The following is a 130,048-nucleotide window of genomic DNA, read 5'->3' on the forward strand; positions in this document are numbered from 1 at the left end:
ACTCCTTAAGATCCTTGAAGATGAGATGATAATAAATCAACAAGTAGAACGTAACGAAATTTGGAAAGAAACTCGTCACCAAATCGAAAAAGCTCAAGAGATCTACAAGAAGAACTTTGACAAGAAGAGAAAAGGACATCATGGTTATCAGTTGGGTGATCTGGTTGCCATCAAGGTGACGCAGTTTATAACCGGCAAAAAGTTAGCCAACAAATACGTGGGGCCATATGAAGTCATACAGGTTAAACGCAACGGCAGGTATGATGTAAAGAAAGCAGCCGATTTTGAGGGTCCACTACAGACGTCTACTAGCGCTGACTTCATGAAGCTGTGGCGCTATGCTAGCAACGAGGACGAAGATGAAAACCTTTCAACTGAAGAGGACGAGGCATCTGGGACAGATGTTTTGCAGGATGGCCGAATGTGAGCTGGTAGATTGGACATAGGTTGGCAGTCCTTATCACGCTGCGTTCTAAAATGATATTCGATAGTCCATCACCATCAGCCGAATCAAGAGACAGAGAAGTTGTGAAACAAAATCGTTTGTCAAAAAGTAGTAATTTCAGTCGCAAAATCAGTTGAAAAGTCGCGTTAATCAATATCAAAACTTATGTAACTCTTATATGTACAAACTATTACATTCCTAAACTTTATTAATAAACTACAGATAATATCCAATTATCTTACATATATCCTTTAAAGGGTCGTAAGCGCTCCCTTCTACCTCTTGCATACTTTCCGACAAATCTAGTATACCCTTTTACTTTAGGAGTAACGGGTATAAAGACGAGTTTTTACTTTAAAACAGTGGTGCCCACTGGCTTTAATCGCGAATCCTGGAATCCTCTGTCGGCGCTTTGCCACAACACCGACATATAAACGGTCATGTGGCTTCGGCAGGCGTCTTACACTTACGCAAACAAAATACCCTGCAGTTCCACAATTACTCAATTGCGCGCTTAATCATCACGAAGTCGACTGCGACGTCGGCAGAGCAGCCAGCGACGCCGGCAGAGCTGTGCGCAACGGCGGCAAGGAGACGCGCTCTCAGTCGGGGTCCGCAAAGAGAACGCACAAAAAGTACTTTTAGGCTCTGCCTGTCTCGCCATGTCTCTGCTGGAAAAATGCGGATGAAGGCAAGGAGGCCCAGCCATTAAAATATCTCGACTTTTGTGCACCCTTGGCTTTTAAACAATGCGACATTCTTTCGTAAATGTAAATACAACTTGTATTACATACTTGAATTTCTATAAAAAAAGGTATATGTTTGTTTATATTATTTATTAATAATTGAAGTTTTCAAAATACATTTTTTATAACGAATTGCATAGTCGGATATGTCTATTAATACCTTGCTTTTATGTGCAATGGAAGGTGCATAGACCAAACGGGACACGCCAAAAAACAGAACAACAACGTATTAGCGGAACCGTTGTTGTTGTTGCTTGTTGTTTTTCTGGAAGCACTCACATTTTTTCGTCTTTTTTTACCCTTGCTTGATTTCAGTCAGAAGTTTGCAACGCAGTGAAAGAGACGTTTCCGACCCCATAAAGTATATATATTCTTGATCAGCATGACTAGACGAGTCGATCTAGCCATGTCCGTCTGTCCGTCCGTTTCTACGCAAACTAGTCTCTCAGTTTTAAAGCTATCGGGCTGAAACTTTCCCAAAAGTCTTATGTCTTTTGCAGGTAGTATATACATAAGTCGGAACCAGCCGTATCGGACAACTATATCTTACAGCTCCCATAGGAATAATCGGAAAAAAACATTTTTAAAAATTATATCTTTGGTGTTTTTTAACATATAACCTCCTAAGCTTGGAAATAACATTTTTTAATTCGTTTTGAATTAAATGTTATCAAAAATCGGACGACTATATCATATAGCTGCCATAGGAACGATCGGAAAATTGGTGGAAAATAATATGAAACAAATTATATCTTTGGTGTTTTTTAACATATAACCTCATATGCTTGGAAATAACATTTTTTAATTAGTTTTAAATTTCGAATTCAATTTTATCAAAATCGGACGACTTTATCATATGCTGCCATAGGAAAGATCGGAAAATTGGTGGGAAAATAATATGAAACAAATTATAGCTTCGGTGTTTTTGACATGTTATCTTATACTATTGGGAATATCATTTTTTGTATTTTTAAATTTAATAATTATAACTGCATGGGTATACAAACTTCGGCTTGCCGAAGTTAACTTCCTTTCTTGTTTTCACTTGCTTATGTACGAGGGTGGCCCGATAAGTACTTAGCCTCCAAAAGAAAAACGAAAATTTTGGAAAAGTGGCGATTTATTTCTTAACATAATCTCCTTTTAGCTCGATACACTTGACCCAGCGATGCTCCAACTTCTTTAACCCGTCTGAAAAGTACGTTTTCTCGAGGTCTGCAAAATAGACCTCTGTGGCGGCGACGACCTCCCCATTCGACGCAAATTTATGTCCAGCGAGTGACTTTTTCAACTTTGGAAACAAAAAGAAGTCACACGGGGCCAAATCTAGAGAATATTGTGGATGGGGTAGCAGTTCGTAGCCTAATTCGACCAATTTGGCCTTGGCGAGGACGGAAGTGTGAGCCGGTGCGTTGTCATGATGGAAGAGCACTTTTTTTTGCTGCAATTCGGCGGCGAATCGGCACAATAATTCGGCATAGTACAGCCCTGTGACCGTTTTGCCCTTCTCCAGGTAGTCGATGTAGATCACACCTTGTGAATCCCAAAAAACGGTGGCCATCACCTTTCCGACCGATGGAACAGTCTTCGCCTTCTTCGGAGCAGGTTCGCCGGGTGAAGTCCACTGTTTCGACTGTTCCTTGGTCTCTGGTGTGTACCAGTGGATCCATGTTTCGTCGACGGTCACGAAACGACGCAGAAACTCCTTCGGATTGCGCCTAAACAGCGTCAAACACTGATCTGAAGTGGTCTCAATTAACGTCGTTAAATTAAATACTCCAGTGCTTTAAAAGTGATACCTATACGATCCGCAGGTAAGTCTGTCGCAGACCAATATTTATTTAAACAGTGAGAGTAAAAACAAGTTAATGTATATTAAAAAAAGAAAATACAAGATTCCCAAAAAAAACACGTGGCGGAAAATAAATAGCTGTGCAAAATATTATTAATTAAAATAAAAATTATCAAACAAAAACACCTCTTAACGAGGTAAAAAGTAGTGGCGAACGCGCCTTTAACAAAAATTTCTGATATCAACAATTGTGACGAAAAATGATTTATGATTTTGGCCCGCAACAGTAAATATTTATTTACCTACACCTAAATTTTCTGTTGTAGCGTGCCGAATACATAAATTTAATAAAGTTTTTTTATTTTATCGAATGTAATATCATTTTTCGTCACAATTGTTGATATCAGAAATTTTTGTTAAAGGCGCGTTTGCCACTACTTTTTACCTCGTTAAGAGGTGTTTTTGTTTGATATCAGAAGTTTTTTTTTGCACAAGAGTTTAAGTACCCCAATACCATGACTAGGAGTCGTCCCCATGAATATTAAACTTTTTAATAACAAGTTTTATCGCTTCAATTACCTATTTTAATAGCACAAGTTTGGAATCTCAGTGACTGTATAGTTTCAGATTCCAAGAGAAACCTGTCGTTTCTTATATTTCCCGCCGAACTAGCGGGTTTTCCAAAGTGGTAGAACAAATGGATCAAGTTTCATATTTCGATTAGCTTCATGAAAGTAAAGGACCCTAACACCATAACAACTTTTCCGTTTGAAAAAATCTAATAAGAATATTTTTCATCAAATTGGTTTTTTCCTTGTTTATTCCAATAAGTATGAAATATTTCGTATTCGGAGCTGAAACGAGTTGCACTTTTTATCGCTTAATATCTTCCAAAAGGTAATTTTAAGGGCAAAAAGTGTCATAGATCAAAAGTTGAGGAATCTCAATTTTGAGAAAATAGTCATAGGTTTTAAAAAATAACTTTTTGTCATAACTCGAAATCTATTATATTCAGACAACTTTATTATATGAAGGGTATAAAGCAATTTAAATTATCTTTTCAGAGATATATATCACGTTTCTGTAGCATTAGTTGTTTAAATACTATAAGCATTTTAAACCTGCCATTTTTTTAGATTTTCCGCTAAACTAGCGGGTTTTTCCAAAAGTCGTAGAACAAACGTTTTCTAATTCAAACAACTTTATACACCCATAGGGTTTCCAAAACCCTAAAACTAAGATGGGATGCATACAAACCCACAAACAAAGGACAAACATTTTCATTTTGGGAAGAAGAAAATCTTGTTTTTTGAATTACTTTTGAACGGGACATCGGATTTCAACAAATGAGGTGTCATTCGACGCGTATTCTCAGTAAGAATAAAACTAGATAAACAGGCTTTTATCCCCACCGTATCCAGCAGCTCCAATTTTCTAAATCTTTAATTTTACACTTTCACCGCTTTTTCTCTTTAACAAATCTATATTTCGAAAGTCTTGGTATGCAATCTTCTTAGTTAGTACGATACCTTTCGATTGGTGTATCACTCGTCGGACCATAATGACAGATTTTCAATTCTGCGGCTATATATAGTAGTTGTCTTCGCAAGCTCTCTCGCGCGCTTCGTCACTACGTGGACTGCCGTCCACAGTGATAACACCCGAGAACATCATACAGTTAAAGAAAAAAAGGCGTTGCTTAAAAAAAAACTGAATCAAGCAAAACGCAGCTAATTGCAAAAGTTTAATGCAGAAGTCAACCTCACTTCAATCCCTCAAAACTCTGGGCAAATATCAACACATTCAAGAAATCAGAAATGATACACACTGCAAATCATCTTCCACAACCCCAACCACAAACAGTATAAATTTAGAATCAATAGCCGAAGTCCTCGTCACTCACTGGTCAGAATCGTCTTCGGACTCGAACTTTATCATCCCAAAACAATAAAAACACAATATGTTCATTCAATTTAACCCACAACCCATCACCCGAAGCATTGTTTATAGAAACTAAAATATAGCCATCTCCTCCATGGTCGACAGCTCGGTTTTCGAAAGGGTATATCTAAATGCCTAACCCTGTTAGACCAGACTACCGCAGCCCTAATAAGCCACCTCTATTAACAATAGACGAGCTGCAGTGATGCAGAGTAGGACCAAAACTTCTGAATTTCGTTAAAAATGTCCTAACTAATCCCAAGATCGAAGTCAATGTCGGTAACACTTCTTCAAAAAAAAAACACCACTGTACAATGGGAAACAATAAAACCGCTTTCTGTTATTCTCATCCTAATTTTATATAACAAACTATGCCGTACCATTAAAGTCCATAGAGGCTCCAAATTCTTTTCGTATGCAGACTACTTTACTATACTGAAGAAATGCAATAATAATGTCAACACAATGTCTACAAACAGTCTATTCAAAGACATGTTAAGCTGGTGCGACTACTCCTAAGCGAGAATCTCCAAGCAAAAATGCAAACACCTGCATATTTTCACCTGCATATTTCAAGGTACAACTGCTATACCAGATCTTTAATAAATATAATAAATGCCCTTATAATGTCCAAGATTGATTACTCTCTCCAATTTTATGGGAATTGCCCATCTAAGAAAACAAAAAACTATTTACCATGCAGCCTTAAGATATGCTTTTGGAGCACACTCCTTTAACGGCATTTCAAACAAAATTCCTCTCCCTCAAAAACAAATTCTTATACACAGAAGGATTCAATTCCGGCACGCAGTATCTTGTAATATCAATACTAACACACGTAAAATAAAAAACAGCACTCTTGCCAGCACATAGCTCTATATTCGCGAATACGCTGTATTACAAAAGAAGAGATTCGAAATTTGTTTCGGACTGTGGCTAGCGCCACCTAGCGTTGCCTAGCCTATGAATCCACAAGCCCATAGCGTCTTGGTGGTGTATCACTGTGGATGGCAGTTCACGTAGTACCGAAGCGCACCAGGAAGGTGTGCGAAGGCGACTACTATATATACACGAAGAAATGAAAATCTACTGCAATCGTCCGATGGTTTTGAGTGATACATCAATCGAAAGGCATTGCAAAAACTAAAAGGATTGCATACCAGGACTTTAAAAAATAAATTGGTTTGTGAGAAAGAGCGGTGAAAGTGTAAAAGTGAAAATTTGATTTGATTTGATCTGTTGGAGCCGATGAGAAAAAATGCCCCCTGCTATTAGCCTACTTCAAATACGCGTCAAATGACACCTTAACTGTCAAAATCGGATGCTCCGTTGAAAAGTAGTACGCAAAACAAGATTTTGGTGGACTTCCCAAAATGAAAATTTTATTTGGTTTTTCAGTTTGTCCCAAAACGTTATTTTAGTCCTGAAAGTTCTAGACGATGTTAAACAGATTAATATTAGAAACACTAGATCTACCACTTTTGGAAAAACTAGCTAGTTTGGCAAGAAAACATCTATGAATAGCTAAATTCTGTACATTTTTTTACATTCAACACGCTGCTATTTAATATGCTTGGGTTTAGCTGTGCAATTTTGATAACGCGTGCCGAATGTAAAAAAAAAATTAAGAAATTATATTTATTTAGTAGATCGTATAATACATTTTCGTTACAAAAGTTGATATCAGAACTTTTGTTTGCTGAAGGTACGATCGTCACTAGATTTTTACCACGTTAAGAAATGTGTTTTGGCTTGATTAGTAAAAACAGCTCATTTGCTGCATGTGGTGTGCAATCTCGATTGAATTGCAAAATATTGATTATTGTTTGGTTATAATTTGTTAATGACTGGTCCCGATTTCAATAATTTTTTCTGGCATGTAACCAACACATTCCCAAACATTCTCCAAAGAAAATAAATCATATACTGTTTCTTTTCCGTGTATTTGTTGTAAATGCTTTAATTAAAAAAACTAAGTGGGATAATAAGTGGGTCTGTACAGCGGACCTTAATTTGACTTAGCAAAACGCTTGAGCTGCCGCAGTCGATAAATATCGTGGGTGGGCGGCACGGCGGTCTGAAGTTCGTCGTCACTGTCATCGCCACCAGGCAACAGACGTCGCCGGCGCGGTGGTATGGCCGTTACACTATGCTGAACACCCGTATACGTACTTGTGTCCACGATCCAGTGCACTGACTTAGCCAAATCAAAGATCTTTGGCGACAGTTCATTGTCTCCATTCGGTTGCGGTGCAGCTTAAGTGACAGAACATAATAATAAATATAAATAAAGTCAATACAAAATCAAGAACACTCACAGTCGGGCAGATTGAGTCGCATAAATATGTCGAAGAGCAACTCCACGCTGACAAAGGGTCCGCGAAAGGAATTTGGTGGAGGCAGGGTGGCACACAAAGCGGCCAGAGCTGGCGGTTGCGGAAATACACCACCGGCAAGTGGATGGGCACCAGGATGAGCGCATGGTCGCGGCTTGAACGGAATCATCTGAGAAAAATCCGGACGTGGTAGCGGGGGAGCAGCCTCGCTATCTGCCTCGACATCTCCGGTGTTTTGTGTTTGAACTCCCCCGCCTACCTTGTTTAGGATAATGCCCACATTCTGCGAAAACAGAAGTTATTAAATGAAAGGAAAGAGACATGTATTTACGCATGGACATTTTCATGGTCCGACTATAATACGCCTATACGGTGCGCATTGAGGAATTTAAGGTATACCAATCGATTTTTTTTTAAAACCGGTTTTAGGGTCTGCGAATTGGTTCAAAAGGCATATAACGCATACGCACTGTATGCTCAAATATATTATATTCATAAAGGTGGTCCGACTTGGTTTTATTTCCTAAATATGTTTGTTACCTACTTTAATTTTCCAAACAAAAGCATTTCATTATTTTCGTCCAATTTTTGATTAATTTTAACGTTATTTAAATAAAGCAACGAGTATACAGTCATATAGAGGGAGCGTATAGGTCGCTGACATCTATTGTATGCTTGATGGCGAGGGGAAAGAGCGAAATAGTTGTGTTTTTAACATTCATTCATTGCGTACATGCGTACACAACCAATTGTTTTAAGCTGGGTGTGTGTGTGTGTAGGAATTTGAGTTAAAAAACATTAAAACGTCAAAACGATAAAAAAAAAAAAATGTTTGAACTCATTTGGAAAATAATTGCAAAAAGCCAAAAAAATCTCAATTTATAGGAATGACATTTTTTTAAAGAAAATAAATTCACTCTTCAGAAAACATATGGCGCATTGTAATCGGCCAGAAATTAATGTAGATATACCTGCTGAAAATTTTTAATTTTTCTTAATTAAAAAAAATTAACTATGCCGCACAATTTCCAATCGGATTATTTCACGGCATTGCTCGGCTCATTCATTGGAGCGATTTTTTCTCAGACTATACGATTTTACGTATGTGAGTGCCAGCATGACATCCATGTGCAAAAATTGACAAAACCGATAGGCACTTCTAGTATTCTGCCTGGTATTCAACAATCCCTGGAAAATGTAATACTTTGACCTACAAGTCAATGGACAAAATTGTGTTTAAAAAGTACAATTTTTCTTATTCATTAGAGCTCCACTAAAAAATAGATCGAGAATAAAAACGAATTTAATGTTTTTTGCTTGATTTTTTCAGCTTGCGGTCAATTTAGTCCTGTAAAGAAATAAAAACAACAGAAGTAATATTTTAGCGCCTTAATTAGTCCTTTGCGACCAAAAAATAATGCTGCTATTTATAAATAAAGACACAACTATTCAAATAGTTATATTATATATAAATAAAAGTCAAAGACTTTTTGAAGAAATTTCTGCCGGAGATGATCAAGCTTTGTTCATTATTAAATATTTTGAAGTCGTATTAAAAGTATCTTACTTTAAGGCAGAGCACACTATTAATAGTAGACAACTTTGTACCTATTTAAAATTTATTTGTAAGCCTCTTATGAATTCTCTAATGAATGCTCCATGCGCCGTGGAATAACCGCATACGGAATTTTAGTGGTTTTTTCAAGGATGCGTGGGGACTATTTGCAGCACGTTGTTTACTTTTTTCCACGACGAGACCCGAACAATTTTCGAAGCAGAGCGGAAGAGCAGAGAAGAAAAGAGATGCGTCGTTGAGTGTTTGTATGTTTATACTTGATACTTTATGTGATTGTAAGCGAGATATAGATGTGTATGACGAATATTTTTATACGAAAACTAATTTTTGGGTACAGCTACAAAGCGTGTCCACCAGAGTTCGCTTATCAAACTAATCCGGACTGAAAAAGTAATTAATTCTTATTAAAATAGCTTTAGTTAAAAATGACACTTTTCTCAAGTTGTGCAGATATTTAGTTTTTAAATAATAACCTCAACTTTAGAAAGGGCCCCTTTGCTTACACTGTGGGCTAAAAATATAAAGTAAGCCTTAATTTAAAATTCTTATTTGTGCAAGCTGAAAACACCTAACGTAGAACTTTAGAGACTATAAAGGGAAAACATCTATTTATTTATTTCGCCAACCGATTTCGAATCCTTAACTGGCTACTTAAATAGGCCTTATTTAATTACTAAAACTAGAGAAAAACATGAACAAGGCCTCTTTATTACTATCCATAGACGAACTTGGTACCAAACGCATGCTATGTGGCAAACTGTTAGATAAATGCAAGGCCCTGCAAATGGGTTCAATTAGAGCGTTATTCGTTCTGTGCATTGGTATAAAAAAAGATTAAATAGTTCTTAGAGTCCTAATAGGTACGGGCAGATTAATACTAATTGGCAAGACAGGGCAATTAATTTTTGCCACTTAGTAAATCAGGAGCAGCGCAATTACATTTCTTCGATCTTGAAGTGAGACAGATGCACAAGGCAACAACTAGCGGTATAGGAAGGGGCAGGATCGGTAAAATGGAGACTTTAAAGGGCAAAACGCAAGAAAACCTTTCGCACACGCTTAACGCGACGGATATGAATGACTTCAGTCGGGTTCCAAACAAATGCCGCGTATTCTAATTTGGTACGAACAAAAGAAGAGACTAGGCTATGCTTAGTATATGAGTGTGAGGTCAATGTGTTGCATTGCGCTTAATGAATCCATACATTACATATGCTTAAGAAATAATGTAGTTGATTGGTTCAATAAACAGAAATTTAGAAACGAAAACAATTCCTAAATCCAGGCACTCGTTTTTGGTGGCAAGGAGCTTAGTATTAAAAGAATTCGAACAGATATCATTATTTATTGGTTTGCTGTATCTAACTAAAAAGCATTTTGAGAAATTCAATGGAAGCACATTCCGGAAGCACCAATTGCCTAACTAATTTCAGTCATTTTGAAGGAGTGCACAATCCCCAAGTTGAATTGCCGGACTCGAATAATTTGAGGTCATCTGCAAATAACAAAAAGCTCAGAGTCGTATATGACCTTGCTTATAAATAAAACATTTATAAACAAAACACAAAGTAATATAAATGTAAATAAAATTTGTACCGTTTATGTATCTATTAAAACTATAAAATATAAAAAAGCTGCTTTCAATGCTCTTTGCATTTATCATTAAAACTATCAAAGTGGATCGGGTTATTGCTATGGCAGCTATATGATATTGTTGTCTGATCTATTGGATTTTTATTTAGAAGTAACAGGTTAGCCCGCATCTTCGCTTGCGTTGCATTTTCAAGCCATCGACAAGATAGAGATAAAAATGAAAGCAAGAGATGCTTATTTACTTAAGTGTTACGCGAAAGAGACACGAATATTTACAAAGGAATGACAGGATTGGATATATTTCCCTACCCCATCCCCAGCACCATGACTGATCGGCTATGTATTTTCTGAGGAGATTGGGGTAAACATTTTATTAAAAAAAAAAAGAAAATCGACGCGATCATATCTTTTCAACAATTTACTTAAATGACTTGAAATGTTTGCGAGTTCGCTCTGACGAAAAAAGCGTATCGATTGGTCAAACGGTTTACAGTCCACAACTGTTAAAACAAATTCGAAGTCATTTCCAGATGGAAGGGAGTGGGGAGAACTGGGGAGTTCCAATAAATCTTATCGAATAATTTTAGAGTTAGAAAAATCGAATAGTGTCAATAAGTGGTTTCGTCGATTCCCAGTTCTCAGATGTTAGCTGTATATAAGACAAGAAGAATATATGAGATAGGATAACAAACAATGATTGGTAGTTTTACTTTTGAATATTTTAAAGTGAGCGAGTTATTAATTTTGAACATTATTAACATACAAACATACAACTGAAAACAATAAATAATAGGGTTATAATCCGCGTTTGTCTATAAAACTATGTAGCATTATTAATGCCACAAACTAATTTATGAACATTTTTGTATCCCCTCACACTTGCAGTTCTGCTCTGTAGCGTGCTCTTTCTTTTTGACGTGAAAGCGAGGGAGAAACAATATCAATGTCATTCGTTCAAAATAATATAACAGATGTGCTCCGATTATCACAGTAGTTTTACGTTTTTAGAAAAACTTTTCGATTTTGTTTTTGCGTACTCCCGATTTTTCACAGCTATCGTTTCGTCATCGGAATGTTTCATTTTGTTACCGTTTCTTTCTCTTTATGTACATAGATGTTTTTGTATGTCACGATGCATTTATTGCTCTTTGAGAAAACGAATGTTGTTGATGCTTGGAAAAATATTTGTATGTAAAGTTTGAAATGGAGTCAAAAAATATTGAATTATAAATTAAATGTCATTAATTGCTCTGGTAATGTTGTAACTTAAAATTACTAAACGAATGAATGAGTAAACTATATTTTATCTTTGTCAATAAGAACGATTGTAGTTATACAAATTTTTCTCATTTCTAGACCAATGAAAAATTTGTCGTTCTTAAAACGAAATCAAATTGTGTTTCGCGTAAAAAAAAGTACATTTTTTTGCAAAGTAAAACGTAAAACAAACAAACTGGAGCACGCATACTATTTAAAAAAAACATGTTTGCTGCAGTATAACGAAAATAATGATTTGTACATTGAACACTACTGATGTCCACTATTTTCTAACCTCCTTAAGAGGTTTTTTCGTTAAATGAAACAAAAACATGAGGGCTACGCACCTCGGCATATCCTATGGACTTCAGCTCGGTGCTGGTGCAGGGGTACAGGTCCAGGAACTTATAGCGGTCGACCAATTGGGCGGTCTCCTTGCCCTCGTACTCTTTAAGCTTTAATAAAATATGAGAACACAAGAATTTAAGTGTTTAATTAAGATAAATAAGTTAAAGAACTCACGTTCTCGAAGACGGCACTGCGGCGACGTTCGACCTTAACGATGCTGGACAGATCTCCAATGTTGGACTCAAATTCAAGGAAGCGATTCCAAACCTCAACACTCTTATGTGGCGACAAACCTCCGGAGCTAAGTACGCGTTCGAATAAGACCCGCGTGTTGTTGTCCTCGTTCAGATGGGACAGGTAGTCAATGTAGCACATCACGTACTCTGGACTACCTCCAAATCGCTTTAGTCCCAATTCGAAGATTCGAAAGGCGATTTCCTTGTCCTTGGAACAATAGTACTCCATCAAAGCGGCGGCCACAAAGATGTGATAGCGCGACCGAACGTCCTCGCGTGCCTTCTTAAAGATGCCACGCGCCGACTTTATGCCCTCAGCACGACGGGCAAACTTCATGTACTGCACATAGACCTGGAGTATTTGACATTAAGCTTAAAGAATTCTGCTCAAAGTGGTTATCTCGGCAACCTCCCATTGAGCGAGCATTGGCAATAGATTTGCTTGATCTCTGCCGCAACAGGTACAGTGAATAGCAGCGGTCGGCACACACACATCGAGGAACTGTAAATCATGCATTGCAAATTAAACACCCAAATTAAAACAAACAATTGCATTGTACTGTGTGCCAACCGCTGGTTTATATCTATGTTCCTACCAGTGTGGGATCAATGTCTGGCAATTGTAATAGCTTGTTGTACATGGAGTGCACCTTCTCGTACTTCAACCTTCCCTCCTCAAAGTCCGCATAAGCGAAATAGAGCAACGCATTCCGGTTCAGTACACCGTTAATAGAGCGCTCCAAAATATTGGCGCACTCGTCCGCAAATATCTTTGCCGCCTGGACGTCCTGAAATGTAGTCAAATGTAATTAGCAAAGAAATTTTCGAAACTTGGACTTAGTTCAAGTAAAACGCGTGCGGCCTGACCAAGGGCAAAGGGGCAAGCGGCGGACCACAGGATTCTTTCCTTCACCGCGTGCTTCTTTACTCGAGGGGCGACACTTCTCAGCGAACAAGAGACTATGTTTCATTTCGTTTTTGATTTTGACCCGCCACCGAGCAAAGGCCAAAATCCACTCTATTTGCTTGACTACAGGAATGCAGAGAACGGAGGAGAACACTAGTACGCACGCCTTTCTCGGTGAGCACCCGAGCACTGGTGTCCAAGAATTGGGAAGCCTGGTGCCATACGGCCGGATGATGGGTTAGCACGAGCAAGCACTGTTCCGTAGCGAACATAACGCGACGGGTTACTAGGGCCGTGTCTTCAGTGCGCAACGGATTGGACTTCTCGTACGTGATAAAACGCTTCCACAGCTCCACTTGTTTCACCTCCTCCTTGGTGAGAGTGGGCGGAACGGCGGGCAAGTTGCGATTAAGGCCTTTAGTGTGGTATTCCAGTTCCTTGGCCACACGGCGAGCGTTCATGTAGTCCCTGGTTAAAAATAGAACTTTAGACAGAAGTTTTATCGAAAGCTCCGTATAAAACAAACTTGGATCGTTCCAGACTCATCTTCTCCGATATAATTGGATTGATGTTTTGCTCGAAAGCGATGTAATCCTTCCATAGCTGCTCAATACCAACAATGGGTGTGACTACCGCTTTTTGATAGACACGGCGTACTGCTGTGATCTTCTGGTTCTCCGCATAATTACCAACGGCTTCAACGCCACGTAAAAAGTAAATGTAATCCTGCCAGATGCTGAACGAGTGCAAATCCATTCCGATCTTCTCTAGGGCAAAATCATATGCCTGAGCCATTTTTTCTCTGGAAAATGTTAAATAGAATAAGATATTTTCCGAATATGTACAAAACAAATCTTATAATGATCCTTACTTTATTTACCGACTATTCTGAGAAGGAAATTTTGGGACTGACAAGAAAGCGTTTTTTACTTAAAAAAACATATTCAAAAATGTATACCATCGGTTGAATTTTCGGGTTCAATTTAATTATTTGAGTTTTCCTCTTACATCCTGCATTTATAAAATAAATTTTGATTTTTGTTTCTTAATAAAAAAAAAAACAAGAATTAAATCAAGAAAGCGCATTCTACTTTAAAAAATCTTTAAAAAATTTATACGTTCGGTTAAACTTTCTGGTTCAACTTAATTTTGTTGGTTTTTCTCGTTTTACGTGTTGCGTTTCTAAAATAAAATTGTCATTGTTAATTTCTTATACAAATTATAGAATTTATGAAATTAACGCAACAAGCCCGCTGTTTTTTTTCAGTAAATTAATTTCAGCATATTAATGCATACCTAGTTAGAGTTAGGGAGATGTATTATTTACCTACATATATTTCAAATGAGAGTGAGCGAAATGCACGTGCTGCCGTAACCTGCATTTAATGAAGAATCAGAAGGCTTGCTGCGGTAAATTCGATATCTATTAATCTAAAATATTGATAAAATCTAAAAAAATAGCACTAACACTTACACCTCACTTTTGTGTTAAGCTCGCATTAAAAAAAATTTTTTTAAGGTATTTATTTAAAAATTTTGGATATAAAACGGAAAAAATTTAGTTGCTCTACAGTCAAAAATATTAATTTTAATGTTTTTTTTAAAGTGAAAACTGCTTTCTTGACTTGGTTCTTAATACATAACTCTTACAAGTATGTCCGTCCAAAAATTTGCTTCACAGCGTAATTAGTAAGTAAGTAAGGATGTTTTTGAAAAAAAATCAAAGGGGGATACTTTGTTAAAAAAAAACATTTTTTTTAGTTTTTCTCAATTAAATATGAATCTTTTAAAAGAGTGGACAATGTTTTTTATTTTAACGATAAAAAGAATTATTTAAAAATATTTCTTTTTAAAACTTTTTTTGGATTTTAAAAAACAAAAAAGGTTTTTTTAGCAGAGATCGCTTTTTGTACTCCGGGCTTTGCCGTGACCAGCGGAATTTAATTAGCTTTCAAGCGTAATATCCTTTTTTTAACCTTGCAGAGGGTATAATGATTTCAGTTAGAAGTTTGTAAAGCAGTTAAGGCGACGAGTTTGACCCCATAAAGTATATAGGTTCTTGGTCATGTTCGTTTCTACGCAACATAATCTCTCAGGTTTGAAGTTATCGGGATTAACCATCAGTCTTTCAATATTCCAGAATTTCACATAAAATTTCAATTAAATCGAACGATCGGGTAATTAATGTCAAAATATACAAAGACTGTTATATTAAAACATTAGTTTCATATTCCTGTAATGAGTGTTATGTTTTCCTAAAATCGGAAAGCTCTGTACATACAATGCTCCCACGGTTACGACCTGCAGGGGTATAAAAACTTCGGCATGCAAAAGCTAGCTTGTTTCTTGTTTTTTTTTTAAATTTTAAGAATTCGAAAACTATTATTTAAAGAAATCTGACTACTGTATCATAAAGCTTCCATAAAAACGAGCGGACAATTAATGAAAAAATATTTATAGTTTCGTTATTTTTAAGCATATTTTCATTTAGTCCAGTATATAGAATTTTCTTATTATTTAAGAGTTACGAATTAAGTTTAATCAAAATCTGACTACTATATCATATGGCATTGAAAGGATCATAAAAATAATGTCAAAATAATAAAAAAAAATCTATTTTTCGATTTCGGAAAAACATATATACAGTTGCGGCAACAAAAATAGCACCAAAGTGTGGGCAATTTTTCTTTCTGCTACAAAATGGTCATTTTTTGCAATATTTTTATTCTGTGTGTAAGGGTAAGTATCCTTTAACTAAAATAAAAGTGGTTGTGGGCGTAATGCGGATGGTTTTCAAAACTTCGATACATTTATGAAGAAAGTAGCATAATTATGCGGCAACAAAAATAGCACTATTAACGGTTTTTGGGTATAAAACTTCATTTGCTCAGATTTGTTGGCTGTTTTTCGTTTTGTTGTATTAAGAATAAGTACTACTAAGAGAATTGGTAAAATAATGAATAAAATAGTGTTCCCAATGGGTCATTTAGCGCGCTGTAATGATACAGATAGAAGGACATTTAAAAAGCTAATTTATAAAGGCAATGCAAAAGATAAGTTAAGTTGAACGGTAGAATTCCTTAAAATAATGATTAGTAGTTACCTAAAACAAGAACACAAAAGAATAGCACGCAGTACGAAAGCCGCAATGACCCCATAACTGTTAAGAAGTCATGTGCATGAATGCAAGTAGGTCCCGTTTTAGGCGCCTATCAAGTCGCTCTTTTTTTTTTAATATTTGTAAGTACATAAAAAGTTGGATATAATGTACATAAACAAAAATTATGCGCTTGACGTCCAAAAAAAAAATCTCCCTAGACTGCAGAGCATGGGTGAATTTGAAGGACCACAATAAAAGAAAAAGACTTTAAATTCACATCAGATAACCTACATATACAAACATTTGCAAAGAATAATAATGGTGAAGCAAGTATCATGGTATGGGCATATTCTCGTACTATAATGTTGGTACCATATCATAATGTAAACCCATACAGGATCAACATGTTCACCTTGATAGCTCAGAAATTGTGATGCAATTTTATTCGTAATACAAAACTAATTTATTTTAAAGGTTTTCCACGGTTATAAGCCAAAAAAAAACAGATAGAAAGACGTCCAAAGTTTCAAAACCCTTAGGCTAAATGGTATAATGGGGACCTTACAAGCCCCAGAACTAAAACACATCGAAAATCTTTGCAGAAATGTTAAAAAATTATGTTTTTAATGCAAAACCAAAGAAAAAACAAGGAAGAACGCTATAGTCGAGTACCTCGACTATCAGATACCCGTTACTCAGCTAAATGGAGATATGCAAGCAGCAAAGCGAGATTAAAATGCGCCACCTACCGGCGGTATACAGATTTAAGCGTTATGGGCGTTAGAGTGGGTGTGGCAAATTTTTTTTTGGATCAATCGATAGGTATTGACGAGACCAATACATTTCAGTTAAAATTTTTTATCTAGCATGAAAATTGTGGGCGTCACAGGTTTTCGCGGTTTGTGGGCGTAAAAGTGGGCGGGGCAAACTTTTTTTTGGGTCAATCGATATGTATTGATAAGAACAATACATTTCAGTTAAAATTTTTACTCTAGCACTAAAACTGTAGGAGCCACAGTTTTGGGCGGTTTGTGGGCGTTAGAGTGGGCGTGGCACTGTACTGAAACAAACTTGCGCTGCGTAAGAAGCTCAGGAATCTGCTCGCCAAATCTCAATAGCCTAGCTCTCATAGTTCCGAGATCTCAGCGTTCATCCGGACAGACAGACGGACAGACGGACATGGCTAGATCGACTCGGCTAGTGCTCCTGATCAAGAATATATATACTTTGTGGGGTCGGAAACGCTTCCTTCTGCCTGTTACATACTTTCCGACGAATCTAGTATACCCTTTTACTCTACGAGTAACGGGTATAAAAATGCCCGTGAGCTATTTTGAAAGAGCCAGACAACAATTTGGCCAAGGGAAAATTCTGGTGTCTAGTGACTTCAAGGTCGGTCGTTGTTGTTGCAGCCCAAGCTTTAGAACAATATTTTTTTACCTTAAGATGTATGAAATCATACATTTCAATCAAAAAGAATTATCAAATCGCGTTATTTTTAAGTTTTTTAAGCCTTTTCTTTAAGTGGTGCTATTTTTGTTGCCGCATAACTTTGCTACTTTTTTGAGAAATGTATTAAAATTTTAAAAGCCATCCGCATTGTGGGCGTAACCACTTTTATTTTAGTTAATAGATATGTAACCCTACTTACCCTTACAAACAGAATAAAAATATTGCAAAAAATGACCATTTTGTAGCACAAAGAAGAATTGCCTACACACTGGTGCTATTTTTGTTGCCGCAGCTGTATATGTATATGTACATAAATATGCTAGTAAATTGAAATGAACCATTATTTGAATATTTCAGTGATTTTCCAAAAATCGAAAAGCTCTCCGTATACATTGCTCCCATAGGAACAACTAGCAAGAGCATATTATAGTTCCGATAGTTTCTCAGCTTACATACGGACAGACTGACCTGTTACATACTTTCCGATGAATAAACCTTACTTATACTCTATGAGTTATCAGTATTAAAGTACAGCGGATAAACTTCAACTGATGCAGATTGCTTTACCAACATGACATATTATAGTTTTGATTGGAAGGTTGATTTACTTTAGCTCAGTGGTGCCCATTGGCCTGGTTCGCGAGTCTGCGAGTCCTCTGCTGGCGCTCTGTCACTACACTGTAAACGGTCGTGTGGCTTTGACAGGCGTCTTAAATTTAGGCACACAAATGCAAGTCTTACATTTCATTGTATGTGTGTGGGCACCACTGCTTTAGCTCATAATTCAAACATGTCAAACAGCTTATCCATAGAAGTTTGGAGCTCAGCTTTTGGAGTCCACAATTGATAGCTGATTTACACGAGGCGTTTTGCTGAAAGGGGAGGTAGTAGGCTTTTTAAATACACTCATGGAGGGCTGATTTACAACATCTGGTAATTCGGCGTATATACTCTTTGAAAGTTAAAGTGTTTTTAAACGCTGCAGCAGCTTACATATCAACTCTATGAACTAATAATTGTAATGGCCGAGTGGACACTACTCACTTGTGCGTGCTTAGCCCTGACTTGGTTTCCTTCACGTATGTCAGGTAGAGCTTCCAGAGGTCAATGTTCAGGATCTTCACTAGACAGCGTTGAAAGAGTTTCTCCACGCGTTCGTAGTACCGGCTGCGCATCTCCATCTCGATGTAGAGCTTCCAGTAGCGAGCGGTAGTGGGAAACACATTAACCAGCGATTCGTAGAGGCTGCGCACCTCGTGTATAGGTCGTGTTTGCGCCTCGCGGATCATAACGCTCCAGGACTCGATGTCATAAGGACGAAGTTCCACCACTTGTTGGGCCCGCACTAGGCGCTCCATACCCCATTCCTGGAGGTCATTGGGTAAACATACGTTTTAATTGCTTAGTTCAAACGTACTGTGCACTTACTATATCGATTTTGATAAGGTCCCTGGCAGAAGACATTGCGTTGTTTCTTGCCTACACCGCTTGTTGTTTTGACGCGTCGATTAGCCGGCGTTTTTCGCCTCTGTCGATGTTGTCCTGCTCGTTCTACTTTCAGTATAGCTCCTTCCTTGTCGGCGAACTTCTTGCGGTCTCGCTAAGGGATCACCTGGGGAGACAAGTTTAAAAACCACTTAACTATTAAAATTATCTTTCGGATTTTGCAATGCGGCTTCGATACGGACAACGATTTTTCGGCTGGGCTGAATATGGCTATAACAAAAATGCAATATTAAACTATACCAAAAATACTAAATTCTAGAAAATGAACATGTAAGCACAGTGTGCATCGATTATACCCTCTGCACACTAGAGGTGCTTATGTTCGGAGACGTCGATGTTTTCAAAAAAAAAAGCATCAATAAGACATCAATGGGAAGACTTTTTTTTGCTTTTAGGTAAATGAATACACACAGCCGGTTAAAATTACAACAGGAATTCTTTTTCACATATTCTGAAGCGAACAACTGATCGGCATAAGCAAATAGTATCTGAAGGGAGGACGTCCAATTTCAATTGCTCTGAAGAAATGCAAAGCAATGCTAGCATGTGGAATGTTTTCAGCGCCAAATGATTATTTTATTGTTATTAGCAAATTGATCAAATGAGATTTCCATTCAGGCAAGCGTAGTAAAAAGTGAATAGGGACTATTGTGGGCCACAGTGACGCCATGACAATTTTCACGAGTTAAGCCTATTACTAGATCGGCTAAGAGTTTCACTAGTCGAAAAATCTTATTCTTTGTAGTGTGACCTAAGTTTTCAAAGTTCACTTGCAGTGCATGTAGCATGGTTTTACTGGCAAGCTGGGTTTGTTTTGTTGACGATTTTAAAAGACGAATCTGCTGGTGCACGAAGAAATACAAACAATTGGAATGTTCCAAGTATGATTTTATGTATGTTAATAAGTAGTTTAAGGTTAAGCTACGCGAACAATTGAAATTCTGAATAATTCAAATGAGTTTTCACTAATGAATTCACTTGCAAGTGTCACGTCCCAAGTGAAATCACTTGTGAAATTCAGAATATTTCCCACGAGTTTTCACTTATGAAAATATAGAATTTAAAATACATACATTCTTAATTACATATAAATTCATTTTAATTAGATCGTATTATTCAGATTTTCAATTAAGGGACAATTATTGTAAGTATTTCTGATTTTTTGTCTTGTTAGTTTGTTTTTCACGTTCATCATCGCCTTTCTCAAACATGTGTCCGGGTCCTCGGAGTCCTTGGCCAACGCTCGTGAAAAATATACGGCATATGATTTAAAAATGGGTTTTACGTGTTTATTTGTATTTTTACCTATTAGAGCTGCGCATAAACCCTTTGCGGGATTTTTTTTGGCACAAAACATTTCATCATCCACTTTCGGCTAACAGAACCACTAAGCTAACTAACCACTAAGATCAATGCACAACATCTTAAACATAATGTAGTACTTACCTGACTTTATTATATTAACTTAAAGAAACGATTAAAATACCTCTGCTGCGCACAATTAAAACATATGCTTTCCTTACTTGATTTATTTTATTTTCTCTTCGCTGTTGGCGCGTGCCACTGCACCTATACCCTTTCTACAGCGACAAATATCCGACAATATAATTTTTACTTCTTGAGTAAGAAATACAATATGGACTTCTTAAAAATGGTAATACTAAAATGTTTTAAATATTGAAATCAATTTTAACGGACTAAATTTCTATAACTAAACTAAAAAATTATATTGTAGTAAAAATGTATAATAAGTAAACATAACATTATAAGTAAATTCAATTTACTTAATTTTACTATAATCAAATAATTTACTTTTATAAAACAATATTAGTTGTTTTTTTTCGATATACAGAAATGCTCCTAAAATATTAGGGCATTCACATGTCGCTGCTCCACGAAAATTCCGCCGAAATGTTAGTCGCTAGCCGAAAACAACAGAGAGACCCAAAAGAAATAACGGATCGGCCGAAATTTGTCTCTGAGAGCGCCGAGTGTAGGCAGATTATAAGGCAAAGAAAGAGAGGGAGATCTCCCTCTCGTTATTGCACGACCGTTTTCGTCGGGAGCCTTCTACGCTGCGTCGACTTCTCTGCTGACGTCAACAGCGTTTTAGGCACACAAAAAAAAACAAAAAAGCTTTTTGCCTTGAGCCATGTCACCGCGTCCCTACTGCAGAACTGAAGGGTTTTGGTGCCATACATGTATTATTCAACAAAAACATAGGTGAACAGTGTTCACTGAACAACCTAAACTCAGTGGATTCCCTTTTTTGGAGTATTCGGATTACTGGCTCACTCGATAGGTAACCCGACGTAGTGTAACGCGGCTTTTACCATCTCAAGATACCTATCGATAAGTCCCAAAATACCGAATAGTGGTACTTATTGGTTATATCAAGTTTCATCATACGGTCACACTAGCCGTGAGTCGTAAAAGAATTTTAAAACAAACCAAACGTTTAAAAATAAGCGTGGCAATCAAACCAAACGAAACGCATTTAGTAGCCGAAAGATAGTTTCAGGAAAATAAAATACAGAATAAGTCCAGTGCAAGTGTTTAATCAACAATTGAAAAAATTGCCAAAAATAAGTTGAGCGAGAAAGAGGTGCAACACTGAGTTGCTTACTTACGAACACTCGTAAGCGCGTCCCAGGACAGCGACACAAAAACAGGCGGAGCTGTGACAACCAGCTGTTGTTGGATGGAATAGCGGTACATAGGGTAAGCCATCGCAATATGAATCAATAGTCTTTTTAGTTTGTCTCTGGCTTGCCTTTCTGTCAAATTAATTATTTATTGGCAAAAGGTTCAGGTCCTGTTTCCTGTTTTCGCTTGACATTCTGCTTATTCGTGCTGACGTTGACGGTTTAATGACCGACAAGTCAAGCGTCTCTCTCCTTATTGGCTTTTTTCCTACGTGTGTGTATTTGTGTGTGTGATAAGGCGCAATAAGTGTGTCAGAGGCGCTTTTGTTTTTTAAAGAGAAGCAGCCTAGTCGGAAGTTGAAGCATTCCAGAACACGTTCTCTTACCATGAACGTCTTCCGCTTCGATAAACTTTCAAATTCCATTTATACGGGAGTAGGACAAAATTTCCATTTAATGAAAGAAAATGCATTCTAGAATGAACCTGTAAGTTTTAGCCATGGGTAAAAAAAATGAGTAGCAAAAAAAGTGTATACCCGTTCCTCGCAGAGTAAAAGGATATGTTATATTCTTGGAAAAGTATGTAACAGGTAGGTGGAAGCGATTCCGACCCCATAAAGTATATGTACACACCTGATCATATTTATAGGTACACACATCAACTCTGACTTAAAGGTAACAAAATAAAGATTTATTCATTGTTTCAAACTTAATTTTTGTTCTCATTGGTTCTTAAACTATTTGTTTTTAATAAAATAAACTTAACTGTAACATAGGATAATAATATAACATAAAAGAGATCATTTTGTGTTTCAGATACGTTTTCAGAGTGATCATAATAATAGGTACACTTCATGTGTTGGTAAGAAAAAAAATTTTAATTTCCATTTTGTATTATTTTTTTTTGTAAATTAGTATTTCCTTACTTAGTATCCAGTGTAACCACCTCTGTTTTTGGCCACTACTGCTATTCTTTTTGGCATACTTTTAATAAGATCCTGCCAGGTCTCTACTAGTGTCTCATACCACAGTTTTTGGACACCTTCCCATAATTTTTTTTTATTTGAAAATGAATGCTTCGTCAATTTATTTTTAAAGTCTCCCCACAAGTTTTTAATGGGTTTAAGGTCGGGGGATTGGCTTGGCCACTTCAGAACGTCAACTTTTTGGTCCTCGAAAAATTTAGATAACAGCCTTGATGTGTGTTTTGGATCATTATCTTGCTGAAATACCCAACGTAATGGCATATTTTCCTCAGCATACGGTACCATAACTGTTTCCAATATGGATTTGTACCCTTCAGCATTCATTTTGTTCGTAGTCTGATAAATTGGACCTACGCCGTACCAGGAGAAGCAACCCCATACCATTATATTACCACCTCCATGTTTGACTGTTTTTTTTTTAAACCGTGGATGGAATTCCTTTCCGTTAGGGCGTCGAACATTCCTTTCACAGTCATTTCCAAACAAATTAATCTTGGTTTCATCGCTCCATAATATGTGTCTCCATTTTTTCTCCCCGGTGCATCCTACCCAGTCTTTGTGGTCCCTTGCAAAAGTTTGCCTCATGGTGATATTTTTTTTGCGCATAAGTGGGACTTTTCTGGCAATTCTTCCTGGTAGGTTGGCATCTTGTAGTCGTCTTCGGATAGTTGGAGCACTAACTGAATTCCCAATGACTTAAATGGGTGCTTTTTGCTCAAAGTTACTATGTAGTGGTCAAGGGTTTTTGTTGTTTTTAGTCGCCTTCCATGGGTTTCCTGTCTTGGTTTTCTTTCTAATGCATTTTTAACAAAATTATGAGACCTGTTCATTAATTTGGCGATGGCTCGTAAAGATTTGCCTTCTTTTTTCAGACTAAGAACCAATCGAGCTTCTTCTTCAGTACACTGAGAATTTCGACCCACTTTTTCTAAAAAAAAATAATTATTTAATTCTCGGTATTGACAGGAGCTATACTTAATTTACCTTTAGTAACAAAAAGGTCACTGATTACAAAATAATTCACTCGATATTTGTAAGAAACGGAGACTGTACCTATTATTATGATCAGGCAAAATGTGTGGTGGACTCGCAATTAACAGAAAAGCTTTGATATACGGGGCACCCCTCTTTCAACTCTTTGTCACAGTGTGGGCAGACATTGACAACAAAAACCCAAAAATTAAAAAGTTGTCAACACTAAAAGTACAAAAAAACCATTTATAATTAAAAAATTCCGGTGTGTACCTATTAATATGATCAGGTGTGTATATATTATCGATCAGGATCACTAGCCGAGTCGATGTAACCATGTTCGTCTGACCGGCTGTCCATGTAAATGCTGTCGGAAACTATGGGAGTTACATAGATAGTTAAGATTTCAGGTTTAGACTCTTAGCTTCGTATGCAGCCCAACTTTGTTACGCGAATATGCCACGCCCACAAACCGCCCAAAACTGTGGCTTCTATAGTTTTAAGGATAGAATATTTTAAGTGAAATGTATTGTGCTCGTCAATACCTATCGACTTACCTAAAAAATCGTTCATAACTTATATTTGGGAGACTATCAAAGCTGGAAAGTTGGGATTTCAGATTTAGATTTCCAAACTTCGTACGCGGCGAAAGTTTGTTACGCTAGTGCGCCACGCCCAATCTAATGTACATAAGCCCAACACTGTGGCGCCCACAGCTTTTATGGTAGAATACATATTTTAAATAAAATGTATTGGTCTCGTCCATACCTATGGAATGACCTACATAAAAGGTTTGTCACGCCCACTTTAAGACCCGCAAACGCCCACATTACCATATATTAAAGTCGCGTGTAGGTGGCGCTTTGCAAACTCGCTTTTCTTCTTGTATATCTCCATCTCCCTTTTGCTCCCTTTAGCTGAGTAACGGGTATCTGATAGACGAGGCACTCGACTATAGCGTTCTTCCTTGTTTTTAACATTTTATCTTCTACACATTATAATAACATTTTTTATACCCGTTACTCGTAGAGTAATAGGGTATACTAGATTCGTCGAAGAGTATGTAACAGGCAGAAGGAAGCGTTTCCGACACCATAAAGTATATATATTCTTGAACAGGATCACTAGCCGAGTCGATCTAGCCATGTCCGTCTGTCTGTCCGGATGAACGCTGAGATCTCGGAAACTATGAGCTAGGCTATTGAGATTTGGCGTGCACATTCCTGAGCTTCTTACGCCCACAAACCGCCCAAAACTGTGGCTCCTACAGCTTTCATGCTAGAATACAATTTTTAACTGAAATGTATTGTTCTCATCAATACCTGTCGATTGACCCAAAAAGTTTGCCACGCCCACTTTAACGCCCACAAACCGCCCAAACCTGTGACGCCCACAATTTTCATGCTAGATAAAAAATTTCAACTGAAATGTATTGGTCTCGTCAATACCTATCGATTGATCCAAAAAAAAATTTACCACGCCCACTCTAACGCCCGCAAACCGACCAAAACTGTAGGAGCCACAGTTTTGGGCGGTTTGGGGGCTTTTCACTTACGCTGCGCAGGAATATCTAGAATCTACATTTTAAATCCCAACATTGCAGCTTTTATAGTAACTATGGCGTAAGCATGATGAACAGCTGTTTTGACGCTTTGTTTGAGTTTTTTTAGTAAGCATTGCCCACACAACGATTTTATTTTGCCACTTCATGAATAATTAATGAAGCAACACAAGGATTTTTTTTTGGAAAGCCGCATGTGTACAGAATTTTTTAACTTTAATTTTAAATTTGAAAATATTAAAAAATATTTTTTTTTTTAAGAATTACATTTTTTGAAAGTTTCATCCTAACTACTCAATCTTTTCTCCAGTTATCTAATTTTTCATTAAGAAGTGCTTAAATATTTACACCAAATTAAAAATAAATTCTAAAAGATACAAAAAATAGGGTACTCGGGTTATTACATTTCGATCCTCTATGAGGAGTGCGATGGTGATTGAGATATGCAAGCAGTAAAGCGCTGTTCCCAAGATTGCACACCCCGAAACAGCACCACCCAGCTGAAAATTTTTCTGAAGTTCCCTCTCTTTTCTTGTCTTATAATTTTGCGTCTCTCCGATATGTTCGGCTAGAAAGAGAGAGAAATCTCAAAATATCTGCCTTTCTTTTTTGCACAACCGCTTTTGTCGGTAGTCTCCTACGCTACTACGCTTTGCCGTTTGACATGTCACTCCGAGCCTACTGCAGCACTGAAGGGTTGTTATACAAATTATGACAATAGAAAATCATGTCGTAAAATGTTAGGAAGTTTAAAGCAAGAGTCATTTGTTTTCAAAAAGTATAGCTGGTTCTCTAATCCGGCTGAAGGCGAGCGATTAATACTTTCGGCCTCGAATGTTAATTTATGGGCGTATTGGCACAGGACGGGAACCCGGATAGTTCCGGAGAAATTGTAGTACATATGGGTCATCTTGTAGGAGAGCATCTGCATATTGTCAGCGCTCAGTCCCATGTTGTCGGATATGTCGTTGTAGCTGGTGTCGCCCCCGTTCCTTGACACACTTCCTGAGAAAGAAGTAATAACGCTCTGGTAAGGTTATAACATCATCGCCACTGCGCCCGGAAGTGAATTACGCTTTTTCACGAAGTCGGTCGAGTTGACACGATGGTAAATGCCATGCAATTACTTTCCTCCTTATCTGCGCACTTGTAAATTTCGTCCAACCTAGCCTTCAGCAATTTTGATGCAGCTACACTTCTCTTCATTAGGAGCCTTTATCACAACTAACACTATCTGTGGGTCCTTGGCCACGGCGTTATCGATCGATTGAGAGTACATGCCATTACGGTCGTCGTTGATTTCATCGTAGCGAGGCTCAGAGATATGCATATTCATACGGTTGGCTGCGCGGATGCACATCTTCACAAACTCCTGGGTCTCACGCAAATTTCGACCCGGAGTGATCGCATACCACCTCTCGCCCACAAACTTCAGGAAATCGTAAATATGACAGCGGATATGTCGGAAACTATCAAAGAGAATTGGGATTTCAGATTTAGATGCGTTGCCTTGTGAGCAGCGCAAGTTTGTTACGCGCATATGTCACGCCCACTCTAACGTCCACAAACCGACCAAACCTGTGACGCCCACAATTTTCATGCTAGCAAAAAAATTATAACTGAAATGTATTAGTCTCGCCAACACCTATCGATTGACCCAAAAAAAAGTTTGCCACGCCCACTCTTACCTCCCATAACGCTTAAATCTGTATGCCGCCCCAATAACTATATATTGAGATCGCGGGTAGGTGGCGCATTACAATCTCGCTTTGCTGCTTGTATATCTCCATCTCCCTTTGGTCCCTCAGCTGAGTAACGGGTATCTGATAGTCGAGGTGCTCGACTATAGGGTTCTTCCTTGTTTTTTATTTTTTTGAATAGAGAGCAAAACTGAGTACAAGGAAGTTGACTTTGTTTTTTTTCTTTATGAAAAGAAAAAGATTACTTTGTTATGTTCTTATAATTTGTTAATAAATATTGAAGAAGCCTCACTCATCATTTGCAAACATGTAATCCCTTTTGCTTCCGACAGTACGTATAAATAGTAACAAATAATAATACAATTCTGGTTAATTATTATTTTTTCGTTAAATTAGTTTTTTCCTTGCTGAGAATTTTGTTGACAAGCATATGTGTGTACATTGGGGCGGTCCAAAAAATTAAATCTTGTTCTTCACCCCTTTACTTGGTTGACTAAAGTGTGCAAAAAGTGTATTAAATTTTTATTTGATCAACCTCAACAGCGCGTATGAGTTATAAACTTTTTAACCGCGTTTTTTTTTCAATAAATTTTGTTTGGTGCACCTTAAATTCTTCAATGCGCCCCTTTAGGCATATGAGAGTAAGACCTTAAAAATGTCCATACTTACATATGTGCAAGGATGCATTTTGTGTGTATGTCAGCATGTATTAGGTCAATGGTGGCCAATTGTGCATTAACTAATTGGTCATTTTTATACCCGTTACTCGTAGAGTAAAAGGGTATACTAGATTCGTCGGAAAGTATGTAACAGGCAGAAGGAAGCGTTTCCGACACCATAAAGTATATATATTCTTGATCAGGATCACTAGCCGAGTCGATCTAGCCATGTCCGTCTGTCCGTATGAACGCTGAGATCTCGGAAACTATAAGAGCTACAATACTGGGATTAGGCATGTAGATTCCTGAGATTCCTGCGCAGTGCAAGTTTGTTTCAGAAATGTGCCACGCCCACAACGTGTATCTGATAGTCGAGGTACTCGACTATAGCGTTCTTCCTTGTTCTTTATTATAGACATGGGAAACATATTGAGATATTAGAAAATATATTGAGAGATCAGAAGAGTCTAAGCAAAGATTTCCAGACATAGGTTGAATCATCCACTCGCTTTCGCAAAGGATTCCATCAGTTGGATAAATCTAGGACAAAAGAGGCATTCAGCTTGAACACCCTAAAAAATATTCAAGATAAAAATGTACCTAAAGGTAGTTATCAAAATGTATAATTTTATATTTATTTAAACGTTTCCCTTGTATAGAGAAACTTTGTGTATTGGAATCTTATTCATTAAGCATTTTGTCCTAGTGCCAACCGCTCATCGAGTCGAAATTAGCCGAATAACAAACAAATTATAAATCCAACATAATTCATAATATTTTAAGATATGATAAATATAAAACGTATACAAATAAAGCACAACCATATGCATTATGTGCTCGTTGTAAATAGATGAATAATGCAAGGGATTTCCTAAATTTTAGACCACTTTCAAAAAAAATCTGCCCAACAATGAGTCGAAATTATTAAAATTTACTACCGATATGTGGAGTCAATGGCCTCAACTTTAGTCTTTCACATGCCATTCTCAGGCGTTGGGCATCTCTGTGACATCGTTGTGGCGAATTTGCGAAAAGATCTTAACCTAAGTCCTTACAAGAACAAATTGACGCAAGAGCAGAAGCTGCGATGGTTGATGAACTTCGTACGAGTATCGAACGTAAAATTGCAGCAATATCAAACAATTTATGCTTGAAACCCGTGAAAAGTGGGTTCAGCCTGTGGACTTTTGCTAGCGTGCCCGTGGTGGCCATTAAAAAGAAATTGAGTTTCATACATAATGGCATCGAATGTACATGCACAGAAATAAAAAATTTCATAAACATCCCGTTTACGTTTTATTTAAAAAAAAAACTTTTGTGAGGCGTGAGATAATCTTTAAGATGGTGTCAACGACTTGTGCCGAGACTCTAGGTTGTAGGCCCTACATTGTACATATACCCTCAAAACCTATTCCACAGTTTTTCTAATGTTCTTTAATATTGTTTTCCCTATGTCGTTATTGTTATTTCTCGTGAGTCGAAATATGCAAACTGTACCGATTTGTACCAGGTCAAGGGGTAGGCACAAGAAATGTTCCAGTTACAATATTTAACGACGTGAATGCTACTAATTTTGTTATTGAGAGAGGACCACCCTAGCTCACTTAGCTTAAGCGGCTTTGGTTGTATGGGTGAGGCAGCAGGAAAACAGATGTGCAAATTTCAATATACCCTGTGGTTCTCAATAAATTCATCGAACTCTGATACTTATTAAATTTATTATACCCTGATAAACCCTGATACCTATTAAATTTATATTTTATTATTTAACTATTGGTTAAATAAGTGGCTATAAATATTGCAATATTTATAAATAATGCAATTGTATATCTTTAAAAATTTTAAAGGATATTCTGAGTTTCGGTTCACCAATCCAACAGCCCAACCATTCTTTAATGTCCCTGTTCCTCAGCGATGTCGAACAAACGACAACAAATCGCGACCTGACGTGATAACAAATAACCACAAACTGTTGTTGCCAACAGAATTTGTATTGTTCGGTTGTTCAATAAACGTACATACATAATTTGAAGCACCCATCGGCGGGCAACTTAGATGCGCCATACTCCCCTTCCTTGCTCATCATATTCCAATAACAACAATGGGCGATTGGGCGGAGCCATCAATGTCAATCCGTGTAGTTCGCTTAGTGGCTTCCGTTGAGCAAGTTGGAATAAAGCGGCCCATTGTCCCATTGTCTCCGACGGTCGTCTGTCTGCTGACCAATTCCCCGGATCCTTAAAGCATGTGCTCCTCTGTCGGACTGGTCGTTGAAGGCATTCCGCTGGGCAGTGGTCGCCAATTTTCTCCACGGTTGACCATGAAAAGGGAATACAATACAAAGTGCTTTCGAGCGGAGCGCTATTGTCACGAGGTGGCCAATCACTATAGGGATTACAAGCTGCAGCAGAATCACCACCAGCAGCAGCTTGAATCTGGCTATGGATCCGGATCGTTGGGCCATCGGCGACGCAGGAGGAGACGCATGGTGGAAACATCTCAAGTGTCCGCCTCATTAACGTCAGGATATGCGCAGTTCCGCGATGTGTGGCCAACCCATGTGTACTACTTTCCCAGGTTTGGTGGTGGTGGTTTTGGGTGGCCTTGCCCACCGGCAATTTACCCTTATATATAGACTTTGAGGGTGGGACTCGACGGTGTTTGCCATAAATGTAGGTTGGGTACTAGCAAAACCGATTCTTGTCGAGGAGTTTACGACGCATCTCCGCAGCTTGGATAAAATATGTTGTAGTTGTCTAAGATAATAATATCTTTACAATGTTGTAGTTCAAAAATGTAAACTGACAAATCTAAATAAAAGCTAGATTGCTGGGAATAAGTATACAGATTGTAGGGTTCTTAAGAAGCGCAAGGTTATTTCAGCGGAGTGCCACGGCCAGTCTAACGTCTGGTGCCCACATTTTTAATGATTTTGTTTCAGTGCAAAATGAATTTTTTTTTTTTATCAAATGCTGAGAATCGCTCCAATTGCATTATTATTTAAAATTTATGACTAACGAAGTTAAACAGGCTTTGGCAAGGTCAGTGGTACCACTACGAACGATCGGAAAATTGGTGGGGAAGTTATATGAAACAAATTATAGCTTCGGTGTTTTTTGACATTTTATCTTATACTATTGGGAATATCATGTTTTGTATTTTTAAATTTAATAATTATAACTGCAAGGGTATAAAAACTTCGACCTACCGAAGTTAACTTCCTTTCTTGTTTTAAATTTTTTCCCGATTATTCCTATGGGAGCTATAAGATATAGTTGTCCGATCCGGCTGGTTCCTGCAAAAGATATAAGACTTTTGGGAAAGTTTCAGCCCGATAGCTTTAAAACTGAGAGACTAGTTTGCGTAGAAACGGACAGACGGAAATGGGTAGATCGACTCGTCTAGTGATGCTGATCAAGAATATATATACTTTATGGTGTCGGAAACGCTTCCTTCTGCCTGTTACATACTTTCCGACGAATCTAGTATACCCTTTTACTCTACGAGTAACGGTTATAATAATATCAACTTTTTAATTGCATACATTTATTTTATTATTTATGTTGCGGTATTTCATTTTGTTGTTTTTCTTAAATCTTTTTTTTTGAATGAATTTAGTCGCCTTTCCAAAACATTTGTCAGGGTCGTTCGGGCTGTCGATTAATAATACTGAAAATAGATACTAGTTTTAATTATATTTAAGTTAAATTTAACGTTTGTTTCATAGTAAAAAAATTTCAGCGCTGTGGTAAAGGCAAAATAATAAAAACTGCAAATAAAAACAAGGAAGAACGCTATAGTCGAGTACCTCGACTATCAGATACCCGTTACTCAGCTAAATGGAGATATGCAAGTAGCAAAGCGAGATTAAAATGCGCCACCTACCGGCGGTATACAGTTTTTTTTTGGATCAATCGATAGGTATTGACGAGACCAATACATTTCAGTTAAAATTTTTTATCTAGCATGAAAATTGTGGGCGCCACAGTTTTGGGCGGTTTGTGGGCGTTAGAGTGGGCGTGGCACTCTACTGAAACAAACTTGCGCTGCGCAGGAATCTCAGGAATCTGCGTGCCTAATCCCAGTATTGTAACTCTTATAGTTTCCGAGATCTCAGCGTTCATACGGACAGACGGACATGGCTAGATCGACTCGGCTAGTGAACCTGATCAAGAATATATATACTTTATGGGGGCGGAAACGCTTCCTTCTGCCTGTTAAATACTTTCCGACGAATCTAGTATACCCTTTTACTCTACGAGTAACGGGTATAATAAACAATAAAGATAAAAAAAAGGAAGCAAGTTTACGTTTTGGTAACATTTCTAGTACATAACTCTGTTAAACAAAGTTCTCTTATAAAAGGTCATATATACTCGAAAATACTGGGGTTTCCTTATTAATACAGTAAGACAAAATAATTACAAATGGCAACAGGAAAGTTCAGTAAGCATTCATCAAACCAAATTTTGCTTGAGATAGCGGGCTTGGGCTAGACAAATTAATCTGCTAAATTTTTGTGTACCTAAAAAATTAAAGCACTTTCTGGATACCAAAACAAACAGCCAGAAAACAAGTAACTGCCAGTTTTCCCTTAAGGAGCGGTGGTTGTTTTTTTTAATTATGTTACCCCAGTGCAGGCGGAGATCCGACACCAGGTACCGGGTTATGTACTACGGGTGAGGGCTGAAGTTCGCTTGTTTGTCGTACGTGTTTACATTTGCCATTGTAATTAATGTTTTGTTCCATTCTATTTTCTGTCCATGATGTTTGTACCCCTCGACTAATTGGTGCTTCCACTAATTACAGATCCGACGATAATACGTATGCCTCGCGAGGCCGACGGACAGTGTGCTCCGGTGAGCCGCCCGACGACACCTACAACGTGTCAGTGCGACGCATAAAAACTGCCCACAGCTGCGAGCAGCTGCGTTACCTGGTCCACCGAATTCAATGGAGGAACAATTGCAGAAGCAGTTATGAGGCGCAGGTGGCCCCCGCGCCCAGAAGCCAAACCAGCGAAAGCGGCCGTCTCATCAATAAGCTAAATATTAATAAGTGCCTCGTGGAAAGCCCACAACAGCAACTGCCATTAGACATTTACGGCTATTTGCAACTGGCCAACAGCTATTACGAACGGGGGTTGCAGGCCAACATCAAGTACCTTCAATCGATTGGCCAGCGGGAGCGTAATGCAATAAGGCCGTCGTCGGGCTTATTCTTTGATGCAAGGCAGCGCAGCGAGATCCCAGTTCAAAAGTTGAGCGGTCGACTGCTTACGCTGCTCAAGAGTTTGCGAGGCAAGGCGGCCAATGAGCAGGTAGGTTACCCGGGTATTTGGGTAACCATAAGGTCGGTCAAGCGAGACGAGCAAACAAAGAAGAAGCAGGAGCTAGAGGAGGAGGACTTTGACTCAGAGGAGCAGGAAGGGGGGCCGTCAGAGCATCTGGATAGCATGTGTGATTATTATGATCTAGGCTGTACAACTACAGAATCAGGTGGACTCACAGAAACGTCAGCCGGAGGCGTCGCACTCTCTGCATCCAGAGCTACACCAGCCACTTCAACGAGCGAAGCTGCTATATTTCAAGCTACATTCACATCTCCTGATCAACGACGTATTTTTGAGATCATCGACAATCTGAGCCACCTCAGCATTGGCGATCCCAGTAGACGCAGGCAACAACTAACACTGACCCTTCCCCAAATTACACTTACCGATTGCACCGCTCACCAGGTGGCGCTCCATAGTGCCAGTTTCGACATTTCTACGCTGCAGATACCCAACGAAGCCAGACCACCGAATCTCAAAGTGAAAGCCACGTAGAATCAATATAAAGAGGAACAATCGGCAATTGAATCGAATAGAATCGCATTAAATCGGATCGAGCAAACTGAAGCGATAGCGTAACCTACAACAGAACGGAACCGATCCCAAAGGCGTGTGCACGTCAGCGGAAATCGTTTATATGCTAAGTAGTAAAAAAACAAATAGCGAAGCTTGAGCTCTCGAACAATGGTTGTTGTGGTTGCCGCTGCCGACGTCGTTGAAAACAGCAGCAACAGCGGGAGCGACGCCAGCAGTGGTATCGTAAGCGGTACCGCTGAATCTCAACCATTTGTCGGCTGTACACAAGCAACAGCGGTCAATAACAATCATACTGATAAGAACAACACTACAAAAACGGATGCAATAGAAGCGCAGCAGGTAGCGGAGAATTGGCATCAAGCAAAGGATATTCAGAAGAATTATCTTCGGCAGGAAAATAAGGACAACAATTGTGGCAACGATATCAGCAACATCACTAACAATAATATGACGGATACGGCCAAAGGAACTGCAGCGACCAACACAAGCACGACTGGGTCGGAGGCGGTTATGTCCACTAAGAGCGCAGTCAGCCAACGAAACGTAGATATCAAGATAGAGAAGACCAGCAACATGGAAGCAGCCACACAGCAGCTCACCAAGAAGGTCCTCAAACTGGATCTTGCTGGCAAGAACCTCGACGAATACTCACTTAAGTCGCCTAAGTCACCTATAGCTGGTTAGTATACCCAATCAGAGTAGTACATCACAACGAATAAAATCATTTTTTATATTTGATGTCCCTTATCTAAATCATTTTGTAATCTGTAATATTTAAAATTACATTGCCCGGCAGAATTTCCTTGCTTTGGTTGTCCAGACCTAACGGCATTTTAGTTCGAAAAATTTGGATTTTTTTAAGTTGCCACTACACCAGTGTGATTACTTAGGAAAACCAAAATTTGTATACATGTTACCTGTAGAGTAAAAGGATATATTGTATACGTCGGAAAGTATACGACAATGGAAGGGAGTTTTCATGATCCTATAAACTATCCTATTCTTAAACAGGATTACTAGCCAAGTTGAATTATCCATGTCCGTCTGTCCGTATGAACGCTAAGATCTCGGAAACTATAAAAGCTATGTTGTTGGGATTCAGAAAGTAGTTTCTAGATATTCCTGCGCAGCGCAAGTTTGATTCAGCAAAGTGCTACGCCCACTCTAACGCTACGCCCAAAATTTGTATTTTAAAGTTTAGGCGGTGCGCAAGGGCCTCAACCAAAAAAAAAAAACTTCCAACAGAAAAAAATGTTATTTTCTTCCTTAATATGTCAACTTTTTTCTGATCGAGTAAGAGCAATAAAGAGTAGCTTATTTCATGAATTAAATCAGTTCGATGTAGCCTAGTCCGTAGAGCTTCTGACCCTGAACCCAAACGGACCGTGTTTGGTCCCTGGACAATCACTTTATTTTGGTCTACCTTTTTAATATGAGGTGTACTGGAGACTTTCATATATTTTGAGGTACTCACAATGTATTTTAAAATTTTGAAGATCAAGGTCTACATAAGTATAACACAATTCGCCAGTAAAAGATTTGGTCTATTAAATAATGGTTTAAAAAACAACTCTACGGCATCTAGACGAATATAAAATATTCCTAAACTTACTTTTTTCCCAGTTAAAAGTAATTCGGCAAAATTCCAGTTTAAATCATTTTAGATAAGTTTCAGTTTAGTGAGTTGTACTGACTTACATGTTTACATTACATTATTTATTGGCTTTTTTAGTGTTCTTAATAAATGTACTTTAAAATTGAAAAATATTTGCAAAATAATGCTAGGCAATACAGTTTTTATTATTATTAAAGTAATTTTTAAAACAAAATATAAAATTAAAAATATTAAATAAAATAATTAATATTGATTAAAAACATTTTGGAAAAGTTAACATTTAACAGAGTTGATCTGCTAACTTGATATCAACTTAGCAGAACAACTTCGTTTTTTAAAACTAAAACATTTAAACTGGATCGACAGAATTTTTTTTTCACAAATAATTTTCGGATAAATAAGGGCAAAGTCCCATGTAAAAAATGTTAGAAAAGTTCAAGTTTTGTGAGTTGTACTGCTAACTTAATATCAACTTAGCACAGCAAGTAAGATTTTATTAATAATAAATGTTAAAAACAGCGGCAAAATTCTTTCTTATGCGAATCACTTACATATAAATAACGGCAGAATCCCAACAAAAACATTTTGAAGAAAACTAAATTAATGAGTTTATTGATAACTTGATATTAAATTAGCAAAACATCTATTAAATTAAAAAACAAGGAAGAACGCTATAGTCGAGTACCTCGACTATCAGATACCCGTTACTCAGCTAAATGGAGATATGCAAGCAGCAAAGCGAGATTAAAATGCGCCACCTACCGGCGGTATACAGATTTAAGCGTTATGGGCGTTAGAGTGGGCGTGGCCAATTTTTTTTTGGATCAATCGATAGGTATCGACGAGACCAATACATTTCAGTTACAATTTTTTATCTAGCATGAAAATTGTGGGCGTCACAGGTTTTTGCGGTTTGTGGGCGTTAAAGTGGGCGTGGCAAACTTTTTTTGAGTCAATCGATAGGTAATGACGAGACGAATACATTTCAGTTAAAATTTTTTATCTAGCATAAAAATTGTGGGCGTCACAGGTTTTCGCGGTTTGTGGGCGTTAAAGTGGGCGTGGCAAACTTTTTTTTAGGTCAATCGACAGGTATTGATGAGAACATTACATTTCAGTTAAAATTTTTATTCTAGCATCAAAACTGTAGGAGCCACAGTTTTGGGCGGTTTGTGGGCGTTAGAGTGGGCGTGGCAGTCTACTGAAACAAACTTGCGCTGCGTAAGAAGCTCAGGAATCTGCACGCCAAATCTCAATAGCCTAGCTCTCATAGTTTCCGAGATCTCAGCGTTCATCCGGACAGACAGACGGACAGACGGACAGACGGACAGACGGACAGACGGACATGGCTAGATCGACTCGGCTAGTGATCCTGATCAAGAATATATATACTTTATGGGGTCGGAAACGCTTCCTTCTGCCTGTTACATACTTTCCGACGAATCTAGTATACCCTTTTACTCTACGAGTAACGGGTATAAAAAGCGGCAACATTTTTCCGATCTCGAATAATTTACGCATAAATAACGACAGGTTGTCAATAAGAAATAATTTTAAATATCAAAAGTTGTACAGCTAACTTGAGGCACATGATAAAAGCCCTTTAAAGAGGCTTAAAGCAGTTTTGCGAAAGTTAAACGTATGCGTTGAAAATCGAATTAAAGTTTGTTTAACCAGTCTTGAGGATATAAGCAAACCAACGATCGCAAGGAGCGCCTGGCCACCGGAGTCTATCAGCGACTCTCGCTCTCGTTTAAATTGCAACGAAATATCGGATATTTTGTTTTCCAGACCTACCTGCCCAGCACTCTGATAGTAATGCTGTCGTGGGTATCGTTTTGGATTAACCACGAGGCGACGAGCGCCCGGGTTGCTTTGGGGATCACCACGGTCCTCACCATGACCACAATTAGCAAGGGTGTTCGCAGCTCACTGCCTCGTATATCGTATGTAAAGTTTGTTTAACCAGTCTTGAGGATATAAGCAAATAGGCGAATAAAAATTGGGATTTTCTTAAATTAATCGTACCACAAATACCAGAGCTTATGGCAATTTGTACTTAGAAAAGCCTAATTTATTGATATAAAATGCTGGACAATAAATTCAACAGTTCAAAGTCCTACGTGTATATCACGAATAAGTTTTGTTAAATTTGATAATTTCATCTGCGTCCTATTTTTCGAAATTTTTTTTTCAAGACTTCAAGACCAACAAAAAAGTTGTACTATTTTTCAGGTAACGCATGACCTGAAAACTTTAAATAAACTAAACGGAAATTTAAAAATTTTCGTCGTGCTGGTAGGTATTCCCAAGTGGAACAAAATACAATTTATTTTAAACTGCAATCTTTAAAAATGTGTGCGACACAGTTTTAGACGATTTGTGCGCAAGGCGCACTGCACTTACGATGCGAAAGAATCTCCAAAATCTACATGCTCAATCCGAACTTTCTAGATTTCATAGTTTTCGAGATATCAGCGCCCATACAGACGGACAAACAGAAGGACGGACGCACATGGCTAGATCGACTTGAGATAAGATATCCGTAATTCAGCATACCAATTAAACATATAAGCTAATGGTTTACTTTAAAACATTTTTGTCACGCCACAACTTAAGTTAATTAAAAATAACACATACAAACATTTTTATTTTTCTTGTGATTTGTGGAAATCAGAGAGGGAGTGGCATTCGGCTAAAGGATTCTTTGGTTTTATATGCTATAGTAATAGTAAATATGTTAACGCAACCTACCAGCGAAAACTTTAATTTCTCAGAATTTTTTAATGAATGGTCAGATTTTTTGATGGGTAGATGGGCGTAATAAACGAAAGAAAACATTTTCACTTTTACAATATCTTTAAAAATGTGGGCGCCAGATTTTAGATTTTAGCGGTAATTTAAGACCGTTAAAATAAATACATTTCAGTTAAAATTGCATTCTAGCGTCAAAAATGTGGGCGCCACAGTTTTATGCAGTCTATGTGGGCGCCAGATTTTAGATTTTAGCGGTAATTTAAGACCGTTAAAATAAATACATTTCAGTTAAAATTGCATTCTAGCGTCAAAAATGTGGGCGCCACAGTTTTATGCAGTCTATTAGCTTTAGATCCCAGCCGAAACCAAAGAAAAATGTAATTTTTTGCACGCTTAAATGTGAAAATGTTGCTATAAATTGGCTGTAAGTCGATATAGTTTTTGTTGAAACAGGGCTAAAACTTTATTTACCAGGGTCCGTAACGGTTATAACTTTAATTAATATTCATCGCCTTTTATTTTATTCCAACTTTTATATAAAAGTCTTTTTTTGATAGGTTGATTGGGGAAAGTTACGTGAAACTCAATTTAAGTTCACTCTTAGTAAATTTTACAAGTAGTATAATAGAAAAAAGGCCCATTACAAAAATTGGGGAGTGTGGCAAACAATGCGTCTGAGTCTAAAACTAGTCTACCACTTGCGGGCCGTCCAAGTATCCAATTGTCTGATGGGTGGAATCTTTTTAGTCTTCTTCTGTTCATAGGTCTGGGAAGTGAGAGAGCAAGTCTGTTTGTGTTAGAGTCTTGATCTGTAGCGAGTGGTAGTCTTAGTGATAGATGTACAAACACGTTTAATTTTGAGGTCTTGAAAAATTGTAGTCTTGTATTCTGCATTTATCATATGTCTTAAAATTTTGGCTTGGCAGGTTTCAATACTTTTTACAGACGTGTTACAGACAGAGCCCCATAAGTGTATACCCCAATAAGGATTAGGCATTAAAATAGCTTTGAAGAGCCGAGATTTCGCCGTGATCGACAGTCCACTGCCCGGAAAAAGGAGCCATCTCATTTTCCTGACCTTTTGTGTTGTGGAAGGGCAGGTAGCCATAATGTACTGATTCCAAATAGGCCGCCTGTCCAAAATAAGCCAGGGGTTTTTAACCGTGTCGGAGTGCTTTATTGGAGTCCCGTCCCAGGTTCAGCCCGTTAAACGAAATTGTGGTACTGAGTACTGAGACTTTGTAGAATTAACAGCGATATTCAACCTCGACGCCCAGGCATCAAAATCATTTAACATGTCTTGCACCAAAGCTGTCGCCTCTCTTCGCAGTGCACTTGTCGCCAGAAACGCAGTTACATCTACATAAGTAGGTGTTGGTAGTTCCTGCTACTGGGTATAAAAGACAGCTCCCAGGACACTTCCTTGAGGGACTCCAGTAAGTATTGGCATTGAAGTAAACTTAGATCCTGGAACATCTACCTGGAAGGTTCTGTTAATAAGAAATGAGCGGAGGAGAAGAAGAATGGGTTTAAGCTTAAAAAGTAATACGCAGATGCTTGACATCTAAAAATACTCCACAAAAATACTTCTTCGTCTCAAAGGCTTAATGCATATGGTTGACCACCAGATTCATTTGCTCAGCAGCGTTATGCAGGCTTCTGAAACCAAACTGATGTTTCGGAATTGCGTCCTGAAATAGATGAACACAAAATTATTTTTAATACGATTTGCTCAAAAATCTTGGAGAAGGTTGGCAATAGGCCTTTGTAATATAACTAGGAATTTTAAGTGTGCATGAAAAGAAAGAGAGAACGCTTCAGTCGATGCCATCGACAATCAGATACCCGTTACTCAACTAAGGGGCTTGCAAGGGGGATAGAGATATACAAGTAGAAATTCGTCTGTTTCCAAGATTGCACACTTTATTTGCTTATAACCTTTTAATGAATGGTTCGAATCGAACAATTTAGGGCATGCAGATGTGCTTTAATAATCAAAACAAAATCCAATTTAAATTAAAAAAAAAAAGTTCTAGTTAAAGCGTTATGGGCGTTTGAGGACGTTTCATGCCAAGTCCCAACATTCTAGCTATTATAGTTTCAGAAATCTCAACGTTCATACGGACAGCCGGACATGGCTAGATCGATTCGGCTAGTGATCCTGATCAGGAATGTACTTTATGGGGTCGCAAACGCTTCCTTCTACCTGTTACATACTTTTCGACGAATCTAGTATACTGTTTTATTATATGAGTAACGGGTATAAAGATAATAACTGAACTAAAGAATTTGATTATAAATATCCATTTACACACTAAAATTGTTCAAATCCGACCATCCGTTTAAAAGTTATAATCAAATAAAGTGATCGACGCTAAGTGGCGTAGTGGCGTGGTGTGCGATCTTGGGAACAGTCGCTTTGCTGGTTGCATGTATATAGCTTTGTCTCTGTTTTTTTTTTAAATATTTCGAGTGATATTTTAGGCTTATTGTCATCCCTTTCTATCAAGTACTTTAACATAAGAGATCGAATGTATGTATACGCAGCTCGCTCACTCAAATGAACGAGCATAAGAGGGAGTGAGAAATGTGGCAGCAGTCACTGTTACACGTTCAAAGCAAGCGGTTGCCAAATAAAAACTAAAGTATAAACTATAACCATTACCGGAATAATTTTGACCTACTTCCGGGAACCAAAAATAACCGTTATTTTGTCTGACTATTATATACAAAATTATAACGGACTAAAAAATAAAAGTCTAGAAACTTGTTATTCGAAGACTTTTACTTTATATTATCAATTCTGCGCCTATATATAGTAGTTGTCTTCGCACGCTCTCTTGCGCGCTCACCACTACGTGTACTGCCGTCCACAGTGATATAGATATATTTGTATATTAAATTTTTGATCATTAAATAACAATTATTAATTGACATTTTGCCAACGGGAATGACATAGAGTTAGAATTGGTTCCTCTTGTTCTAAAGAATTCGCGTATTAATATTTTTAGGAATTCTTGGATGGGTTAAAATAACCAGCACTAACAAATTGGTAACAATGGTCAATAGAGGTTCCTTTTGTTCTAAAGAATCCGCGGATTCATATCTTATGGAATTCATGGATGGCTTTAAATGGCCAGCACTAACAAATTATTTACCATGTTCAAAAGTGGTTTCTATTGTTCTGAAGAATTCGCAGTTTTATATGTTAGGACATTCATGGATGGTTTGAAATGACCAGTACTAACAAATTTGTTACCGTGGTCAATAGTGGTTTCTCTTGCTCTGAAGAATTCGCGGTCTCATTTTGTCGAAGAATTCATGTTTATAAGTACAAAATTCAATCTTAAAAACATTCATAAGTAAAAATTCCAACCGAATTCAAAGAGAGATAAGCAACAGAAATTTAAGACTTTTATATTTTTGCTGACCAAATAAAAATTATTTGATGATTTTTTTAATAAAAGTATTCTGATAACATTTATTACTACTTTTATTTTTTATTTTAACCGAAGTGGATGATTTTTTCGATAAAAAATAATAAAATATATGTTATTTTCGGTCCCTGGTATTTACACTTTCAAAAAAAAAAACCCCTTACAAAAATATAAAGCTCGCGTGCAAAAGTCGCTATGATGCCTACATTTTTAAAGCAAGGGAGATATCCGTTACTTAGCTAAAGGAAGTACGAGGGAGTTGGAGATAAGCATTGAGCAAATCGGCGGTTTTCGTGATTGCACACTTTGTTTGCTTATAACTTTTTAATGAATGGTCCGATTTAAGAATTATTATTTGACATGCAGATTTTACTAAAATCTAGAGACAACGACACTCCTCTACATTAGATAGCCGTTACTTAGCTAAAGGGAGTGCGAGGGAGTTGGAGATAAGCATGCAGCAAACACACTTTTTGTTTGCTTAAATCTTATTAACAAATGGTCGGACCTAAATATTTGGTAAATAGAGGATCTACTAAGTAAATAAACTTTCTACATTTTTTCACTTGCCCCACTAATTACTAACATCAGTCAGTAACGTTACTTTTATTTATTATTTGTTTATTTTTAAATGAATTCACAGAGTAATAAGTATCTGCTAGTCGACTATAATGTTCTCTTTTATTTTCATAAGCGTTTTATGTTTGCGTCAACCATCTGACATCATGCCAGATTAATTCCCCTCTGGGAACGGTTCTTATCGCAATTACTATTAATTTTAATTCGATTGCGGCTCGATTTCTGTTTACAAGATACGTATTCTGAATTTCTTTTTATATTTCTAGCACGTTTGCCGCATCAGACATCGCTGACGTCATCGGTAGACGTAGAGGACCGAAAGACATTACGAGAGGCCTTATACCAGGGTATATTCCATCGACATCGCCGAACTATCTTTGCCGTGGGAAGCTTTCTGAGGATGTTGCGCAGCCGCAACTCGCAATACAACACGATACGGAGCTCGTCGGAGGGCGAGGATGTCGATGAGGTTAGATAAAACCTATATATGCTCTATGTATGATCCCACGCCTATTCCGCACATCTTCATCAGCAGCAGCCGAAGCATAATCAGCAGGAGCTGAAGCAATCGCAAGAATATTTCCACCCGTGTGACCAAGAAGTATCGACCGCATCCATAGAATCACCGTCTAGACAGCAGCAACAATCGGATTCGCATTAGATGGCCTTGCTGCTTAAGTTTAATTTTTGATTTATTTATAAGCCCATACGACATTCACGTATTATTAACTGCTATTTTACGATTTACGATCGTGCAACCATGAGACTAGCCACCCGTTGTGTTAGCATGTAGTGAGCCATATGAATTATGTAACTAATACTATTGATGCCGGACTGTGACCTGATTTTATACCAAAACTAGCATCTGCAGAACACCAAAAATACAAATGACATTCCCGAGGAACTGCTGCTTCATCTCGTTCTTTACTTGAGCAGATCGCCTTATCTTAACTGCGACACATTTAAGCTAAACTAAACTAATACTTAGTTAAACTGAACCTAAGCTGAACTAGAAACTACTACTGATGTACAAGCTATATGGGTCGTTCTTTTACAAACCGAACACCTTTTTTCGGTCACATTTTTGAATTGCCAGAAACTTTTTTTACGTGTACTATTCGGTAAATAACAAGTGAATCAGGATTTAAACGAAAATTATTTTTTTGTTTTTAAATGTTCGTAAACTTTGTAAGTTTTTTAAAATTTGTAAAGAACTAACTAATTTTAAAAAGTTGCTGGGTTTCAAAATCTATTTTTCCAACTGTAGTAATCCGAATGACTTCAATTTTGTTGTATTTAATCCTCTAAGACCTGTACTTTTGGACACTAATTTTTTTAATTTCTTAAAAAAAAAACAAATTAAATTTAGAAAAAAAAATTAAGGGGTTCCACATACCAAAAAATGGTTCTTTTAATTGTAATTGTCACCTGCAATCGGTTTTTTTTAGAGTTGGATCCTTTTTTATACCCGTTACCCGTAGAGTAAAAGGGTATACTAGATTCGTCGGAAAGTATGTAACAGGTAGAAGGAAGCGATTCTTGACCCCATAAAATATGTATATTCTTGATCTGGACACGAAATTAGCAAATCATCTGTTTTCACTATACGCCGCCAAGCCGCTAGGGACGCAATAGGCTAGGTTCGTTATCAAAGAAGAAGATAGCATATCTCCATCCCTCTCGCACTCCCTTAAGCTGAGTAACTGGTATCTAATAGTCGAGGCCATCGACTGTAGTGTTTTCTCTGGTTTGTTTTTAAGTTATTGAATTGTTTCTAACAAGACCTCTAATTTCTTCTACAAACGCACAAACGAACTAAAAAAATAATTTTTTTTGACCAAATCCTGATTCAAGTGTTTACTTATTTACCGAATAGTATACGCACAAATAATTTCAAAAAAATCAAAAATGTGAAAAAATATTTTTGTCGAAATCCGTTTGGTTTGTAAAAAAAACGGCCCATATACGTGCAAAAATCAATCTAATTGTATGTTTTAGCGCCCCGCACTCTGTATTTAGGTGCAAAATTACCCCAGTCCGCCCCATTTGTCGTTCTGTCGTTGAACACTAATAATAAAGTTTTAGCAGCTATAACTGCTGTAGTCCGCTCTATAACTTGGGAATTATTAAAATTTTTTATTTTCGTATTAGTCTGTAAATGCTTAAGGTCGATTCCCGTCCATTACCCCAAGAATATGCACTTTTTTCCATTTATAATAAATTTTTTTTTTTCTTTTGATTTTTTGTCAATCTTTTTATACATTTTTGCACTAATTTTGACCATTTACAAATAAAAAAAATGGTGGCTCTAGCAAGCGATCAAGCCGTTCTTAAAAACGTACGTAAACAGTGTAGCTCCTACATAGCACAAAAATAAACATCAATTCAAAAAGATTTTAAGAAACGGTTGAATTTTGTAAAGTCTAAAAATAAAACAGTTAAACTAGAGTTTTTACTTTAACATTTTTTAAATTTAATGAGCTGTTGCTTGAATCGCTTTGCAATCGGAACATTTGTAGAAGCTGTAGGAGACACACTGTTTTTCAAGAAAATTGTATTTAAAGTTATTTTCATCAGTTTTGCTCGCTTGGAGACTGGTGGACATTTACTCTTATAAGGGGTTATATACACTTGCACCACGATAAATAGCTAGATTTCTGGAATTTTTGTATATGGATGAAAAGTTTTATTCAAATTAGTATATTATTTTATTTTTTTAAAATGAAAATATAAAAAAAGTTTAAAACTAACGGAGTTATGGTTAAGCTGCCGGACCCCTATTGATTTTAAGTGCGGTAGACACGATTCCGAAAGAACGGTTTATCGAACGGTGTAATCGAAAATGTAAAAAACATTTAGTTAGTTCAATCAATTATCTTGTTCCTGAACGAAGAAATTTGCAAAATTTCGATTACAGCGCAAATGGCGAAAGATTGAACGATAAGGGGGTTTTTTAACGTAAAGAATATCGTTTTTTGGATGTATAAAATCACAATTTTATTCTCCCTTTAGTGACAAGATAATTCTTTTTAGCAAGTAGCAAAAAAAAGTAAGCGTCGGACTTAAAGTTTTACCGAGATCGTGTCCACCGCAAACCGGGAAAACTCCATTTCGAGATAATCGCGCTTGAAGTTTCAAGTGCTGCTTGGGTAGCCAGAGGTAGTTAGCCAAATCGCATTTTTTTGCGGGTACTAATGTATATAACCCCTTTACTCGAGAACTACTGTAGATATCGAAATGATTTTTCTTGTACTTATTCTTAAAAGTATAAGAAACAATATTAGACAAAAAAAATCGATTCTTTCATCGTCCTTGACGGGAAACCCCGTTGCAAGTTTCTAAAAATGTTTTGGTTTTATTTGATTTTATTATTTATATTAAGCTAAGTTAAAAAGTGATATTTTAATTTACTTTAAAATTTTAATAATTATATTGTTTAATCTGACATAACAAAGTGCAATTCCTAAACTCAAAATTAAAGGTACTCGGGTTGTAATTAATATTTGAAGTTAAAATACTCCACAGTAATTGGATTTAAACAGATTTTAAAAATAAACATTGTAATACTTGTTAAAGTGTATATTTGTTATAAGTCAATTGTTTTTTTTTTTACTAAATAGTACTGAATTTATGTAAAAAGCTACTTCAGACCTAAAATATGTAGATGTTGCAGTAAAGTCGATTTTGATTAAAACAATGCTTAAATTGCTTAACATAAACAAAACCTTTGTATTAATGAATAAAGTTACATAAAAGTCAAACGAATGCAAACAAATTAAAATAAGATAAAAGCTAGACCTACCTTCCAAGTCCGCCTACAATCAAAATTAGAGTGCTGGGTTGCCAAATAGTCGAGAGATGATCGACTATATCATTTATACTTATTTTCAAATCGTTTTTTTATGTCATTGACAATTCTTTGGCATTTGTTTTTCATTGCAAAGGGAACAAAACTTTAAAAGACGCAAGACGAAAAATATTTTTTAACCTATAAATAAATGGATATATTGGAGATGTTAAACATATAGGGGGGTGCCACAAAAATCGCCAAGCACTGTAGCGCTGAAGTAGTTTCTGTGGCACCCCTGCTATATATGTATATTGACGTTTAAATGTATATGGCTTGATTTTAGAATATACACGATTGTTATTGTCTCCATAAACATATTTCGGGCGGACACAGACATTTATTTGGGTGCAACTTGTATTGACGTACGTAAGAATTGCATCCGAGTTTCGGTCGATGAGAACTGTGTGTCACCCCAGATTTTATTTAATTGATTTTGATTTGCGATCCCTTACCCAAAAACACACATATGTTAAATAGTGTAAACATATATTTTATTTAATTGATTTTGATTTGCGACCTTACCCAAAAACACACATATGTTAAATAGTGTAAACATATATTTTAGAGAATTTTTTGTTTGTGGTACCTTAAATATAACTAGCGCTAAAACTAATTGAATATATAGTGGTTAAGATGACATGTTGTACAGGGCAAACACATTTGAAATGGAAATCATAACAAAAAAAAACCAATATTTGCTAAACCGTACAATTCCGTAGTTTACTTCATATAAAACCCTGATTATTTTTTCCGATTTGTCGAATTAAAAAACAATAAAAACTAAAGAAATGCTAGATATGGCTTCATGTTTGTTTGATTGATCACATTTACTCTTTCGTTCCTTCTAGTTCTTCAAGCGGCGCGGTTCGAAGCTCCTGCGATTTCCGCACCTCTTTGACCGGTCATCTTGACTTTATTACAATCTACAAAATTTAGTAAAGTGGTTGGGCACGCTGTCAGCCGAATCTGGGCCAAAGGATGGTAAAGTTAAGGGCTGGCGCACTCCAGGGCTGGTTCAATAATAAAGGTGCTGGCCAACTACCACCTAGGCTGGCTAGAAAATCCTGTTGAGTTAGAAGGTGATATATTACTATACAACTGTATGCAAAGATGGTACACATTATTATTGATTTACTTAAAAAAAGATTTCTGTGTCACTCCCAATACGGCAAATACAGGAATATATGTACATCCCACTTCTTATGGTTTGTTTTATTAAATGTTCGGTTTTAATATTAAATTATAATTAAAATGTATAAAACAAAGTCAATTAAAAACAACTTAAATAGACGTAAACCTTTGATTTCTAAAAAGCCGTAGGGCGTAGGGGGGCCTAATCTGTATAGCGTTGTAAGCGATACTGGTGAACAAAGTTATGGTCTTAAATTACATTTGACCCCCAAAGGCAAATGTAAAAAAAAATTTGTAAAAATATAGCAGCCGGCACAGATATATTGAAATAGGCGTTCAAAATTCTACGCTACATTTGCATTTTTACCGCCTGGACCCAAGCATTTTTGAAATGATACGAAACAAAATTTCCGTAGCAATATTTAAAACTATTGTTATACCCGTTACTCGTAGAGTAAAGTGTACTAGATTCGTCTGGAAGTATGTAACAGGTAGAATGAAGCGTTTCCGACCCCATAAAGCACGTATGTTCTTGATCAGGATCACTTGCCAAGTCGATTCCGCAATGTCCGTATGAACGCTGAGATCGCGGAAACTATATAAGCTAGAATGTTGGGATTAAGCATGCAGATTCTTGGGCTCCCTGCGCAGCGCTAGTTTTTTCTGCAGTCCATATCGCTAAAATCGATCTAGCACCCACATTTTTGAATATTTTCAAAAATTGTAAGTAAGGCTTTGTTTCTGAATGTCATTAAAAGTTGTAAGCAAATAAAGGAATCGACGCTGGGTGGCGCTGTTTCGGTGTGTGCAATCTTGGGAATCCCTCGCACTCCCCTTAGCTGAGTTACAGGAATCTCATAGTCGAAGCCGTCGACTATAGCGTTCTCTCATGTTAATATTGCTACGGCTCCCTATAGAATTCGATATGTAGCATTTTAAAAAGGCTTGTCTACAGGCTTTAAGGAAATTACTGATATTAATAGACCTGTTCTGGCTACTATGATAATTTTCTAGGCTTTAGTGATAGACCGTCAACGAACAAAAATACCGAAAAATTCCAAACACCCGACAAAGACCCTGATTTTGCCCACCTTTAGATGCCTATGTAAGTCGTCATCTAGCTTTCATTGCGCTTAGACGTGCTTAAAATTTTCGCTATGTTACTTCCCCGCTGTCCCGAGTGCAAAACCGATGTTACATTGGCCCAGCTTCGCGCTTCGGATGCTGTTCGCTGCTCTTCTTTGTGCCGTCGCGCCTATCATACTTCTTGTGTAGCCCACCGGACGATGTGCTCAAACTCTTTTTAAACCCAAATATACTTTGGCAATGTGATAGCTGTGTGGTTGCGAATGATTCGCATTCTAAAATCGATGAATTCGATGATAAATTGAAAACCCTGGAGCGCTTATATCAGGGCCTTCATAATAAATTCTTGGAGGCGTTCCCCCCTAAAGATGGTGCATTGAATCACAATGTAAATCCCAAGCCTCGTCTGCCTAGGCCTACCAACGTATCTGCAGCTCCCCAGTCATATGCGGCTGCTGCTGCTACGGCTTCCGCGGTCGTTTACCCTTCTAATCATGCTCTGGATATTGAGAGAGGAAATTTCATACAAGTTCGAAATAAGAGGGGAAGGAACAACAACAAGCCCAATAAACATGTTGTTGGAGTGGCTCCTAATGCCGAAGATCTTCATGTTTTGCCGACCAAGAAATTTTTGCATGTCGAAAAGTTTGCAACTGATACAGAGCCGAATACTTTTTTAAAATATGTGTCCTCCAAGCTTAAGGTGGATGCCAGTTCTCTCACTTGTGTAAAACTTGTAAAAAAAGATGTTGACGTTACAACTTTAAAGTTTGTAAATTTCAAGGTTGGTATCCCCGATCAGCTTTACGATACAGTCTTCAAAAACGATTTCTGTCCGAACTCAGTTAAGGTCAAAAGATTTATTCATAGAGAACGGGCCATTGTGGTAGGGGATGGAATCCTATCTAATTTGCCGGAGCCTGGACAAACTTCATCATCAATTCAGCCATCAAAAAACCCCTAGTGTTTGACGCCACTGGCGTCGATACTTTTGCGGGACATCGGCTGCAAGCCTTTCCTCATTTGTCGGAGTCGTTTTCGCAACAACATCGGCAGCTGCTTGCCTTTCTCACTGCCCTCTCTTCATCTTCTGACTCTCTCCTAACGCACCATCGACAACATCAGCCGGAGCTTTTGTTGTCCACTTTGTGCGACATTCGCCGTCCGCCTGGCTCGGATTTCTGCGCGCTCCTCGGAGTTGCGCTCACATCATTTTCCGTTGCTCTCCTGATGCTTCATCAACAACATCAGCTGGAGCTTTTGTTGCCCGCTGTGCGCGACTTTCGTCGTCCGCCTGGCTCTAATATCGGCGCGCTCCTCGGAGTTGCGCTCTCATCATCTTGCGCCTCTCTCCTGAAGTACCTAGATAGTCGGCTAGATTCTCACTCTTCATCGCCTAACAGTTATGGGCTCTCCGTCTCTACCTTTCTGACGTTCGACTTTCTACAACAACTTTTATCGACATATTTGGCTGGATGGCGAGCCTCTCAGAGTGCTTTCTCTGAAGGTGCTCTCTGAAGATGCTTTCGCCATCAACAACAACAATGGACTGCGGCTGCTGTAGTACGTTCTCGCTCATTATTACCTGCGTGCGTGTATTTTGAATGCTAATATTGACTGCCCACCTAATATTTGGAGCGCCGATCACCAGCCTATTCGTATCCGTACCACTACTTTACTGAAGGTTCTTACACATAATTTTATTAATTATGATAAAATCCCAGCGAGGCCTCTTACGGATTCGGGACATGATGCTTGACCAGTTATTGATAGCATGACCATGGATGACCGGATATGCGCTAATAATACAAATTTCAATATTTATTTTCAAAATATCGGTGGTATGTGTACGAAAGCTCAATCCCTTTTCCAGGCAACGTCTGATGGTGAATGACGTCATCATTTTTGTTGAAACCTGGCTCAATATGGATTTCTTCGATAATGAATTCTTTGATACAAATCTTTATCATGTGTTCCGTAAGGATCGAGATTCCGTTAAAACACGATGCTCCAGAGGTGGCGGAGTTTTAATTGCTGTGCGGCGAGAGCTGCGTTGCATTGCTATTCGTCTCCAGAACGAGGATTCTCTGCTCGACCAACTCTGTGTATCTCTCGCTGGTCCTACGGAAACAATTTTCCTGACAGTATCATACCTACTCTTTGTAAAATGTCATAATATTGACATTATGTTGGTTAGTGAAACACACTTCTGCGGGAGGTCGTACTGCAAGTTGCACGGATTGTATATCGTATCCAAGCAACCCATCCGGCTGATCGGAAACGCGGTGGCTCTGCCATTTAAATAAAATCCTGTCTTCAATGTTACCGGTTCTATAGTCTACAAAGTCCAAATGTTCAATGTGTCGCCGTCAAAGATAAAACAGACCTTGGTGAAACAGCTATTGCGTCTATCTATTGTCGATCTGGGAACAAATTTCATAATCTAGGGATCCCGTAACTCAAGCACCCGCGGAAGAGCACTAGCAGACTTTATACAAAGATCAAATGTCCAGGTCCTTGCAACCGGAGGGCTTACACACTATCCGTACAGTCAAAGAACGCCAACCGCCATTGAGTTAGCTGTCTACAGAGGGATTCGGCCCGAGAGTCTCTCCATCTCAGAAAGTCTTGAACTAAGCTCTGATCACATCCCATTGATAGTGAAACTAAGAGTCGCTGCGCAAAAAACTTCCCGTAGGCCTTGCATCCGTCCTCGGAATGCGAGCCTCCCACGCTTTCAAGAAGCAGTCAACCGGCTTGTGAACCTAAATATGGTGCTACGCTCTCCTGACGCCATCAACGACGCCGTCGAGCTATTTGTCCGGAACATCCATATCGCTGCCGAGTCCTCAACCTCAAGCTCAAACCCCTCCAGTCCACCTCAGGCTCTTTTAAAACCTGAGACCCTACGTCGCAGATTTATGAGATCTCAAGATCCTGTCGACAAAAGTGCATATCGACGAGCGGAGGATGATCTTAAAAAGCTTCTTCATGAAAGCAAACGGAAATATTTTGATGAGATGCTCCTGAATGCTGACCCCACCAAACCTTACGGCTTTAACCTCTGGAAATGCACACGGAATATGAAACGACAGCCCCTACGAAAGATCCCCATAAAGAAATCTGATGACACATGGTGCAGGTCCGACTCGGAAATTTCTTAAGCTTTTGCAGACGAACTTGAAAAACGCTTCCAGCCATTTGAACTCGCGAGCCGCGAGGATGTTGAAGAAACTCTTGCCTTCCTTGATGCCCCTTCCCCGAATGCCTTACCGATCCAACACGTAAGCCCAGAAGAAGTTTGTCTCCATATCCAAAAGCTACATCCTAGAAAAGCGCCGGGCTTTGATGGCATCGATAGCAGAATTGCCAAGGCTTTGCCTAAAAAGGGAATCCTGTTCCTTGTTCTCCTGTTCAACTCAATGCGTATCCACATTCTCTAAAATATTCGAAAGAATATTTCTTGGCAGAATCATGGGAGTAAGAAGCGTGCAGGATGCCATTCCCGACCACCAGTTTGGTCTTAGGCATCATCATGGAACCCCAGAGCAAGCACATCGAGTTGTCCAGCATATCTTAGATGCTTTTGAAAACAAGCAATACAGCTCTGCAATTTTCCTCGATGTTAAGGAAGCTTTCGACCGCGTGTGGCACGATGGCTTACTTTATAAGTTGAAGTCCCTACTCCCGACTAGCCATTTCCTCCTAATAAAATCATACCTGCTTGACCGAAGTTTCATGGTCGAGGTGAGAGGGGAAAGGTCAAGAATCAGAATGGTTCGAGCTGGCGTTCCTCAAGGAAGCGTTCTGGGCCCCGTTTTGTACACTCTGTTCACTTCAGATCTGCCGTGTCCTAACAAGCCGGGCACGATTCTGGCTACATACGCTGACGACACTGCCTTTATTGCGAACGCCTTTTGCCCAATCGAAGCGTCAAGGATTAGCCAGGAATTCCTCGACTCTTACGGGAAGTGGACAAATAGGTGGAACATATCAATAAATGGAAGAAAGTCGCAACACTGCAATTTCACCTTGAGAGGAAAGATCCCTTCCAGAGTAGAGCTTCTCGACATCACCATCCCACAATCACCCCATGCGCAATATTTGGGTTTGATCCTGGACAAGCAGCACACTACCAAAATAGCAGCTACATGTAGAGCTAAGCTGAGAAAACTCAACTGGTTGCTTAAGCCAACGAGCAAGCTCAGCCTTGGCAATAAAGTTTTGCTGTTCAAAACAATTGTGGTGCCCTCGATGACATATTGCATCTAACTATGGGGCATGGCCTCCGACTCGAACGTAATGAAAGTCCAAAGGGTCCAAAACCGTGCGCTGCGAATGATTGCAGACGCGCCGTGGTACGTCAGGAATGACGCCCTAACATCTGACCTTCATGTTCCCTCAGTCAGGGAGCAGATAAACCGGCACTCTAGTCGGTACAATGATCGCCTCACTGCACACATAAACCACCTAGCAGCTTCCTTGGCGAAGGCACCCCGGTGATCTCTGGACAAGAGGACGTCAGATCTCTCGAGTCCTAAGTCAATAAAATTGTTTTTGTTCAATTATTGTAAATATTGTTAACCACTTTTTCTGTTATGTTTCCATGCTAACTATTTCTGTTCGTACACAATGTTTTATAGCCATTAGGTTGGCTGATTAACGTTAAATAAATGAATTTGTTATACTAAAAAAAAAAAAAAAAAAAAATCATACATACCCCCAAGCAGCAGTTTTGATTTATATAAAGCGCATGTGAACAACATTGCCCACCTATACAAGGAGCTGGAGGATGGCCAATGTATATGTGTTTTGGGCGACTTCAACCTATCTTCGCTCGTGTGGGCTCATGATCTTGAGTCTTTGGCAATGGTTCCCAGTAATTTGCATCTTCCCCACGAAATCTTAGTCATCGATGAGCTTCTTAGTATGGGATTAGTCCAGATTAACCATGTATTTAATAACTTAAAGAAGCTTCTAGATCTAATTTACACCCTGATTTATGCCTTACTTTATGTTGCAGCGATAATCCTCTAGCTGCGTGTGATGCTCATTACAAGCCCCTATTAATCTTAATTACTTCTTATATTTTCTCACCAAGTAATTCTCGCTTGCCTCTTACTTATATTAATTCTAGCAGTTTAGATTCTATCCGTAGTGATATTTCTAATATCAGATGGGCGTAAGTCCTCTCGCATGCGGATGTGAATACAACCTATGAAGTTTTTATATCTTTTCTCTCTGCTATTATAGGCAGGTACGCTAAAACTAGAGTTCAAAGTTCTTATAGACTACCATGGTACACACAAGGACTAAAAAAATACAAAAATCTCTGAAATAAATTCTATAAGCGCTACATAGAAAGCGGTGATGCTGCTGACTTTGCTCGGTACAAACAACATAAGCGTGAGTTTGAGTTCCTCAATAAATTCCTATACAGCCAATATATTGCTGATATAGAGTGTAAACTAGCTACCAATCCTAAAGCATTCTGGCACTTTGTCAATTCTAAACGAACAACCTCCTACTTTCCTTCCCATATGTCATATGAAAGTCTTTCAGCTTCTTCAGATATTGGGGTCGCTAATCTATTTGCTAAGTACTTTGCATCTAACTTTGAACCAAGCTCGCTGTGGAATGACGATGATTCACTCAGTGCTATTGCCACGATGCTAAATATTGGGTGCTTAGATGTTGCTGATTTGGACTGTCATATGGCGGCTGAGAGTTTTAACGACTCAGGAAAATTAGACTGCGATGGCCTTTCTCCATTTATTTTGAAAAACTATATAGGCGTTCTTTGTGAGCCCCTAAAAATGATCTTCAACAAGTCTCTTTCCACTGGCGTATTTGCGCATAGATGGAAACTTGCCACAGTTTCTCCTATATTCAAGTCTGGTTACAAAAATATTGTTTCAAATTATAGGCCAATTGCAAAGCTGAGTAATGTCTCAAAAATGTTTGAACGAATTGTAGCTAAGCAGCTAACTTTTCTTGCTGGTCGGATCATCAGTCCTAACCAACATGGTTTTATGCCTGGAAGGTCAACTACCACTAACTTAGCTACGTTTAATGGTGTTCTCGTAATAAGTTGCCTCTGAACGTGTCAAAATGATTCTACGTTAGGTACAGCAAACGATTAATTAATGTCCTTAGCTCGTATTCCATTAGTTCCCATGTGTTCTTTCCTTAAGAAATGAATCACTGGACCTAGGAGTTATGTTTGATACCAAATTTACTTTCATTGATCACATAAATTACATAATTCCAAAGGCATACGCTATGTATGGTTTTGTAAAACGAAATTCCACGCAATTTAAAGATCCGTACACAAAACTAAGCCTATTTTCTTCGATCATTAGGTCCAGATTGGAACATGCTTCGTTTGTTTGGAGTCCGACTGGTACTACACACATCAATCGTATTGAGCGTGTTAAAAAAAAATTCCTATCTTTTGCCCTTCTTTCTCTAAACTTTAATGACCCGGTTCCCTCTTACTCTGCGAAATGTCGTCTTGTGCACCTTTCTTCCCTACAAGATCGTAGAACAACTAGCGCACTAGTTTTTATTTGTGACCTGCTGTCCTCCAAAATAGACTGCCCTGCATTGCTGAGTAGCATAGGCTTTTCCGTACCTGGTAGGTCTTTAAGGTCATTTGAACCTTTTTTTATTCCGGCCTATAGAGCTAACTATGCTTTTAATGAGCCTCTGTGTAGAGCCTTGTTCTGCTGGAACAAACTTCCATCTCCCATGCGGCTGGACCCATGCTCCCCCAGGGAACTAATTAAGAAAACCCTTTACAATTACTTTTCGTCCCTTAGTATTTAGTTTAGAAATAGACAAGTAGCCAGTTAAGGTACCAACTGTTGGCGAAATAAATAAATAAAATATATGCAAAAAAAGCCGTGTTGAACCCGTAACCCCCATAAATCCAAAACTCTACCCTTGTGTAAACACAATGAACTAAGTTAAATTCTTTAGAAACGTTCAGGCCTTTTTGATTTTAAAGTCGTAAGCTCGGGAACGCATTCCGAAAAAAGTAGTTCTAGGTCGCCCTTTTTTTTTACACAAAACGGCACGCTTCTAAATTTTTCAAGGCAAATGTGCATACTAGGTCCAGTACATTGCGGTACCTTCTAGATCTGCTTAAAAATTATGCATCCCGGTTTATTTTTCTAGGAATGTAAAAAAAAACGAAAATGAAACGCGATGGTTGCCGATAGTCGTTTTTTACGATCGTTTTTCCGGTAAAAGCGAATGTACATACATATGTTTTCTGTACACATGTGTAACTGTGAAGTAAGATGAGCACTTCTAGCTTCCTAAAATAAATTTTTGGGTGAACTTCCGTTTAGCTCCAACGCCCGATTTGGTTCAAGCTTTCAGTATCCACGTAATTTGGGGTCCTGATTACGGGAAAAATAGTCAAAGTTGGCGCAAATAACGTGATCATGGAAAATAACGGTAAAAACTGTTTTTCGTAAATATCTTCGAAAATATTAACCTAATCAAAAAGTTTGCCAAGGAGAAGTGAAAGCTATTAAAGAAATAAGTAATTTATGATTTATACATTTTTTCTGTAAAACGATATATTTATTTATTTATTTCATTTCGCCAACGGAATTCCTTTACTGGCTACTTGAACATTTCAACAATTTATCTTACGTACTAACATTTACAAAATAATTGACTAACCTATGCTTAAGAATTGATTTACTTAAGAAGTAGTCCAATTGCATATCAATTGGAAGTGCGTTAGACTCATATAAGGCCCTATACAGGGGCTCGTTTTTGGAATAATTTGTCCGCCGCAGCTCGAGGAAAAAGGGATCAAAATTCCGAAGTTGCCTAGACGGGGCGTGAAAACCAACTTTCGATAGCAGTTCTGGACAGTCGATACTACCATCCACCAAATCAGAGATGAAGCAAATGGCGAGGATACTTCTACGATGCTCAAGGGATGGTAGGTGAACAAGCCTACATTGCTGGTGGTATGAAGGGATAGGGTCTAACAACCTTAGCGGCAGCAACGCGAATTTCAAAAACTGTTTCTGTAGACGTTCTATTCTGTTTCCATGAGTGGTAGTGAAAGGATTCCAAATAAGAGACGCATATTCTAGTTTAGATCAGACAAATGCAAAATAAAGCACAAGTCTGGTGTACGGATCCGTGAATAGTGATGCGTCCCGTTTCACAAATCCAAACATAGCAAAGGCCCTGGGCATGATGTAATCGAAGTGTTCTGCAAACTTAAATTTCCAGTCAAATAACACTCCTCGATCCAAGGATTCCTGCCGCAGTTGTAGAGGTTGACCATTGATATTATAAGACGTGACGAAATTGTATGCGGATTTACTGTAAGTGACATAGAAGCACTTGCTTATAGACAGAACCTCACATCATTAATGAAAATGATGAAAAGCAGAGGTCCCATAGCACTCCCCTGAGGGAGGCCAGAGGTTGCCAAATAGGAATCCGAGAATTTTCCATTAATATTAACTCTATAAAGTCGATGGTGTAAATATGATTTTATCCAATTTAGTAATGCCGAATGTATACCCAAGCGGGCCAGTTTTGCCAGTAGGGCACTGTGGCTAACTTTGTCAAAGGCTTTCGCAAAATCAGTGTAAATAGCATCAACCTGAGATCGCATATATACGTCTTCCACAGCCCTATGAATATTCTCTTCTAGCACGGTTAAACTACCTAAATTCAATAGAGGAGTGATTGCATTTAAGGTTTGAGAATCATTCCAGGCTGCTGTTGGCTTAAAATTAGCTTTAAAATAAGAGGCAAAGAGATTTGCAGTTTCTGTATTTGAATGGGAAGATAAATTCCCTAGGAACATAGCAGATGGAACTGAAGAAGCATTTTTCTTTGAATTGATGAATCGCCAAAAAGAGTTAGGATTACTTTTTAGGCCGTTCTCAACACTCGCTATATACCGATTGTAAAGAAATTTATTTAGAAATTCAAATTCTCGTTTGTGCTGCAAGTGTCTGTTCCAATCACCAGGATCCTGTGTAACTAAAAACCTTTTATAGAATTTATTTCGAAGATTTTTAAGCTTTTTCAAACCTTTCATATACCAAGGCAACTTAAACGAATTGTGGACCCTTTCTCGAGCATTGTTCTTAATGATGTTTAAAATAGCAACTAAAAAAGTGTTGTCGGGTCACGCAGCCGCAGCAGCCAACTAACTTCTTAATTCGATCTCTTATATTAATGGCATCGCGAAAGGTAGCTCTCTTTATCTAGCTCTCTCGTCTTTTGTGTACTTGCATTTTTCGGCCCAGCTTTCGGCTGGCTGTCCTTTTGTAAATCAGTACGAATTCTGATCTCGACATAAAACGCATTCTCGTCTCGCCTGCTGTACTCTCTTTCGCTAATAAATTGTTAACAAGCCTAAAGCAACCTGAAATTCGTATTTTAATTTAGCAACAACTAATAAAAAAGCTTATTAGTTCAACATTGGTGACCCCGACGTGATTTGTGCATAAATAATACTAAGTGCAAATCATATAAGTCTATTTATTGACTTTTTTCATTCTTGTTTCTGCGGTGCATTGGCGTAGCAACAATCATAAGGCCTTAAATGCAGTGAGCGCTATAAATAAATAGCAGTTGGTGATTGCGGAAATTTACACATAAGGCGCAAAATCATCTATACATAGAAGCGTACATAGCCAAGTAACGGGCTGTTATTCCCTCGTTTGCTTTGCGCTCATCTTCCCGCTGGAGCCGAATTTCGGGCATTTCGTCAGCTGTTGTTGTTGTAGCCATGCCTACGGGAGCTTTTGGAGATGTTACCGCTGATGCAAACAGGGCAATATTTTTAAAGCGCAAGGCAACGGCTTTATTTAATAGAGTGGAGCGCTTAGTGGATTCCCTATCAAGTGCGGCGTTAACTTCATGCGACGAATCCGGTCTTCATGTGAGGTTAGAGTTGATTGATGAGCTTCAAGAGTCATTTAAAAAGGTGCTCGGTGAGCTCGAAGAGTTGGATTTAGAGGAAATTGAAAGTGATTTAAGTGAGAAATTTGATGACATTCTCGTAACTCTGAAGTCATCGGTTCGATCCGAAATTTCAAAGCGCACCTCACAGCTTCTTTCGCATTCAACTTTTGCTGACGGCATCACTCCGGGAGTTTTCGGCCCCCAGCAGCGTCAGCCTCGACATAGGGCAGCATTGCTGCCCCCACTGGAGCTTCCAAAATTCGCTGGAGGTTATGCAAATTGGTCTGACTTTTATTCTATGTTTACCACGATCATAGATAGTCATCCCGACCTCACCAACGTAGAAAAGCTGCAGCATCTACGATCATGCCTGAGGGACGCAGCGTTGGAAACTATTCGCTCATTGGAAATTTCAGATGGCAACTACGCAATTGCTTTAGATTTGCTGAAAAATAGATTTGATAATCGACGTTTGGTTTTTCAGGCACACATTATTGAGATCCTGGGACTAAAGGCGGTGCAGAGTGGTTCCGTCTCGACACTTCGGGATCTGTCCGATAAATTCAATGCTCATATTCGTGCTCTCAAGGGACTGGGCACGACAGAACAAATCGCAGGATGCATCATCGTCCAAGTTCTGTTCCAAAGGTTGGATCCGACAAGTCAGGCAAAGTGGGAAGAGCGTTTAGAGGACCCTGCCTTCGTCAATTTAATTCCTACGTGGGAGTCAATGGCATCATTTCTGGAGCAGCGATGCAGGACGTTGGAGACTATGGATTTCGCCATGGCAAACTATACGCCGGGCAATCAGGTGGGAAGTAACAGAATACCCAATGCGCGTAGATCAGCATTTGTTGCCTCGAACGCTAACCCCTGGATTTGTATATTCTGTAATGATACAGGGCATTCCATTTCTTATTGTCAGAATTTTAAAATCCTGTCTCCTGCGAATAGGCTTCAAGACGCGAAGCGGCTCGGTCTTTGCATAAATTGTCTTAAGGTTGGTCATCAAGTTCGGCAATGCAACTCTAGTAGTTGTCGTTCATGCGGATCTAAGCACCACACCCTGCTTCACCTGGGAAACTCACCTTCTTTTCCTTCACAAGAAGGAGCACAGCTTCAAGAAGCACTTCCTTCTGCTTCACCCTCTGCACTGCCTTCCACTTCGACTGCTCTTATTGCACAGGAATTTAGTAATGATATTGTGCTCTTAGCAACGGCTAGCATTTTAGTAAAAAACCGTTCTGGGGTTTTCGTTCCCTGTCGAGCTCTACTCGATTCGGGCTCCCAACTGCATCTAATAACGTCCCGATTCGCAAATCAGCTTCAAGTAAAGAAAGTAAAATCCTCAGCATCTGTAACTGGAGTTGGAGATTCCAGTTTTGTGACGGACGGTCACTCGGTCAATATTACGATTCAGTCCCGAACTTCCGAATACTCGGCCAACATTACCGCGGTGATTGCTCCGAACATAACAGAGCGACAGCCTAGCTTCAACGTCGACATTGGCAGCTGGAACATACCCAAAAATATACAGTTAGCTGACCCAAGGTTTTATGCTCCCCAGCGGGTGGATCTTTTAATCGGAGCCAGCCTCTTTTTCGAGATGTTGTGCGTTGGCCAAATCAAGCTTCCACCTGGATTACCCCTAATTCAAAAGACGCGTCTGGGTTGGGTTGTTTCTGGAGGCTATGGCCTTTCCAATGGCTCGGTTTTAATGTCGTCTCAAGATGAACTTCTCGCTAGTAGAGAGAATAGTTTCGATCGGTCAGATGATCTTCTTCGACGATTTTGGGAAGTGGAAAGCTGCGCCGAGCCAATTATACGCGCTACTAAGGAAGAATTGGACTGTGAAGCACATTTCGTAAGACACGTCAATCGTTTGCCAGCTGGTGATTATTCTGTTCGGCTGCCTGCCAAGTTTAATCTAGATCTTTTGGGAGAGTCCTACCAGCAAGCTTATCGAAGATTTTTGTCCCTAGAGAGAAAGTTGAATCGTCAGCCATCTTTGAAGGCTCAATATGCAGCATTCATAAAAGAATATCTCGATCTAGGACATATGTCATCAGTTTCTGCCGCTGACATCGGGTTGTGCCGATATTTCTTGTCTCATCATTGCGTCATAAAGAAAGATAGCTCCACTACAAAGCTTCGCGTAGTTTTTGATGGATCGGCGGCCAGTTCCTCAGGCTATTCTCTCAACGATGTTCTTATGGCAGGCCCTGTTATTCAGCCTAAGCTGTTCCAGATTCTTCTACGGTTTCGTTCACACCCAGTAGCAATCACAGGAGACATTTGCAAAATGTACCGTTGTGTTAGGGTTCAGCCTGAGGACAGCCATTTGCAATGCATTTTGTGGAGGGACTCCCCCCAGGATCAATTGCGGGTGTTTAAGCTAGACACCGTTACTTATGGCACGAAGCCAGCATCATTTCTGGCTGTGCGAGCTATGCATCAGTTGGCAGCAGACGAGCATACAGCGTTTCCGCTTGGGGCTGAGGTCATTCGTCGCGATTTTTATGTGGATGATTTGATATCTGGAGCCAAGTCCAAGGAAGAGGCAGTCATCATTATGGATCAGGCATCAAAACTTCTAGCCAAGGGAAAATTTAAGCTTAGAAAGTGGTGCTCCAATGTGTCGGCTGTTTTGGATGGAGTTGTTGTTCTGTTGCTGTTGCTTCGTCTTGTCCAGCGGTAACATTTATGGGATGACATCAAATCATTGCAGTCAAAGGGAATGGTGCACTCCTCCAGCTCGCTCGCATCTCTTTCGCCATTCATTGACCAATTTGGGCTTCTTAGAGTGGATGGCCGGCTGAAGAATTCTTCTCTGGATTTTAATGGGCGTCATCCAATTATATTACCACGGAGTCATTCGGTCACTATTGCCATTATTACTCACTTTCATGAACGCAATCTGCCCACTGGGCCACGGGCATTACTTGGCATAATTCGATCCCAACATTGGCCTATTGGGAGGAGAAAGACGGTAATGAAGGCGGTAAACAAATGCATTAGATGCTTTCGAATGAAGCCTCGAGTAGTGGAGCATATAATGGCGGATCTTCCAAAGGAACGACTTGATGGATCTCATGCATTCGAAGTCACTGGCATTGACTTTTGCGGGCCATTTCTCTACAAGTCAGAGGTGCGAAGCAAGCCTCCAGTAAAATGCTACGTTTGTGTCTTCATTTGCTTCGCCACGAAGGCTATTCATCTGGAGTTGGTCAAGGATCTCTCTACGGTATCGTTTCTACATGGCCTCAAACGATTTATATGCACTAGAAGAAGGCCGCGGCAGATTTGGTCTGATAATGCAACCAACTTTGTTGGAGCTCGCAATGAGCTGCTCGAACTAAGGCGTCTTTTCCTCAGCAGTGATCATCAGAGAGCTACATTGGACTTTTGCCTAGCTGAGGCTATTGATTGGTGTTTCATTCCTCCTAGGTCGCCTCACTTTGGCGGTCTTTGGGAAGCGACTGTAAAGATCGCTAAGCATCATTTCTACCGCGCTGTTGGCACTGCTGTTTTAGCCTTTGAGGAGTTGCGGAACCTGGTGTGTCACATTTCGGCGGTTGTTAATTCTCGACCATTAGTCTCGATTTCAGAAAACCCAGCTGATCTGGATGTATTAACCCCAGCACATTTTTTGAATGGTGGTCCGCCTTCTTCTTTCGTCGAGCCGGATGTGACCAGTCTTAACTTCAATCGCTTGGATGGATGGCAACGCGTGGCTTACTTGCAGCAGATCTTTTGGTCCCGATGGAAGGAAGAATACCTAACACTGCTACAACAGCGCTCCAAGTGGCGCACCCCAAAACCTGGCCTGGTTGTCGATGACTTAGTTCTGGTTAAGGACGAAAACTTGCCTCCCATGAAGTGGCCCCTCGTCAGAGTGATCGAGCTTCTCTTCGGTGGAGATGGGGTTGCTCGAGTTGCCGTTCTGAAGACAGCATCAGGAGTGACAAAGCGAGCAGTAAACAAGCTGTGTCTGCTACCCCTTAAGGATAATGTTGAAGCCCAGGCTTCCAACGGGGGGAGTATGTCGGGTCACGCAGCCGCAGCAGCCAACTAACTTCTTAATTCGATCTCTTATATTAATGGCATCGCGAAAGGTAGCTCTCTTTATCTAGCTCTCTCGTCTTTTGTGTACTTGCATTTTTCGGCCCAGCTTTCGGCTGGCTGTCCCTTTGTAAATCAGTACGAATTCTGATCTCGACATAAAACGCATTCTCGTCTCGCCTGCTGTACTCTCTCTCGCTAATAAATTGTTAACAAGCCTAAAGCAACCTGAAATTCGTATTTTAATTTAGCAACAACTAATAAAAAAGCTTATTAGTTCAAAAAGTGTCATAACACGACTCCAAACTGATATGTGATAAAACTGACTCCCAGTTAATGGCAGAGATCTCATTTCTGATGGCACAAAGGCTGGTTTCATTGAAAATAAATCTAGGTGAATATTCAGCTGAAGGCGCAAATGCGTAAAAGTTTATACCTAGTAGCAATGGTCTATGATGAATATCACAATTGCTTATAGGTGAACTACATTGGACTAAAGAAAAGTTAATATCAGCGCTAAGGAATACTAAGTCTAAAATTTTATGTAAGTTATTGAATATATTATTGACTTGTATTAAGCCCATACTGAAAATATCATCGATGAAAAGAATCTCGTGTGGTTGATGTATGTTGCTTGGCAGTAAAGAGTGATGCTCCGGAGACCAAACGAGGGATGATAGATTAAAGTCTCCAATCACACAGATATGTTGATGGTCCTGCAGATTATTTTAGATGTCGGTAATGTTTTCCAGATGAGCCTTGTATAGTTTATATGAACCATTCGGTGGTATGTATGACACCACAATTTGCAGCGTTTCCGATTCTCCAATTATCGACACCGCAACTTGATCAAGAAGGGTATCTTCAATGAGAAGTCCAATTGACAAGCAGCGCAAATTGCAGCGAACAGCAACAATTACACCACCCCCTCTAGCACAGTGGGTTTTCGTGCTATCCCTGTCTTTGCGGAGCACATGGTACAAATTGGAGTCGAAGAATTCATTTGAGTAAAAGATTATGTTGAGCCAAGTTTCAACTAAAACTATAACATTAAACTCGCATTGGGATGTGGCAAGGTATACTTGCTCCATTTTTGTCCGCATTCCGGAGATGTTTTGAAAATAAATTTTTAGTAGGGCCGTACTTACAATAGCACGATCAACAATCTCCGGATTCGCATTTAAGGCATCATAGTCCAATACCCTAGGAAGTATTTGTTCTTGCGTTCCCAATGTTGTAGGCCCGCAGATCGCCTTCAGTAATGTAGTGTTTTTAATACGAATTTTTTCATGCAGACTAGGATCGGTGCATTCCTGAAGTTTGCTAGATACTTTTAGTAAAGAGCAACTAGTTCTTAAGAGCGATGGCAATGTCGCCGTTAACAGAGCATATCTATCCAAGTTGGCGAGAGATGGACACAGTTGTTGTTGATGCTGCCATCGGGAAGAGCCACACAAAGCAGTTGATGAGAAATTCAAGCAATTTCGTAGCGTCAGAGAGGAGCGCGGTAATAAGGAAATGATACTGTGATCACTGTGATATCGCACGAAAGCTTGTTGTTATATCGGCGTGTCGATATTGATATCGATGTCACTCGATGTTTTAGTGATGGAACGACCAAGACACGAGAACGGCATTAAAATTTTTAGGAACACGAAATAAAAATAATAATGTCTAAATGAAAAGAAAAAGCATAATAGAAATGTTGGAAAGAGCATTTCAGTTGTCGTAGCTAAAAATAAGATATGAAAACAAAATCAAATTCAAATTATAAAACGAAAATAAAATGTATTAACCAAAAAAAAAATATAAAAAGCATTTCTAATGTCGCAGGCAATATTTTTTTTTAACAAAAATCGCGCCGTTTTTTGTTAAAAAAAATTTTTGGTGCTGTTGCAGGTGATAGTGCAGTTACAATTGTGTTTTTTACAAGTAGTAGTAGATGCCCCAATTTTCAATGTCTAGGAAGAGTGGGTTTAGGTTGTAATTTATGTTTTTGTTTTTTTTTGGTTTATTATTATAAAACAAGGAAGAACGCTATAGTCGAGTACCTCGACTATCAGATACCCGTTACTCAGCTAAAGGGACCAAGCAGCAAAACGAGATTAAAATGCGCCACCTACCGGCGGTAGACAGATTTAAGCGTTATGGGAGTTAGAGTGGGCGTGGTCAATTTTTTTTTTTAGATCAATCGATAAGTATTGACGAGAAAAACACATTTCAGTCAAAATTTTTTATCTAGCATGAAAATTGTGGTCACAGGCTTGGGCGGTTTGTGGGAGTTAAATTAGGCGTGGCAAACTTTTTTTTGGTCAATCGATAGGTATTGATGAGAACAATACATTTCAATTAAAATTTTTATTATACCACCAAAACTGTAGGATCCACCGTTTTGGGCGGTTTGTGGGCGGTAGAGTGGGCGTGGCACTCTGCTGAAACAAACTTGCGCTGCGTAAGAAGCTCAGGAATCTGCACGCCAAATCTCAATAGTCTAGCTCTTATAGTTTCCGAGATCTCAGCGTTCATCCGGACAGACGGACATGGCTAGATCGACTCGGCTAGTGATCCTGATCAAGAATATATATACTTTATGGGGTCGGAAACGCTTCCTTCTGCCTGTTACATACTTTCCGACGAATCTAGTATACTCTACGAGTAACGGGTATAAAAACCGTCTGCATATGCGCTGAAAGTAATTTTATTGTATAAGGAGATTATGTTTGCGAGTTTGTTAAAAGCTATTATAAATAAGGCGACTGATTTCGGTGAACTTTGAGGTATGCCGTTATCAAGAGGACGTATAGTAGAGTATTGTGTTCCTACTCGGACTGTTATTTTGCGGTGCTCATAAAGTATTTAACATAGTTTATTATTTTTGGTCCACATTTCCAATCGATAAGTTGGTCTATTATTGAGTGTGCACCCACTCGATCAAATGCTCTTGCAAAGTCAAGATAGACGAGTGAGATGTGCTCTTTTGTGTTTAGTGACTTCGTTATAAGATGGACTGGGTATTAAAGGGCTCGTTTTGTATGATTGTGGGATGTATGTGTTAAACGTACTATTCTATCTTGTGTTATTGGATAACTATTTTTTATCATCGGGTATAATTATCTATTGAGTCCTGTCGTAGATCCTTTCAAGGATTGTAAGGCTATTGTAAGTTCTATTTTTGTTATGTTTTTTTCTATTTGTGTTGCAGATGTGGATGGGGTGTGGTTTATAATTATTATAATTTATATTTGTGAGATGTGAATTGCAGGTCAAAATTGTAATCTGTAGAAAGGATAGGCCAGTGTTGTGCGAATTGGTTTGCTATTTCTTGAGTGTTAGTTGTGTTGTTTACGCAGTGTATTTGTTTACATTAATTTAAACCACAGAATCGTCTTACGTTGTTCCATATTGTTGATGTCGGTGTGTTACTTTGTATAGTAGATGTAAATGTGAAGGTGGCTTCTCTTTTTCTTATTTAAAATTTTTTTTTTTAAGAAGTGCGTTTGCTCTACAATTTCTTTCCACCACGGAATTTTGCGTGAGTGTGGGTTTTGTGATCATTGTGGTATACTAAAGTGCGCGCTTTGTATTAATATTTTGTTGATGGTAGCTGCTTCTTTGTTGATGTTTGTAGTTAAGGGGTATATGTTGTTCAGGTTTGTAGTAAAGTCAGAGAATTTTCCCAATTGGCTTCTTTGATTTTGAAGAATGGCTTGCTGTAGTTGTTTTGTGGTGCGACAGGAAATAAGGAAGTTAGGATAGGGAAATGATCGCTAGGTCATTAGAGATTGTTCAGTTTGCGACTGGAGTTAAGGAGGGAGAGCAGAAAGTAAGGTCTATATGAGTGAAGGTGTTGTGTGTGGTAAAATGAGTGGGAGATTTATCATTTAGGAGTGTAAGATGCGAATGATCTTTAAATTAGGAGATTATTTTGCCTCTTTTGTTTGTGTGTGGGGACCTCCAGTTGGGGTGCCACCGTTGAAGTCTTCTGTTACGACTATTGTTTGGTTATTTGTATTTATAACGTTATTAAGGTTATTGCGTGAAAATTGATTATTTGGTGCTATGTATATTGAGTATATTATTATAGTTTGTTAGGATTCTATTTTGGCTGCTATTGCTTCAAAGTCTGATGTGATGATGTGTTGCGTATGCTGGACAGAATTGTGGACTAGAAGAGCTACCCCTCCAAATCTGTTAGTTGCTACGTTAGTGATTAATGTGTAGTTAATTGGTGTTGGTAAATTGTGTGTGGATTGTATGTGTGTTTCTTGAAGGGATATTACATGTGGTGAGTTTTTTTTAATTATGATGAGAAGTTCGTTGTAGTGGTTAGTGCATACAGTAATAAACTGCATATATAGAGACACAATAATGCCACCTAGGCGATAAGAGATATTATCCCTATTTTTTTAAAGGTTCGATGGGACCTTGTAATTCGTTTCCGCGGTGAGTTTAATGGGAAATTATATATCTGCACCGCTCTTACTCACTGTTTTGTTTTTGTAATTAATCCTCACCACTATTGCTGTTGATCCGCACTTGTTGGGAATCGAAGTTTGCTTCAAATTTGACCTTGAATTGGCTCTCAGCAGAGGTTGGGCAGAGGTACGGCCAGAGCAAATGGTGTCTCTATATAGTTTATTACTCTATGCTGATGCGTCGTTCCCATCGAACTTTTAAAAAACTAGGAATATTATCGCTTTTCGCCTAGGTGGCATCATTGGCAAAGTCTCAAAAAAGAGCGGCAGAGCAAATTGTGTTTCTATATAGTTTATTACTCTATGACTGAATCGATGGTTTCTTTCATTTCTTTTGTGCGTACGTTCTTTTGTGACTGGAAACTGGCAGAGTGCAGTCGTGCAAAAAGCCGAAATTGGTTAAAACGTGATTTAAAATACAAGATCGGTAATTAAATTCTAATAAAGTGGTTAATTTAATGATGTGGTAAAGCAGCGATTGGCACACACCTACCATCGCACCAGTTTGCCTTGCATTAGTGTGAGTGTAAGAAACACGAAGTTGGCGCGCAGCGCGCTGAAGCCTGACGTTTCTCTGCTTTGCACTGAGAACCTCTGCCGCAGCAGCAAAAAAACGCGCCGAAGCTGAGAAAAGGAAGACCCGAAGACCTATGCCGAAGTCACACGAACATCTACGTTATATGTGAGCGAGCAGCGCATAGGCAGAACAATTATCTATGGTCACTTAATAGGGCGCTGATGACCGCTGGTCTCTAAAGCAAAAACAATTATCCCCCATGTGCGAGCATGTTTCGTTTTCAGCCTTCTTCTTTGAATTTTGCAGTCCATTTTCGGTGGAATTAACTCAACGCGACTTTATTTGTATGAAGAGGAATCCAACATAATTTCAGAATGCCATTTAAACGCAATAGCAGGAATTATATTTGCAAATCGAAACATATTATTGAAAGAACTGCTATTAATAATACCGTTGAAGAACATGCAGCAAAGATTTTTGGTTTTTCAGAATAATGTTGTGATGATGTTTCTGATTGTTCTAATGTTTTAGGTGAAATTTACGAACAATACAATATTAAACAACGGAGAACGCTATAGTCGAGTACATCGACTATTAGATATTCGTTACTCAGTTAAAGGGACCATAGGGACATGGAGATATGCAAGCAGTAAAGCGAGATTGAAATGCGCCACCTACCCGCGGTCTCAATATATGGTTATGTGGGCGGTAGACAGATTTAGGCGTTATGAGCGTTAGGGTGGGTGTGGCAAACTTTTTTTGGTCAATCGATAGGTATTGACAAGACTAATACATTTCAGTTAACATTATCTTCTAACATGAAAATTGTGGGCGCCACAGGCTTAGGCTGTTCTTGGGCGTTAGAGTGTGCGTGGCAAAAATTTTGCGTCAATCGATAGGTATTGACGAGACTATTACATTTCAGTTAAAATTTTTTATCTAGCATGAAAATTGTAGGCGCCACAGGCTTGGGCGGTTTGTGGGCGTGACACACTTTTTTTTGGGTCAATCGATAGGTATTGATGATAACAATACATTTCAGTTAAAATTTTTATTCTACCACCAAAACTGTAGGAGCCACAGTTGTGGGCGGTTTGTGGGCGTTAGAGTGGGCGTGGCACTGCGTAAGAAGCTCAGGAATCTGCACGCCAAATCTCAATTGCCTAGCTCTTATAGTTTCCGAGATCTCAGCGTTCATCCGGACAGACGGACATGGCTAGATCGACTCGGCTAGTGATCCTGATCAAGAATATATATACTTTATGGGGTCGGAAACGCTTCCTTCTGCCTGTTACATACTTTCCGACGAATTTAGTGTACCCTTTTACTCTACGAGTAACGGGTATAATTAAGTTAAACAAACAGCAAAACTTTAATAAGTGAAATCAAAATAAAACAAAATTCTTATTTTTACTGTTACAACGAAATCACAACTTTACAATAACAATGGCACAACCAATTAACGACACACCCCAAGTCGTAGCGCTAAACGACAACAACCTTGCTGAAGCTCGTCGGCAACTAAAAGACATCATGCCATTTGAGGGTGATCCAGAAACCCTCTAAACCTTCATCAGCAGAGTGGACTATGAAATTTCACTCTACCAAACTAATGATGTGCGACAACAGAGGATTCTACTTGGAGCCAATGAAAGAAACTTAGACGTACACGTAACACGATCATTGTGCCTTCCGAACATCGAGGATTGTCCTACCCGTAGATCGAGACTAATTGCAGAATTTAAGCCGCAAACACCGAACTACAAACTACTGGAGAACTTCAGGGAGACACCTTATAAAAAAAATCTGAGAGCATTCTGCGAGGAAGCGGAAAGACGACGTCAACTATTGATTTCGAAATTGCATCTGGAAGGTAACCAACCAGATTTTCTTATTTATGTGCAGGCAATTAAAAATTCCATTAAGATACTGATCAGAAAAATACCAATACAAATATTCACCATTTTGGCTCATCATGATATTACAGACTTAAGATCGTTAATTACTATTTCACAAAATGAGGGAATATATGAAGAACATATTTATTTTGAATTGAATAAAAATCCAGAAAACCGTAATAAAAATGCAAGCCCTACTCAGAATTCTAAATCAGACAAATTAAATACAAATACCCAAACCCAATATCGACCAAGTTACCCGCAATGTTCTCAACCATTCCAACCTAAATTTAATCAGTACATGAAATCATTTAGACCCACCTATACACACCAGATTCCTAACAACGAAACTATGTGGCACGTACCAAATCATTTCGGACCCAACCAATACATGAACACACAACCAACTACTCACAAAACTCCTTTCCCACAACACAACAACAACCCTCCACATCTAAAAATACTAACTTCCCGGTTACCAAACGACTAAGACCATCGGTCATTGAGCAAACCAAAATATCTATTTACGAATTGAGATTTCAAGACGCGCACGAATACGAAGAATTACAGCCTAATTTTTATGAACAACAGTATTATCAATACTGTGGGTTGATTAATGAAGGGCAACAACAGATACCATTCAATACAAATGAACAAAATCAAAATAGCTCAGAACCAAACGAAAATTTTCGGTGAACAGCCCCGGACAACACCAGTACAAAGAAATAGCATACAAGTGCTTTTAGAGACACAGGATCCACAATAAATATGATCAAGAAAAATATATTTCGTCGAAGTTTTGACATCAAGTGGTCCTATACGTTTAACAACTTGATTATGTTACCCAGCAATAGTATTTTTGAAACAAATGAACCATTTTAAGTACACAGTTTTTCTAATAATTACGATACACTGATTGACAGAAAATTGTTGAACAATGCACAATAAATTATATATTACAAAAACAGCACAGTAACCCTTTTTGATAAAATATACAAATTAATTACTTAAAAATCAGAAAAAAACCAAAATTTGTATATTCAAAAAACACCAGAACCATTTAAAAAATCAGCTCTGCTTCTCAAAATGGCCATCATATATCCCTTATTAGCAGAACACATAATGAACACGAATTAAATTACAGAGCTATCGAAAAGGAATTACTCGCCATAGTTTGGGCCACTAAAACTTTTCGACATTATTTACTAGGACGACATTTTACCATTGCTAGTGACCATCAACCTCTAAGATGGTTTCATACCTTAAAAGAACCGAATGCCAAGTTACAAAGATGGAGAGCTAATGCTAAATGCATTATCAAGAATTAAAATTGAAAAAAATCATCACAATGAAGTTACTCAACATAGAGCAGAAGAATACAATGGTAACCTTATTCATTTAACAGAAAAACAAATAATCTATTTCAAGATACAAATCATTTTCATTAAATCCGATAAAAATAAAATAGAGAATTCAACAATATTCGGGTCCTCCATTACCACAATTCAATATAATGTAATGACATTCGAAAAGGTCAAACAGATTTTACTTGATCATTATACCCGTTATTCGTAGAGTAAAAGGGTATACTAGATTCGTCGGAAAGTATGTAACAGGCAGAAGGAAGCGTTTCCGACCCCATAAAGTATATATATTCTTGATCAGGATCACTAGCCGAGTCGATCTAGCCATGTCCGTCTGTCTGTCCGGATGAACGCTGAGATCTCGGAAACTATGGGAGCTAGGCTATTGGGATTTGGCGTGAAGATTCCTGAGCTTCTTACGCAGCGCAAGTTTGTTTCAGTAGACTGCCACGCCCACTCTAACGCCCACAAACCGCCCAAAACTGTGGCTCCTACAGTTTTGATGCTAGAATAAAAATTTTAACTGAAATGTAATGTTCTCATCAATACCTATCGATTGACCCAAAAAAAGTTTGCCACGCCCATCCTAACGCCCATAAACCGCCCACAAACTTCAAAAAATGGTAAATATGAACGTGGATATCTCGGAAACTATCAAAGATAGAGAATTGGGATTTCAGATTTAGATTCCGTAGCCTTATACGCAGCGCAAGTTTGTCACGCGAATATGCCACGCCCACTCTAACGCCCATAAACCGCGAAAACCTGTGACGCCCACAATTTTTATGCTAGATAAATTTTAATTTTAATTAATTATTAATTTTTAAAATGCGTCACCTACCGCCGGTAGACAGATTTAAGCGTTATGGGCGTTAGAGTGGGCGTGGCAAATTTATTTTTGGATCAATCGATAGGTATTGACGACCCCAATACATTTCAGTTAAAATTTTTTATCTAGCATGCAAATTGTGGGCGTCACTGGTTTTCGCGGTTTGTGGGCGTTTAAGTGGGCGTGGCAAACTTTTTTTTAGGTCAATCGATAGGTATTGATGAGAACAATACATTTCAGTTAAAATTTTCTATCTAGCATCAAAACTGTAGGAGTTACAGTTTTGGGCGGTTTGTGGGCGTTAGACAGGGCGTGGCAGTCTACTGAAACAAACTTGCGCTGCGTAAGAAGCTCAGGAATCTGTACGCCAAATCTCAATAGCCTAGCTCTCATAGTTTCCGAGATCTCAGCGTTCATCCGGACAGACAGACGGACAGACGGACATGGCTAGATCGACTAGGCTAGTGATCCTGATCAAGAATATATATACTTTATGGGGTCGGAAACGCTTCCTTCTGCCTGTTACATACTTTCCGACGAATCTAGTATACCCTTTTACTCTACGAGAAACGGGTATAAAAAATAAATAAAATAAAATCCCGCCCAACCCTGAACTTTGTCGAGACAAATTTGTGGTAGATATTTATTCATCTGAGGGAAAACATTACATCAGTTGCATTGACATTTACTATAAATTCGCTACACTTGAACCAATTAAAACAAAGGACTGAATATAATGCAGGAACGCGCTAATGCGTGTTTTTGATCACTCTGCAGTACCATTCAGCGCTTATTGAGCACTCAATCGCTGCAAAAAGCTCATCACTGAGCGCTCAATGAGCGCACAATTTTGATGGAACTAAGTGCTTAAATTAACATGGGCATGTCCTAGGGTTCATCAGTGCTCAAAAAATAGCACGCATTGAGCGCTTTTTTGAGCACCCTTTTGAGCGCTTTTTTGAGCAGCAGAAAAAGCACACGTTCAGCACATGTTGAGCGCTCGATAAAGCAGCGGAAAAAGCACACATTCAGCACATGTTGAGCGCTCGATTGAGCAGAGGAAAAAGCACACATTCAGCACACGTTGAGCGCCTAGCAGCAACTATAATTTCAGTTGTAATTATTTATTTTTATTTATTTGTTTTAAAATTTCAGCTCGGGGGATCCCGGTGTTATCGGGGTCGTTGGCTCTTCAGCATCTGGGGCCGGCGTTAACTTTTTTTTAACGCACCTCATTGCTTTTTGCAGTGCTTTTTCGGGAGGCTCCGAGGGCTCCACCATAGCGATTGCATCTAGTATTATAAGAAAAATTAGTTTTAAAAATAAAACGAGACGAGAATAAAAACGAGTGACCGAAAGTAATCGTTATTTGTAAGTTTTATTTATAATAAAAGAAATGTTATCTTTGGCATTCAATGTAAAAATCCCAGAAGTCTTTTAAAAATTAAACTTACAAACAATAGTTACTTTCGGCCCCAATAAAAACTTACTTAACAAGGTTGATACCTTTCACTTCCGCCAGCGCCAGCCGGGCGCTCTGGGAATCCTCTAAAAAATTTTAATGGTTACCAACTAGAAAAATTAAGAAAAATATTATACATACCGCTCGTGGTAAGGCAAAAACGCTTTGAGGCACTCATTTTTAAAACTTTCAACAAATAATATATAATAATAAAGAAATAATATGAAACATTTTAAAACAAATAACAATATCTTGTTATTACATTATAAATATTTATAATATCTGTTTTCCTCTTAAAAATAATTTATTTTGTTAAAAATTTTTTTGCTTTAAATATTTGTACACTTTAAGTAAATAAAACCGCAATGGATGAAAAACTTGGCAAAAAAAAATACAATGCAATATAAAACCGTTGGACTTACTACATTTTTTTTTATCGGTAAAAATTGCTAACTTTTGTTTTCGGTCACTTGATTTATTTTATTTTGTTGTAAACAATTATTACGAAAAATATACCACACATTATTTATGTATTTTTTCTTATTTATTAAAACATTTATTTATTTTGCAGTTGCGGAAAAAAAATAACACTTTTCCAGGATCTGAAAATGGGAGATGTTTGAGAATTTTATTTAAATAAGTACACAAAAGTAAGAATTGTTGTTAAATGTTATTAATATTAATTTTTATCGAATTTTAACCACAAATATAAGTTTTAAAAACAAACATCTCTTATTTTTGTCTTTAGAAACTTTTCACTCAATAAGATTTTTAAATTCTTTCACAGATTTGTTCATTGGTTTATTATATGCACCATTTGTTGCTTTTCATATTTTCATATTTCATATTTTAAATATAGATTATCTTGTTTTTTACTCTCACTGTTTTCAAAATTATTGGTTTGCGACAGACTTACCTGGGAATCGTTTCTCTTTCTCTTTTAAGCCACTGATTTATTAATATAACAAAGTTAATTGCTGGTAGTTTTGCTTGAACTTCTAACTCCTTCACTTAAGTAAACGCAAGTGAAAAAGGCAAAAACAGGCGCGTGCCTTCCAGAAAAACAACAAGCACCACTGCTCTAAACTTTAGAGTCTAAAGCGATGGCTTGAAGCAGAAGAAATTTAATTACAACTCAATACGGCAAAAAAGGGCGCAGCAGACGTCGAAAGACAATAAATTAAAAAATCCGAATAATCAATTCATCCGATGATAAAGAAGTAAAATTAAGCAAGATAGAAACAATCCTTTACACATAGAGCCATAAAATTAAACATGACACCACTGGACAAACACCTGCTCAGATATTCTTATACGCTGGGCATTTAATATAAGACAATTAAAATATTAAAGAAATGAAAATAGATAAATTAAATAAACATCGACAAGAATTTAACATTGACACTACAGAAAAGGACCAATTCAAAAGGGAAAATTAGAAAAACCAATTAAAGCAAATAAAAATGTAGACGAAGACCATTACAAAATTAATAATCGAAATAGGAAAACCAAATACTACAAAACACAATTTAAGAAACAAAAGATAACTAATGTCGTTAAACTCCCAAAGGAACCTTCTGTACAATGATGTTGTTTCTATTATTCACCACGGGCCACACTCAACAAATTCAAATAACCAACCCAGACTCCGACCTTGGCTATTTACTCTTCTCAAGCATCCCAATTCAAATACCGGTAGTATATGAACATCACTGTGTAAGAATTAATTTAACGGAAATCAATATCATCACTAAATCGCCCAGAACGAAATATTTGTAAAACTAGTCATCACCAAACAAGGCAGAAACGTGGCCTATTTAACATAATAATAAAATAACACTTGATGAAAATGATAGAGTAAAAACTAACAAAAAAAATAGATCTAATTGCAGAAAATGCAATTCAACTTCATAAATTAAATGACTATAAGGTTTGTGAATGAGGGACTGCAGAAACTTACTAACTACGAAAATAACCGCAAAAGTATTGACACACTTGTTTATGAACTCATGCAATTTATTGAGTACTTTGAAGACATAGAAATGGGCATGCAACTTTCCCAAAAGATACTAAATTACGATAAACTAGAAAGCATTGACAGTCAAAATATACTTTTAATCAAAACATAAACTTGGATTGACCACAAAAATAACGAATTACTACTTATTTCACATATCCCCATTAATCACAAAATCATTAACACCATTAAAATAAGTCCTTATTCCGACCGTAATGGGTATCAGTTAGACTATTCAGATCAAGAATAATATTTTGAAGATGAGAGTAAAAGTTATAATAAGGACAATAAAGAAGTTAATAATGAATGTATTAAAAATCACTGTGGACGGCAGTACACGTAGTGGCGAAGCGCGCGAGAGAGCGTGCGAAGACAACTACTATATATAGCCGCAGGATTGAAAATCTGCCATTATGGTCCGATCGTAACGAGTGATACACCAATCGAAAGGTATCGCACTAACTCAATCAAGACTTTCGAAATATAAATTTGTTTGGGAGAAAAAGCGGTGAAAGTGTAAAAGTAAAAGTTTAGAAAATTGGAGCTGCTGGATACGGTGGGAATAAAAGCCGCCGGCAGTTTAGCTAGTTTTATTCTTACTGAGAATACGCGTCGAATGACACATTTGTTGAAATCCGATGTCCCGTTCAAGAGTAATTCAAAAAACAAGATTTTCTTCTTCCCAAAATGAAAATGTTTGTCCCTTTGTTTATGGGTTGTATGCATTCCATCTTAGTTTTAGGGTTGTGGAAACCCTATCAGTGTATAAATTAGCTTGAATTAGAAAACGTTTGTTCTACGACTTTTGGAAATACCCGCTGGTTTTGCGGGAAACCAAAAAAAAAAATCCTGATTTAATTATAGTATCTAAACAACTAATGCTACAGAAACGTGCTATATATCTCTGAAAAGATAATTTAATTTGCTAAATACCCTTCATATTGTAAAATTGTCTGAATATATTAGATTTCGAGTTATGACAAAAAGTTATTTTTTAAAACCACTTTTTGACTATTTTCTCAAAATAGAGTCGAACGATTTCTTTTAAAATTTCAAATCATATAGCCCTTGAGATTCCTCAACTTGTGATCTGTAACACTTTTTGCCCTAAAAATTACCGTTTGGAAGATATTAAGCGATAAAAAGTACAACTCGTTTCAGCTAAATAAACTATATTAAATTTATGTATTCGGCACGCTACAACAGAAAATTTACGTGTAGGTAAATAAATATTTACTGTTGCGGGCCGAATTCATAAATTTAATATAGTTTATTTATTTTATCGAATGTAATATCATTTTTCGTCACAATTGTTGATATCAGAAATGTTTTATGTACCAAGAAATATGAATATGAATGTAAACAATCCACATCCGGAGCAGGCGATGCCGCTCTTCAAAAACATAAACGATTCTTGCAATCACTAAGTGTCGCACCCTGAGTGGCACTCTTACTCTCAAATTATTGTATACAATCAATATCCCAAGCGGCGGTTTCGCTCCCAAACTTACATATGCACAATGAATATCCCAATCGCTCCCAAACTTTTGTAATAAAGGGCAGCACAAGAAAGATTTTTGTCACATGAAATTAGTCTTAAGCTAAGATCAATCGAATAAATCCGTGAAACTAAATCTTCGTTAATTTATTCTCCTTAGCGTTGTCTCTAGTCAACTGACGGGACATTAGTTCGACTCATTCAAATAATAAACATTTTACTATATATATACTTTATGGGGTCGGAAACGCTACTTTCTTACGAATCTAGTATAAATGTTTACTTATTTTTCGACCCCACCTTGACATTGACTCCAAAAGAATTACTTCTGGATGTACATGAACACTTAACAAAAGTACCGATTTTTTCTAAAAACCAGGTAGGTATTAAAATAAACCATTCTGAAGTCAAATTCTTGGTTGTTATCGTAAATAGTTGAAAGACTTGGCTTACTCACCTGCGATGGCGGAGCGGCCACCACGTAGGTGTCTTCATCGATGGCCTTATGGATCGTGGCCCTCAGATCAGCCACTTCTCTCAGATTCTGCGGTGTGATCACTACCTTGCCCTGAAAGCTGGTCGGCAAAGGGGGTCCCATCAAGTGCTTAGGCGTCACTATTTGACGCCGCCACCTTATCACAGGTGCGGCATACACCGAAACGAAGAGCCACAATATAGTCAACTTCCAGCGCATGGTGTTGACCATTAAATGAAAACTGAAACTCTGGAGATCTTGCAAGCCATGGAATACACGGGGTCAGCACTTTTCGGCTGACCTTGTGTTGATTTCACGAGAAATGTGGATTTCGAGTACAATTTATTTTTTGTTGGCAGTGAACACGCAAAACCGTGTTCCGTAAGACTTTTTACATAGATATTCTCTCGCCCAAGGCCTGGGTTGCTGAACGCAAAACATAAAAGTCTGTAGTTAGCTTAATGAAATTAACAAATACAACTAAAGTATGGGTGCGATCTAAGGATTGGCCACTTCAGCAAGCAAGTCCTGCGGCTCATCCTTGATATGTACATCATCGTCCTCCTGGTCTTCCTTGCTGTTCTCGTGCAGCAGCACATATTCGCGGGAACTAAAGCCGAACTTGATCACGTCCTTCTCCATTAGCTCATAGTACTTTCTGCCATCAATCTTTTTGTTGTTTAGAAACGTGCCGTTGGCTGACTCTAGATCGATGAGGTATAGCCGCACGCGTTTCCCATGGCTGCCATCCTCCCGCTCGAATGGGACCAGTCGGTACTGCAGGGCGGCATGTTGTTTGGAGCAACTGGGATGATCCACTGCTAGGTCGACCACTTTGCGGTCGCGCCCAACAAGGAAGCAACTCTGTCGATGAATGTGCAGAGTGGGCAACGCCGTTTCACCCTTGAACGGGTATAATCTCCAGCGGCGCTTGGGCTTGCGGGCCTCCGGGGGCTCTGAGTATTTAACCACCACGCCATTCACCTTGTTGGCGTCTTCGGTGAGTGCTCCACTTAGACCGAAGTTGGGCTTCTCCTTGTCCACTGGCTCCTCTCCTTCCGGCGGTGCCTTATCGTCACCTGCCTTGCCCCAGTTATAATGCTCGTCCTCATTCCTGTTACGGTTGTCGCGACGCTGATTTCGATGTCGTCCTTGGCCGAAGTTTGGCCCAACGCGATGAGAATGATCGCGGGGACTTCTACTTTGGCTGAATACAGAAAATAAATATTAATTACTTAACCCATTAAGTTATACCTAACTAATACATATCTGTGAATATGATAAGTCAAACTAAGCTTGAAAGTCTTATATTTTCAGGGTTATTGAAGCTAAGATGGTAATCATTTAAAACGCATATTCGAATATTTGGTAATAGATCCGCAGAAATTGTTCTGCGGAAATGCGTGGTTTCTTGCACTTCAATTTCAAAGATGCCTGTTGTACTATAAAAACAAAAAACCAACATATTTCCAACAGTACCTTGTAGGGTATAGTAAAAACATTTTGTAGAATATGAACATTTAATTTTTTTTTGGTATTTCTTGACATTGTATCGTTATTTGTTTCTTTTCTATAGACGATAATTAAAAACCAATATTTTTCGTTAATTTTTTTGAACTAGAAATTGAACAGCTTCATTTGTTTAATTTAAGAATTTTAAACATTTTGGTATGTGTACAGTTAAATTTGTATTCCTATATTGTACATTTTCAACTTTTCTTGAAGAAAAAATAAATAATTTTCATAGAGTTTTAGTATGATTTTATCAGTTTGCTATTTTACCAAACATCTTTTAAAAGTGAACAAAAAAATGCTTTACGCCAAGAGATGTTGGCTTTAACTCCACTAGAATTTTACCATCGAAGATGTTAGAAACTTTCTGCTTTTTAACTTTTGAAACAAATTTATTTTTGGAAAAGCGACATTCAAAAAACGAATCTTTCGTCTTTATACCCTACTCTACCTTATCTTTTTGTTTTTTATTTTGTGGAGTTATGATTTCAATGATAATGGACAACTGCAGTGAGTCCTTCCTACCGCGGAAAAACATTAAGTCCTAGGCTCTTAAGAAATCGCGGTCCATCGAGTGTAATTTTTCACGATTTTTGGGCACAGGACCTTGTTCTAGAATACTACCCAATATTTTTAAAGGAAGAACGCTATAGGTCAGTACCTCGACTATCAGATACCCGTTACTCAGTTAAAGGGACAAAAGGGCTGTGGAGATATTCAAACAGCGATCTCAATATATGGCTATGTGGGCGGCAGGCAGATTTAAGCGTTATGGGCGTTAGAGTGGGCATGGCAAACTTTTGTTGGGTCAATGAATAGGTATTGAGGAGACTAATACATTTCAGTTAGCATTTTAATACCCGTTACTCGTAGAGTAAAAGGGTATACCAGTTTTGTCAGAAAGTATGTAACTGGTAGAAGGAAGCGTTTTCGACCCCATAAATTCTTGAGATTCCTGCGCAGCGCAAGTTTGTTTCGTCCGTGTGCGACGTCCACTCTTACGCCCACAAGCCGCCCAAAACGGTGGCTCCTACAGTTTTAATTGTAGAATAAACATTTTAACTTCATTGTATTGTTCTCATCAATACCTATCGATTGTCCCATTAGATTAGAGTGGGCGTGGCGACGAAACAAACTTTAGCTACGCAGGAATCTCTAGAATCTACATGCATAATCCCAGTGTTCATACGGACAAACGAACAGACGGACGGACGGGTATAATAAATGTGTATAAAAATGTAAAACAAAATAGCTTATTTGCTGTGCTTGTTCCTATGCAAACTGGGCTCATCGTTTTAAAGCTATCGGGATTAAAATATCGCCAGTCTTCTCTCTAGTCCAGGTAGTATGCTGAAACGAGCCGGATCGGACGACTATATTTCTTAGCTTTCATAGGAATGATTGGACAAATAGAAAGAAAATTCTAGTTTCGTTGTTTTTGATCATTTATATACTCTTCTACTCTGGGGTACACCTTTTTTTCACAATTGCAGAATTTCGAATAAAATTGTTTTTAAATCGATCGATATCATAAAGCTGCCATAAAAACTATAGCAAAAATAGTGAAAAAAATATCAATAAAATTAAAGATTCATTCTCATCTACTCTCGGGTATTGCACTATTTAAGAATTTCGATTTTTAAATGTAAAAATCGGAGTTAGTTTCTTTTGGCTTAGGTAATTTTTAACTTTTTTTATTGTCTGACCGAAGTTTATGTATTAATCTTGTCTGACCTACCGAACTGGCCTCCTTTCTGGCGACCTCCGTTGGCGATCCTTGCATTCGCTGCTCCGAGACAGCTGCCGATGTCCTGGGGATCGCTTGCTGCGCTCCCGGTCTCTTCCGCTGCGGTGCATGTGACTATCTCGCTCTTGATCGCGGTTCCGATCGCGATCTCTGTCCCGCTCACGTTCCCTCTCGCGCTCGCCACGATCCCTGGAGCGGCTTCGGCTGTGCCTCCGCTGCCTTATGCTGTTTCGATGGGAGCTGCTGCGTTCGGGACTGTCCCACTTAGAGCGCTGCTCTTGCATCTCCTCCGAGAGTTTTGCGGGTTGTTTGGAGTGCTTCCCCGGGGCCTCAGGGGATTCCCTGGCTTTCCTGACGGGCCTCTGTTTCTTTCTATCTGGCGAGAAGCTGTTGCGATTCGATTTCTTGCTTCCGGAAGAGGAATCCGATGAACGGGAGGAATGGCGGTCCCGCATTCGCTTGGCTTTCTTGGTTTTGGTTGAGTTGCGATCGTTCATTTTGGTGACCACCTCATCGCCGGATAAATGTGGTTCCTGGTCGCGACCTCGCTCCCGACTGCGTCGTTTGCCCATATAAGGTGTGTAAGCTTCCCGATATCAAAGGAAAAATAAATTGCTAAAAAGTGCCTCCTTTTTTTATATCGTCTTGTCAGCTGTTGGAGGCAGTGTGACCAAAGGGAAAATAAAAATTCGTAATGGTATTCAGCGTGTCCGCACCAACAAAGATAGGAAAACAAACAAGTATTAAAAAATACCACTTTAGTTTCAAAACTTACCACTTAAATACCATTCATCTAATAGCCTATGCACACAGCCTCTTAAAATCGCTATTGGAATTTTAAGCGGATTCTTGCTCACACAACAATCGCTGAAGCGAACAGCTGATCTGCATAAGCAAACCGTGTCCAAAGTGAGAGGACGTGCAAATTCAGTTAAACCGAAAAAATTGGGAGGGAACGAGAAAATTAAATTCAATTGAAACGCTAGCATAAAGAATGTTTTGTTTAGTTTAGTTTTGTATTATATCCCAGTGCTGCAAGACTAATCTTATTATTTTCGCACTGGTCACAATGGAGTTGAGTTTACAATATATAGGGTTTTTGGTAAAGAGTAACGAATAATTTTTTACACATAATTTTAGTTTATAATTCTTATAACTAACAATTTTATATATTTGAATTCGTTGAATCTTAAAATTATTATTATAATTTTAAAGTGCTTTTATACTTTTAGTTTGGTTTTCGGCGCCAAATTATAATGTTATCTTATCTATTAGCAAATTGAACAAGGATAAGATTTCCATTTAGGCAAGCGTAGTGCAAAGTGAATTGGGACTATTGGGGTTCAACAGTGACGCCACGAGAGTTTTCACTAGAACGTGACATACTTTACTGTCAATAGTTGAGAGTAAAATTTCGCATAAAACAGTCCGACACAGTGCGTTAAATTCAGATTGAGGACTAACTGGGAAGTTTTCAGAAAAGCAATTCCTAATAGACCTTCCATTGAAAAGTGACGAATGGACCTCTATGAGAAGGAGCTGTAACAATCGCATAAAAAAATACGTCGAATTCTATGAAATTTGGATGGCGGTCTACTTGGACATTTACGGAACGCCCAAGCCTTGTAGACATTTCGTTGAATGGGAAGTGGTTAGTGAGCGGATCTCTATGGGAAAAGGCTATTAGCGCGCATATGGGCACATCCCCTGCAAGTATTTCCTATTGCGGATGGCACTATTTAGCGACTTCTAGAGGATGAAATATTATTTTATACTTATTTTTCAATTTTTGCATTTATTTTTCTTATAAGGACTTTGTCCGCTTGTACGACACGGTAGCGGGCATGTAGGAAATGCTGCTGAACAGTGCTGAGTCGCACTCCGTTGACATGAGAACTTTACTAAAAAGCCATTTCTAAAAGATACAGAGACAAAAATTGTATTTTTCTAAGATACAAAAAAATTAACTTGAAGGCACAACCTTTTATAATCAAGTAAGAATATTTGGATGCTGGGTTTCTCCACGCTTATACTCCACTTATACCTTCAAAGCTAGCTCAAAAAAAATATACATCTTCATGCTAGGCACGTCATTTCGCACCCTTCGTTGAGATGGACATTTTAATATGTTATACTTAAAGACATTTAGAAAATAATGCAATATTTTGTAAACAAACAAATTTGTTACAAAACCGCACTGAACACAGACAAATCGCTAAACAAAATGAAGGTTGGGCGAAAAATAATAGCGTGGGTCAAAAGGGAGACCAAAGAATTTTCAGAAATTTCTATCGCGTGATTGTTTTTATACCCGTTACTCGTAGAGTAAAAGGGTATACTAGATTCGTCTGACATTATGTAACAGGCAGAAGGAAGCGTTTCCGGCCCCATAAAATATATATTTTCTTGATCAGGATCACTAGCCGAGGCGATCTAGCCATGTCCGTCTGTCCGTATGAACGCTGAGATCTCGGAAACTATAAGAGCTACAATACTGGGATTAGGCATGCAGAGTCCTGAGATTCCTGCGCAGTGCAAGTTTGTTTCAGCAATGTGCCAATGTGCCACAAGCCACCCAAAACTGTGGCGCCCACAATTTTCATGCTAGATACAAAATTTTAACTGAAATGTATTAGTCTCGTCAATACCTATTGATTGGTTTCTGAAAGTCTATCTTCTTTTCAAGTTCTAGTAGTCATTTGGAAGACAGTTTTTTCCCAATAATTGTGTTTTTTGTAAAATGTGTTCTATCGTCTTTTTATCGCCTAGAAGTATCTCAGAAGATACTTCTTCACGATCCCGACCCTTTTTTATAGCTGGTATAACCGTATTTCTATCGCCCAGAAGAGTCTCAGAAGTTACTTCTTCGCGATCCCAACCCTTCTTGTTATTGTAAATTTGTATTTTATCGTCCAGAAGTGACTAAGAAGGGACTTCTACGCGATATATGTATATATGGTATTTGTAAACTGTGCTCTATCGTGTTTCTATCTTCCAGAAGTAACTAAGATGTGACTCCTGAACGAGACAGCAATACGTTTATCCAATGGCATGGTTGGACGAAACAATGTATCCTTTTTAATAGGTCTGGTGCCACCCACCAACTGCTAAAATGATTTCTCGTCAACGCGGAAGGATTGCTTGAAGAACACATCCGAATTTTGTTGCGCTTCAGTCTCCAATAGAATCAATTTGTTTCTATCATATATAAATGGGAATTAAATAATAACAGTAATTGGCCGCGTTCAGCAGAACAACATTATACCTCATCACTGATATAATGCATACGATAGTTCTGCTGAACGCACATGATTACTAATCATGATTGAAAAATGGTTGTATGATTAGTAAGTAATGTATCATGTATCAAGAAAAGGAAGCGTACTATTTTTACGCCTCTTTCTTTCTAGTAATACAACAATTTTTGCATCACGATTAATAAGAAAGGATCGTAAAAATAGTGAGCTACCTTTTCTTGATACATGATACATTGCTGCTGGGGTGTATCGATGAGTGAAATATCTATAAGAATTAACCAAACTGTTATTAAAAAATTATGAAACCAGTTATTTCTTTACGACTGTTTAGCATTAATTGCTTTGACATGTCCACGATTGCAGTGCGCAATGCTGCAGTTGCGGTGGCAACGACATCTTTTTTATGAAGGCAATTTTGATTTTAAAAAATATTTGAATTTAAATTGCATCGTCGTTATGTGTCATGAGCGTTCAGCAAAACAAACTTGAACCCAGCCATTGTCTGTTTTGTAACTGTATGATGTGCAAAACTGTTATGTGATGTAATTGATCAATAGCATATTACGCTATATTACGCTGCCTATCTAAAAATCCGAAAAATACCAAGAATTTCGCGTAGTGGAAATTGGTCTTAATTTTAACGTAAAAAATACTACTTTATTAATTAGTAGGTATTTGGCAGTCAACGATTTGTCGTCTATACTGGCCGAGCCTGGTCACACGGGAAGCCGTGCGAAAATCGAGTAATGTTCAGAGGCCATGCCATGATAATTATATTATAATCCTTCGGACGACAATGCTGTTCTGCGGCTTGCAGCGTCGTTCGTAATAAGCAGCTGCTAAGTTGCAGTTGCCAATCGTGCAACAAAGTGCAAGCGCGCAACCCCGTTGCGGAATCCAGAACCTGGATAGCCACGATGACACCCTTCGATGACTTTATCTATCTGATCAATCATGTGCTTTTGGGCGAAGAGCCGGTAAGTGGGCTCCATGCCTCCGATCACCAGCAGACATTAACTTTAAACCTTGTGCAGACAATCGAAGACTTCATATTGCTGGTGGGCACCCTGGTGGCGTTTATAGCCTTCATTCTGTGGTGCTGCTTCCCCATACAGCCAAAGGTAAGTTCCTTCTGCACTATAGAGTTGTAGTAAACCCAAGCTATTTAATATGTCCAGCAGGAGCCTGGTCCCCATCGCCAGTTTACGTGCAAGATCATACAGAATCCCATCAAGGCCTTCGACGCCGCCACCAGCACCGACGACGCACCTAAACCAGGAGGTGGGTCCGGAACTAGTAGCTCCACGTCCAACATGCAGTACAATAGCAGCAGTGGCAGCGGAAGCTACAGCAAGAACGGCACAGTGGCCATGCACAATTACTACGTTAAAAACGGACACCATTGCTGCACCTAATAATTGGTTATCCGAACTAGCGACACTGTCCATGTCCAAAGTTGGACAGGATGTTATGTTGCACAAACGCCGCCCTTAGTAACCATATGCAGAGCACACCTATCCGTATGCGGAGGCATATAGATTGAGATTTGTGCCAATTGGTTCGACAGGTTGTTAGGAGGCAGCTAAAAGCTGTCAGTTTGCATTCACAGGCACATTTGAATTGTAATTGATCAGACTGATTTGTTTATGGAACATGAGAAGATTGAAGGTGGAACAGGTAGCAAGGTCAAGGCCGCACACTCATTCGCAGCAGCCCCTGGCAAGTTTATAAAACTTCCTTGATATCTATTATATATTGTGTGTGCATTTGTTGGCATACCACATGTAGCATGCGTAATTGTGTAAACGAAAAAACCATTTAAAAGCCAAGCGACTAATTGTAAGTATTTATTTGTGTAAACGATTCGCTTACCCCCTGAGGAACTCCAAGCACTTGCCAACACATTGTGTGCAAACAAAAGACAAAAACCCTTGAAATAACTATTAATTATGTTCAATCGGGTAAAGGATTAAAGTCTCCGATCATATTTACCTTTATAAATTTATAAATATATATTTAAGGAACATTATTTATATACCGAGATACAGACCAATTAGTTAGCATAGGTCTTTTCTGTATTATCGCTTTTGATTTTATTTATTTGATGTGTATTAGTCTATTTGATCTCATTTAAAGATATTATTTGTGATGTAACTTCAAGATAAATCCAATATTTCTCAAATGCAAATGAAACTACATTTAAAGACAACCCGCCACACGAGCGTTACTGTTTTATTATACCCTAAAAAAGGTATTATTATTTTGGTCAGTAGTATAGAAGCTGCTAAGGAGAAATTTCCGAGCCCAAAAATAATAAGAAATGAAAGGCAAGTTTGGTAACATTTGTCTTAATGTGTATTTATAAATTAATAACAATGGCAATAAGGGTATTTAACAACGTTAACAAATGCTTCTTCGCTAAGCATACATGAAAGAGTAGAATATCAAGAAAAGATTGTGTGTATGGGTTTGCGAATTTTTCATTGCGTTTTCGGGCCTGGGCAGTATTGGCGAATGTTGTACGTTCATTTATATGTGAATTTATCCTCTTAACTGCTAGTATCTCGTTTTGGGCTTTGGTAACGGTTAAAACATTTGTGGATGGAAGTACATGCTATGGGACATACACAGAATCACATTAACAATATGTGTATAACGCGAAATAAACAGAAATCGCTGCTGAAAGCTTTGTCGTCTAAACCTAAAGACAGTCTTAGGCAATAATCAACGCGTAAACTAGTGTACAAAAATACTGGGTATGCACTGTCCGATTTTTGGTTGAAAATTAAAATGATAATTACAAAATACATTAAGTTATAGTTATCGTCTCAATTTAATCAAACTTTACCAGATCTAGTATAACCCAAAAATAGTTAAAAACGAATGCAGACCTGTAATTGGGTTGATGGGGTAATAGCCTTGTGGTGCCAGCACCAAAATGATTTTTTAAGTGTGGATTTTTCCCATCTCTGGGTTTCCAGATCCAGTTCCATTACTAGCTACTGCAATCTCTGGGAAAGAAGACATTCATCTCGATGAGGATCTGCAGAACGATAAAAACCCCATAGACAGTGAAGAGGGCCACTCCCACCCGCTTGGTAAGGCGATAGCCACTGAAGCTGAGGATTACGAAAAGTGCCACCGTGGAGATGATCAGGATCAGAATATTGTACTCTATGCCCTGGGTGCCAACCTGCTGGGGCTCCCCAGTTCCGTAGTGGATACAGTTCTTGATGAACCACGGCACTCCCAGGGACAACAAGATGGCCAGCGAATTGGCACCCAAGGAATTTGAAACTCCAATGCCATTTTCACCTGAAATAAAGAGAATATATCACGAGTTAAAAATAATTAATCACAAATATGTTTATGAGTATACATTGAAAGAATTGTAACAGTTATCACAAGGAACCGATTTAAAAAGCTTTTCTTAAGTCCTTTAAACTAAAATGTGAAGCTGCATAATTAGAAATATCTAAGGACGGACAAATATTTTTCTTGCAATAATCCTTAGTAATAAAGGAAAGGAAATAATTAATAACAGTTCCTAACGACATATATATACATATCTCTCAACGAATAAAAGTTATCCTAAGACTTATTTTACCTTTAAGAGAATAATAGTATTCTAAGGACTGACTGATCATTCGAAATACTTCTAAAATATAATTCAGCCAGGGACTTTTAGTTTGTGATTGACAGTAATGTAACTGCCGTATCGTATTATTAAACTTCGATTTGATTATAAATTAAGCCATCCTCTTCTCTTTAACATTGAAAATTTGAAATATTGAAGCAAATACATCGCATTAATCTCCGCAACAGGATCGCGGAGCTATATGATTTTTTTTGATTAGTTGTCCGTTGAAAAACAATTTTATTCAAAATTCTAAAATCGTAAAAAGATCTGTAACCCAGAGTGGAAGTTAACTTCGGCAAGTCGAAGTTTATATACCCTTGCAGTTATAAGAAATAGTCAATGCTAGTCATACGGACACCGAAGGTCCCTCTCTTGGCTGAAGGTCATCACACACATCTCCTCCATATGATGGCATTAAGGTAATATTTATACCTAAAGCGGGCAAACCCTCCCAAAAGACTTCAGTCCAATAAGTTCCTCCGCTTTCTTGTTAAAGTCACTAGAAAGTCTAAGATACCCACATCAGGCTAATTTCAAATTCAAAACTACTGTACAAAGCACGACAGATACCGCCCTCTACTCCTTAGTATAATGTATAGAGAGGGGTTTCCACAATAGGGAGTACTTTCTGGCAGCTTTCCTAGACATAGAAGGCGCTTTCAACGAAGTCACTCCAACACCTATCACTGGAGCACTAACTGACCTTGACATAGCGGCTCCACTAGGGCTCCGCACAAACGACTAGGACTGTTAATAGAAGAACACCGTAAGGAGGTGCACTCTCCCCCTTTTATGAGTAATAGTAGTAAACATACTCCAATTACTTGCAGAGGAGGCGGGAAAAAAAGAGGCGAATAACCCCAAACCTAAACCGGATGGAGACAGCCCTATACACCTTCTCAAGGTGGACAACGGCCTGTGGACTGGGTGTAAGCCCAGAAAAGACCAAACTAGTCCTATTCACAAGGAAGTACAAGATACCAAGTCTAACCCTTCCAAAACTACACCAAACGGTTCTAACCCTTAGCAACAAAATTACTTGGGTACATTCTTGATAAAAAAACTACATTGGCCGAAAATATCACAGACCCCACACGCAAAGCAGCCACAGCACTATTCGCATGCAAAAAAGCAATAGGGAGAAGGTTGAGCTTGGGGTTGGTTCCCCCCGCAATACTTTATTGCCTATACATACACTGCAATAGTCCGACCAATTTTTCTATAAGGGAGCATCGTTTTTTGTGGAGAGCTCAGCAACGGTGGGGCGCTCCCGCCATTGATGCCCTCAACACGATTTTCGACCTTGAACCCCCTTTTTCGACTACCAATCCAGGAGGCCATTCCTCACCTAGATACATCAGAGCACTACGGCTCTGACATTTTCAGGCAGTCAACCCGCCCTCAGCGCCCTCGAATCTTTGAATGCCGCAAATCTCTGAGCGAGATGGCAACTAATCTCAGAATCAACATGGTTTTGGTGCCTGGACAACGTTACATTGAAAGTAACTGCATAGCAGGCGAGCTAGCAAGACAAGGGACATCCGCCGAGATCCTTCGCGATAAGGACACGGTGGTTATGCCCATGGCTACCAGTAAGCTCCTCCTCAATCAAGGATTGTACACCCTCTCCAACAACCGATGGAACACAATCTCAACATGCCACACTTCCAGGCACATTTCGACAAATTATAATCCGAAAAAAACCAAAACTTCCACAATGTAACAGGAAAGACATCTTCACTCTAATTGGTGCCTTCACGAGCCATTGTCTTTTAGGGACTCACGCGCGTAGCTGGGACTCAGCAACCACGACACTGCCGCAGCTGTAAGCAGGTAGACGAAGAGGAGAACATTGAACACCTCCTATGCTTCGGGCCAGCACACAACCTCAAACGTTTTCAAACCCTACACACTTCCAAACCTCGCCGCCACACAAAGCAAACCAGTATGTTTCCTACAAAGAACTAGTTGGTTCGAGAAGACCACTGACCCATGAGCTATGGGGAATCGATATTTACATTTTCAGTGATTGTTGCTTAGCTTCAGTGATATTGAACCAACTTTTATACAGGTATGCCTCTTGAAGTTCAGCTAATGCTGTTAAAAAAGAAGAAGAAGTATGAGGGCTGATCAAAACATTTATAATCGGCTGATCAACGTATGATCATATATGGTGAAAGGCAATGAAGTTAGGACGAGTTATATAAAATGAATACCATAATAATTACAAAATGGCTTATCTCGAGTTATATAAGGATTTCTGTGGCGGATCCTGGATTTGGTTGTGGGGAGAGCAAATTTATTGTTCCCTTAAGCTAAATAACGGGTATCTAATATTCAAGGCCATAGACTATCACATTTTCTCTTGTTTAATATTTCAGAATTTTCAGAATCAATTTAATAAAAATGGGACTGCTATATCATGTAGCTGCCATAGGGGGAATCGTAAAATTAATGACAAAATAATACAAAACCCGATATAGTAAACCTAGTAAATTGAAATGGAAGTATTTCTGTAATTATATTTTAATTTTCTAAAAATCGGAAAGCCCTATCTGTATATGCATGGTTCCCATAGGACCGACATGCATGGGTATATATACTTCGGCTTCCCGAAGTTAGTTTTCCTTCTAGCTAAATGTATTTTAGGAATTTAAAGTCAAATTAAAAGAAATCTTAACGAAAATGGGACATTTGTCCTTGTATAAGGTAAACACCACTCACCATTTCTTAGCGAAATAAGACTGGAGACGGCTTCTGGCATGGTGGACCCAGCCGCCAGGAAGGTCAGACCCATCACAATGGTGGGTACATGGATTGCCACACCGAAGGCAGTTAGCATCCAGACAATAAGATAGGCATTCCCACCGATGCACAGGATGCACATGATAAAGGATAATGGATACAGACGGCGGTACTTCATCGGATGCGGGATCAGCAGGGATAGTGTGAATTTAATGGGGAAGACGAAGATCCACCAAAACTGCATCCATCCGGAAACGTCCAGCGGATAAGAGTATATACTCTCAGGCATACCATCCTTCTCGTCATTCTCGCTATTCTCGCCATTCCCTGGAAATTATATATATTTTATTAAAAAAAAGTAATTCAATACAGAATGAAGGATAGCACACATACAGTGCTTGGAGTGCGTGAGGTTGGCTGTGGAGGACATGGACGAGGTGTTTTCGGGAAGATTGACCACAAAGAGGCCATCGCCGGATAGTGGATCCTTCTTGAGCGGCAGCTGGGCCTTAGCACTGTTCTCTGGGGGCTCTGTTAGGTCTGAAATATACAAACTTAAGTTATAAAATCTGTATGCTAAGTACTTATACAGATAAACACACCATATCGTGTGGAGAAGCAGCAGTTCATCCGATCTTCGATAAACACGCGGATGGATGGCATAAACTTATTGTTGTTGAACGTGATGAGGTAGTAGAGCACTAGGAATCCCATCATTATGCACGACTCCGTGAAGCTAATACTGCCGCCCCAGGCCAAGACCAGCAGGATAATCGTGTTGAAGATGTAGATAAAGCAGTCGCGTGCTATTGGCCACCAGTCCAGCTGCACGGGCTGTCAATCAATTTTAAGAATAATATATCAATGTATTACGCATATGTTTTTATTGTGTTAAATAATGAAAAACCAACTACAAACTAGGAAATATTGAGAAATCGTATTTATTAATCATATTAATTTTTTTTGTAGTAAATGACTATGCCCCATAACCTCAGCTGGAAAACGTTACTGCAAATTTATGGATCGAAATAATTTTCGGAAATATAATAAACAACAACTATTTAATTTCTGAATTCATTTGTACAATTGGAGACAAAAAATGAAACAACGAGAAAAGAAACTATAGGAATCAATAAGTTTACTTACGACTTGCCGAGAACGCGCTTTAATAGCGCACAATGTATTCCCCTTGTTAAATGTATAATAGTTATACATTTTTTTTGTATAAATGATTTATTATAGCCTAATTGAAACATTTTCGGTAATTTTTAATGTGTCTGATTCCATAGGCTCATTTGTCAAGTGCATATAATGCACCGACTTGTGAGTGGTAAACCACTGGACGTGAAAGCTTTGCTCGAGCTCTGCTGCCACTCGTACAATGTAGAACAGCGGTCGGCACACACACATCAATGAGCTGCCCAGCCCAGTTGGAAGTTCAGGAACGCATTTTATCCCGTTACTCGTAGAGTAAAAGGATATACTAGATTCGTCGGAGAGTATGTAACAGGCAAAAGGAAGCGTTTCCGACCCCATAAAGTAGATATATTCTTGTTCAGGATCACTAGCCGAGTCGATCTAACCATGTCCGTCTGTCCGGATGAACGCTGAGATCTCGGAAACTATATGAGCTAGGCTATTGGAATATGGCATGCAGATTCCTGAGCTTATTACGCAGCGCAAGTTTGCTTAAGCAGCGTGCCACGCCCACTCTAACGCCCACAAACCGCCCAAAACTATGGCTCCTACAGTTTTGAAGCTAGAATTAAAATTAAAATTTAAACTGAAATGAATTGTTCCCATCAATACCTGAAAAAAAGTTTGCCACGCCTACTTTAACGCACACAAACCGCCCGAAAACTCCAAAGAAACGTAAATATGAACGCGGATATCTCGGAAAAAATCAAAAATAGAGAATTGGGATTTCAGTTTCAGTTCAAGTTTGTCACGCGAATATGCCACGCCCACTCTAACGCCCATAACGCTTAAATCTGTCAATCGCCCATATATCCATGTATTGAGACCACGGGTAGGTGGCGCATTTCAATCTTGATTTGCTGCTTGCATATCTCCATTTCCCTTTTGTCCCTTTAGCTGAGTAATGGGTAACTCATAGTCGAGGTACTCGACTATAGCGTTCTTCCTTGTTTTATATTATATTAAACTCGTCGGAAAGTATGTAACATGCAGAAGGATGCGTTTTTACACCGTATAAAGTATATATATTCTTGATCAGGACCATTAGCCGAGTCGATATCCGTCTATCTGTCTGTCCCTATGAACGCTGTTATATCGAACATTGTAGAAGCTGGCCAGTTCGGACAGCAGATTCCTGAGATCCCTGCGCAGCGCAAGTTTATTTCAGCGGGATGTCAACTTTGCGACGCCCACTCCAACAACCACAAACGTCCTTATTAAGAAGTTAAGGGAAGCAATGACGTCAGTGCCAGCCAATGACTTATGTATATATATAACTCTATAACTATATAAATCTTTCAAACAAATCTATTCGACCCAATATTTTATTAAAGAACTAATATAAACGTTTAGATTTAGTTTAGGCGCAGAAAAATCAGAGCCAAAAACGCTGCCAGCGGCTAACTTATTGTACTAAATAATGAATAATTTAAAGTATTCGCCTTTTTGTCTTTTAAATTGCTAAAACACAATGTAAGGGGTGCGGGAGGGGGACTTCTCGCTCTTTGCATTTTTTCTTTGCACACTGAACTGCAGGGCATTCACATACGTTAAAAAAAAAAACGAAAGATCGTTTACCCAGTCTACAAAGGGCTTGTCGGCCATGTTTTCTCATAAGTGCACAACTAACTTTCGTATGGCAAAGTTTTTGCCCGAGCGCCTAATACGATATTTTGCGAATTTTCCCAGTGTCTTTTAATTTTAAAGCAGTCATCTTAACGTAAATTAAGTTTAATAAATTTTCAATTTAAAAGCTGAGTAACAATATCTGATAGTCGAAACACTCGACAGTAGCATTCTTTCTTGTTTTAAAATGTTTTTGTCATTATTTTTCCGATCGTTCAGGGACATAAGATGCTATTCGACTTACATACTACCTGCATTGAATCGATTCTTGGGAAGGTTTCATCCAGATTGCTTTAAGACTGAGAAAATAGTTCGCGTAGAATCGGACAGACGGACGGACATGGCTACATAAACTACACTAAAAAAAAAATCTCCATAAATATTAGAAAATCGCCCGTGATTTTAAAACGCCTGGAATTAAGAAATATTTTTTTGATTACAGAAAAAATTTCTAAAATTTACGGAATTTGTAAAAAAAAAATTTTTGTAAAGAAGAAGAGGAAGAATCGCATTTTTTTCTTTAACTAATGGCGGATTTTTCTTAATTTATTTTCTTGAAATAATGGTAAATTCTTACTTAAATTTAGGAAGGAAATACCCATATTTTAAGGGAAAGTGACTTTTTGTTATACATTTTGATGGTGGTCTAGCTGGTAAAGACGTCCGGTCAATAAACAATCGTACAAAAGTACTTGGTTCAAGCCCACGCCACGGCAAGTGTACCATTTGTTTATTTATTTTTCTTTTTTTTAAATTTATTTAATTTTTATTCTTATCAGTTTAACTTTTCTTTTTACCAAATTGCTTAAACGGTTGTTTAAAAGGTTTAGATTAGAATAAACGTTATTGGTATGCGTAAAGCAAGACCAAAAACACCATAGCCCTCTTTAGTCATTGTATGATAAGAAGCACGCGTGGCCGAATGGTTAAGACGTCTGGCTATGGTGTGAGCAGTTGCGGGTTCGAGTTCACGCCGCACAGTGGTCCAGCCCGTATACCAAAAATAAAAAAACCAAAGTTTAAATTTTTACTTTAAAGGTACCAATTCTTATTTATAATTGGTCTAGCTATTTGAATTTATTCATCTTTTTGTTTTGCTCTGTCTGTCCGCTTCAAGAATAGCATCGAAAGAGATAGCATGATATTCATTGTGTATTGCAGCGTAAGCAACGTGCTAGGGAAGCTCTCCGCAAAACATTTAAACATTCATTTGTCGAATTGTTACTACACATATATGTAAATATTAAAGGGTAAGCATATATGTAAATTGAAAAAATTGATTTATTTTATGTTCGTTTTTGTTAATGAAATTTATAATTTCTGTCATTATTATTTTAAGGCGAAATAGTTTCCCGGCGAAAACTCGTTTCACACTGATTGTTCCTATGGCAGCTATAACCTATAGTATCCAGATTTTTACTGAAGTTTCCCAGATTATATACGAAAATTTCCAAAGTATTGTTGCATCAAAATAAAAAACCATAGTTTTTCATATAAAAACTGAATATCAGACCGATTGTTCATATGGCAGCTATATGATATAGTTGCCCGATCTGGCTGATTTTTACATATTATTTTAGGATAAATATAAAAAATTTGTGCACAGTTTCAAGTCCCTACCTCAACTAGAAGTATTTTTGGCCGCTCTCCCCATACAAGCCGGACCACTGTGCACTGTGCTCCGGGGTTGTCTGAGGTAAGTATTTATAAAAAAAAAATCTTGAATAAATTCAGGTAAATATAAAAATTTATAGACTATATTGGTATACAAAACTAACCAATTTCCTCAAATGTAAAAAAAGATAATCTTACATTATAAACTATGTTGTACACGTCACTCTGCTAACTAATTTAAATTTTAAGCTGACCGTCCGATTGACATACCAAAGCATATATACAAATGCAATACAATAAAATGTAGGGGAGTGTAGGGTGAGTGTATAGTGACGAAAGATTCGTTTTTTTAAAGTAACTTTTAAAAAAAATTAATATTTTTTTAAAGTTTAAAAGCTGAAAGTTACTGACATCTAATAATGTTCTAATGATGATCTAATCATATTCCTGTAAAAGTAAAACGGTAATTCCAGTAAAATGTACAATAATGGAATACAAATTAACAAAAAATAATTGTTTTTTTGGTTACCTGCTGTAGAAAAAAAAGCATACCCTACAAGACGTTTGTCAGGACACCCTACAAGGTATTGTTGGAGACATGGTGGTGCCATCATAAGGCGCAAAAGAAAAATCACAAAGTCAAGAACTGTTGCTAAAGATTTTATTAATACTTGTCTATATTTATCTGGGCCAGATCTTAAAGCTGCCCTTTTAAAATCGCTTATTCTTTTAAAAATGAATGCAGGCAGAGACATGAGAAACAACATAACTTTTAGTAGACAAAATAAACGAAGTGGATCTCCTGATTATTGACGATTTCTTAACAATTTTGCTATTATACAGCTTGCCAAAAGAATAAGATCAGTTTCGTATCGATATCGAGACTCAGGAAAGCTTAATATCATCGGAGGCACTTAAAATAAAGTGATTGGAGTACGACGCAAGGAACAGAAATCAAATAGAGTCCGTTACCCGGTGCATTATTGTTGCATAAAAAACACAATCGCAGCAAACAATAATCAAAAGTTTAAGTTTAAATGCTACTGCTTTGGTAAAGCATGTACGTCAACATATACTATACAAACAGTGACTGCAGTAACTGGTGCCTAGACTATGGAGCACCATCTGAAATGTGCTCACAGCCAAATCTGTTCGAAAACCTAGGGCCTGCAAAAGACTCGAAGCTCAAACAGGCTAATATTGAGGTAACAGAAATAAAAGGTTACGGATCCGTGCAGTTCTCCCCAACCCATACCTGATTTAAGAACCAATCTCTATCGGTTTCAAAAATATGTGATCACGTCTTCAACGTGATTTTCAAGAAGGAGAAACCTGCAAAAATAAGAGCTACAGGAGGAGAAATTGATTTCAGTGCTCCCCGCAAGTCTGACTTGCAGCAGGTCATAGAAGAACACGAAAGCAGCTAAATCGTTGTAAGTAAACAAAACAGCATTAAGGAATGGCACGAGCATTTCGGTAACCTTAATGAACCGGAACTAAAAGAACTCATTGGAAAAGGTAAAGTACAAGGAGTAAAAGTAAACTTCAAGGAGACTCTTCCAATTTGTAAATCATGCATCAAGGGGAAGTTGAGCGACGAACTGGTAAGAAGCTGAAAACGATCAGATCAGATAACGGTGCAGAATACACTAATAATGAATTACAAATTATATTGCAACTCAAGGAAGAAAGCACGAGTGTTCCGTAGAATATTGCCCTTAACAAAATGGTACAGCCGAGCGTAAAAATCGGACCCTCGTAGAAATGGCTCCCTGCTGGATGTTACAGGCTCCACTACCTGGAAGCTACTGGGCCGAAAAAAGTAAACACATAAAAAACTATGTTAAACAAGAAAGGAAGTTAGCTTCGGCAAGCCGAAGTTTGTATACCCTTGCAGTTATAATTATTAAATTAAAAAATACAACAAATTATATTCCCAATAGTATAAGATGTCAAAAAACACCGAAGCTATAATTTGTTTCATATTATTTTCCCACCAATTTTCCGATCGTTCCTATGGCAGCTATATGATATAGTCGTCTGGTTTTAATAAAATTAAATTCAAAACTCAAAACTTATTAAAAAATGTTATTTCCAAGCGTAGGAAGTTATAAGTTAAAAAACACCGAAGCTATAATTTTTTTCATATTATTTTCCCACCAATTTTCCGATTGTTCCTATGGCAGGTATATGATATAGTTTTTGATAAAATTAAATTCGAAATTCAAAACTAATTAAAAAATGTTATTTCCAAGCGTAGAAGTTTATATGTTGAAAAACACCAAAGAAATATTTTTTTGTTATTTTTTTTTTCCTATTACTTCTATGGGAGCTATAAGATATAGTTGTCAGATACTACCCGCAAAAGAAATAAGACTTTTGGGAAAGTTTCAGCCCGATAGCTTTAAAACTGAGAGACTAGTTAGCGTAGAAACGGACGGACAGACGGCCAGACGGACATGGCTAGATCGACCCGTCTACACCCAGAAAAAAATCCGTTCGAAACGTTCAAAAATCAAGACCAAACGTTGTCAAAAAGTGCGTAAGCCCGTTTGTTGACAGTTCATGAACGGTCGTTCGTAAAATGTGACCGAAACTTTAGGGTTGGGTTCCGAACGAATGGTGTCAGTTTAAGAACATTTCGGGGTTAACTTGAGAACATAAAAATATAAAAAAAACGAGGTTTGTGTACATGCTAGACTTTCTGAACGCCTGGTAGAGATTTATTTAATTTCCCACCATATTTTTTGTTATTGCTAGAATTCAATGTATTTTGGATATTTTGCTGAAGACAAAGAATTTATCACTGTGGACGGCAGTACACGTAGTGACGAAGCGCGCAAGAGAGCGTGCAAAGACAACTACTATGTATAGCCGCAGAATTGAAAATCTGCAATTATGGTCCGATCATAACGAGTGATACACCAATCGAAAGGCTAACTAAGAAGATTGCGTACCAGGACTTTCAAAATATGGATTTGTTTGGGAGAAAAAGCGGTGAAAGTGTAAAAGTAAAAATTTAGAAAATTGGAGCTGCTGGATACGGTGGGGATAAAAGCCCCCGGCTGTTTAGCTAGTTTTATTCTTACTGAGAATACGCGTCGAATGACACCTCATTTGTTGAAATCCGATGTTCCGTTCAAAAGTAATTCAAAAAACAAGATTTTCTTCTTCCCAAAATGAAAATGTTTGTCTCTTTGTTTGTGGGTTTGTATGCATCCCATCTTGGTTTTAGGGTTTTGGAAACCCTATGGGTGTATAAAGCAACTTGAAATAGAAAACGTTTGTTCTACGACTTTTGAAAAAACCCGCTAGTTTAGCGGATAATCAAAAAAAAAGCCAGATTTAAAATGCTTATAGTATCTAAACAACTAATGCTACAGAAACGTGCTATATATCTCTGAAAAGATAATTAAATTTGCTAAATACTCTTCATACAGTAAAATTGTCTGAATATGATAGATTTAGAGTTATGATAAAAAGTTATTTTTTAAAACCACTTTTTGACTATTTTCTCAAAATTGAGTCGAACGATTTCTTTTTAAATTTTAAATCATATAGCCCTTGAGATTCCTCAACTTTTTGCCCTAAAAATTACCGTTTGTAAGATATTAAGCGATAAAAAGTGCATCTCGTTTCAGCTCCGTATACGTAATTTTTATACTTATTCGAGAAAACAAGAAAAAAACCAATTTGATGAAAAAATTCTTATTCGATTTTTTCAAACGGAAAATCTGCTATGGTTTTAGGGTCCTTTACTTGCATGAAGCTTATCGAAATAGAAAATCTTGATCTATTTGTTCTACCACTTTAAAAAAAACCCGCTAGTTCGGCGGGAAATGTAAGAAACGACAGATTTCTTTTGGAATCTGAAACTATACAGCCCTTGAGATTCCAAACTTGTGCTTTTAAAATAGGTAATTGACGCTATAAAACTTGTTATTAAAAAGTTTAATATTCATGGGGACGACTCCTAGTCATGGTATTTCGGTACTTAAACTCTTGTGCAAAAAAAAACTTCTGATATCAAACAAAAACACCTCTTAACGAGGTAAAAAGTAGTGGCGAAAGCGCTCTTAACAAAAATTTCTGATATCAACAATTGTGACGAAAAATGATATTACATTCGATAAAATAAATAAACTATATTAAATTTATGTACAGCAGAAAATTTACGTGTAGGTAAATAAAAATGTACTGTTGCGGGCCGAAATCATAAATTTAATATAGTTTATTTATTTTATCAAATGTAATATCATTTTTCGTCACAATTGTTGATATCAGAAATTTTTGTTAAGAGCGCTTTCGCCACTACTTTTTACCTCGTTAAGAGGTGTTTTTGTTTGATTAATAATAGAAGTACATACATATAAACATTAGAAATAATAATAAAACTTACAATTCACAACCGTCTTCTCGCGGACTCGAACCTGTGCTACCATGTGTCGGAGGCGGACGCTCTAGCAGCTGGTCCACCGAGCGAATTTTTCGAGTGCGGAAAATCGGGACACTAGACCTACATACATGTTTTTATGAACGGTGTTGATAATTTAAGAACAGCGTTCTCCCCATTTACTGTCAAGGCATTTTTCAGTGAAGCGTTTACAATTACACCTAAATGTTCATGATTTGACCACGCGGCGTTCGTTTCTTATGAACGGAACTTAGCGAACGGATTGCGTCAAATTATGAAAAATGTTCTTGATTTTTTTCGTTCTTTTTTTTCTGGGTGCAATAAACAAACATCAACCATGTGGCGAAAAATTATCGATTTCGATAGACTTTAACGCGTCTATCGCAGCTTTTTCATGAACGGCGTTCGATATCTGAGAACATTTTTCGCAATTTGGAACCAAGTTGTTCGTCGGTAGAAATTGTACCAACACCGTTCGATTTTCGTGAACAAACGTTCCAAATGTGAGAACTAAAAATGGAGAACGGATTGTTTGCATTTCATGAAAAATGTTCTTGATTTTTTTCGTTCTTTTTTTTCTGGGTGTAGTGATGCTGATTAAGAATATATATACTTTATGGGGTCGGAAACGTCTACTTCACTGCGTTACAATAATTTGTAGTGTGTCCAAATGATTGATACCGGTGGTATTGATCGACATCATCCTTTTTGTATGGGAGCTCAACTTAAACCCGTTGCCGACACATCCCATTACTTGTAAAATTATGAGTCTTTGCGCTTAAGATTTCCCGTAAGTCTCACATCATACGCTTCCAAGAAGCAGTAAACCGGCTTGTTAACGTCAATATGGTGTTCAGCTCTCCTGACGCCATCAACGACGCTGTCGAGCTATTTGTCCGGACCATCCACATCGCTGCCGAGTCCTTAACCTGTGGACAAGTCTCAAGCCCCTCCACTCCACCACAGGCTTTTTTAAAACCTGAGATTAGGGACTTAGTAAGTTTAAACCGATCCCTAAGTCGTGATAAATGAGATCTCAAGATCCAGTCGACAAAAGCGCATATCGTCGTGCTGAAGACGATCTTAAAACGTTTTTGTATGAATCCAAACGAAAATATTTTGATGAGATGCTCACCAATGCTGACTTCTCCAAGCCGTACACGGAATATGAAACGGCAGCCTCTCCAAAAGATCCCCATTAAGAAATCTGACGATACATGGTGCAGGTTCGACTCAGACATTTCTTTAGCTTTTGCGGAAGAACTTGAGAATCGCTTTCAGCCATTTGAACTCGCGGGCCGCGAGGATGTTGAAGAAACACTTGCCTTCCTTAATGCCCCTTCCCCGGATGCTTTACCGATCCAACACGTTAGTCCAGAGGAAGTTTTTCTCCATATTCAAAAGCTACATCCTAGGAAAGCGCCGGGCTTTGATGGCATTGATAGCAGAATCGCCAAGGCTTTGCCTAAAAAGGGAATCGTGTTGCTTGTTCTCTTGTTTAGCTCAATGCTACGTATCCAACACTTGATGATAACGATGATACCAAGGCCAGGAAAACCAGAGAACCTTGTCGAGTCATACCGACCTATAAGCTTTATACCCACATTCTCTAAAATATTCGAATGAATATTTATTAGTAGAATCATAGGAGTGAGAAGCGTGCAGGATACCATTCCCGAACACCTGTTAGGTTTTAGGCATCATCATGGGACCCCAGAGCAAGAACACCGAGTTGTCCAGCATATTTTAAATGCTTTTGAAAACACACAATACAGCTCTGCTATTTTCCTCGACGTTAAGGAAGCTCATAAGTTGAAGTCCCTACTCCCGACTGGCCAATTTCTTTCATTAAAATCATACCTGCTTGGTTGAAGTTTTATGGTCCAGGTGAGAAGATAAAATATCAAGCATTAGTATAGTTCGAGCTGACGTTCATCTGGGAAACGTTTTGGGACCTGTTTTGTATACCCTGTTTACTACTGATCTACCGTGTCCTAATGAGCCGGGCATGCTTCTGGCCCCATACGCTGACGACACTGTTTTCTTGGGAACTCCTCCTGCCGAATCGAAGCGTCAAGGATCACCCAGGAATTTCTTGACTCGTACGGCAAGTGGGCAAATAAGTAGAATATAAATAAATGGAGGTAAGTCGCAACACTTCTTTTTTACTTAGAGAGGACATGTTTTCTCACGATATCACCATCCCACAATCACCTCAGGCGCAGAACTTAAGTTTGATCCTAGACAAGCGGCTCACATGTCGTGCTAAGCTTGGGAAGCTCAACTGGTTGCTTAAGCCAACGAGCTAGCTCAGCCCTGGCAACGAAGTGTTGCTGTTTAAATCAGTTGTGGTGCCCTCGATGACTTATTGCATGCAATTATGGAGCATGGCTTCAGACTCGAACGTTATGAAAGTCCAAAGGGACCGAAACCGGGCGCAGCAGATGATTGCAGATGCGTCGTGGTATGACACGAACGACGCCCTAGCAAATGACCTCCTCCCTCTGTCAGGGAGCAGATTAACCGGCACTCGAGTCGGTACAACGAACGCCTTACAGCTCACAGCAATTACCTAGCAGCTTCCTTGGCCCACCCAACGATTAGAAGAAGACTGAACTGAAGGCTGGTCGATCTAGCCATGTCCGTCTGTCTGTCCGTTTCTACGCAAACTAGTCTCCTAGTTTTAAAGCTATCGGGCCGAAACTTTCCCAAAAGATTTCTTTTTTTCCAGGTAAGTCGGAACCAGCCTGATCGGACAACTATAACATATAGCTCCCACAGGAATAATAGAAATTTTATTTTTTAATTATATCTTTGGTGTGGATGTTATTTGGAAATAACATTTTTTAATTAGTTCTGAATTTCGAATTTAATTTTATTAAAAACTATATCATATACCTGCCATAGGAACGATCGGAAAATTGGTGGAAATATAATATGAAACAAATTATGGCTTCGGTGTTTTTTGACATATTATCTTATACTATCTTGTCTTTATATCTTTTTATCTATCTTTTGCATTTCTAAGAACTTCGAAATAAATTTAATAATTATAACTGCAAGGGTATACAAACTGTGGCTTGCCGAAGTTAACTTCCTTTCTTGGTTTTGGATCAATTGTTACAAAAATTGTTAACCACCATTCTGTTATTCATGTTAACTGTTTCTCTTTATACACAACGTATTATAGTCATTAAATTGGTTGATCGACGTAAAAATAAATTTATACGTTATACTAAAAAAAAGGCACTTTAAAAAGTGCGTCTTATACTAAGGATAAAAATTAGGCAACGAAAATTACCTCTTCCCCGATACTTGTGATGCAGGTGTGGCTAGCACCACTTTTCCTACTTCAGTGAAATGTGGTGACTAAATACACCCAGAAAAAAAAGAACGAAAAAAATCAAGAACATTTTTCATGAAATGCGAACAATCCGTTCTCCATTTTTAGTTCTCACATTTCGAACGTTTGTTCACGAAAATCGAACGGTGTTGGTAACAATTTCTACCGACGAACAACTTGGTTGCAAATCAGTGGCGGATCTAGGGGGGGGCGAAAGGGGCAAGCGCCCCGGGTGCCAAATCTAAGAGGCGCTAAATCGAGTCCGACTAGCAATATATGTTTCGAGAATTCATATTTTCCTATCGAAAATGAAGTAGCAGCATCACTCGACTACAATGATATTATTTCTGAATTTGCGGCAATCAAGGCCAGAAAAGTTATATTCTAAAAGTATACTTTATTATAATATTATATTATACTTTATACTAATATTATAATATTTTTTTGTCTTGCAAAAACACAAATAATAATGTAACTGACAAAAGAATCGATATGAAATACAATTCTTCAAACATATAAGCTTTTAATAATTAATAACCTATTTACACTTTAAATACTCCTAATGTTATTCGTACAGCAAATAGGGAGGGGGCGGAATTTTTCGCTTTGTCCCGGGCGCCAGCAACCCTAGATCCGCCACTGTTGCAAATTGCGAAAAATGTTCTCAGATATCGAACGCCGTTCATGAAAAAGCTGCGATAGACGCGTTAAAGTCTATCGAAATCGATAAATTATCAACATCGTTCATAAAAACATGTATGTAGGTCTAGTGTCCCGATTGTTCGCACTCGAAAAATTGGCTCGGTGGTCCAGCTGCTAGAGCGTCCGCCTCCGACACATGGTAGCACAGGTTCGAGTCCGCAAGAAGACGGTTGTGAATTGTAAGTTTTATTAAAATACTATTTCTAATGTTTATATGTACTTCTATTAATTAATAAATTCTTTGTCTTCAGCAAAATATCCAACATACATTGAATTCTAGCAAATAACAAAACATAATGTGGGAAATTAAATAAATCTCTACCAGGCGTCCAGAAAGTCTAGCGTGTACACAAACCTCGTTTTTTTTTAGATTTTTATGTTCTCAGGTTAAGCCCGAAATGTTCTTAAACTGACACCATTCGTTCGGAACCCGACCTAAAGTTTCGGTCACATTTTACGAACGACCGTTCATGAACTGTCAACAAACGGGCTCACGCACATTTTGACAACGTTTGGTCTTGATTTTTGAACGTTTCGAACGGATTTTTTTCTGGGTGTATGAAGTCGCCGTAAAAATCCTTTATGTTGGTTGTTAATGGTAACCGACGATAAGCCAAATGAAAATTTTCAATTTCCATTCACGTATAGGTTTGACAGTTTATCTAAAACATTATCTTCTTTCCACTCTTGCACTGTCTGAATTCCATCCAGAAATGTGAAAAAAGAATGACTCTGCAAATCATTAAGGCTTCCCAAGAAATTTTATACCGAGCTATATGAGAAACACATGTACAAGCTCATACTAACAAACATGTTCAACTAGCTATACGAGAAACACACATATAAGCTTAAAAGGCCTTATGGCGAGTGCTTACGAAGGAAAGGGTCTCAAGTCAACACATGACCCGACCGAACGAACAAACTCTCTCATCGGTTGAGCAGGGAGCAAGACAAAGGCGAACGAAGTTTTTTTTGACAGCGAGCACTAGTGATTAATATCATATACCTGTCTAAAAATTGCTTAAGTCGGACAGTTCATTATAAAACTATGACCAAATAATGCAATCGCCACTAGGGACTCCAGGTAGTCTCGGAAAAAGTGCATATCTCCATCTTCCTTGCGATCCCTTTAGGTGAGTAGCGGGTATCGGTAACATGTAAGAGTTAATAAAAAGAAAGCGCCGTGTTTGACCGAACTTGACTGTGTTCAAAATAATTTTACCCGTAAGATGAAAATTTGTATTTTCGTGTCTATGCCTATCTCTGCTCCTTACCTTATCGATGGCGAGTGCGGCCAATCCAGCCACGCCCAGTGTGTTAAACATTAGCGAACCGATGATTGTCCCAAGGCCCATATCCGACTCTAAGATCAGCGTACTGATCGTGTTCGTGAAGAACTCGGGCATGGAAGTAGCCGTGGCCATGAAAGTGGCCGCTGCCACGTCCTTTGATAGGTGCAAGTCCTCGCAGATGCACTCCACCGTCGGCAGGAAGTAGTCGTTGCAGATGATGGCCAGTAGGATGAAGAAGTAAACTGCGGCGAAGACGTGAAGCACCACCCACCCCTGACGGAGTTGTTCCACTAGAGATTGAAGGAAAAATATGGGTATTTACTATAAATAAAATAACTTTAAAGTCGAGTACTTCGACTATCAGATACCCGTTATTCTGTTAAGATTGTATAAACACTGAACTGTGAAAGGGTGAATTTTTTTTTTCGATTTTCATGGTGTGAAATGAATGAATTTCTTTTAGCCGGCCAAACTGCTAATACGGAATATTACTTGAGCGTTATGAGTCGTTTGCGTGAAGAAATTCCTCAAAAAAGACCAGAATTATGGGCAACAACAATTCTTGGTTTTTGCATTACGGTAATGCACCGGCTCACATTTTACTCGTTCTTCGTTAACAATTCGGCAAAAATTCGACGGAGGATTTAGAATAATACATAAAGATATTTCATTTTATAAACAAATGCACCTTCATTTTTGCCCACAGTAAGAACAGTAAGAAGTAGACGGAAGCTTTTCCGACCCCATAAAGAATATACATATATTCTTGGCCAGGATCACGAGCCGGGTCGATATAGTCGAACATTAATTAAGAGCTATAAGATGCGTATCGACCATTGGTTCAAATATGCAGATACATTTTTGGTGGCGAAAATTTTTAAATAAATGGGAAAAATGTAGAAGATTTTCATTGAAAACTAAAGACAAAATTTGTTGTAAAAAATAATTTCTAGAAGCTCAAAAACTAAAAACACGTTGTAGGTCAAATTTCCGATGCCTAACAACACATAATTCATTAAAATTCCTAAAATAATGATTCTACAACGGGAATGTATATGTATTGATTTTAATGCTAATTACAATACCTTATATAAGTATTACAGCATAAGTAAACAGAACTGCCATTTTATACAGGCGTGCTCCGGTTTTCACTTTACTTTACAAAATATTATTATTATTACAATTATTATATATATTATATATATTATATTATTATTAATTCACAAAATATTAAATTATAAACAAAATATGTCACTAATGAGTTGTGCTCAAGGGAGCAAAGGGAGATGGAGTATGAAATCTGCAAAGCGAGATCAATATATGGTTATGTGGGCGTCAGACATATTTAAGCGTTATGGGCGTTAGAGTGGGCAGCCATGGCAATCATGTTTTTGGTTAATCGATAGTTATTGACGAAACAAATACATTTCAGTTAACATTTTTTTAGAATGAAAACTGTGACCTCCACAGTTAATCAATAAGTCATGATGAGACTAATATATTTCAGTTACAATTTATTTTTCCATGAAAACTGTGGGCGCCACAGGTTTGGGGCGGCCTGTGGGCGTTAGAGTGGGCGTGGCATATTCGTGTAACAAACTTGCGCTGCGTACAAAGCTACGGAATCCAAATCTGAAATCCCAATTCTCTCTATTCGATAGTTTCCGAGATATTCGCGATCATATTTACGATTTTTTGAAGTTTGTGGGCGGGATGTGAGCGTTAATGTGGGCGTGGCAAACTTTTTTTGAGTCAATAGATAGGTATTGATAAGGACAATACAATTCAGTTAAAATTTTGTTTCTAGTATGAAAACTGTGGGCGCCGCAGTTTTGGACGGCTTGTGGGCGTTGGACCCTGCTGAATCAAACTTTCGCTTACATGTCAAGTCCCAACACTCTAGCTCTTATAGTTTCCGAGATCTCAGCGTTAATACGGACAGACAGACAGACAGACATGACTAGATCGACTCGGCTAGTGATCCTGATCAAGAATATATATACTTTATAGGGTCGGAAACGCTTCCTTCTATCTGTTATATACTTTCTGACGAATCTAGTATACCCTTTTACTCTATCACTAATGGGTATAACAAGAGAAAACGCTATAGTCGATGGCCTCGACTGTTAGATACCCCTTAATCAGCTTAAGGCAGTGCAAAAGGGATGAAGATATGCTTAAAGCAGTGGTCGGCACACACATACCATCACAAGTTTGCCTTGCATTAGTGTGAGTGTAACAAACACGAAGTTTGCGCGCGGCGTGCTGAAGCGAGACGTTTCTCTGCTTTGCACTGAGATCCTCTGCCGCAGCAACAAAAAAGCGCCCCGAAGTTGAGAAAAAAATGACCCGAAGACCCATGCCGAAGTCACACGAACATGTACGTTATACGTGAGCGAGCAGAGGATGGGCAGAACACTTCCCTATGCTCACTAGATAGGCCGCTGCCGACCACTGGCTTAAAGCAACTTTTTTCACTAACACACCTAGCGCTTGGCACCACCTATCTTGTTCTTCTATTGCGCCATTTGGCCTACAGCGCCAACTAGCCTTTATCGCCCCTAGCGTATTGGTAGCGTATTAATGAAAACAGCTTATTTTCTGCATGTGGTGTGCAATCTCGATTTAATTGTAAAATATAGATTATTATTTGTTTGTAACTTTTTAATGACTGGTCCGATTTCAATAACTTGTGATAGGATTAAGCATGCAGATTCTTGAGCTTCCTGCGTAACGCAGGTTTGATTCAGCAGGGTGCCACGCCCACTCTAACGCCCAAAAATGCCAATAACTCTAAAAACGATGTAAAAATTTTTTAAAATTTAATTTTTTAATTTTGTTGTATTTATGTTTTTTGTTTTTTTATTTATTAAAAATATATATCCAACTAATAATAAATAATTAGCAAGTTCAATAGGGTTCGATAGGAATGAATGAACGCTAGCTGGCGTTTTTGTGTGGTGTGCGATCATGCACTCCCTCTTAGCTAAGTAACGGGTATCTGATAGTCGAGGCCGTCGACTATAGCGTTTTCTCTTGTTAAAATTAAGAAACTCAATTTTACTCGACATAGCTTATAGAGCTGTAGTAGTCGTTCAACGCATTTTTGGAAGTAGTAATCGCCTAAAAATATATTATCAGTGATTTTGTGAGAAAAATAGTTTGGTTTTAACAATAGTAAGTCCTTTTATCAATAAAAAACAAGAAAGGAAGCTAACTTTGGCACGCCGAAGTTTCTGTACCCTCGCAGGTCGTTCCTTTGGGACCATTGTATGTACAGGGCCTACTGATTTTTAAAAAACTAAAATCCAGTTACAAAAATTTTAAGATAATGTATTTTTCTTTTAATTTACTGCCGTGTATGTTTGCCGAAAACGAAATATAATGGTCTATGTAATATTTTGACATTAATTATCCGATCGTTCCTGTGTTATGCGATAAAGCCGTGCGATTTGTTTTAAATTTTATTCGAAAATCTGAAATATTTAAATAATGATAATCACAAAAAAATAAGTTTTTTTTGTCAAAAAACACCGAAGTTATAATTTTTTTATGTTTTTTTAAAAATATTTGTTTAATCATTCCTGTGGGAGCTTTAGGATACAGTTGTCCGATCCGGGTCGTTCCGACATATATACTTCCTGTACAAATAGAAATAAGCCTTTTGGGAAGGTTTCATCCTGATAGCTTTAAAACTGAGAGACTAGTTTGCATAGAAACGGATAGACGGGCAGACGATATGGCTAGATCAACTCGTCTAGTGATGCTGATCAAGAATATACATATATACTTTATGGGTTTGGAAACGTCTCCTTTACTGCGTTGCAAACTTTTGACTGAAATCATTATGGTATAAAGAGAGAGATCGAGAGAGAGAGAGAGGGTTGGTGAGAGCGTTGGTTCTGTCGATGTTGCCGTCTGCTCTGTCGGAGTCGCAGTCGACAGAGTGATGATTTTGACCAGTAAATTATTGTAGAACTGCTTTCATTTGCATTGTTGTCAAATATTGTGATCGCCACCCAGACAGTTAAAGTAGGTTTTCAGGTACAATGTAACTCGTTTCCCCGGTCGCCTCTTCAGAAAAACGTTTTGAAACTTTCAGAAAAACTAATGTCATACCTGTATACCCCCCTTCTGTATAAATGTAGTTTTCATGCGGAATAGTCAGATTGGTCATAATCTGACGGAAACACAGACAGACGAACATGAATAGGTCGATCGACTCGGCTACTTATTCTGACCACGAATATATGTACTTTATAGGGTCGGAAACGGAATGTATTATAATTTAACGTTTAACTATTATATTTAAGAGCCTATTTGGCTTGATACGTATATACTTCTTGAGCCGAGTCGGTTTACAAATATGTGTTTTTAAAAACAAAACCTAAATAAAAGTCTGAAAGCGTTGCATTTGGCATGGAAAAAGACTGTAAACTTTAAAAGCGGTGCATAAACGCGTTTTAATGTCAACGCTGCGCATGATTGATGGACGCTTAAGGCACCCTATTTTTGCATAGAAATATCCACTCACAAGGAGCTTCCGCACTCTTCACAGATCCAATATAATTCACCTAGCAACGAGCAGTGGATTAGATAGGCGATCGATCCGAGTCATTTCCTAAATTTAGACCCGAAAGAACTGCTTTGTGTACGGCTTGGGACCCCTAAAAAAGACGAAATCTTATCGCGGTTGCTATTGAAATCTAGACCCATTCCCCGGAGATATCACCATCTGAGCTGTAAGTGCTCAAGTATGCTATTGCTAGTGATAAGAAAGCGATCCCCAAGTGCTCTGTCCCGTGTCCGTTTGTCCGTAACTCCAGTGGGTACTGTATATGATGACGACTCTATAAACAGACTATGCGGTCTGCCTGATTTATTTGCCATTGAATTGCTCTTTATCGCGGCAGCTGATAGCGCTAGATCAGGAAAAGACATTGAGCCAAAGCACCGGATAGTGCGTATAGCAGACGACAGGCATCGTCCACGGACAAGTTCAAGTTTAATACGGAATCTATTTACAGTGCGCACACATTCGGCCCATTTGGGTCACCATTGGATAACGGTTATCTCTGCACTAACCGGAAATGAACTCACCCGTAAAAAGGTCGGCGAACTCGTCCATCGGAGATCCCTCATCCTCTCCAGGACACGTGGCACGTGGCAGAATATCCAGGAGAAGCTGCTCGTCAAAATACCGCAGTGAGATTTCCAGAAAATTGCTTCCATTGCCAATTGCTGCTTGAAAGAAAAACCATGAGAAGTTAACACATAAATTTACATCGGGTTCTTGACATACATATCTCCCTGTCCTTTTTATATTAATGAAGAATTCGCTTAACGACAAGATAACGATGCATTAAATGAAAACAAGAAGGAAGGGTGTGGTCGAATGCCTCGGCTAATTGGTACCCGTTTTTCTGTTGACCAAATAAGAGGATATTGACAAGATATTATCAGGCCACAGAATTTTGAGAATTTTGGATGATACGGTCAGACTAGATCGACTTGGATAGCCCCCTGATGTAAACATAAAAAAAGGGTTAGAAACGCTTCCATAAATACCCTTGCAGAGGGTATAATGATTTCAGTCAGAAGTTTGCAACGCAGTGACGGAGTCGTCTCCGACCCCATAAAGTGAATATATTCTTGACCAGCTTCACTGGACGAGTGGATCTAGCCATGTCCGTCTGACCGTCTGTCCGTTTCTACGCAATTTAGTCTCTCAGTTTTAAGGCAATCGGGATGAAACCTTCCAAAAAAGTCTTATTTGCATGGCAGGTAGTATATAAATCAAAACGAGCCGAATCGGACAACAACTACGGCTCCCATAGGAATGATCAAAAAAATATTTTTTTAAATATGTAGAAAAAAGATAGCTTCGGTGTTTTTTGACATATAAATTTTCATTCTTGGGAACATAATTATTTTAATATTTCAAAATTTCGAATAAAATTTAAATCAAATCGGACCACTTTGTCAAATAGCTGTCATAGGAACAAACGGATAATTAATGTCAAAATAATACGTAGACCGTTATATATCGTTTTCGATAAACATACATGGTAGTAAATTGATATGGAACATTATCTTAAGATTTTTATATATAGTTTTTTGTTTTCTAATAATCGGAAATCTCTGTACATACAATGCTCCCACGGGAACGACCCGCAAGGGTATAGAAACATCATGTTTTTAATTCTTGTTAATCATATACGTCATTACACTGGGATATTTCAATGTTTATTTTGAGCACGTTCGAGGAAAAGCAGTGCATTAAAAATATTTAAGTCTTCCATCAGCCCTTAAGCTACGTGTCGTTCTCTGCGCGCTCCATTTCTTTCACTTATGCCTATGCCAAAAGTCTAAAAAATGAACATTTTACGAAAGCCGAAGTATACTTCGGAAGGTTCCCGAAAATTTTCAGAGAGAAAATCTCTCTCTTATTTTTGAACTCTCTTATTTATTTCCACAACCAATAATAAGATGGTGTTGATGCCGAGATTGCTGCTTCTCAATAAACAAGATCGAGAACGATGGGTTCTTAGAACACGAAGTCAGGCATACATTACGGTTGATTTTCAGAACACTTGTACCTAAAAAGGTGACAAAAAATACTGGAATCAAGCAGACTTGTTCTTGGTCGTATTGTACTCTTGTTTTCTTACTTACATCCTAAAAAATAAAATGAACTTGTGTGAGGTTTTTTTCTTATATTTAATTCTAATGTTATTATAAATTTTACTTTCTTTAATGTCGGAACTAAGTATCTATCATTCCGTGGAAGTGGACTTATCTACGTTTGTTTCAGATAGCATTTATTGGCTTTAGAGTTACTCATTCCAAGTTCCCGACTATTATGATTTCATAATATTTTCTGTAGTTCGCGCGAAACGCTCAAAAAAACAAAAAACATTACATTTATATTCGTGGTCAAAAAATCAATTATACAGCCGTGCGCGCAATTAAGTTGGATCAGTTTAATTATGCCTCTGCTCGATTTTGATTGAACATTTTTTACAACATTGTTATTTGTAACTTGCTGTTTGTTATTTTCCTTGGCGTTGAAAAAATTGCATTGGCGACCCGAAATAAGTGCTACAGTCATGGGCATTCGGCTGATGATTTGTTTATGTTTGTCTGGCTTTGTGCGATTGTTTTATGATTCCCGACCGGGGGTTTCTTTATCTTGAGGAAGGGCGAGGACTCCGTCTAGGTCTAGAGCGTTATCAGTTTTACACCCCCCGAACAGTAAATTAATTACCAATGTCAGTCATAATTTTCTGTTTCGTTTTCACTCGCTTTTTTTATTATTATTTTTTGTGCTGTTTTTATTGACCAAGTTCCACACAGCGGGTGCAACCTCTTGACCCGATTTTCCAGATGAACTCGATGCTTCAGCAACGCTCAATGGATCTTCATCACTTGGCCATTGTTTTGGCTTTTTATTTTTTTCTACTTTTGTATATTGCGTGCCAAGAATTCTGGCAGCTGCATAGCAGCAACATCGACGGCTGCACGGCAGCAACATCCCGCGACAAGAGCAATAATTGTTTTATTGTTTTCCACCTGCAATCGCCAGGTGGAGAATTAAAACATGGCAGACAATTGCGGCGGGAAAAACAAAGGCAAATAACATAAAGCAAACATTGGGCGATCTTACATACTCTCTGCACTCAAACTCAGTGGGTCAAATTCACATTTACAATCACGGGCATCCATGACGCCTCCCGCCGAGAAGAAAATTCTTGGCCGACTAAAAAACTAACTTGGCATTGCATCTGGAATGCATTTAGACGTAGTAGCAGTCGCATTCACAGAACGTGTCTACGAGTATTACGGCCAAAAGCCCGAATCGAGCCGAGCTCAGCAGACAAACAAGTTTATTGAACTTGTTGGCAGCTGCCACTTTGAAGTGGAAACACTTGAAATAAATTGGGAAAACTAATTTGAACTTAAAATGGGAATGCAAAGAAATAATATTTTTAATCATGTTCAACAGGGTAAGAAAATAAAGACGAATAGGATGTTTTAAAATCTTATAATTACGTAAAAAATAAAATATGCTTATAATAATTCACTTGTTTTACATAAATGTTTAGAGTTTTATAGGGGAGAGGTCTGTTGGGACACCTTTTGCACGGCGATCTTAGAGAAATATAAAATTCAACGAAATTTTCTTTGCCGAAAGCGGCAAAGCGGTTGCTTGAAGCACTTTAATTTCAATTAAAAGTAATAGCTTTTTCTTCGACCGTTAAGTTTTAAGTATTGAATATTCAAAAGGAATAAATGCCGGTTGTTTAAAGTCTTGTTCGATTTTAATTAATTGATGCCTATAATTTCTAACTTTTGTAGTGTAACGTTATGGTCGACATAACTATTTCGCTAAAAGTGGGGTATCCAATCATACGATTAGCAAAATAGAAAACATTATATTAGTATTTCAATATTTCTCTACTTATACCGACTAACACATTTGACCTACGTTTTATACAGCACAGAAAGTAAATAGTATTTAAATTTTTGGTTAAACTAAGTTCTAAGAAGCGAATTTTTTTTTAAAGGTAGAAATCAAATGATTATAAAAAGTTCCATACGTGTAGGGTAAATACAAATAATGGGGAATTTGAATTAATGGAAAACGTTTCTTTGGGTGCAGCGCAAAGCTTATGAGATGTATTGGAAAACCCAATCTCGAGTTAAGTTGAAAGTCCAGTCAAAGTCATGTTTTGTTCCTGAGAGCCGGCCGGCTTGCGGAAATTGGGAAAATTTCGCTGAGAGCCGAAAGCTCTCGTTCAGGGCTAAATCGGCAATTATGGGAAGCCCCAGACCTGTAGGCACCGCCCACCGATTCGATCAATTGTGGAACATCAAGATACCAAGGCGTTCCGCCGGTTTTGTAATCAGTAATCAACACGTTCTTCTTTGTTCCAATTACCTCAAAGCGAGGGTCCAAACAAGAGTTTTAAAATGGTAAACACGATTTATTGGTGCGCTCCCAGTTGTCCTATGTCGAATGAATATTTAAACTACGGGAAACGGGTATAAATATTGAATATCCCAAAATTAAAAAAATTGTGTACTGATGTTTATAATTTGTTCTCAGATAATGTACAAGCTTTAAGAACTGTAAAAATGGGAAAAAATTTTTTGCTTGCGCAAATGTTTATTAAGATGAGGGTATTTGTACAGAACAGAAATTCATAAATGTTATGTGCAACTTACCTAAAGAAAACTTCCGATTTGTGTAGAAACACATAAGTAGCAAGCGAATAGCCATGGCATGAAAAGGGAGTGGTAACAAAACGCATGAGAATGACGGTTTATGGAACAGAACAAATTTGTAATTCTCTACTCTAGATTAATCTTGCAGTGTTTATTTACTTTGTAAACTAACTTTAGGAAAGATCGATAATCAACGATTATTGATTTTAAATTGAGAAGAATCTCTTTCTTCTTTCTCTTAAATGTGGATGTCAACGTTATGTGTGTATAGTATATATGAATATTTGTTTGTGCGGATGAGTCTTGAAATCTGGAGAAACTAAGTGCTTTGGACCCATGTTGCATGGAGTTGCCTCACGTTAACAGACGATCTTGTTTACTTGTTTGCGCAAGCAAAACAAAACAATACCGAGCAGCACTACACAAATAGCTGAATAAAAATAAATAGATAGTAATGCTTAAACTCGAACTCAAGATCGGCAACAAGAAAATGGGGCTGTCAGAAAACGACTGTAATTACTGGTCTATGTGGACAATTATAGCTCCGCGAAAAGTCCCCGCCTGGCACTTCCCAAATTTGATCTGTGGTTTAAGTGCAGCCAACCTCCTACATCACCAGACCCACAAATTTCTTTTCATCGTTCTAACGAAAATCGCAATTCGGAATTACCAAACACCAAGTAAGCATATGAATCACATCGCATATGGCATCAAATGTGGGCATCGTATTTATAGATCTCTGGGCTCTGGGTTTTGGGATGATATTAGCGTTTCCCAAGAATCTGGGAATCACCTGGACGGGCCCTGCTATCGTTTAAATCGTTTAGAGCTGTCTCTAAGCGCCGATTTTTATTATCCAAGCCGATTATGGCGATGATTGTGCCCACGTTAAGATCAAGATCATGAACAGACAAATTTATCATCGTGAAGTGGGTAACAACGGGAGGAGAACATATTGCGTTACTTGAATGTTTGTCGGAAACTTATTTTCTAGTTTTGTAAGGTAACTGGAAAGAAGTGTCAGGAAGGAGTGAAGTTAATAAATAACGGCTGCCAAGCTTTAAATTGTAAAAGGTATCATTGTAAAAAAGAGTCGAACTAGGTTTGTGACGCTTGATAATTATAATAACAAACAAGAGAAAACGCTATAGTCGACGCCCTTGACTATTAGATACACGTTATTCAGCTTAAAAGAGTACGTGATTGCACACCACACAAAAGCGCCACCTATCGTTCATTCCTATCGGCTGTTTATGAGATTTCAGTTACACGCCACATAACGTGAAACCAAGTTTGCGTTAATGAAATTTCTTAAAAAGCCGATTTGCTGTATGAATATATGAACAAAAACACCTCTTAACGAGGTAAAAATCTAGTGACGATCGCACTTTCAACAAAAAAAAGTTCTGATATCAACTTTTGTGACGAATTGTATTATACGATCTACTAAAAAAATACACTTTCTAAATTTTTTACATTCGGCACGCTGCAATTCAATATGCCTATGTTTAGCTGTACGATTCTGATAAAGCGTGTCGAATGTTTCTCCCAAGCAATTATTTTTTTTTTGTATGCACTCCTTTTAGTTTTTGCGATACCTTTCTATTGATGATGTATCGCTCGTAACGATCGGACGATCACAGTAGATTTTGGCATATAGATGGGTAATGATAATAGGAAAAAAAAATATTTAAAAACGTGGGCGCTAGACGGGTTTTAGCCTTATGGGCGCTTGTGAGCATTATAGTGGGCGTGTCACCCTGCTGAAACAAACTTGCGGTTTGCAGGAAGCCCATGAATCTGCATGCTTAAGCCCAACATTCTAGCTATTACAGTCATACGGACACATTTATTAAAAATTGTATATGGGTGATAGATCCCCCCTCATGCTAAAAAGTAAAAACAAAAAAATATTTATAGGGTATTACAATTCAAATATGTGTTTTTTTTTAATATTAATGAAATTATACGAAGTTATAATATTTTTCTAGCACACAGTCTGACAAAAATTTCTTCTTTTGGTTTCAATTTCGTTTCGCCTATTTGCTGATATCTTCAAGTCTACATCCGACTAAATAAATACACTTTCTAAAATGATTTTATTCTGCCCGCTTCATCAAAATATTACAGCTTCTTGAATACAAAGGTGTATTCTATTGTGGCGTGCCGAATGAAAACATTTTGCACATGCTTGCCCCGCCCACTTTAACACCCACAAACCGCCCACAAACTTTAAAAAATCGTAAATATGAACGCGGATATCTAAGAAACTATCGAGGTTAGAGAATTGGGACTTCAGATTTCGATTCCGTAGCCTTGTACGCAGCGCAAATTTGCTACGCGAATATGGCACGCCCACTCTAGCGCCCACAAACCGCCCAAGCCTGTGGCGCCCACAATTTTCATGATAGATAAAAAATTTTTAACTTTATCGCTCAATATCTTTTAAACGGTAATTTTTATGAAAAAAAGTGTTATATATCAACACTTGAGGAATCTCAGGGATTGTATAGTTTGAAATTTATTTAAAAATCGTTCGAATCAACTTTGAGAAAATAGCTAAAAAGTGGTTAAAAACAAAAACTTTTAGAAATAACTTTAAATCCATTGTACTGAGAATATTTTAGTAAGGGTAACGTGACTAGCAAATCATACTACCTTTTCAGCGACATATAGTACGAATCTGTAGCATTAGTTGTTTCGAAACTATAAGACTTTAAAATCTAGCTATTTTTTTTGGATTTCCCGCCAAGCGAGCGGGTCTTTCCAAAAGTTGTAGAACAAAAGTTTTCTATTTCGAGCATTTTAATACACATATATAGTCCCAAAGACCCTAAACCAAAAAGGGATTCATACAATCCCACAAACATAGGGACAAATATTTTCATTTTGATAAGTTCCCCAAACTCTTGTTGTTTGTATTCTCAGTAAGTCTAGAACTAGGTTTATAGCCGGGAGCATTTATCCCCACCAGACCCAACAGCTTCAATTTTCTAAATTTTCACTTTTACACTTTCACCGCTTTTTCTCCCAAACAAATTTCTAAAGTCTTGATATGCAATCTTCTTAGTTTTTGCGATACCTTTCGATTGGTGCATCATTCATTACTATCAGACAGCAGATTTTCAATTCTGCGGCTATATATAGTAGACACCTGCGCACACTCTCCCGGTGCGCTTCGTCACTACGTCCACATTGGTGTGCATCAACCTGCTAAAACCTGTATAAACCGAAAACTAGGGGTCCGAAAAAACCCAAAACATCGTTTACAGGATCATAAGATTTTGTTAAAAAAATCGAAGAAGGCATAATTTGCTAATATTTAAAAACATTTTTAAAGTATGTTTTTAAATTATTACTAACAAATTGTTTTTTCTGTATATTTGACATGTTTTGCACAAAAAAGGAAGGAAGGTTGCATAAAAACCGGTTGACTCGTTTAAATGTTGTACTTTCTGAAAGATTTTCGGCCGAAATAAAGGGCGGCAACCCAACATGCGATAACCCTCAAGACAAACTTTTTGTGGAAGATTTGACGTACACTACTACGTGAAAAATGACGGAAAATGTAGATTTCCTTTTTTTTTGAGTTGCCGGTTTTCCAGAGAACCCATATGTATTATTGATAATACGTTTCGTAACGGAAGTATGACACTCATTAAGAAGATAAAAATGTCATTAATTCATTATTTAAGAAAATACTACATAGCCAAATCTCAATATTTAGAAAGACACAAAAAAAACGGGACGAGCGACAAAACACTACCCACTAAAGTTTTGTAGGCGTTAAAAAAATAAATATTGTTATTATTTAAAGATATTAATTTAGGAGGCCGATCATACATTTTGTGATATATTTAATCAGAGCTTCTTTAAAAATCTCTGCTGAAATGTTGCCAATGGAAAAATTTCCAATCAGATTGAGTTGATTGAAAAAATCAGAGCACCTAGATAAGTGAAAAACAATCGGGTTTCTTGGTCGTTTCGGCCCATAACGCGTAATCAAGAATTTTTAGTGAAATTGGCTTGTGGTGATAATGGACTCGGTACAATTTAAATGACCGGAACACTAGATAGTGGCCGGCCACAAAAAAAACTATATCTGTGCTGACTATTACGATCGCGTTTTTCCACAGAACTCGGCCTCAAATCGCGGGTAACTCACTTCAATTTACTCTGGGTTCCTCGATAAGGGAGCACGCCACTGATGCAAACCACCACCCACACACCAGGTGGATCATCCTTGAAAATAGAAAAACGAACCTACAAATGTAATTGCTAAGGAAGCATCCATTTGCCGTCGGTGAATAAGTGCTACATTATTGATCGATCGAATCGTTCCATACGTCCAGTAAATAAGTGCGAACTGAACCGCTTTTGGGCGACAGGAAGTCTAGATAAGCGAGTGGCTAATGATTAGACTAGGGTCTAAAGCCATTGGACTAGTGAAGAGCCGAAAAGTCACTCAAATAAGTGAGAAACATTTCTAATTTAAGAGTAAACGACCGTCTAGTTTAACTATAATATTGGAATGATTTATTACCCTAGTTTCCTTATAAATTTTGTTCTGGTTGTTTCAAGCTGTAATTTATTTTAAGTATTATTTTTACCATAATTATTAGTAACAACATTTATAAGTAGAATGTTTTTCCAAAATTGGGCCAACTGGTTTTTATACCCGTTACTCGTAGAGTAAAAGGGTATACTAGATTCGTCGGAAAGTATGTAACAGGCAGAAGGAAGCGTTTCCGACCCCATAAAGTATATATATTCTTGATCAGGATCACTAGCCGAGTCGATCTAGCCATGTCCGTCTGTCCGTCTGTCCGTCTGTCCGTCTGTCCGTCTGTCCGTCTGTCTGTCCGTCCGGATGAACGCTGAGATCTCGGAAACTATGGGAGCTAGGCTATTGAGATTTGGTGTGCAGATTCCTGAGCTTCTTACGCAGCGCAAGTTTGTTTCAGCAATGTGCCACGCCCACTCTTACGCCCACAAACCGCCCAAAACTGTGGCTCCTACAGTTTTGATGCTAGAATAAAAACTTTAACATAAATGTAATCTTCTCTTCAATACCTATCGAGTGACCCGAAAAAAAAATTGCCACGCCCACTCTAACGCCCACAAACCGCCCAAACCTGTGACGGCCACAGTTTTCATGCTAGATAAAATTTTTATCTGAAATGTATTGGTCTCGTCAATACCTATCGATTGATCCAAAAAAAATTTTGCCACGCCCACTCTAACGCCCATAACGCTTAAATCTGTCTACTGCCGGTAGGTGGCGTATTTAAATCTCGATTTGCTGCTTGCATATCTCCATTTCCCTTTGGTCCCTTTAGCTGAGTAACGGGTATCTGATAGTCGAGGTACTCGACTATAGCGTTCTTCCTTGTTATATTTAAATTTAGCATCCAAGCTCATTATAAAAGCTGCACTTTCTTGCTTGATTTTTCAAATAAAACAGTAAAGCTAAATTCTTTCCCTTGGGAGAATTGTATGTACAGAGCGTTCCGATTTTTTTAAAACTAAAAACTAATCACAGAAATTTGAAGATAATGTTTCATTTCAATTTTCTACTGTATTTTGACATTAATTATCCGATCGTTCCTATGGCACTATATCCGTCATCCGACTTTTTAAAATTTTTTTTTGAAATTCCAAAATATTAAAATTATATTCCCAAGAGTAAAAGTTAATATGTCAAAAAATACCGAATTTATAATTGTTATACCCTTGTTGAGGATATAATGATTTCAATCAGGAGTTTGCAATCCAATGAAGGATACGTTTCAGATATATATTCTTGATTACCATCACTAGACGAGTCGAACTAGCCATGTCCATCAGTCCGTCCGTCCATTTGTCCGTCAGTCTGTCCGTCCGTCCGACTGACGACCGGCTGCGCTGGAAGCCCAAGAATCTGCATGCCAACTCCCAAAATTCTATTCCTTATAGTTCCGAGATCTCAGCGTTCATACCGACGGACGGACATGGCTAGATCGACTTGGCAAGTGATCCTGATCAAGAATATATATGGGATTATGTTTTCCTTTTTTTTTAAAAATTAAGTGATGCACATCTATGCCACGACATTTTAAAAGTGTATAGCTCATATTTCCTAGAATACAACATTTGCTGACCACCAACTCTATCTTCCCACACTCACCTTCCGCTTGAGTATCCCTTAAAAGGCATCCACAAATTATTAGGAATAGGGCCAAAAAGGCAGTTTTAACCATTTCAAATATTAAGTGTTAAAAAAGAACAAAAACAAACGGCGACGAAACGTAAAAAATAAAAAACAATTTGGGATAATGCACGTGCTAGCGGCACTTTAGCCGATTTTATAATTTATTTGTAAACCTTGTTGTAGAATGGGGAACACACACGGCGTATGCGCACCGGAGCGCTCGAATTCGTTTTGCTAGCGGAAATTCAAACTTTCAGTGTTTCGGTTTTCGAATTTTCGGACTTCCGTTCTCGGTACCTAATTCGTGTTGCTGGCAAGCTCCAGCAAACCGCTTGGCTAGAATTGTATCGAACAACTAATTAACTGCGACCCGCTCGCGCCCGTCTTAATAATAAACAGCGACGTCGGCGGTAGCGTCGGCAGAAGCAGCGGCGGTAACGTCGACAGAGGCAGTGGAGTAGCTTCGTATTGACGGTTTTACCAAGATATCTCTCTAGTACGTCTAGTCAAGTAATGTCGGTTGGTGCAGGTTGCTGGTTATATGGCCAGATTTTATTTCCTCTTTTCTATCTCCCCTCCACCCACTCTGCTTCTCCTCCTCCTTTAATAGTATTTCCTGCTCCTTCTCCTTGGTCCTTCTCCTACTTTAGCTTCATAAATATTCACTATTTATTTCGTTAAACCCATTGGCCGAAAAAATGTGGTAATCGCATTGGGTTTACCCGCTAGGAAAAGGAGATATTGAGTGCAGAATAAGTGGGGAATACTCACAAGCCCCCTGAAACGTTGCTGTCAGGAAATGTCCAACCTCTAGGTTTACGTGTCAAAATTTAGAAAGTGTATTTTTTTGGTGAACTGTATAATATATTTTCGCCACGATAGTTGATGTCAGAACATTTGTATGTTAGAGGTGCGATTGTCACTAGATTTTTACCTCGTTAAGAAGTATTTTTGTTTGATATTAAAAAGTCAATTAATTTCACATTGTTAGATTTTAATCTAGTGTACCTCAATACCACGACCAGAAGTCTTCCACATATTATTTCGTTTGTACTTATACAAATGTTAAATCATCTAGCTAATTTTTTATTGTAGCGAGATCGTCACTTTATTTTAACCTCGATAAAGGTGATTTTGATGATATATTAAAAGCCAAGGAATCTTAAGGCTCTATAGTTCCAAGTTCCAAAACAAATCAAGCTTCTTTTGATTTCCCGCCAAACTAGCGGGTGTATCCAAATGTGTTAGTAACTCTAGCAAAACGGCTTTCTTGAAAACATCGAATCAAAATTTTGCCCACCAATTGGACTTGCATAGTTTTTTGCATGAAAGTTAATTATACTGAACCCTTACGAAGATTGCAGTTTTATCGTTCAACATCTTCCAACCGATAATTATACCCCTTACTCGTAGAGTAAAACGGTTTACTAGATTTCGCAGAAAGTATGCAAAGGGTAGAAGAATGCGTTTCCGACCCCATAAAGTTTACATATTCTTGATCAGGATCACTAGCCGGTCGATCTAGCCATGTCCGTCTGTCCGTATGAACGCTGAGATATCGCCAACTATAAAAGCTAGATTGTTGGGATTTGGCATGCAGATTCTAGGGCTTCCTGCTCAGGGCGGGTTTCGGCAGGGTGCCACGTCCACTCTAACGCCCACAATCGACCATAACAAAAATGTGAGTTTGTTTTGATTGAATGAAATTGAAATGATTGAAAATGGACCACTTAATATAAAGTTATCAAATATTTATTCGGTATTAATATTTTTCAAATTCAGTCGAGATTGTACACCACATGCAGCAAATCAGCTGTTTTCACTAATAGGCCACCAAGCCGCTATGAGCACTATGGGGTAGTTGGTGTTATAGACTTGGTTGCGCTAGGTGGCGCTAGCCACAAGCAAACATATCTCCATCCCTTTCGCACTCTCTTTAGCCGATGCCATGATGTTAGGTATCAATAGTTGTGGAATGTCAATTGATTTAAGGTTTCGAATGTAATTAAATATATTAATGCCATAATCTAGAATTCAGGTCTCTAAAACCATAACGGGATCTACCATATCCACAAAAAAAGGGACAAAAAATGGCATTTTAAAAACAGCCTCAAAATTTAGTTTTTGGAATAACGGAGCATCGGATTTAAACAAATGAGGAGTCATTCGACGCTGGCAATTTCAACAACGACCCAAAACCTCCAATTTCCCTATTTTTCACTTTTACACTTGGTATGCAATCCCTTTAGTTACATTTCGATTGGTATATCACTTGTTCTGATCGGATTATCACAGCAGACTTTAATTTCATCGTGTATGTATAGTAGTCGCCTCGCACTCTCTCCCTGTACGCTTCACCCCTACGTGTATTGCCGTCCACAGTGATAAACACGTTTTTTATATTTTTTGAAAGGCCAGAAATAACCAATTTAACTAACTAACTAATGGTCTGATTTAATCAACCTTTGGCAACTTTCGATAGATATTGATATAAAAAATAAAATAAAATTTATTCTGAAAAAAATTGACACATCCGAATCACAAATTACCTCCACTTACGATTTATTTTTTAGCGGCGGTTTCCCATCAGAGAAATAGTGAAAATTTTGGGAGCTTCAACTTTGCATTAAATTCCAAAGACATGGATAATGGTTCTAGATGGGGACTTTTTTTAGAAATACCGTCATGTATTGAGAAAGTATTTCAGCAAAAATATTGAAGATATGTCCAATTATGTGGGCCATATAATTCAAAATGTCAGCAAACATTGGTTTTTGGTATTTTTAGCTATACCGCGGAACCTGTAGGTGATGGAAAAAAAAGGTTTCTATGGGACTTTTACTCAGGAGCACCCAAATATCTTGGAAAACTAGAAATGGTTCGTGGAAATCTCACAAAGTTCAATTTTGTGGTCCTGTGTAATCAACCCTTCTGTTAGCATTAAACTGTCCAAAATTGTCTAATATTTTAGGTGTATTGGAGTCGAGCAGCTGTCCGAGCTGACTTATCGCCATTTGATTGATATAACCATGTACAGATAAACACAAGCATTTTAGAGCCTTTGGTAGCTGCTACGCCATTGTTTGGCCGAGAATCATGACGTTAAAAAATATATTAGACGTCATGACCGCCAACAAAACCCCCCCAAAAAAAAAGTCCCAGTAAGAGGGCTGAAATCTGAATCGAAATCAAATTCAGAAGCGAGCTGATTTTATTGAACGTAATGGGTGATGATAAAGGCACGAAAACACTTTATTTACTGAAGAACGTCTATAAATATGTTTTCTTAATTATTATTTACAATTCACTGCGGACAAAATAATCTATTCAAACAAAAGAAAGGAAATAAATTAAAGAATCTACGTCATAACACAGGTAATTTAAAAAAAAATTAATCTAATGGATCTAACAGAAAATTATTTGCTGATATGTTTTGATCCAAACAAAAATTGACTGTGTTCTTAAAGCAGGCTTTTAACTGAAATGTATTGTTCTCATTAATACCTATCGATTGACCTAAAAAAGTTTGCCACGCCCAATTTAACGCCCACAAACCGCCCAAACCTGTGACGCCCAAAATTTTCATGCTAGATAAAAAATTTTAGCTGAAATGTATTGGTCTCGTCAATACCTATCGATTGAGCCAAAAAAAAAAATTAAATCTGTCTACCGCCGGTAGGTGGCGCATTTTAATCTCGCTTTGCTGCTTTCATATCTCCATTTAGTTGAGTAAATGGTAAATGGCTGATAGTCGAGGTACCGACTATACCGTTCTTTCTTGTTTTTTGTTCCTATAAGTCTCTTCCCACAGACTCCATTCCTGTAAAACATATAAAATTTCTGACAATTATTTAAGTCTGATTTCCGCAGAGGACATCCACCATCCGCTATCCAATAACAGTTGACGTGAATAGCAGTTACTGCTTACAACATAAAATCGGCGAAACCGTCGTAAAATTTGTTTCCTACTGTTATTTTATAAAATACCATAATGTGACAGCTATACTGCAATACAGCAAGTCGGTATAAATGTTGCGATAATATTAACAAAACAAAAGTCGGCTCTCGCCAAAATTCTACACTATGTATACGAGGGTGCATCATATATTTATATTTTACACGACAACGCTGGAGTGATTTCTGTGGCACCAATGATAGACTGTCTGTTATTCAAATGTGCCACGCTCACTCTAACGCCCAGAAGCCGTCCAAAACTCTGGCGCTTATGCTTTGATGCTAACATTGCAACAGAAATATATTGGTTTCGTCAATACCGGTCGATTGGCGTAAATAAATTTGCCACACCAACTCTAAAGCCGACAAAAGCCCATAACGCTAAAAAATATATATCTAACGCCAACATTTTTAAAGATTCTGGAAAAGTGTAAATGGGATTTTGCTTATTAATACAATTTCTAAATGGCTACAAGCTTTTTAAATCGGACCATTCATTAGAAAGTAATGACCAAATAATGTAATCGCCTCTATTGGAGCATTGTAATTTCGGACAAAGTCGCTTTGCTGGTGGCATTTCTTCCTTTTACCTTGGCTAAGTAAAGGATATTTAATAATTTAGACTATAGCTTACGCCTTTGTTTTATATGGAGTTTTTTTGTTTTGGACGGCGTTTTGTATGGTTGAATACCAGTCCTTAAATAGTCGTAAGAAGAAATGTCTTCTGCTTGTGTAGCTTGTGAATGCCATGGATATTCTTAGAATAAAAGAGTGTATTCGGGGAAAAATATGTATCAGGTAAAAGAAAGTGTTTCGGACCCTATAAAGTATATATATTCTTGTTCAGGATCACTAGCCGAGTCGATCTAGCCATGTCCGTTTGTCCGACTGACCGTCTGTTCGTGTGAACGCTGTGATCTAGGAAACTACATATAAGAGCTAGAGAGTTGAGATTTAGATTCCTTAACTTTATATGTTACCGAATATGCCACGCCCACTCTAACGCCCACAAACAGCCCAAAACGTTGGCTTCTTCAGTTTTAAGGCTAGCAAGAAATTTAGTTACATTTTAGTTAAAATTTTTGACTCTCGCAAATACATTGACTGACTTAAAAAAAATGTGGTCACGTTCCCTCCTTGCCAATTTTGGACGAACTTTCCATCATTCCTGAATACCAATTCGGATTCAGGAGAGGTCATGGGACCCCTGAGCAATGTCACAGGGTCATTAATGATGTAGTATCTGCATTTGAAAACAAAAAATACTGCACAGCTGCATTCCTTGATGTTCAACAAGCGTTCGATCGAGTCTGGCACAATGGCTTATTGTACAAGATAAAGAAATGGCTACCTGCTCCGTACTTCTTATTGATCAAGTCGTATCTGACTAAATGATGCTTTTACGTGCAACAGAAAAACGACACATCAACACTTTTCCTCATCAACGCAGGCGTCCCACAAGGAAGCGTTTTGGGACCAATTCTCTACACCCTATATACGGCCGACATGCCAGTTACAAATAACTGCACTGTTGCAACATATGCTGATGATACAGCCGTTCTGGCCACAAGCAGATCCAGAATTGAAGCTTCTGAACTCCTGCAGTGTGAGCTAAGCCTAATTGAAGACTGGTTTCTTAGATGGAAAATTAGAATCAACTCCCTCAAATCCGTCCAAATAACTTTTTCGTTAAGACAAGGTAGCTGCCCAAATGTTACACTTAACGGCTCACCAATTCCACAAAGTAACTGTGTGAAGTATCTCGGCTTGCATCTCGACCGCAGATTAACATGGAAAAACCACATTAAAGCAAAATGCCAGCAGCTCAGACTTAAAACACTAAAAATGTCCTGGTTGATAAGTCGAAAATCGGAAACCACTTTGGAAAACAAAATTCGCCTCTACAAATCCATACTGAAGCCTGTTTGGACCTACGCTATACAGCTCTGGGGAACTGCTAGTAACTCAAATATTGAGATACTTCAGCGTTACCAATCAAAAACTTTGCGACAAATTGTCAATGCTCCTTTTTACGTATCCAATGCAAATATTCATAAAGATCTTAATATTCCAACCATAAAAGAAGAAATAAATAAAACTAGTAAGAAATATATCGACAGACTTCACAACCACGAAAATAATTTAGCCTTAAGTCTAGTAGACAACAGTTTAACAGTAAGAAGACTGAAAAGATATCATATTCTCGATCTCCCTCATAGATAAATTCAACAAACAGGAAAGATGTTATATATAATAGCAGGGCTCACTGGAAAACTGCTATTTCTGTTAATTTAATATAAATTATACAATTTACTTATTGTTTAAACAAACAGATTGTAAATAAAAATAAAGAATAAAGAAAAAAATGTTCCCTCTTACGCCCACAATCACCCATAACATTAAAACTGGTGGCGCTTTGCAATATTGCTTTGCTGCTTATATATCTCCAACTCCCTTTTCCTCCCTTTATCTGAGTAACGGGTATCTGATAGTCGAGACAACCGACTATGGCGTTCTTCCTGTATTGCCTACAACACTAGAGAATTGCAGGTGTGTATAGGAGAGAGTCATTAATATACAAGAACTGTTCTGATTAGACAACAATTGCCACAAAACATTATCAATCGATTGCCAGTAGTAATTAATCGATCTCAAACAGTAAAGTTCAAACCTAAAAATTTAACTTAACCCAAACAAATGAATTTAAAAAAAATCAGCTTTAAAATTCAACTAAAGATTAAAAGTGACATATAAAATATTTGTAAAGTTAAATAAATATATTTTAGATTTGGTGACTTGACATTAATGTAAAACAATAAATCGTTATATATTTCAAAGGAAACCATAAATCAAAATGAAATGGTAAAATATTATTTGTTTACAACGGCTTAGTATATTTTAAAACAAGCCTGGTAATTTTCCCTAATAAAACGCGATGCAGGCGTATTATTTCTTGCAAATAACCTACTACATTCAAAAAACAAGAGAGAACTCTATAGTCGGTGCCATCGACTATCAGATACCCGCTACTCAGCTAAGTGTACTGGGAGTACTCAGGGAGTGCGCGGGAGATAGAGATATGTAAGTAGCAAAGCGTCTGTTCTCAAGATTGCACACTTTATTTGGTTATAACTTTTCAATAAAATGCCTGAAGTGAATAATTTTTAATTGATAATCAAAACAAAATCTCATTTTAATTTTTCGAAATACATTATAAAAATGTGCCACTAACACGCTACATAACATGAAACCTAGGCGGCGCTAGTGAAATTTCGCAAGCAGCCGATTATCTCTATAAATTTATCTCCATTCCTCCCGCTCTGTATTGAGTTTGCTTATTATTAACTGTTTATTGGATAAAACTTTTTAATGAATGATACGATTTGATAAATTTTTGGCATGTAGATAGGTATTTATAATAAGAACAAACGCTTATTTAAGTTTTTACAAGATATTAAACAATTTGGGCGCTAGACGGGTTTTACTGTTATTGTCGTTTGTGGTCGTTAGAGTGGTCCCAACATTCTAGCTCTTATACTTCCTGAGAACTCAGCGTTCATATGGACAGACGGACGGACAGACATCGCTAGATCGACTCGACTATTAATCCTGATCAAGAACAAATATACTTTATGAGGTCGGAAACGACTCCTTCTACTTGTTACATACTTTCCGACTCTACGAGTAACGGGTAAATGAATCAGAACTGTTTCTCCAAAAAAAAGAAGGGGCGGTTGCGTATCGTAAATAAAATAGAATCTCTCTCTCTCTCTCGTTTAACTAATTAATGGGAAGAAAGCTATTTAAGCACAGGTTTAAGACTTATACCGTAGAAACAATAATTAATGTAGGGGATACTTATACCGAGAATTATATATTGGTCATTTAAATTGTACACTTACACGAGTGTAAAGCGTTTTACCGGAAATACACTAATGATTTTTCGAATTGACTAACCGGATTTCCACTGGCACTGCCACTCGTCAATATCAACAACGCTGTTATCTATCGTATCAATTAAGGTCGCGTGTACTAATCCAAAATCACAGATTTATGATCCCACAATTTTATTACGGACTGCTCTTATCATATCCTAAAAAGGTTAATTTTCCTTCCTTTTGTAGTGACGCTAAAGTGTGAGATAAAAAATCATTAAAACGTAATATTGAAAAAATCTTAAATACAGCCTAGTACTCAGAAAGAACAAGAGTGAACGCTATAGACGGGGACCTCGACTATCAGGTACATTTTACTCAGCTTGAGGGAGTGCGGGGGAGATGGAGATATGCATGCAGCAAATCGGCTGTTTCCTTAACTTAACCGTGGATTTTATCCATATATAGTTTGTTTGGTTCGTATGGACGGGAACATAAAAGTGGTGCATGTCTCGATTAGTAGTAGTATTTTTTTCAGTTTTTACGATATCAACAGACGCCTTACAGTCACTTAATTAATAAAAAATTCCAAATACCAGCAACAAATTTCCTTAAAAAAATCTTTTAAAAAAACGTATCCATTAAACAAATGTTTTACTTCTTTTTCGCGATCTAGGGGCTTAACTCTACCAGGAACTACCATCATCCTTCTTGGAGCATTTCGGCTGTAAAGTAGTGTAAGCAAAACAAAATCCCATTTGCATTTCCAAATTCCAACTTTGTAGCTCTTAAAGTTTTTAAGATCTCTGCGTTCATACAGACGGATAGACGGACTAGTTCGACTTGGCTAGTCATTGTGATCAAGAATATATGTACTTTTTATGGTCGGTAACGCGTCTTTCTCCCTGTTACATATTCATCGACGAACTTGGTCTTTCCTTTTACTCTACGAATAACGGTATAAAACACTTTCACTGGTATAAAAATCGTATTCTATTTAGTTTGACCGAATTTTTCAGAGTTCATCCAAACTGGTCTTACTGTGCTCATAACCAACCAAAAATTGTCAAATACTGTACAGAACACAAGAAGTGAATAAGATATTTTTAGTGGAGCTAAATAAGGAAATTAGATGAAACATGTCGAAGCGACATTTATATTGGGGACCTTACCTGGATTGAAAAGGCTTTGAAGCATATAAATTATAATTAATATTTGTATACCCTTGCAAAGGGCATCATAACTTTTTACGAGGGAGATGGAGAAATGCAGCAAAGCGACTGTTAAAAATTGCGACATACAGACAGACGGACGGACATGGCTAGATCGACTCGCCCAATGATCCTGGTCAAGAATATATATACTTTATGGGGTCGGAAAAGCTTCCTTGTAACAGATACTTTCCGACAAGTCTAGTATACGCTTTTACTCGAGGAGTAACGGGTATACTTAGGTCGATCCGATAACTACAACCGAAGCTATACATTTTTTAATTAATTTTCTGAGGTAAAAACTTCTTTGCCAAACTGAATTTTTATACCCTTGCAGATGGTAAAAAAATTTCAGGCAGAAGTTTGCAACGCAACCGAAGGAGACGTTCCGACTTTCTTGATCATCAGTGCGAGACGAGTCGATTTAGCCACGTCCTTCGGTCCGTCCGTTTGGCCGTCTGTTCGTTTCTACGTCAAATAGTCTCTCAGTTTTAAGGATATCGGTATAAAACCTTCCCAATAGTCTCTTTTCTATTGCAGATAGCATATAAGTCGGAACCAGACAAATCGGACACCTATATCCTATAACTACTATAGGAATATGCGCAAAAATAATGCAAATTTGTTGTATTTATTTTATTTATAGCTTCGGTATTTTTTTGACATGTATTCTTCTACTCTTAGAAACATCATTTTTTATATATCAGAATTTCTTATTAAATTTAAAAAAAAAGGAATATGTCATATAGCTGCTATAAGAACAATCGGATAAATAATGGAAAAATAATAGGAAAATAATTATAGCTTCGTTAAATTTTTTTAATATTTCAGAATTACAAATTCAATTCAATAACAAGCAAGAACGCTATAGTCGATTACCTCGACTATCAGATACCCGTTACTCAGCTAAAGGGACCAACGGGAAATGGAGATATGTAAGCAGTGAAGCGAGATTGAAATGCGCCACCTACCCGCGATCTCAATATATGGTCAATCTATAGGTATTGACGAGACTAGTAAATTTAAGTTAAAATTTTGTATCTAGCATAAAAAATGTGTGCGCCACAGGCTTGGGCGGCTTGTGGGCGTTAGAGTGGGCGTGGCATTTTCGCGTAATAAACTTGCTCTGCGTACAAGGCTACGGAAGTTACGGCGTGGCAACATTTTTTTTGGGTCAATCGATAGGTATTGATAAGAACAATACATTTCAGTTAATTTTTTTTCTAGCATCAAAACTGTAAGAGCCAAAGTTTTTGCCGGCTTGTGGCCGTTAGGGTGGGGTGGCATCCTGCTGAAGCAAACTTGCGCTGCGCAAGAAGCTCAGGAATCTGCATGCCAAATCCCAAAATCTTATAGTTTCCGAGATCTCAGCGTTCATACGGACAGACGGACATGGCTAGATCGACTCGGCTAGTGATCCTGATCAAGGACATATATAATTTATCGGTCGGAAACGCTTTCTTCTGCCTGTTACATACTTTTCGACGAACTCTAGTATTCCCTTTTCTCTACGAGTAACGGGTATACAAATTAATTCTGTTTGTCAGTTTGTCTGTTTGTCTCAAAATGATGTTTTAGGATCCCCATAAATTTTAGATGGTGCTAAACAGCTTGATATAAAAAACATTAGTTCTACCACTTTTGGAGAAACCTGCTAGCTTAGCGGAAAAACAGCTATAAATAGCAAACTTTGGAAGGCCCTAACTTATGAACTGCTAAAGCTACATGGCTGTACCTCGTTGCAAAGGTTTCTTGAAATTCCATAAACGCTGCTTAAACGTAATTCGTCTAAATACAATATTTTAAAAATTATGACTAAGAAACAATTTTTTAAACTTTTTTATTACCTTTTTTTATTTCTAGTA

At 38.1% G+C, this 130,048-nt stretch overlaps 7 protein-coding genes and 1 long non-coding RNA gene across 23 annotated transcripts; 4 read left to right on the plus strand and 4 right to left on the minus strand.

Annotated features, from left to right (window-relative positions):
• Window positions 1-6,848: 6,848 nt before the first annotated feature.
• Window positions 6,849-19,531, minus strand: su(f) (cleavage stimulation factor subunit su(f)). Of its 3 annotated transcripts, XM_017068971.4 has the most exons (10): window positions 19,418-19,531; window positions 19,158-19,341; window positions 18,774-19,096; window positions 13,704-13,979; window positions 13,342-13,645; window positions 12,867-13,058; window positions 12,209-12,622; window positions 12,034-12,141; window positions 7,243-7,543; window positions 6,849-7,180 (listed from the first exon to the last, which is right to left on the minus strand). In XM_017068971.4, exons 2-10 carry the CDS (start codon window positions 19,191-19,193, stop codon window positions 6,933-6,935), a joined length of 2,202 nt encoding a protein of 733 aa, XP_016924460.1. In that variant the 5' UTR covers window positions 19,194-19,341; window positions 19,418-19,531; the 3' UTR covers window positions 6,849-6,932. The 3 variants fall into 3 exon arrangements, with proteins under 3 accessions (XP_016924460.1, XP_065724437.1, XP_036675882.1); XM_036819987.3 differs by lacking the exons at window positions 6,849-7,180; window positions 7,243-7,543 and adding an exon at window positions 8,588-8,608; XM_065868365.2 differs by lacking the exons at window positions 18,774-19,096; window positions 19,158-19,341; window positions 19,418-19,531 and having other exon boundaries at window positions 13,342-13,661; window positions 13,704-13,821.
• A 1,701-nt stretch (window positions 19,532-21,232) lies between these two features.
• Window positions 21,233-33,585, plus strand: LOC108005658 (uncharacterized). Of its 2 annotated transcripts, none has more exons than XR_001767299.4 (2): window positions 21,233-21,956; window positions 32,568-32,858. XR_001767299.4 is itself a non-coding variant. In XM_017068977.4 (2 exons), the coding sequence occupies exons 1-2, from the start codon at window positions 30,004-30,006 to the stop codon at window positions 33,583-33,585; spliced, it is 1,350 nt and encodes a 449-aa protein (XP_016924466.2). In that variant the 5' UTR covers window positions 29,896-30,003. The 2 variants fall into 2 exon arrangements, 1 of the variants encoding a protein (XP_016924466.2); XM_017068977.4 differs by lacking the exon at window positions 21,233-21,956 and adding an exon at window positions 29,896-30,335 and having other exon boundaries at window positions 32,568-33,585.
• A 189-nt stretch (window positions 33,586-33,774) lies between these two features.
• LOC108005657 (uncharacterized) lies at window positions 33,775-47,061 on the plus strand. Of its 5 annotated transcripts, XM_017068975.4 has the most exons (4): window positions 33,775-33,966; window positions 34,021-34,306; window positions 42,282-42,484; window positions 42,548-46,659. In XM_017068975.4, exons 1-4 carry the CDS (start codon window positions 33,775-33,777, stop codon window positions 42,674-42,676), a joined length of 810 nt encoding a protein of 269 aa, XP_016924464.2. In that variant the 3' UTR covers window positions 42,677-46,659. The 5 variants fall into 5 exon arrangements, 4 of the variants coding, with proteins under 4 accessions (XP_016924464.2, XP_016924465.2, XP_016924461.2 ...); XR_010654952.2 differs by lacking the exons at window positions 42,282-42,484; window positions 42,548-46,659 and adding exons at window positions 37,478-37,540; window positions 37,612-37,887 and having other exon boundaries at window positions 33,775-34,306; XM_017068976.4 differs by lacking the exon at window positions 42,548-46,659 and adding an exon at window positions 46,714-47,061 and having other exon boundaries at window positions 33,775-34,306.
• On the minus strand, window positions 37,651-76,882 carry LOC108005652 (uncharacterized). 2 transcript variants are annotated; one of them, XM_065868366.2, is made up of 2 exons: window positions 76,619-76,867; window positions 37,651-39,690 (listed from the first exon to the last, which is right to left on the minus strand). In XM_065868366.2, the coding sequence occupies exons 1-2, from the start codon at window positions 76,865-76,867 to the stop codon at window positions 39,604-39,606; spliced, it is 336 nt and encodes a 111-aa protein (XP_065724438.2). In that variant the 3' UTR covers window positions 37,651-39,603. The 2 variants fall into 2 exon arrangements, with proteins under 2 accessions (XP_065724438.2, XP_036675884.2); XM_036819989.3 differs by lacking the exon at window positions 37,651-39,690 and adding an exon at window positions 46,405-46,929 and having other exon boundaries at window positions 76,619-76,882.
• A 79-nt stretch (window positions 76,883-76,961) lies between these two features.
• LOC108005653 (uncharacterized) lies at window positions 76,962-80,574 on the minus strand. Its single transcript, XM_017068968.4, has 2 exons — window positions 79,887-80,574; window positions 76,962-77,843 (listed from the first exon to the last, which is right to left on the minus strand). The coding sequence occupies exons 1-2, from the start codon at window positions 80,465-80,467 to the stop codon at window positions 77,135-77,137; spliced, it is 1,290 nt and encodes a 429-aa protein (XP_016924457.2). The 5' UTR covers window positions 80,468-80,574; the 3' UTR covers window positions 76,962-77,134.
• Window positions 80,575-83,839: 3,265 nt separating this feature from the next.
• Window positions 83,840-85,361, plus strand: LOC108005660 (uncharacterized). 2 transcript variants are annotated; one of them, XM_017068982.4, is made up of 3 exons: window positions 83,840-84,129; window positions 84,187-84,273; window positions 84,331-85,361. In XM_017068982.4, exons 1-3 carry the CDS (start codon window positions 84,070-84,072, stop codon window positions 84,565-84,567), a joined length of 384 nt encoding a protein of 127 aa, XP_016924471.2. In that variant the 5' UTR covers window positions 83,840-84,069; the 3' UTR covers window positions 84,568-85,361. The 2 variants fall into 2 exon arrangements, with proteins under 2 accessions (XP_016924471.2, XP_016924472.2); XM_017068983.4 differs by having other exon boundaries at window positions 84,334-85,361.
• A 123-nt stretch (window positions 85,362-85,484) lies between these two features.
• LOC108005659 (sodium/potassium/calcium exchanger 4) lies at window positions 85,485-119,513 on the minus strand. 7 transcript variants are annotated; one of them, XM_036820009.3, is made up of 7 exons: window positions 119,120-119,513; window positions 108,826-108,969; window positions 103,708-104,015; window positions 90,140-90,371; window positions 89,931-90,077; window positions 89,517-89,864; window positions 85,485-86,467 (listed from the first exon to the last, which is right to left on the minus strand). In XM_036820009.3, exons 1-7 carry the CDS (start codon window positions 119,190-119,192, stop codon window positions 86,148-86,150), a joined length of 1,572 nt encoding a protein of 523 aa, XP_036675904.2. In that variant the 5' UTR covers window positions 119,193-119,513; the 3' UTR covers window positions 85,485-86,147. The 7 variants fall into 7 exon arrangements, with proteins under 7 accessions (XP_036675904.2, XP_016924467.2, XP_036675905.1 ...); XM_017068978.4 differs by having other exon boundaries at window positions 108,826-108,966; window positions 119,120-119,512; XM_036820010.3 differs by lacking the exon at window positions 119,120-119,513 and adding an exon at window positions 112,954-113,023 and having other exon boundaries at window positions 108,826-108,966.
• On the plus strand, window positions 108,555-109,080 carry LOC136117381 (uncharacterized). Its single transcript, XR_010654950.2, has 2 exons — window positions 108,555-108,685; window positions 108,753-109,080. It is a non-coding gene; the product is annotated as an uncharacterized lncRNA (long non-coding RNA).
• Window positions 119,514-130,048: the final 10,535 nt, after the last annotated feature.

Source organism: Drosophila suzukii, chromosome X (genome assembly GCF_043229965.1).
Source record: "Drosophila suzukii chromosome X, CBGP_Dsuzu_IsoJpt1.0, whole genome shotgun sequence".
Classification (NCBI taxonomy): Eukaryota; Metazoa; Arthropoda; class Insecta; order Diptera; family Drosophilidae; genus Drosophila; species Drosophila suzukii.

Bases quoted from the DNA above. Each gene is read 5' to 3' on its own strand.
- LOC108005657 (XM_017068972.4), top strand. From the start codon at position 33,775: ATGGTTGTTGTGGTTGCCGCTGCCGACGTCGTTGAAAACAGCAGCAAC. The intron at 34,307-42,281 runs GTTAGTATACCC...TTATATTTCTAG, and splicing joins GCCTAAGTCACCTATAGCTG to CACGTTTGCCGCATCAGACA. The intron at 42,485-42,547 runs GTTAGATAAAAC...CATCTTCATCAG, and splicing joins AGGGCGAGGATGTCGATGAG to CAGCAGCCGAAGCATAATCA.
- LOC108005652 (XM_036819989.3), bottom strand. From the start codon at position 76,867: ATGGTCAACACCATGCGCTGGAAGTTGACTATATTGTGGCTCTTCGTT. The intron at 46,930-76,618 runs GTGAGTAAGCCA...CTAACTCAACAG, and splicing joins TGGCCGCTCCGCCATCGCAG to GATTTTCTAGCCAGCCTAGG.
- LOC108005660 (XM_017068982.4), top strand. From the start codon at position 84,070: ATGACACCCTTCGATGACTTTATCTATCTGATCAATCATGTGCTTTTG. The intron at 84,130-84,186 runs GTAAGTGGGCTC...AACCTTGTGCAG, and splicing joins TGCTTTTGGGCGAAGAGCCG to ACAATCGAAGACTTCATATT. The intron at 84,274-84,330 runs GTAAGTTCCTTC...TAATATGTCCAG, and splicing joins GCTTCCCCATACAGCCAAAG to CAGGAGCCTGGTCCCCATCG.
- LOC108005659 (XM_036820009.3), bottom strand. From the start codon at position 119,192: ATGGTTAAAACTGCCTTTTTGGCCCTATTCCTAATAATTTGTGGATGC. The intron at 90,372-103,707 runs GTAAGGAGCAGA...ATTGATTGACAG, and splicing joins CCGCACTCGCCATCGATAAG to CCCGTGCAGCTGGACTGGTG. The intron at 90,078-90,139 runs GTGTGTTTATCT...TGTATATTTCAG, and splicing joins CTGCTTCTCCACACGATATG to ACCTAACAGAGCCCCCAGAG.
- LOC108005658 (XM_017068977.4), top strand. From the start codon at position 30,004: ATGTGCTCCTCTGTCGGACTGGTCGTTGAAGGCATTCCGCTGGGCAGT. The intron at 30,336-32,567 runs GTTTGGTGGTGG...CACTAATTACAG, and splicing joins CATGTGTACTACTTTCCCAG to ATCCGACGATAATACGTATG.
- LOC108005653 (XM_017068968.4), bottom strand. From the start codon at position 80,467: ATGGGCAAACGACGCAGTCGGGAGCGAGGTCGCGACCAGGAACCACAT. The intron at 77,844-79,886 runs GTAGGTCAGACA...TTCTGTATTCAG, and splicing joins CCAGAAAGGAGGCCAGTTCG to CCAAAGTAGAAGTCCCCGCG.